The sequence below is a fragment of the Nycticebus coucang genome, chromosome 8 (assembly GCF_027406575.1).
Source record: "Nycticebus coucang isolate mNycCou1 chromosome 8, mNycCou1.pri, whole genome shotgun sequence".
NCBI classification, from domain to species: Eukaryota; Metazoa; Chordata; class Mammalia; order Primates; family Lorisidae; genus Nycticebus; species Nycticebus coucang.
The window spans coordinates 3,195,795-3,308,495 of NC_069787.1; the positions used below are offsets into that span (position 1 = coordinate 3,195,795).

The following is a 112,701-nucleotide window of genomic DNA, read 5'->3' on the forward strand; positions in this document are numbered from 1 at the left end:
AGGCAGAGATGTGGGAAGCTGGAACTTAGTTCCCCAAAGGTACAGAGATAACTGTGTAGATAAATAAAAATATCAAAGTATTTTTATTTATCTAGTATATATTTATCTCAGTATACTTTGATACTGAGTACAGAGTGATATAAAAATGTTGAGTCATACAAATTGGTTTGAACCTGCCACCTGACATATGGGGCCCAGCGCCCTACTCCTTTGAGCCACAGGCGCTGCCCTCAGCCATGAAATCTTACATGTCAGGGCCAGGGGTGGTGATGGAGATTTAAAATAAAAGATTTGAGAGAGAGGCCTGTAAATCAGCTTCGGGGGGAAGTTAGACAAGGCCCTTAGCCAGGCCCAGCAAGGGGTCCTCAAACTTTTTTTTTTTTTTGGTAGAGACAGAGTCTCACTGTACCGCCCTTGGTAGAGTGCAGTGGCGTCACACGGCTCACAGCAACCTCTTAACTCTTGGGCTTATGCGATTCTCTTGCCTCAGCCTCCCGAGCAGATGGGACTACTGGCGCCCGCCACAACGCCCGGCTATTTTTTGGTTGTAGTTTGGCCGGGGCTGGGTTTGAACCCGCCACCCTCGGCATATGGGGCTGGCGCCCTACTCACTGAGCCACAGGCGCCGCCCCTCAAACTTTTATTTATTTATTTATTTTTTTATTGTTGGGGATTCATTGAGGGTACAATAAGCCAGGTTACACTGATTGCAATTGTTAGGTAAAGTCCCTCTTGCAATCATGTCTTGCCCCCTCAAACTTTTAAACAGGGCAAATTCACTGTCCCTCAGACCATTGGGAGGGCGGGGTATAGCTTAAAAAAAACTGAACAGATTCCTATGCACACTGCACATATCTTATTTTGAAGTAAAAAAACAAAACGGGAACAAATACAACCACACCACCTCATGTGGCCCGCAGGCCGTAGTTTGAGGACCCCTGGAAGGGTTAGGTTAGGCTTCATAATAAACCTGACTGCACAGCATGAAATTTTTTATTTTGAACTCATCACTGACAAGAACATAGGTCTGAGTACTTTTTATGAAGTGTCTCCTCTAAACTCTGTAAAGCTAATGTCTCATAGCATGTAAGAGGAAAAATGAGAACAAAAAGGTGTAAATACTACTATGCCAACTTCACCACAGGAAAAACTAACAAAGAAGGTAAGTCATCTCGGGAGGCTGAGGCAAGAGAATCACGTAAGCCCAAGAGCTGGAGGTTGCTGTGAGCTGTGTGACGCCACGGCACTCTACCGAGGGCAGTAAAATGAGACTGTCTCTACAAAAAAAAAAAAAAGAAGGTAAGTCATCTAAGGCCACACACCTTGTAAGTGGTGAAACCAGGTTATGAATACAGTTTGTGAAATGATAAGCATCAACTAGGCAGATGAGGCAGGTGGAGGAGGGGTGCTACAGGCCAAAGGAGCAGCATGAACAAAGGATCCACAGAAGCAGAGAAAGGAAGGTCATTGAGTAGACTGGCAAGATAAGTGATTCTTATGGGTTTTTTTTTTTTTTTTTTAACGCTAAAGGAACTTGGTTGAGTAGTCAGTTGGGAGTCAGGGCTTCATCAGTTCCTTGATAACCACCAAACAGTAGCAAGTCTTGTCCCCTCTTCTTTCTGAGTCCCAAAAGTAGCTGACAAGTTTCTGGTATTTATCTGGTTTGACATCCAGCAGGTTATATTCCACCCAGAATTGTAATCAAGTATTGGGACTCCCTGACTAGGTCAGTTTGAGTCTTAAGCTAAGGGTAGTTGACTATGGAGACGGGGTTTATGGACTAGCTTGCTCTAGCTCCCAAGTCCACTCTGGGAAGTGTCCCCTTCAGAAACCAGTCCCAAGTGAAACTCAGGTGAGTATATAGGGACAATGGATTTTAGGGCAGTCAGCATAGGTAATGTTTTTTGAATCCTGTTGTATGTGATCTCTGCATCCTAGAGTCAGGGATTTAGTGGGGAAAGGTATGGCAATGTTGAAAAAGTCTCATTTGAATGACTAGTGGTTTGGGATCAGATATTTAAAGGAAATGTTAAGCTGCTGTAACAAGACGTTTATTTTTTTCATTTTACAGAGCTCCCTGTTAGGGAGCTGAAAGAGGGATTTGCTTGCACCCTCACAGTACTGTTTGTGAGTTCAAGCTGGCTGTTCCTATTATTTTTCCAGCAGAGATGGGAAAAGGGAGAAAGGATGTCTGCTCTTTTCATGGGTGTCGCCTGACAAAACAACTGGTCATTTTTCAATCCCAAACTAGCTGCCAGAGAGGCAGGGAGTGGAGTCTGTACTGGGGTGGCCATGTACCTTGGAGAGAAAATTTGTTCCTTGTCCCATTCAGGAATGAGGTCCTGGTGACTGTTCCAAGTACTTGTCTGTCCTGTCTGATGCTGAATTACATGTCAGCAGCTTCCTTTGCTGGGTGGCCACCCCTGGTTAGGTCCTCAGAGGGAGTCACCATGGAAATAGCGTGCTTGAAAAGGAAAGCCGCTGTTCAACTGGCTGAACTTGCTGCATACCTTCCCCACCATAGCTCATTTCGTTGCAGTCACCGCGCGGGAGTAACCAATCAAAACTATTCCTATCACTGGCCTCTCCCTTGTCCTCTTGGTCCTTACCTAAGGTTCTAGACTCAGCAGTGTACCCATCACACAATGACCGCATCTCTGGGAAGTGACTCCCATTTCTCCAATCACCCGTCTCCTAAGTTTGGGTTTTTCTTTCCTGGACGTCAAATTCATTCTTCAAGGAGGGTGAGCTCAAGCACTAGTCCAGCTCTGAAAGGCCAAGTGACTTAAGGAGACGAGCTTATGAAAGTGTATGACAAAGAAGGAGTTTAGGAAGCCTGGCCACCAGCTCCAAGTCCTGCAGAGCCCGACTGCTCCGACTCCCCCGAGAAGCCCGTGAGCGCCCCCACCCGGACGCCGGGGGCAGGGCCGGAGCTGTGCTTCCTCTTCCCGCGGCCCCGGGCAGTTGTGCGGAGGGAAAATAATTTCCACAACCGGTACAGTTGCTCTCAGAGAAGACTCAAAAGGGGGCCGTTGGTATAAGTAGAGTACCAACAATAACCTTAGGAGGGATCCCACACAATCGGACACAACGCCCGGTTTTCACAGCACTATTTTTTTTTAAGAGTCTCACTTTATCAACCTCGGTAGAGTACGGTGGCGCCACAGCTCACAGCAACCTCCAGCTCCTGGGCTTCGGCGATCCTCTTGCCTCAGCCTCCCGAGTAGCTGGGACGACAGGCGCAGCTACGACGCCCAGCTATACAAGACGGGGTCTTGCACTTGCTCAGGCTGGTTGAGCTCAGGCTGCCTGAACCAGTGAGCTCAGGCAGTCCACCCGCCTGGGCCTTCCAGAGTGCTGGGATTACTGCGTGAGCCACAGCGCCCGGCGCAACAGCACCAAAATTAGCATGGAAAATCGTTATCCGAGAACAAGGCCAGCCCCGAGCTCGCCCCTCCTCCGCAAGCGACGTATCACTCCCGGCAGGCCACTCCCAGGGGCGTGTCTGCTGGGCCCCGAGCCGGGCCGGTGGGCCTGTTCCCTTCCGGTCCTTCCTTCCGGTCCGTCCCATTTAGCCTTCCGACAAACAGCACTTCCTGCGAGCGATTGGAATCCTGAGCTGTGGTGAGGGTTGACACTCCGGACCGGGGACGCCGAGCGGCCGGGCGGCGCCTCCAGCTACGCCATGGTGAGTTGGGTGGATAGGTGAGAGAGGGGCGAGGGAGCGGGCAGCTGCGAGGGCTCCCAGCCCTCTTGGGTGCTCGTGACGTCGGGGTTCAGGGTGGTAACACTGCAGGCTTCAGACTCCTCGGGTGTAAGGTGGATTTCTCATCCTGCCTCTATTACCTGTCACAAGTTGAAAGAGAAAATTGGAACTGCAGGAGCCGCGTTACCGTCGTGGACATGCTTTTAATTCCGCCGAAGTTCTTCACGTAACGATAGGGAAGTTGAAACAGAGGCGCAGGGACCCACTCTGGGTCACGGTGCGTGGGGCAGCAGCTGTTCCCCGGTCCCCGGGGGAGAGGGAGAGCAGGCTGTGTATTTCTGGATTGCTTGTCTGTTCTCCGTCTGCCCCAAGATAGAAGCTTCTGTTGCTTCCTTAACTTCTTTTTTTTTTTTTGTAGAGACAGAGTCTCACTTTATTGCCCTCGGTAGAGTGCCGTGGCCTCACACAGCTCACAGCAACCTCTAACTCTTGGGCTTACGCGATTCTCTTGCCTCAGCCTCCCGAGTAGCTGGGACTACAGGCGCCCGCCACAACGCCCGGCTATTTTTTGGTTGCAGTTTGGCCGGGGCCGGGTTTGAACCCACCACCCTCGGTACATGGGGCCGGCGCCTTACCGACTGAGCCACAGGCGCCCGCCCGCTTCCTTAACTTCTTAAACTGTCTGGCACGTTGCAGGTATTCAGTAATTCTTGGATCAATGAATGACAGGAAGTGTACGAGGGTGTGATCGCTGTGGTCCAGCGTGATCGATTTCTTTATTTGTTCCAGAAGCGTTTATGGCGTGTAAATACGAAAATGCAGATAATGACGATAAAAAGATAATGCTTAGTTACTATAGTATTGGCTACGACATTATTTTCATTAAATGAAGCCCCTAAAAGAAGCACAGTTGTAAGCTATAGTTATGTTTTTTTTTGTTTGTTTGTCTTGTTTGTTTTTTTGCAGTTTTGGCCAGGGCTGGGTTTGAACCCGCCATCTCCGGCATATGGAACCAGCGCCCTACTCCTTTGAGCCACAGTCACCAGCCCAGCTATAGTTATGTTTTAAAAAAAGAAAAAGCAGCAGCAGCACAGGACACTGTAGTCAGGTTATAGAAAATAGAAAGCCATTGTAAATTCATGAGCATAAGATCCCAAAGAGAGAAATGGTGTATTACAAGTAGTCCTTTCTGTGGGAGGATCTTTCCCAAATTACCACTGTGCTCCTTCACTCACTAAGCATTTGCCAGGTTTGTTTCTGTATCAGTCGAAAGGGAGAGTCCGAAAGGAGATTTAAATTGAACTCTCTCTTTTTTTGACAGAGTCTCACTTTGTCGCCCTGGGTAGAGTGCCGTGACCTCACAGCTCACAGCAACCTCAAACTCTTGGGCTTAAGCGATTCCCTTGCCTCAGCCTCCCAAGTAGCTGGGACCCCACCACAACTCCCCGCTATTGTTTGGTTGTAGTTGTTTGGCAGGCCCAGTCTTGGGTTCGAATCCGCCAGCCCCGGTGTATGTAGCTGGCGTCCTAGCCGTGAACTACAGGTGCTGAGTCTGAACTCTATTTTGAGGAGTGTCTATAAACTGTGTGCCTGACACTTTCCTGTATTTATCTCATTAAATCATCATGCTGTCCGTATAAGAGATATGATCCCAATTGTAAAGATAGGGAGACTGAAGTTTAGAGAGCCTACTTCTCAGGGATGGTAAGTAGAAGAGGTGGGAGTAAGAGTTCCTTACTCAGCAAGTATTCTTTCTGTTTACACTACAACCCAGAAGACATTCTCTGCCTAACACTGTGTTGCAGGGATAATTAACTTGACACTAGTGTCACAGTACTTACGTAAAATTCACTTTGCAAAAGCTAGTCTTGAGACTTAACATTCTCCAAATTCTACTGGCAAGGAAGAGAAAGTTGTGATGGTTAATGTTTATGATGCAAATTGTGATGGTGAAGTTCACGGTTAATATAAACCCCAATAAAGGGGACCACCCTAATTGAGAAGAAAGAGTCATGAAAGAACTTTCTGGAGTGGAGATGACACAAGTAAAATTTGAAGGAGGAATGAAAGTATTAGGGACAGTGGAGGAGTAAAGATTTTTTTTTTTTTTTTTTTTTTTTGTTTAAGACAGAGTCTCATTTTGTTGCCCTCAGTATAACGCCTGGTGTGTCACAGCTCACAGCAATCTCAAACTCTTGGGCTTAAGCCAGGTGTGAAGCCACAGTGACACATGGCCAGGAGTAAAGATTTTAAATGGAGGAATACTGCATAAGTCATAGGATTTGGGGACCATTTGAATTTTTTGTGGTTCTTATTGCAGTTAAAGCAGTCTGCTAATAGCTGTATCCTTGTCAAACTTTTTACTAAGAGGTAAATGGTACCTTAACTGCTTAACTATCCAAAAACAACCAAAAAAAGTAAATGAGAAGAAAGAAAAGTATTTTAAACATTGGCAATTTTCTTCCCTTCTCTCTCCCTCCAGGCTCGAAATGCAGAAAAGGCCATGTAAGTATCAACCTATATATTGCTGTAAACTTTTTGTAACATAATAACCACCACAGAACTCATTTTTTCCTTTTGGTATATGAACCTTTTTAAAAAGCTGTTTCTTGGGCGGCACCTGTGGCTCAGTGAGTAGGGCGCCGGCCCCATATGCCAAGGGCGGTGGGTTCAAACTCGGCCCCGGCTGAACTGCAACCAAAAAAAAAAAAATAGCCGGGCGTTGTGGCGGGCGCCTGTAGTCCCAGCTACTCGGGAGGCTGAGGCAAGAGAATCGCTTAAGCCCAGGAGTTGGAGGTTGCTGTGAGCTGTGTGAGGCCACGGCACTCTACGCAGGGCCATAAAGTGAGACTCTGTCTCTACAAAAAAAAAAAAAAAAAAGCTGTTTCTGGCAGTGCCTATAGCTCAGTGAGTAGGGCGTCGGCCCCATATACCAAGGGTGGCGGGTTTGAACCCGGCCCCAGCTAAACTGCAACAACAACCATAAAAAAATAGCGGAGTGTTGTGGCGGTGCCTGTAGTCCCAGCTACTCTGGAGGCTGAGGCAAGAAAATGGGCTAAGCCCGAGAGCTGGAGGTTGCTATGCGCTGTGAGGCCATGGCACTCTACCCACAGCGACATAGTGAGACAGTCTCTAAAAAAATAAATAAAAAATAAAATAAAAAGCTGTTTCTTTCTCTGCATGTAGCATTCTCTTTTTTGCCTGTTTGTTTTCCCCATTAGTATTTTCTTTTCTTTCTTTTTTTATTTTTGAGACAGAGTCTTAGTATGTTGCCCTCAGAAGAGTGTCGTGGCGTCACAGCTCACAACAACCTCAAATTCTTCGGCTCAAGCGATTCTCTTGCCTTAGCCTCCTAAGTAGTTGGGACTACAGGCACCCACCACAACACAACGCCCAGCTATTTTTAGAGATGAGGTCTTGCTTTTGCTCAGGCTGGTCTCCAACTCCTGAGCTCAGGCAATCCTCCCACCTCGACCTCCCAGAATGCTAGGATTACAGGCATGAGCCACCATCCCTGGCCCCCTATGAGTATTTTCTGACAGCTTCTAGAACGTACATTAGATGAACATTTGTTCACCTGTGGTTGGTATAGGAGCTGTGAGATGACAGCTAGAGCATGCTATGATATTTTTTTAACATCTAGATGTACTGCTCAGTCCAGTGGTCCAATAAATAGTTTCACACAGTCCTTATGTACGATGTAAATAAATGAGATACTTGGGTGTTCAGGAAAACAAATAGCCAGTGATTTTCAACCTGTGCGTGGTGGCACACTGGTGCGCTGTGAGAGGATCTTAGGTGTGCTGCAAAAATTTTTAAAGCTCATTAATTAAATTATTTTTGAAAAGTTCAGATTATAGTAACTATGTTCTTTTTTTTACTCTTTTTTTAAATCATAATTTTAGTGTGCCACAGAAATTTAACTATAGGGTTTTTTTTATTTTTTTATTTTTCTAAAATTTAACTATAGGTTAAGTGTGCCGTGAGATAAAAAGGTTGAAAAGCACTGCAAAGGGCCTATTCCTTGGAACATGGAAACCATTAATTACCCTGTGCTTTCGTCTGTTTTTGGAGACAGAGTCTCACTCTGTCATCCTGGGTAGACAGTGTAGTAGCTTGCAGGAACCTCAAACTCTTGGAGTTAAGCTATTCTCTTGCCCCAGCCTCCTGAGTAGTTAGGACTACAGGTGCTTGCCACAATGCCCAGCTAGTTTTTCTGTTTTTGGTGGAGATGGGGTCTTGCTCTTGCTACACTGGTCTAGAACTCCTGAGCTCAGGCAATCCATCCGCCTCAGCCTCCTAGAGTGCTAGGATTACGGGCATGAGCCACTGTGCCTGGCCCCATGCTTTCTTAATTGTAATATGTATGAATGACATTAAATATGGTTATGAGTAGGTCTGCCCCATCTGGGAACATGGGTAATGAGAAATCTCTGAGCAAGATTTAATGGAGTCTTTTATATTCCTGGTAGGACGGCCTTAGCAAGATTTCGCCAAGCTCAGCTGGAAGAGGGAAAAGTGAAGGTTGGTGTAAATAAATCTTCCTTATGAATTGTAAAGTATTAAGAATAAATGCAGGGCGGCGCCTGTGGCTCAAGGAGTAGGGCGCCGGTCCCATATGCCGGAGGTGGCGGGTTTAAACCTAGCCCCGGCCAAAAACCAAAAAAAAAGAATAAATGCAGTAAAATGTCCTCATGGACAGACTTCAAACTTCAAACCTTCCCATTTCTTATCTGTACTTGCTGACACTCTTATGGGTCTATACACTTGAATTCCAGATGTAGCTCCCTGTACCCGAGGCAGCGAGATGCCCTGGCTGTCACTTTCTCTGGTTCTTCTGAATATGATGACTAGATCCCTTATTATTAGATAGCTCTAATATTGAATATTAGCAAGTGTGGTGTGATGTGGGGAACAGCTCTAAGCTAAGACCAGTAAATGCTCTCCAGGTTAGAGATGATATATGCCATTCTATGGATGTTTTTCTTTGTTTTAGTTTTTTGAAATTTCACATCCATGCATATGTACACACACGCACACCCAAACACAGGCATATTTACGTTGTATTCTAAACACTGATAGCCATCATTTCTTAAGTATTAAAAATATGCCATGAAATGGCTATAATCTAGCCTTATTTAGCCAACTCTCTATTACTATGCATTTAAGTTATTTGCGTTGTTTCAAAGTGAGATCTATGGCTTGATGAGGGTCATCTAGAACTGAAACTTCAAGTGCCTGTAGACCATTAGGCATCTAGACCTCAGCATTGAATCAGTTGTGAATGTTGCATAAAGTTTGTAACTAGCATAGTGGCAACATGTGTCATTTTGCTGATTTTTAGGAACGAAGACCCTTCCTTGCCTCAGAATGTACGGAGCTGCCTAAAGCTGAGAAGTGGAGACGACAGGTACATTCTGGGTAAATCTGGTCTTAGTAGTAGTAAAAAGTCTTTGCTGCTTATTATCTAAGTGACTTTTCAACCAGTATATTAAGTACTTTGAATTATAGCTTTTGAATTACTGTTTTCCTGTGTTTTCAAACATATTCAAAAGTCACGAATGTACTCCCTTGTATCTATTATTTATTTTACAGATTATTGGAGAGATATCTAAAAAAGTGGCTCAGATTCAGAATGGTAAGCTCATTTGTCTCTCTTTTTTTTTTTTTTTGAGACAGAGTCTCAAGCTGTTGTCCTGGGTAGAGAGCTGTGGCATCACAGCTCACAGCAACCTCCAACTCCTAGGCTCAAGCCCTGCCTCTGCCTCCTACAAGTAGTGGGACTGCAGGCACTTGCCACAATGCCTGGCTATTTTTTTTGTTTGCAGCCGTCATTGTTGTTTGGCAGGCCCAGGCTGGATTCAAACCCGCTAGCTCAGGTGTATGTGGCTGGTGCCTTAGCCACTTGAACCACAGGCACCAAGCCCTCGTTTGTCTCTTTAAAGTACCTGATTCTTGGCTCAGTGCCCATTGCTCAGTGAGTAGGGCACCAGCCACATACACTGAGGTGGCGGGTTCAAGCCAGGCCCTAGCTTGCTAAACAACAATGACAACTGCAACCAAGAAATAGCTGGGTGTTGTGGCCGGCACCTGTAGTCCTAGCTACTCGGGTGGCTGAGGCAAGAGAGTTGCTTGGGCCCACGAATTTGAGGTTGCTGTGAGCTGTGATGCTATGACACTCTACTGAGGATCACACAGTGAGACTGCCTCAAAAAACAAACAAAAAAAAAAAATAAAGTGCTTCATTCCCAAATCCATAACCAGACTGGGGGACTTCAACACTCCTCTCACAATAATCGGTAGAACAAGTAGATGGTGAATCAGTAAGGACATAGAAGATCTGAAAAGTTCTGTCAGTTAATTTGACTAGGTGACATTTCTAGAATACCCTACCTAACAAAAAATAATATGTGTTCCTTTTTTTAAGAGTACATGGAACAACTGGGCGCAGTGGCTCATGCCTGTGATCCGAGCACTCTGGGAGGCCAATCCTAGAACTCTGCTTGAGCTCAGGAGTTCAAGACCAGCCTGAGTAAGAGAAAGACCCCATCTTTGTTTCTTTTTTTTTTTTTCTTTTTTTTCTTTGAGACAGAGTCTCACTATATTGTCCTTGGTAGAATGCTGTGGTATCATCATAGCTCACAGCAACCTCAAACTCTTGGGCTTGAGCAATCCTCTTGCTTTAGCCTCCCAAGTAGCTGGGACTGCAGGTACCTGCCAAAATGCCTGGCTAGTTTTTCTGTTTTTAGTAGAGACAGGGTCTTGTTCTTGCTCTGGTCTTGAACTCCTGAGCTCAAGCAATCCACCTGCCTTGGCCTCCCAGAGTGTTAGGATTATAGGCATGAGCTACTGCACTGGCCGTAATTTCCAAATATTTAGGAATTTTCGGGTACCTTTCAGTTATTATGATCAGAGAATATATTTCGTATAATTTCAATGTATTTTTATTGAAAAAATAGGTATTTTGTACATATATATATATTTTTGATGAATATTCCATGTTTTCTTGTTTTTTTGTTTTTTTTAAGAGAAAGTCTGCCAGGCATGGTGGCTCATGCCTGTGTCCTTTATAGTGTTGAAATAATAGAACATAAGGAAGAAAGTAAGTCAAGGACCTAAGCTTCTACACTATGATACGGGAAAAGAAGAGCAAATTAAACCTGAAGCAAGCAGAAGGAAGGAAATAATAAACAAAAGAACAAAAATCAATGGAATTGAAAACAAGATGAATAGAGAAAACAAACCAAAAGCTGGTACTTTGAAAAGATCAATAAAATTGATAAGCTTCTAGTACTACTGACCAAGAAAAAAATATATACAAATTAAGAACATCAAGAATCGGGCGGCGCCTGTGGCTCAGTCGGTAAGGCACCGGCCCCATATAATGAGGGTGGCGGGTTCAAACCCAGCCCCAGCTGAACTGCAACCAAAAAATAGCCAGGCATTGTGGCGGGTGCCTGTAGTCCCAGCTACTCTGGAGGCTGAGGCAAGAGAATCGCTTAAGCCCAGGAGTTGGAGGTTGCTGTGAGCTGTGTGATGCCACGGCACTCTACCGAGGGCAATAAAGTAAGACTCTGTCTCTACAAAAAAAAAAAAAAAAGAACATCAAGAATCAAATTGGAAATATCACTATAGGCTCTACAGACATTAAAAGGATCATAAGAGAATATTGCAAACTTTATGCCTGTGGATTTGACAAGTTAGATGAAATGGGTCAATTCCTTAAAAGACACAGACTACCAAAGCTTACTTGAGAGAGAGTTCTGAACCAGGTTAACCAGGGATAATTTTATCTTCTTCCCACTCCCCACTGCGATATTTAGCAGTGTGGCGAAATTTTTTTTCGCTGGGGGAGGCAGTCTTGCTTTGTTACCCTGGCTAGAGTGCCATGGTGTCATCATAGGTTATTGCAACCTCAAACTCCTGGGCTCAAGCCTCAGCCTCCCAAGTAGCTAGGACTACACATGCATATCTCCATGCCTGGCTGATTTTTGTATTTCCTGTAGAGACGAAATCTCAGTCTTGCTCAGGCTGGTGTCAAACTCCAGAGTTCAAGTGATTGTCAGGCCTCGACTTCCCAGTGCGCTAGGATTATAGGCTCCAGTCCCTGCACCCAGCCCATCTGGTGAAATTTTGATTGTGGAAGCTGGAGGGCGCTGCTGGCACATTGTGAGGAGAGGCCAGAGATGTTGCTAGGCATGCAGCGCCTCCTACAGAGAATTGTCCTAACCAGAACGTCAGTAATTCTGCTCTTAAGAGAAACTGTTCAAGAGGAAATGGTGAACCTGAGTAGTCCTATATCTATTAAATTAAATTCATAGTTAAACACCTTACAACAAAGAAAATTCAAAGCCCAGGTGGCTTCACTGGTCAGTTCTACTGAATATTTAAGGAAGAAATAATACCAATTCTATACAGTTTCTTCCAGAAAATAGAACAGGAGGGAACACAGCCTAATTCATTTTATGAATTTTAGTACCAGCAATACCCTAATGCTAAAATAATAAAAATACATTGTAAGAAATAATTATAAACCAATATTCCTCATAAATATAGACAAAAGTCTTTAACAAAGTATTAGCAAATCAAATCCATCGATATATAAAAAGGGTAATACATCACAACGATGTAGGATTTATTCTGGGAATGTGTGGTTGATTCAGCATTCAAATATCATTTAATAGAATTCACTAGGTTTTCATTCTAAAGAGAAAAACTCTATGATCATCCCGGATACAGAAAAAGTATTTCAAAAAAAATTTTTTTTTTTTGTTTGTTTTTTTTGGCCAGGGCTAGGTTTGAACCCGCCACCTCTGGCATATGGGACCGGCACCCTACTCCTTGAGCCACAGGCATCGCCCGTATTTGTCAAAATTTAACATGCATTTGTGATAAAAATAAAATAAACTCAGCAAACTGGGAATAAAAAGGAAATTTCTTACCTTAATAAAGCAATTCTACTAAAAAATATACAACCAACATTCCATTTAGTGGTGAGAGATTGAATATTTCCTCCCAAGATCAGGAACAAGGCAATGACATCCATTCTCACTACTCCTATTCAGCATCATACTGGAAATTCTAGCCCATGCAATAAAGTAAAAAGAGGAAATAAAAGACAGATTGGAAAGGAAGAAATAAAACAGTTTCTAGTATTGTGTAGAAAATCCCAAGGAGTTTACAGAAAGACTTATAAGATGAGTGAGTTAAACAGGGTCACAGAAAAGAAGAGCAGTACACAAAATTAGTTATGCTTTTACATACTAGCAGTGAACAGTTGGAAATAGGATGTTTTTAAAAGTGCTATTTACAAAAGCACCAAAACACCAGAAATACTTTTTGAATAAATCAGAAAATATATTTGGGATCTGTATACAGAAAACTAGCAAACATTGGTGAAAGAAGTTAAAGACCCAAATAAATGAAGAGATACATTGTGTTTAAGAATGGAAAGACTTAACATAGTAAAGATGTCGATTCTTTCTCTCTTTAAATGCTATAACAATCAAAATCTCAGTAGGATTGTTTTGCTTATATTGGCAAACTTTTAAAAATTTAATTGGAAGGCAGAGGAACCACAGTGAGCCAAAAAAGTTTTGAAAAAGAACAAAGTGGGAGCCTTCACACCACCTGTTGTCAAGGTATAATATAAAGCTCCAGTATTGAAGACTACAGGGTATTGGTTAAAGAGACATAGAACAATGGAGCAGAAGAAGTGCCGAAATAGAGCCACACGCAGGTGGCCAGTTGACATTTGACAAAGGTACAAAAGCAATTCAGTGGAGAAAGGGATAGTAAAAGACTCTTAAAAATAATAATGAAACTAATAACATGCTTTATAAAAATGGGTAAAAGTTTGAACAGATGCTTTACCAAAGGAGACACTAGAGGCAGATGAGCATCTTTTCAGGTGTTTAATGTAATAGTGGAATACAGAGCTGGTGCCTCTAGCTCAGCGACGGGGGCACCAGCCACATACACTGGAGCTTGTGGGTTCAAATCCAGCCCGGGCCTGCCAACCAACAATGACAACGACAACCAAAAAATAGTCAAGCATTGTGGCAGGTGCCTGTAGTCCCAGCTACTTGGGAGACTGAGGCAAGAAAATCGCTTAATCCCAAGAGTTTTAGGTTGCTGTGAGCTGTGACACCACAGCACTCTACCGAGAGTGACGAAGTGAAACTCTAATCTCAAAAAAAAAAAAAATAGTTGGATACAAATTAAAATAATGAGATACCACTGTACACCTATTGAACAAATAATGACAATACCAAATGCTGGCCAAAACGTGCAGCAATTGGAACTCTCATACACTACTAGTGAGGAGATAAATGGTGCAGCTACTTTAAAATGTGCTTGGTAGCTTCTTACCAAGTTAAACATACAGTTAACCTACAATCCAACAATTCCACTCCTAGGTATTTGTTCAAGAGAAATGAAATCCCTCTTTTTTTTTGGGAGACAGAGTCTCACTATGTTGCCCTGGGTAGAGTGCTGTAGTGTCACAGCTCACGGCAACCTCAAACTCTTGGGCATAAGCGATTCTCTTGCCTCAGCCTCCAAGTAGCTGGGACTACAGGTGCCTGCCACAATGTCTGGCAATTTTTTGGTGGCAGTTGTCATCATTTAGCTGGCCCAGGCCGGGCTGGAACCCGCCAGCCTCGGTGTATATGGCCGGTGCCCTACCCACTGAGCTACGGGCGCTGCCCTAAAATCCCTCTTTTTATACAAACCCCTATATATGTTTATAGTACTTTATTCATAGTTGTCAAAAATTTGAAGCAACCCAAAGGTCCTTCTGGTGAATAGGTAAACGAAGATATGTCCATACATGTATGTCGATACCATGAAATATTATTTAGCAACAAAAACTAACATGGCCTGTTTCTCAACTAAACTAAAAAATGCTACATACTACATGATTACCTTTATATGATGTTCTGAAAGAGTAAAATTCTAGGAACAGAAAGTAGTATGTTTGGTAGTTTCCAGGATTTGGGATAGGGGAAGGTTTAACTACAGTGGGGCATGAGGGAATGTTTTGGGGTGATGGAACTTTCTGTGTTTTGATTGTGATGATTACTTTATGTATGCATTTATGAAAATTCATAGAACATATACCAAGGAGTGATGTTTTTGCATTTTAGATTTTGAAAAGTCATTAAAAAGTTAACAAACCGGGCGGTTCCTGTGGCTCAAGGAGTAGGGTGCCAGTCCCATATGCCAGATGTGGCAGGTTCAAACCTAACCCTGGCCAAAAAAGCCACCAAAAAAAAAAAAAAAAAAAAAGTTAACAAACCACTTAATTCTTTTTTTTTCTTTCTTTCTTTTTTTTTTGGAGACAAAAAAAAAAAAAATGGCTCATAGCAACCTCAAATTCCTGGGCAGGCTAGTCTCAAACTCCTGAATTCAAGCAATCCTCTCGCCTTGGCCTCCCTGAGTGCTAGGATTACAGGGGTGAGCCATCATACCCAAACAAAACGCTTAATTCTTTTTTCCAAGATGAGCATTGGCTTTGCTTTGAGAAGTGGGAGTGGATTCCAGAAGCTCTTCTCTTCCTTTCCTGAGGTCTCTAGAGGGTTGACTTCCTTCTTTGCGTCTATAGTACTGGAAAGCCTCAAAGTGGTGATGACAGGTCTTTTTCCTTCTTAATAGGACAGGACATGGGAGTGGGAAATTGTAAAATGTATTATTTTTTTCTTTATTTTTTACAAATGGATTTTATGTAGGCAAAGATTACATATAATAAAGTGTGCATATTTTTAGCATACAGTTAAATGAGTTTGGGCAGATTTATAGACCCATCTAAACTACTACTCTAAGCAAGAATTCTTTTCTTTTCTTTTCTTTTTTCATTTTTTATTTCGAGATAGGGTCTCACTCTGTTGTTGCCCGGGATGGAGTACAGTGGTGTCATCATAGCTTACTATCCTGGGTTTAGGTGATTCTCCTGCCTCGGCCTCCCAGTAGCAGGGACTACAGGTACCTGCTACCACATCTTGCTAATTAAAAAAAAAAATTTTTTTTTTTTTTAGGTTAGTCAAGTGGTGGGAGTAGAGAAGGGACGAGGGAATCTGTAACTGGTTGTGATCAATTAGTTGTGAACACTGCTGCACTCAGACCAGACTTTAAATTTTTTTTATAGAGACAAGAGTCTTGCTATGTTGGCCAAGTTATTCTCAAACTCCTGGCTTCAAGTGATCCTCCAACCTTGGCCTCCCAAATTGCTAGGATTATAGGCATGAGTTACTGGGCCTAGCCCAGTATGTCCATCACTCCAGAAAGTTTCCTCATGCCCATTTTCTTTTTTTTTTTTTTTTTTGTGGCCGTGGCTGGGTTTGAACCCACCACCTCCAGCATATGGGACCAGCGCCCTACTCCTTTGAGCCACAGGCGCCACCCCTCATGCCCATTTTCTAGAGCATTCCTCTTAGCTGTAATACGAGCATAAGCTCTTTTCTGTGCTTGCGGTCCCCATTCACCATTACTTCCTGAAGGCTGTGCTCTGTCTCCAGTGTGTGAAGATGGTCCTTTGACGCAGCCTCGCGCCGTTCCATTTCAGCCTCGCAGAGTTCATTAATTATTTTCCCTTCTTCAGGGTGGGATGCCCCAGTTGCTAGAGCTCTCGGCCACTGTAGACAATATCTTAGCAAACTTTCCTGTGTACATCCTTTCCGTTAATCCTTTAGGCTTAATTCTCAGGCCTGTAATTCTTGCCAAAACATTTTCCATGTAGCAACACATTGCTTTTCTGAGAGGGCTAAACCAGCACAGACTGCTGCCAGCCAAGGGTGCCAGCCTCTTTGCATCCCACTGGCCTTAGATGCTAAATCTCTCCTTCCCCCTTAGGCATTTGCTGTTTTAATAGTTGTATAAATAGAACTGCAGGGTTGTTTAAGTTTATAGGCTTTCAATGGTAATAAGGATGAAGTCTTTTTGAAGGATGTGTTTTTCCTACACTAGTCTGAACTCTGTTTATAATCTATAATCCTTGTCCCTTTATTTCTTTGGGGGTTATTGATTTTTTTTACCAATTTAAATGAATATTTTTATGTAATGTACATAAAAAATGACATTCATTTTTAAGACGATCCCATTTTGAAGCAATGATATTAACATGTTTGTTTTCTAGCTGGTTTAGGTGAATTCCGAATCCGAGACCTGAATGACGAGATTAACAAGCTGTTAAGGGAGAAAGGACACTGGGAAGTCCGGATAAAGGAGCTGGGCGGTCCTGACTATGGAGTAAGTCAGTAGCAGCCCCAGTGGCTGGACCCACCAAGTGTTGTACCCCTGCAGCTCCCAGCGCATCCCAGCCATGGAGTAGGCCCTTGATAATGAAAGAAGGCTTGGAAGTGACTATTGCATGTGGATGGGAAACCTTTTGAAAAGGTTGGGTAGGAGGACGCTGGAAGATACCACAGCACGGGACTTAGGGCAGGTGTGGCACCTGCACGCATGCACCGGCCAGGTGCTCTTGAGAAAGCCACTTCATCTTTCTGTGCCTGTGTGTACAGTGACCATGGCCCCTCACATCCTTCTCAGCGCCAAGGGAATTGGGGCAGTCACTTGCTGGCTTCTTAATCCGAGGGGGCTTCAGGGACACTCCATTTGGTGGTCTTTATGTTTTTTTTTCTTGGACTCTTATAAATGTAACAGTATTTCAAAATTTTAGGACCCCAACCCACTGTAAAATGCACACATACCCACTTTATATTACAACTCAGCACACACAAAAATGTGCTGGAGGCTCAGCGCCTGTGGCTCAAGCAGTTAAGGCGCCAGCCGCATACACCTGAGCTGGTGGGTTCAAATACAGCCTGGGCCTGCCAAATAACAGTGGTGGCTGTAACCAAAAAATAGCCAGGCATTGTGGCGGGCACCTGTAGTCCCAGCTACTTGGGAGGCAGAGGCAGGAGAATCGCTTGAGCCCAGGAGTTGGAGGTTGCTGTGAGCTGAGATGCCACGGCACTCTACCCAGGGTGACAGCTTGAGGCTTGTCTCAAAAAAAAAAAAATGTGCTGGAAAAATACTTAGTGTGATGCATTCTTTTTTTTTTTTTAAAGTACTTTTTTTTATTTTTATTTTTTTTGGTTTTTGGCTGGGGCTAGGTTTGAACCCGCCACCTCTGGCATATGGGACCGGCGCCCTACTTCTTGAGCCACAGGCGCCACCCAGTGTGATGCATTCTGATATTTTCTGTTCTGTTCCATTTTGATTTCCTTTCCTTTCCCTTTCCCCTTCTTTTTTTTGAGACAGTCTCACATTGTCGCCCTTGGTAGAGTGCTGTGATGTCACGGCTCACAGCAACCTCAAACTCTTGGGCTCATGCGATTCTCCTGCCTCAGCCTCTCAAGTAGCTGGGACTACAGGTGCCTGCCACAATGCCTGGCTATTTTTTTAGAGAGGAGGTCTCCCTTTGGCTCAGGCTGGTCTTAAACCCGTGAGGTCAGGCAATCCATCCACCTCGGCCTCCTAAGTGCTAGGATTACAGGCGTGAGCCATAGTGCCCAGCCTTTTCTCTTTTCATTCTTTATTTTATTTTATTTGAGAGAAAGTCTCAATGTGTCACCTTGGCTAAAGTGCCATGGTGTCATAGCTCACAGCAACCTCAAACTCTTGGGCTCAAGCCATCCTTTTGCCCCGGCCTCCCAAGTAGCTAGGACTACAGGCTCCCTCCCAAATGCCCAGATAGTTTTTCTATTTTTAGTAGAGGCGGGGTCTCACTCTTGGTCAGCCTTATCTCAAGCTCCTGAGCTCAAGTGATCCTCCTGCCTCAGCCTCCAAAGATTATAGTCATAGGCTCCCACACACGGCTTCATTTTGATTTTTCAAAAATTAATGATTATGATCTGCTTAATTGATTTAAAGACCCACTGATGGATGTTGACTTTGAAAAGTACTGCCTTAGGCCCTGACCTGTCTACCTGTTTGTGACAAGATCTACCTCTGGTCATTGGAAGTGACAGTCTCTGATCATTGGGCTGTCATGTGTTATGTAGAGAGACATGCAGCTTTTCTACATTTGTTCTTCCCTTTGCAGAGGGAAAGGCACTTATGTTAAAGTAAAGCAAAAATTCAACACTGTTAATGTTTTTATATATTTTCTTTCTTTTTTTTTTTTTGTAGAGACAGAGTCTCACTTTATGGCCCTCGGTAGAGTGCCGTGGCATCACACAGCTCACAGCAACCTCCAACTCCTGGGCTTAAGCGATTCTCTTGCCTCAGCCTCCCAAGTAGCTGGGACTACAGGCACCCGCCACAACGCCCAGGTATTTTTTGGTTGCAGTTTGGCCGGGGCCGGGTTTGAACCCGCCACCCTCGGCATATGGGGCCGGCGCCTTACCGACTGAGCCACAGGCACCGCCCTGTTTTTATATATTTTCTTCTTGAGTTTTTTTAATGCCTAATGATTTTATTTTTGTTTTCTACATATAAAAATAATACATTATCATTAAGTTTAGAAAAATACGAGAAAGCAGAATAACATTTGGCCATAATCCCATTCCCTAGAGCAGCTACTTGAATATTTCCTTCCATTGCTTTTGCATGAATGCCGTAACTGAAACCATGCTCACTGTATGTACAATTTGGTTGAAGGTTTAGTCTTTTTCTTAAAATGGTAACTTTGATTATATACATAATACATACTTTGGGGAAAAAATAATATAGAAATTGTAAAATATGAAAGTATACGTTATCGGGCGGCACCTGTGGCTCAGTGAGTAGGGCGCCGGCCCCATATGCCGAGGGTGGCGGGTTCAAACCCAGCGCCGGCCAAACTGTAATAAAAAAAATAATAATAATAATAGCTGGGGCAGCTCCTGTGGCTCAGTCGGTAAGGCGCCAGCCCCATATACCGAGGGTGGCGGGTTCAAACCCGGCCCGGCTGAACTGCAACCAAAAAATACCTGGGCGTTGTGGCGAGCGCCTGTAGTCCCAGCTACTTGGGAGGCTGAGGCAAGAGAATCGCTTAAGCCCAGGAGTTGGAGGTTGCTGTGAGCTGTGCGATGCCACGGCACTCTACTGAGGGCCATAAAGTGAGACTCTGTCTCTACGAAAAAAAAAAAAAATAGCCGGGTGTTGTGGCGGGTGCCTGTAGTCCCAGCTGCTCAGGAGGCTGAGGCAAGAGAATCGCTTAAGCCCAGGAGTTGGAGGTTGCTGTGAGCTGTGTGATGCAATGGCACTCTACCAAGGGCCATAAAGTGAGACTCTGTCTCTACAAAAAAAAAAAAAAATAGCCGGGTGTTGTGATGGGCACCTGTAGTCCCAGCTGCTCGGAAGGCTGAGGCAAGAGAATCGCGTTAAGCCCAAGAGTTAGAGGTTGCTGTGAGCTGTGTGACATCATGACACTCTACCCAAGGGCGGTACAGTGAGACTGTCTCTACAAAGAAAAAAAAAGAAAGTATACATTATCATGTATGTTATGAATATATAATATGTAGTATAATTATATATTTTCTGCCTACCCAGAAATAACTACTGTAACATTTTCTATTTTCTATAATTTTCTCTAGGCATATATATTCACTTTTATGAAATGATTCATGTTCTAACTAACCATGTTTTGTTCTCTTAATGTATCAGGAGCTTAGTTTCATACCAATAAATGATCATTTATTCATTTATGTATCTTTTGAGATAGACTCATGGTCTGTCGTACCTGGTCTCCAGTGCAGTGGTGTCATCGTAGCTCATTTACAACCTCCAACTTTTCAGCTCAAGCGATCCTCCTGCCTCAGCTTCCCAAGTGGCTAGACCAACAGGCATGCAGCACTGTGCCTGGCTAATTTTTAAAATCTTTTGTAGAGATAGGGTTTTATTACTGTCCAGGCTGATTTCAAACTCCTAAGCTCAAGCAATCCTTCCACCTTGGCCTCTGAAAGTGCTAGGATTACATCCATGAGCCACTGTGCCCAGCCCATTTATATCATTTTAAAAAACATTCTTAACACAGAAAGTAGCAGAAATAGTACAGAGATCTCCTATGTACTCTTTATATAGATTTACCAGGTTTTTTGTTTATTTGGTTGGTTGGGTTTTCTTTTTTTTGAGACAGAGTTTCACTAGTTGATACAGAGTGCTGTGGTGTCATAGCTCACAGCAACCTCAAACTCTTGGGCTTAAGAGATTCTCTTGCCTCAGCCTCCCAAGTAGCTGGGGCTACAGTCACCCACTACAACGCCCGGCTATTTTTTGTTGCAGTTGTCATTGTTGTTTAGCAGGCCCGGGCCAGTTTGAACCTGCCACTCTTGGTGTATATGGCTGGCACTGCAACCACTGTGCTATGGGTGCTGAGCCAGATTTACCAGTTTTTAATATTTTGTTGTGTTTGCTTTATTTTCTGTGAGTACCTTGAGTTTTTTTTTTTTTTTTTTAGAGATAGTGTCTCATTATTTCGCCCTCCGTAGAGTGCTGTGGCATCACATCTCACAGCAACCTCCAATTCCTGGGCTTCAGTGATTCTCTTACCTCAGCTTCCCAAGTAGTTGGGACTACAGGCACCTGCCACAACGCCCAGCTATTTTTTTTTGCAGTTTTTGGCCGGGGCTGAGTTTGAACCCACCACCCCTAGCTTATGGAGCCAGTGCCCTACTCCTTTGAGCCACAGGTGCTGCCCCTGGCTATTTTTTCGTTGCAGTTTGGCTGGGGTTGGGTTTGAACCCGCCACCCTCAGTTTATGGGGCCGGCGCCCTACCCACTGAGCCACAAGCGCCACGCAAGATTTTTTTTTTTAACCATTTGATAAGGAGGTTAAATACAATGTATCATGCTTCTTTACCCCTTAATACTTCTATGTGGCTGGGCTCCATGGTTCATACCTGTAATCTTAGCACTCTGGGAGCCAAAGTGGGTGGATTGCTTGAGTTCACAAGTTCAAGACCAGCCTGAGCAAGAACAAGACCTGATCTCTACTCACAATAGAAAAACTAGCCAGGCATTGTGGCAGATGCCTGTAGTCCCAGCTACTCGGGAGGATGAGGGAAGAGAATTGCTTCCTTAAGTTGATACACTATATCCAACCTAGAGTTTGAGGTTGCTCTGTGCTATGATGATGCCACACACTCTACCGAGGGCAACAAGATGAGACTGCTTCTTGAAAAAAAAAAAAAAAATTACAGTCTTTGGCAGCGTTTCCTCTGTAGTACAGGACCTGGTCCATGGTCACATAATCGTTGGCATCATCATTTATTTTTTATTTTTTTTTTTTGTGGTTTTTGGCCGGGGCTGGGTTTGAACCCGCCACCTCCGGCATATGGGAGTGGCTCCCTACTCCTTGAGCCACAGGCACGGCACGGCATCATCATTTTTAATAGATACATTTTCATCTTCTAAATCTATTTCATTTGTCTTCTCCTGATTATCCTTAGGTTGTTTGCAGTTGTGTTTTGTGTTTTGTTTTGATTCAGGGTCTCACCAGGCCCACGTGCAATGATGTCATCATAATTCACAGCAGCCTCAAACTCCTGGGCTCAAGTCCTCTTGTCTCAGCCTCCCAAGTAGCTGTGACTACAGGTGCCTGCCACTGCACCCAGCTAATTTTCTGTATTTGTAGAGACAGGCTCTTGCTCTTGTTTAGGCTAGTCTTGAACTCCTTGGCCTCAAGTGATCTATCTGCCTCCAAAGCCTTCCAAAGTGTGAGGATTATAGACATGAATCACTGCGCCCAGCCATTCAGGTTGATTTTTAAGGGACAAAAGAGGACCATAAACACTTGTACTTGTAAATATTTTCCACATTAGCATATTGTAAAATGTATTTGCAGACATGGAAATGGTGGGTTTAAGGATGGAATCCATTTTCTTTTTTTTCTTCCTAATAAGAAAGTTGGCCCTAAAATGCTGGATCATGAAGGGAAAGAAGTCCCAGGAAACCGAGGTTACAAGTACTTTGGAGCAGCAAAAGATTTGCCTGGTGTTAGAGAGTTATTTGAAAAAGAACGTAAGTAACTAATACTTGTGAAGATTTTAGCTTCTGATTGTTAGTATACTCATGAGTTGATATACTATATACTAAACTCTCTTCTTACATTTTTTCTTAGCAGCCGTATTGTGTAGTAATTATTGTTCCTGGATTTTAAGAGAAACCATAAGCACTGGCATTGAAATCATAGGTCCAGGGCACACAGTTGGGGCTGAAAGTGAACCCAGGATTGGCTGGTGCCAAATTTCACACTCTGTGCATATACCCATCTGTGGGTCTGGATGAGAGGCTTCTCTGATGCTTCCCAAAGCTGTTCTTAAGTTCATCAAATAAAGCTCATGTTTCAGTTACTTATTAGTTGAAAGAATTATAACTGAAGAACAAAAGAAATAGCCAGGCGTTGTGGCAAGTGCCTGTAGTCCACCTACTTGGTAGGCTGAGGCAAGAAGATTGCTTGAGCCCAAGAATTTGAGGTTGCTGTGAGCTATGACGCCAGAGCTCTCTACCCAGGGTGACAAAGTGAGGCTGTGTTTTAAAAAAAAAAAGTAATACTGTGAAGTCCATCTCTGTCCATAAAGGTTTGCTAGCTTGTGTTTGTTTTTATTTTTAATTAGGATAAATACCTTTTTTTTTTTTTTTTTGTAGAGACAGAGTCTCACTGTACCGCCCTCGGTAGAGTGCCGTGGCGTCACACGGCTCACAGCAACCTCCAACTCCTGGGCTTACGCGATTCTCTTGCCTCAGCCTCCCGAGTAGCTGGGACTACAGGCACCCGCCACAACGCCCGGCTATTTTTTTGCTGCAGTTTGGCCGGGGCCGGGCTTGAACCCGCCACCCTCGGCATATGGGGCTGGCGCCCCACTCACTGAGCCATAGGCGCCGCCCAGGATAAATACCTTTTAAAAGGACTCATTGGGTCAAAGCTCTGATTTAAGAAAGAGGTGCACCACTTACAGAATCCCATGAATAGTATAGAGAAGTGACTATTTCATGGTATTTTCATGAATGTACTTGTTATATGGCTGTGTAGTGCTATGTCAGGACCAGGCTTGGCTCAAGTGTGATTGTGACTTGGGAATTCAGCTAAGTTACTGCTGTTTCTTGTAGCTCTTCCTCCTCCCAGAAAAACACGTGCTGAGCTCATGAAGGCGATTGATTTTGAGTACTACGGTTACCTAGATGAAGATGATGGCGTTATTGTGCCTTTGGAACAGGAATATGAAAAGAAACGTAGGTCTCTGGGCATTTCTTTTCATGATAGATGGCATCTGATTTCTGTTCTTGCATTTGAAAACAGGGTTTTCAGTAGTGTTTTATGCCAGAAGGGAGCTTTCTTTGCTGCTAATGGTATTCAGATATAATAGTTAGCTAATTCCCCTGACCCTCTTGTGGTCAAGACAGGCAGGGCTATGTTGGACCAGAAGTAGTAGTTTGGGGAAGCCAGAAGACCCACATTCAGACTGGTCTTTCACTCACTTCGGTAGCTTTTGGATCTGCTGTGGGGTTATTGATGTAGAACAAGAAGGCGCCACCATGTGAGCACGTCTTCCACCCCAGACCCCGTGCTAGGCATTTAACAAGCCACCTTAGAAGCCTCATGATAGCCGAGTGAGGACTATGTTAGTGCTAATCCCCAGGGGACACATCCAGCTGTGACTCTGGAGACCAGCTGGCCAGTGTTGGAGCTCCTTTCCAGCGTGCTGGCCTCTGCCTCCTCCATTTTCAGGTGGGCATCTTGGGAAGCCACTCGGGTTGCTGGACTGGGGAGGATCCAAGGATGTTGCCTGAATAGCTCCCTTGTTCGCAACGTCAAGCCAGAGCTGTTGTGGGACCTACTGCCCCCACATCCGTTTCCCACTCAGGGCAATAAGGGCAGAAGGAGGGTGTCCCTTTCCAGAGGGGCCATGGTGGCCTTTCCTGCACAGTGTGGAAAGTTTGTATAGACCCTGGAATAAGAAGCACTTGGTCTGCTTTGTCTTCAGTTAGAGCCGAATTAGTGGAAAAGTGGAAAGCAGAGAGAGAGGCTCGGCTGGCAAGAGGAGAAAAGGAAGAAGAGGAGGATGAGGAGGAAGAAATCAACATCTATGCTGTCACCGAGGAGGAGGTATTGGAGCTGATCCCCTTGGTGCTCCCTGCCTTATGCTCTGAGCCATGAAGTGTGGTGGGGGGAGGTTTGGCGCAGAGACTAGGTGGGTTCCAAGCCCAGCTTGCTTGCGTGTGGAATGGCTGTGAAGACCACTTTACAGGGTTGCAGGGAGGCCTTCAGAAGGGAGTGGCTCTGAGACCACGTCGTCACCTGTGCCTTACTCCAGAGTTTCCTTCCTTCCTTCCTTCTTAGAGACAGGTGCCGTGCCAGTTTTAGCCTGTGACCTCGATGTCTGTCGAGTGGCAGTGCCAATACCTCTTTCATAGTCTAATGTCCCTGTTTTACTAATGGAAACTGGAATTCCTGCCTCTTAGGCAGAACCTCCAGGCCCCAGGCTCTTCTGCAGGGCCTGGCATGTGGATGCCTTGCTACCCAGATAGGTCCAGAGAGATCAGATTTGCTCGTCTTTGCCCACACACAGGTAATGGGTCAAGTCCCATGTGAGGAGCTTGCAGTGGCATCTCTGAAGCAGGCTCAGAGAGATTTAGGGATTCAGGCCCCTGTTCAGGTCTCACTGATCCGCAAGGGTCAGTGAAGGGTCTGCAGCAACTTGGGAGCATGCCACCGAGGACTTTAAGTGCGAACGTTCATTTGCTCTCAGCAGGTGTTTGGTGAGTAGCTACTGTGAGCCAGTCTCATGGTAGGTGCAGAGTTTGGCATGTGGCTCACAGCCTGGGGGAGCAGTCAGTGTGCAGAGACAATGAATGGCAGCCCCTGGGCAACAGCTGGGTGCAGGAGCAGCCTGTGGAGGTTTTGCTGGGGAGTTCACCCTTCAGCCCAGATGTAGCCCAGATTTTCCAACGGGGGAACCGAGTGCTCTAGGGCAGTGGTTCACGACCCTCAGGAACTGTAGTAAAGGGCTGCAGCATTAGGAAGGTTGAGAACCACTGCTCTAGGGGCTCCTGTGATCAGTGTGAGGGAAAGATGACAGGCCAGTGGGGCCAAAGTGCAGAAAGCATGAATGCAGTGTACAAGCGGAGGTTGAGGAGTGGAGCGGATATGCAGGCCTGCATTTTGGAGAAGAGCAGTGGAAAGCCACTGGAGGATGGTTTCTGTTTTTCTTTTGTAATAATTACACATTTGCAGAAAGCTGCTAAGACAGTATCAGGTGTGGGCGGCGCCTGTGGCTCAGTGAGTAGGGCGCCGGCCCCATATGCTGAGGGTGGCGGGTTCAAACCCAGCCCCGGCCAAACTGCAACAACAACAAAAAAATTAGCTGGGCGTTGTGGCAGGCGCCTGTAGTCCCAGCTACTCGGGAGGCTGAGGCAAGAGAATCGCCTAAGCCCAAGAGTTAGAGGTTACTGTGAGCCATGTGATGCCACGGCACTCTACCGAGGGCGGTACAGTGAGACTCTGTCTCTACAAAAAAAAAAAAAAAAGACAGTATCAGGTGGGCATGCTGGTATATGCTTGTAGTCTCAGCAGCTTGGGTGGCTAAGGCCAGGAGTTTGAGGCTGCAGTGTGGTGATTATATCTGTGAATAGCCACTGCACTTCAGCCTGGGCGACACTGAGATCCTGACTCTTAATAATAAAAAAAAAATGGCTTAGTGCCCATAGCACAGTGATTACGGTGCCAGCCACATACACCAAGGTTGGTGGGTTTCAAACCCAGCCTGGGTCAGCTAAACAACAATGACAACTGCAACAAAAAAATAGCTGGGTGTTGTGGTGGGTGCCAGTAGTCCCAGCTACTTGGGAGGCTGAGGCAAGACAATCACTTAAGCCCAAGAGTTGGAGGTTGCTGTGAGCTGTAACATCATGGCACTCTACTGAGGGTGACATAGTGAGACTGTGTCTCAAAAAAAAGAAAAAAAAAAAGATAGCACAGAGAAATTCTGTGTACCTTTTGCCTAATCACCCCCAGTAGTTGCAGCTTATGTAGTTCTAGTGGCAGCAAAACCAGGAAATTGACATTGAGTTCCGCATCATTTTATTATATGTGTAGATCCGTGTGACTGAAGTGCAGTCACATTACAAAACTGTCCCCTCCACACAAAAACCCCTGTGCTGCCCCTTCACAGACACAGCTTACCTTCCCACCACCGCTCACTGCAGCAAAGCCTAACTTGTCTCCAGCTCTAAGATTTTGTCATTTCAGAATGTTTTGTTAGTGAGATCATACTGTGTGTCACCTTTGGAGATGGCCTGTATATAACAGCATGATGCCCTGAGATCCAGCTGGCTGTGGACCTCAGTAGTACAGTGTTTCCCAGAAGTCTTCCCTAGAGTTCCCATACCTAGAGAAAATGGGGACTTGTAGCTAAATGTGCCTTTATCTACAAAGTGTTCATCACAACATTTTACAAAGAGGTGGCCCACAGGTAGAGAAGTGTTTGTAAATATTTTGTAAAATTTTGTGATGAATATTTTTTAATGAAATATTCATAATGAATATTTTGTAAATAAAGGTACATTTAGCTACGATTTCCCATCTCCCCTATGTATGGCAACTGTAGGGGTGACTATTGAGACACCCTATATATTCTTTTTCATTCCTGAGCACTATTCCAGATACAGAGGTGTGCAAGGCCTAAGTGTGCAGATCACTGGGTTTTCACACACCCACATGGCCAATACCAGTGACAAAGCAGAACTTGACCTTTGCCTCAGACGATTGCTTCTGCGCCAGGGCTCAACTCTCCTGACTTTTGCTGACCCACGGGTTTTGCCTGTGTCTGCATGTTAGTGTGCGCCTGTGTCTGCATGGAGTAGTGTGCACCTGTGTCTGCATGGAGTAGAGTGCGCCTGTGTCTGCATGGAGTAGAGTGCGCCTGTGTCTGCATGGAGTAGAGTGTGCCTGTGTCTGCATGGAGTTGAGTGCGCCTGTATCTGCATGGAGTAGTGTGCGCCTGTGTCTGCATGGAGTAGAGTGCGCCTGTGTCTGCATGGAGTAGTGTGCGCCTGTGTCTGCATGGAGTAGTGTGCGCCTGTGTCTGCATGGAGTAGAGTGCGCCTGTGTCTGCATGGAGTAGAGTGCGCCTGTGTCTGCATGGAGCAGAGTGCGCCTGTGTCTGCATGGAGCAGAGTGCGCCTGTGTCTGCATGGAGTAGTGTGCGCCTGTGTCTGCATGGAGTAGCGTGCGCCTGTGTCTGCATGGAGTAGAGTGCGCCTGTGTCTGCATGGAGTAGTGTGCGCCTGTGTCTGCATGGAGTATTGTGCTCTCTGGTGTCTGCATGGAGTAGCGTGCGCCTGTGTCTGCATGGAGTAGAGTGCGCCTGTGTCTGCATGGAGTAGAGTGCGCCTGTGTCTGCATGGAGTAGTGTGCGCCTGTGCCTGCATGGAGTATTGTGCTCTCTGGTGTCTGCATGGAGTAGCGTGCGCCTGTGTCTGCATGGAGTAGAGTGCGCCTGTGTCTGCATGGAGTAGCGTGCGCCTGTGTCTGCATGGAGTAGAGTGCGCCTGTGTCTGCATGGAGTAGCGTGCGCCTGTGTCTGCATGGAGTAGAGTGCGCCTGTGTCTGCATGGAGTAGCGTGCGCCTGTGTCTGCATGGAGTAGAGTGTGCCTGTGTCTGCATGGAGTATTGTACTCTCTGGTGTCTGCATGGAGTAGCGTGCGCCTGTGTCTGCATGGAGTAGAGTGCGCCTGTGTCTGCATGGAGTAGAGTGCGCCTGTGTCTGCATGGAGTAGAGTGCGCCTGTGTCTGCATGGAGTAGTGTGCGCCTGTGTCTGCATGGAGTATTGTGCTCTCTGGTGTCTGCATGGAGTAGCGTGCGCCTGTGTCTGCATGGAGTAGAGTGCGCCTGTGTCTGCATGGAGTAGAGTGTGCCTGTGTCTGCATGGAGTATTGTACTCTCTGGTGTCTGCATGGAGTAGCGTGCGCCTGTGTCTGCATGGAGTAGAGTGCGCCTGTGTCTGCATGGAGTAGCGTGCGCCTGTGTCTGCATGGAGTAGAGTGTGCCTGTGTCTGCATGGAGTAGCGTGCGCCTGTGTCTGCATGGAGTAGCGTGCGCCTGTGTCTGCATGGAGTAGAGTGCGCCTGTGTCTGCATGGAGTAGAGTGCGGCTGTGTCTGCATGGAGTAGCGTGCGCCTGTGTCTGCATGGAGTAGTGTGTGCTTTCTGGTGTCTGGTGCCCCTGGGGATTTGTGTGGTTTTTGTTGTGGGGCTGAAACACCACAAGGGCTGCTGTGACCTTCCTCGTTCCGTGCTGTGCGTCTGTGGTGTACGTGCTGAGGAGCAGAACTGCCAGGTCTCAGGGTAGCCGTGAGGTTTGATATATCAGTTTCCCAGCGTGATCATACCAATTCATACTCCTTCCAACAGCATGTGCCTCCAAAGTCTGTTGATTCCCGTTCACACTGCTAGCCAGAGTGGGCACTGATTGTGGGGGTCTCTGGCACAGAGCCTGTCAAAAGCGGGCTTCTGACACGCTGTGGGAGTCCTTTCTCTCACCTCCAAGTCTATAGCTATAGTTATTAGTAATTTGTATTGACTCAACTCAGAAGCCTGAGCTGGTCTTCTTTCTACATGTGTTATATGTTTTAAATTTAAAATTTTAAAAATAGCCAGGCATAGTGGCTCGCTCTTGTAATCCCAGCACTATGGGAAGCTGAGGCAGGAGGATTTTTTGAACTCAGGAGTTTGAGGCTTATCTGAGTGAGAGTGAGACCCCGACCTATGAAAAAAATGGAAAAACCCAGCCAGGTGCCACAGCAAGCACCTATAATTCCAGCAGCCGTGGAGGCTGAGGCAGCAGGATGCCCACAGCCAGAGTCTGAGGTCTCAGTGAGCTACAACAATATTGCACTCTGCTCAGGGCGTAGAGTAGAACTGTGTCTTGACAAAAAGCAAACAAAATTTTAAAAATAGGTGATACATTCACAAGGTTCAAAACCAAGAAAGTGTACAAAGGTACAAAGATAACAAAGGTTATCCTTCCTGTTCCTGCCCTCATCTACCTAGTTCTCACTGGTGTTGTGAGTTTCTGTTCTTTTTCCCTTCCTTATATAAAAAGTAGTATAATGTATGCTGTGTGCTGTTGCTTTTTTTTTTTTTTTTCTTTTCTGGGTGTCACTCCATCACCCAGGCAGGGCTCAGCCTCCTGAGTAGCTGGGATGATAGGCACATGCCACCACACCGAGCTAATTTAAAAATTTTTTGTACAAATGGAGTCTTCCTGTGCTGCTCAGCCCGGTCTTCAACTCCTGACCTCAGGCGGTCCTCCAGCCTCGGCCTTCAGCAGTGCTGGGATCGCAGGCACAAGCCACCGTGCATGGCCCATTTTCTTTTTTTACTTAGTAATGTGCCTTGAGTACAGAACTTCCTCATTCCCTTTTTTTCTTTTAAATAGCTGCAGAGTAGTACATCTTCCAAGGGTAGTATGTCTCATAGAGGTACCAGCACTTACTTAGCTGGCCTCCTGCTGAGGGACTTCTGTTGTTCTGTTCTGATTGTAGTCGGATGAGGAAGGCAGCCAGGAGAAAGGCGGGGATGACGGGCAACAGAAGTTCATCGCCCACGTGCCTGTGCCATCACAGCAAGAGGTAGGACTGCAGCTATGGGCTCCCCCAGGTCATGACAGGGTGTGGGGCCCAGAAGGAGCGGGATTCTGCTTTAGAGGAAACCAATGAATGCTTTCTGTTGTCAGATGTTTCCAACGGGAGGGAGTTGGAACTCTTGGGGACCGTCTAGGGATTTGAATCAGACCTCCTGAGGGACTCCTCTCACTAGGACTTCCTTCTGGCTGGGTTCTGGCAGAGGGTGGCTTTGCTGAGGAGTGAGGCGTGAGCCTTTTACTCTTAATGTCCACAGATTGAGGAGGCGCTTGTACGAAGGAAGAAAATGGAACTCCTCCAGAAGTATGCGAGTGAGACCCTGCAGGCCCAGAGTGAAGAAGCCAAAAGGCTCCTGGGATATTAGTGCAGAGCTGGGGCTCTCGCTGGAGTCCGGAAGATCTGCTGGGCCCTTTCATCCTCCTGTGTCCCTTCAGGACCACTGCCCTTGGCTGCCTGAGGTCTCTGCTCCTTTCTCATCCTTTCTTACCTCATGTGCTGAGAGTAGGGATCTGGCCTCCCTGGTAGGCTGTCTAGGTGCTGAACATTTCAGCCATCAGTTTTGTACAAATATTTTGCTACTGTATGAATGCATTTGTTTTTATTTTGGAGTGTATAAAACAGCATTTGCTAACTGGCTGCCTGTGTTTTATTTCACCTTTTACTGTGATTTGGGAAGAAGAGGAATCAGTGGCTAACATTAAAAATTCAATTTTTCTTTCTTTCTTTTTTTTTTTTTTTTTTGAGACAGAGTCTCACTTTATCACCCTCAATGGAGTGCTATGGTGTCATAGCTCACAGCAACCTCAAACTCTTGGGCTTAAGCAGTTCTCTTGCCTCTGCCTCCCAAGTAGCTGGGACTATAGGCGCCCGCCACAACACCCGGCAAATTTTTAGAGACGAGGTCTCACTCTTGCTCAGGCTGGACTCCAACCTGTGAGCTCAGGTGGTCCTCCCGCTTTGGCCTCCCAGAGTGCTGGGATTACAGGCATGAGCCAATGCACCTGGCCCCAATTTTCTAAAAAGACATATCCTCTCTTGAAAAAACAAGATGATGTGTCAGCCCTGACCTGCACCCATGGGTCAGCAGCCACAGTCTTCTGTAAGCCCTGCTCCCTCTTGTTTGGGTGGCAGGAATTTGATTTTGCTGCTTGGGCTTAACTGAATCTCTTGCCTCAGCCTCCCAAGTAGCTGAGGTGCCCACCACAATGCCTGGCTTTTTCTTTTTTTTTTTTTTTTTTGAGAGGAGGTCTCCCTCTGGCTCAGGCAGGTCTCCAACTCCGGAGCTCAGGGCAATCCACCACCCTTGGCCTCCCAGAGTACTAGGATTACAGGTGTGAGCCACTGTGCCTGGCCTTTATTAAAGATTTTTATAAGAAAGGGAAACTTCCATGCCTGCAGCTTGTTCTTGGGTTAAATGCTCCAAGGGGACAGTGGCATTGGGATCGAAGGAGGATACCTGAGGAGGGTGTGGTCTTCTCATAGAGACCACAAGGATACACCTGTGGGGTCTTTGCCATGGTGACTCAGCTCTTGGGAATTTGTAAACTTCCTGCAACTTGGAAATTTTCAAGTTCCATGAAATCATGTAGTTCTGTAGGGGCTGGAATAGCATCTCCTGCTTGACTCAAACTGGCCAACGAGAAGGCCACCTGTGGGGTGGAACTTTTTGACTGTCGATAAAAAGGAAAAGACGAAGCTAGTTGGGGAGCGTGGCCATTTGGAATTCTATGCCATAAGCTCCCAGCTGGTAAATAAAGCCTTCCTCTTATAAACATGGTGTTTGGGTGCTCTTTCTCTCCGTTGGGCCTCGTCTTCCTGCAACAGGATATGCAGACTCACTGAAAAATCCTGCCATAGTTCAGGGAGAGTCCCTGAAGCACCAGCCCTGGGGCAGCAAGGAAGGGACCTGATCCCAGGCTCCACCTGGGCTGAAGTGGGGCAGAGTCATCTTGCCATAGTCTCTGTGGCCACAGCTTTGAGCAAGTCCCTCTGGACCATAGCCTTAGTTTCCCTACTTTGGAGTCCAGGACTGAACCCAGAGCAAACTCTGAGTTTGCCTTGGGATCTGGGTAGTCCTCTGGTATGGGTGGAGGCATCAGAGGGCCCTGAGGACAGATTGACCCACATCTGAGCCTCTAGGACTATGTTCAGGCCCAGTTATGGGTTTGTCTTCAAGGGCACCTCCTTGCATTCAGACATCAGGCATTTCGTCTTCCTGGAAAAAATGTCAAGTGCCTGGAGCCTGGGCCACCTTAAAAACCAAGGGCTCCTGTCCCCTGCTCCCAACCTTCTGTGCACAAGGCCCTCTCCTATCCAATCTCATGAGGGCTCCTTAGGATTCAGGCTCAGAATGGAGGAAAATCCTACAGGTATCCCTGGCAGATACCCTGAGACTTCTTGAGAGCCCTGGGAGGTGAGGGACTGTCTCTGCAGGTTCCTGCCCCAGGCCTGGAAATAGCTGGGATAGGGTGGTAGCTGGTTGGGCGGGTGTGACTACTGGTATGGATGTGGTCACCTTGGCTGAGCTCATTGCTCAGAGGCCACAGAACCAGTTTCAGGAGATTTTGGTTAAAAATATCTGTTATTATTAGCTTTGGCTCTGCTTGCAGTTTCCCAAAAGGCAACTTTTCCATATATACTTTTCCATCAACTTCCCTCCTCTTCTCTCATGCCACTCCTGTGAGTCTAAATGACTCCTTGTTTGCTTTAAGGTGAGTTACCCAGGCCTTAGGCAGGGTAACTCATCCCAGTCTTCATTTCATTTCTGCTTCCCCTGTACCCTCAGCTCCTCACCCCATCTGCTCTAGGGCAATTTATAAATAAGAGATGAAAACCCGCCTCCCCTCGTCCTACCATCCTGCCGGTGCCCATCCAATCCCCTGTAACATTGGCGGATAGGACACAGGTGGGATTTCCCACCTGCTCAGACTGGCTGCACAGCACTAAAAGCAGGAGCCCACCTGCAGGGCCACCAGGCCCAGCCCACCTCCCAGCACCCACATGGCTAATGAGCAGACAGGGAGGTGAGTAGCACTACCCAGTTCTTTTTGGCACCTCCACACTGCCCCTCCACCACTGGCATTTTTTTCTTTTTTTTTCTAGACAGGAGGTCTCACTCCTGCTCAGGCTGGTCTTGAACTCCAGAGCTCAGGGCAATCCACCTGCCTTGGCCTCCCAGAGTGCTAGGACACAGGGCCAGCTCTTCTAGAGGACTGACCTGGCCAGTGCTAAGTTGCTGTGCTGGGTACTTCTCCAGTGCAACTCCTGGCCTGAATAGCACTGCAGTCTCTGAGCCTGGGTCTCCTCTTCCCTAACAGGAGAGGTGGGAGCAGCAGGGCCAAGAAAATGTTCTGTGAAAAACTGGCATGCTTGAGTGGCTCGGAAATCGCATGAGGGGGTTTCAAGGGCTGAGAGGAGCAGATGATGTGGAGAAGACAGTGGAGCCTTGAACATGTGTGAACCTCTGAGACTTGGCATTGAAGTTGTTTGTGCAGAGGATGCCTGTGTAAGATCCCTTCTAGCAGCAGACTTGGGGGGATGGGGGGCCTGCAGGGCGTACTAGACACTGAGGCCAGGGAGGAAGCCAGGGCGGTCCTCCAGAAGATGACTGGGGTTGGTGTGGGGTAGCAGTGTGTGTGGGGGTGGGATTGGTGGAGATTGAGTAATGGTGTTGAGATGCTGGTGACCCCCATATTTCACGTTAAGCCTCCATTGTGAGACTGGTGCCATCTACTGAAGCGGTGAGAGCAGGAAACTCATTTGGCCTGTGTTTAGGACACTTCTGGATTCTGAAAGGGGAGGGGGAGTGGCCTGGTGGCCTGTCATCAAGTGAGCTGAGGTCTGCTCTGGGAGAAGACTTCCCAGCCCACAAACAGCTGCTGCAGCTGATTTTTGCTTTATTACTGCTTTAAATTTTCTACTTTTTTGCAGCAAGTCTTCTTTTATATTAAGGGCACAGGGTATCATGGCTAGTGTCTGGTCTTCTTTGTGGTATTTTTTCACTTTTATTTCTGATTGGGGTGCATTTTTAGCACTATCCTTGGTACTGCCACATAAAATTTGCATGGTAGTGTTGTAGGCTATATATTTTAATAATGATGAATGGAGAAAGAAAAAGAGAAAAGAAAGAAGGAAGGAAGAAGAAAATCAGACATAATTGTATCACTTGGAGGAAGTCTGATCCAGGGAACATGCTGTTGTAGGATACCCGTCTATTTATCAGCTAGGATGGTGCCCCCTTGTGGCAACGGCACAATTATTCACTAAGCCCACCCCACTACTACCTTTAAAGATGTTAAATTATTGACCCATTTAAACAATTTTGGTATATGCATTATTTCAAATTTGAGGCATTAAATGAGACCTCACGAATATTTTTTAATTGTTCCACTTCAAATTAGCTTAATTCCATTTCAAATAAAATGCCACTTTGAAATTCTGGAATTTACAACCAAAAGAGAGAAAACGCAGATATTTTTTAACAGATTTATTGGGGCCTAATTTATATACCACAAAATCCACCCTTTGTAAATGTACATTTTATTTAATTAATTATTTATTTTTTAGAGACAGAGTCTCACTTTGTTGCCCTTGGTAGAGTGCTGTGGTGTCACAGCTCACAGCAACTTCCAGCTCTTGGGCTCTAGCGATTCTCTTGCCTCAGCCTCCTGAGTAGCTGGGACTATGGGTGTCTGCCACAACGCCGAGCTATTTTTTTGTTGCAGTTTGGCCGGGGCCGGGTTCAAACCCGCCACCCTTGGTATATGGGGCTGGTGTACTACTCACTGAGCCACAGGCGCCACCCTATAAATGTACATTTTAATGATTTTAATAAATTTCCTGAGTTGTGCAACCCTCACCACAGTCCGGTTTTAGAATGTTTCTATTACCCCACGGAGGCAGGTGGTGGCTGAATTTCTGACACAATCCATACCCAGACTGGCCTGCCTGTCACCCAGCCCCAAAACAGTTCCAGGCTAGTGTGAAGGCTGGTTAGCTAACCAAGCCACCCCTCGCCCCACAGCATCCAGCATCCCTCCTCCCTCTCCACCGCTCTTCCTGGATCCTGAATCTCACTCCACCTTGTACTGTGGGTAGCTGCTCTAAGCTGGCAGCAGACATGGCTTTCGGGGTTTTGGACTTTTGTCAGAGCCAGCCCCACCTGTGGACGTCTTCCATCCCGTCTCCTTCAGTCTACTTCTACTTTGGAGTGGAGGCTGTTTCCTGCCTCTCCAATTCTCCACTCTGACACCCCAAAGCAGGGCTCTCAGAATTGCTTTTCAGTGCATGTTGGGCTTCCCTGTTTGGGACTGTTAGAGTTCAAACTGTTTCAGAACAAACCACTCTTCAGCCTTGGCCATGAGGTCTGCTTTTGCTCCCTCAGCCAGTCTCTTCCTCACTTGGCCCGAGCAGCTGACCAGCAGGCTTCAGTAGAAGCTGTGTGTGGGGACTTGCTCTCTGTGCTGGGCTTGGGTTTTTGTCCACTTTTGTTCACTGGTGCATACCCAGGCCCTCTGTTTATTGAATAATGCCTGGTCTATAGTAGACATTAGCCAAGTTTATTGAATTAAATAGAAATAGAGGACAGCACAGGTGGCTCATGCCTGTAATTTAGCATTCTGGGAGGCTGAAGTGGGAGGATCACTTGAGCCCAGAAGTTTGAGACAGTCTGAACAAGAGTGAGACCCTGTCTCTACTGAAAATAGAAAAAATTAGCTGGGAGTTGTGGCGGGCACTTGTAGTCCCAGCTGCTTAGGAGGCAGAGGCAGGAGGATCACTTGAGCCCAGTAGTTTGAGGTTGCTGTGAGCTATGATGACACCACTGCACTCTAGCATGGGCAAGATCCTGTCTCAAAAAAAAAAAGAAAAAAAAAAGCGTAGACTGCTAAAAGAGAGCTGCGTGAAGAAGGTAGCGGTATCGTCCATTCCCTCCCATCGTGAGTGCTCTAAAGTCCTTTGGGGATAGGTCCTATATGGTCTAGTTTAAGCGTCTTGCAGATGTTTGGACTTCTGGAGTGCTGGTCTGCCCTTCCACTGACGCCCCCACCCCTACTCCAGTTCCCCCAACTGCACCCAGAGCATCACTGAGCTGGCTGATCCTCAGCCATCTGGGCAACTGCTTCAACCACTGCCTTTTCGCAGTGGGTCCCTCTTCCCACAAGGACTTCGGCATCTTCCCCAGTTTTGTAGCCAGCCTAATTTTTGGCCTGGATGAAACCTTCTCCTTTCTTCCCGTCTATCCTTTCTTCACTGTGGGAAAACGCTACAACCTTTGCCATCCGTCTGTGAGAGGTACTCTGCCTTGTCGGTGTGAACACTGCAGTGCCTGTCCCCTTCCCGGCGACCCAGTCTGGAGGAAGCCATTTTGGGCCCAAGGCCCGCAGACGCGGGGGCCCCACCACTGCCTCGGGCCTGCCCCGGATGGTGGTTCTGGGAGGTGGCGGGTAGGACAGCCCAGGCAGGTTGGCCAACCCCTGGGATGTGGCGGGCGGGCGGCACCGGACAGGACCTGTGCTCGGGGCTGAGGAAAGGTGTGAAGTGGGGTAGCGGTTTGGGGTCAGACAAAATCCCCGCTGTGGGCGTGCCGGGGTGTCTATGGCGGGGGAATAGATCGAGGGCGGAGCCTGGGAGGGGGCGGTGCCGGAGGGAGGCGAAGTCTGCTATGGGGCGGAGTCAGAGCGGGCTGGGCGGGTCTGTGGGCGGTGCCGAGGGCGGGGTCGGGGCGGTGCCGGGGGCGGGCCTGGCCTGGCGCGAGCTGAGGGCCGGCCGGGAGTCTAGCCGAGGGCCGGGTTAGGCGAGTCCGGGGCGGTGCCGCGCCCGCGGGGCTCCGGGTCCGGCAGGGGAGGAGCCGCGTCGGGCCGGGGCGGGGCGGAGGCCGTCGGTCCGCGGTACCGCCCGTTCAGGTGTTGCCGCGGCTCCACGTCGCCAGGCTGCCCGCGGGCTGGAGCGGACAGTGCTCGGCCCGCGGCTTGGGTGAGCCCAGGCTGGCCCCAGCGTCCGGAGCGCTGGGCCTTCTGCTCCCGCAAGGGCATGGCGGGGCCGGGCCCAGGCCCCGGGGACCCGGACGAGCAGTACGATTTCCTGTTCAAGCTGGTGCTGGTGGGGGACGCGAGTGTGGGCAAGACGTGCGTGGTGCAGCGCTTCAAGACCGGCGCCTTCTCGGAGCGCCAGGGAAGCACCATCGGCGTTGACTTCACCATGAAGACGCTGGAGATCCAGGGCAAGCGGGTCAAGGTGGGAGGCCTGCCCGGGCTCCCTGGGAGACTCCTCCGTCAGGCGGGGCGGGGGCAGCAGAGCAGCCCCCGCCTTGGGCCGAGGGTCCTGGTTAATCCTTGCTTTCGGTGCAGGCCTGGGCCTTAGGGTCTGGGCCAGGTTCAGGTCCAGAAGGCCCCGGCTTTGGGTTGGGGGGAGGGGCGAGGCTTTGTGGAGGAGGAGGCCCTGCCCTCCCGGGTTGACGCCCCTGGGGGCCTTTGCTCCGAAATAACTTGGCTGGCGGAAGGCAGCCTGTGAGACTGTTATGTGGGGAGCGCGCGGGGTGCGGGGCACCGATCCCTCCCCGCCCGGGGGAGCCCCCAGCTCTGCCGGCTGGAGGGAACGCGGCCCGAAGGCTACATCCCCGGTGGCTAGGAGGGATCAGGAAGTCGTTGCTTTTAGGACCCGAGGGCCAAAACTTTTTGTCATTATTTCCGGCCTGGCCACGCCTCCCTGCAGTCTCTTTGTGGACCTGGTGGTGGAACTTTTGTCGTCTAGGGCCTGCACGGGTCCCCTCCCCCAGCGGGAGTTTGATGGAAACTGAAAACTTCACAGATACCGGAAGGTGGGGGAGAGGACCACGCTTTGGCAATGGCTCTGACTAAAAGTAGCAGGATGTGGTTGCCACAGTGTCCTGGAGGTGGTTTGATAAATAATATTCGTAATGAATGAAATCAGTTTCTTAACCGAGGTATCAGTCCTCCCTAATGGGCTAAGAGACCCTAGACAGGCCAGAGCATTGCTCTAGCTCTCAGAAAGCACTCAGTAACTTTACTGAACAGCACTGTAGGAGATCTTTGCTTTCTTTCGTGGTTTCTAGTCCTCATGATCTTCACAACTCTGAGGAGCACAGGGCTAGGTCAGCACAGGGCAGGGGCTGTGTCCACCAGGGCAACAGGCGTCACTTGCACCCCACTGCCCCTGTGCTGTTCCTCTCTGGGCTGTTGTAGGTCTGCTCCTTTTTGCCTTTGTCTGGGCTACTTAGCTGTTTGTCTTTGTTTTCTGTAAAATTGGGATAATTTCTGGGTGGGGCCTCCTTCCCGCACCACAGTGGAGAAAAAGCAAGTCAAGAATCTTTCTGTGACCATGGTACCTCTAGAGTAGGTGGGACCAGGAAGCAGAAACTCCTGCCTGAAGAGTTTTTTGTTTTGTTTTAAAAAAACAAACAACACTCTTTGGTTTCTGTGTGTTTTGGTTTCTGTAGGATGGAAAAGAGCAAGGTGCAGGAGGCAGCTTTGAGTCATTCAGGACCACCCCATTTTGGAGCAGGTGACAGGGCAAGGGCTGGTATGGGTAGAGTGTGTCTGTGGATGAATTTGTGCCCAGTGATGATGCCAGCAGCTGCAGGGACAGTGGAGTGTAAAAATATAGGCATAAAGAGCAGTGGTGTCCTGAAGACCGTCTGTCAGTGGCCTGTGCCTAGCGTGGTGGCCCAGGGCTGATGGTGGTCAGGGAGGGGGCAGGGTTCTTGTTTACCTGTTGAGATAACAGTCTCAGTGGAGCCCATGGTGTACTGAGCACAGGTTATGCAATGTAGGGCTGGGCAGTTTGTTATTTCTTTTCCTGCGGTAACCTCCAGATTGTCCTTCTTAGGAGGTAGTCTGGTGGGCCTGGGAGCAAAAGAGTTATGTAGGTATCGTAATTCCTCTCAGAGTCACAGTGGCTATTTGTTTCTGGAGAGGCTGCTGGGAGCCAGCCGGGTTGCAGGTGCATTCTCTGCTGGCAAGAGGATATTATTAACCCCAGCTCATGCAGGACTAATCCGGGGCACACAACTAGGTGGGAATTTCCCCCCTGGTTTTTTCATTACAAAGCATTGAGGTTTGTCCCTTATGACAGCCTGTTTGGAGTGGGGAAAGCCTTTGGCAATTATTGAACTCCTTACATGCAGTCAGGAAACCTGAAACTGAGCCCACTTCAGAGCTGCAGTGACCTTAGGACACTGTCCTTCGTGCTGGGATTCCTGGGGTCTACTGCCTCAGCAGGAGCAAGCCATTTTCCCTCTCCGAGTCTGTTTTCTCATCTGTAAAATACCTCTGAAGTGTCCGCCAGCAGCATGATTTTATTCTGTCAGGTTTATGAGGTTTAATTTGTACACTGTAGACAATGCCCATTGTGGGTGCACAGACCTGTGAATTTGACAAATGTGCCCACTACATCCAAGATAGATAATATTCCATCAACCCAGAAAGTTCCTTTTGTTCTGTTGTAGTCAGTTCTCCTTTCATCCCACTCCCCTGTCAATCCTGATGGTTTTCTGTCCCTGTAGTTTCAGCAATGTGTTTTTTATCTGGAACCCTTGACGAACCAGATTTTATTGTTGCTCTTCGTGCAGAAAGCAAGTGCACATCAGGGTTTTACTTTAAAATCTTCAGAGCGCTTGTCCTGGGTCAGAAAAGTATCCCGTCTTGTTTCTGAAGCCTCCTCTCCCTGTAGTGTTTGACAGTAATGCTGGGGTTTTGTTAGAGTTCCAGGAACCTTAGAGATAGATCATCTGGTGGTTTCTAGCTCCTCTGGCTTGCAGATGTTAAGGAGGAGGGAGGGCCAGGAGGGCTTTAGTTAGCTTCCCCTACCAGTCAGAGCAATACTACTTTTATCTAGTTGTATATTGAAGCCAGTTCTTGTTATTTTATTAAAAGTTTTGCTGCTGTGTATGAAAACCAAGAAATTTGAAAATGTTAAATTAATTAAATTACTTTATTTCTGTGCTCATTTTCCATTGCAACCAGAATAACATACAAACTCTTCCCCATCTGCCGTTCTGACTTCATCTCCCTTCACTCTGCCCCTTCTCCCAGCTCTCCAGCCTGGTAAGCCTTCTGGCCTTTAAACATGCCAGATGCACTCCTGCCTCCGGACCTTTGCATCTGTCCCCTGCCTGTCATATTCTGCTCCTAGACCCCCATGTAACTGATAATTCATCGTTTGGATCCCAGTGTAAATTACATGTCACCTCTTCAGATAGGCGTTCCCTGACCTCCCAGACCCGCTTTCTTATGACTCATTTGTATCATGTCATAGAACTTACCAGAATGTAAAATTACCTGGTTGTTGTCTCCCCCCGTAGAAGGTGAGCTTGAAGACAGTGATGCCCAATTGGCCAGCATCAGACACGTGGTGTTCAGTATGTGCCTTTAATTCTTATTTGTAAGATGAAGCTCAGGCCAAGATAAATGAAGTGATCAGCTTACTTAAGGTCACTTAAAAGTCTGTAGCAAAACCAGGATGTGAACCCAGAATGTGGCTGGCTCCTAAACCCCAGTACTCACTGACCACCTTTCTGATCTCTGAATTCATGAAGATGACCCTGAGATTCTCAAGGTTAAGGAATCTAGTGAAAATTGCAATTGTGGCCATTGTACTCACTGAAAGAATATGGCTCTGGGCATTTTAGAAAGATTTTTTTTTTTTTTTTTTTTTTTCTGAGACAGCCTCAAGCTGTCACCCTGGGTAGAGTGCCATGGCATCACAGCTCACAGCAACCTCCAACTCCTGGGCTCAAGTGATTCTCTTGCCTCTGCCTCCCAAGTAGCTGGGACTATAGGCACCCGCCACAATACCTGGCTATTTTTTTGGTTGCAGCCATCATTGTTGTTTTGGCGGGCCTGGGTTGGATTTGAACCTGCCAGCTCAGGTGTATGTGGCTGGTGCCTTAGCCACTTGAGCCACAGGTGCTGAGCCTAGAAAGATTTTTAATATAAGGGTTAACACACAACAGTTTCAGGTTATTTATCAGTTAACCAGAACATTTAGATAGCCCCAGACAGCTCATCGGAGGGCTGTCCAGAAAGTATCCAGCTGCTGCTAATGTTATTTTCATAGTCCATGGCTGGATTCTTTCTAGACAGGCTGGGTATGGTGTGGTGCTAAGACCTTATATATGGTGATCATGTCCTGTGCTCTTCTGGCTGCATTTGGCTCTAGCTATAAGGATTGGATTAGAAAGTGAATCTGGGGCTCAGAGCCTGTGGCTCGAGTGGCTGAGGCGCCAGCCACATACACCTGAGCTGACGGGTTCAAATCCAGCCTGGGCTGGCCAAACAACAATGATGGCTGCAACCAAAAAATAGCCAGGCATTGTGGCAGGCACCTGTAGTCCCAGCTATTTGGGAGGTGGAGGCAGGAGAATCGCTTGAGCCCAGGAGTTGGAAGTTGCTGTGAGCTGTGATGCCATGGCACTCTACCCAGGGTGACAGCTTGAGGCTCTGTCTCAAAAAAAAAAAAAAAAGAAAGTGAATCTGAGTCCTGCTGTCTCTCAGGCTATGGAGTCCTGAGTCTGAAGGTCTGGGTCTTTCTTCCAACCCTGCCACAACCTTGGGCAATTTGTTTTCCCTTCCTGGAGCTTTACTATCCTCATCTATGAAATGGGACTAGTGGTGTTCACTCTGCTTCTTAGGCTTGTGCTGGAAAAACTTCGGATGTGTTTAAAATTGTTTAAAATTTCCTTGAATTATTTTTGAATAGGTAATTCATTGGCATGGCATAAATTTCAAAATTTGGAAACATGGCTTGGCACCTGTAACACAGTGGTTACCGTGCCAGCCACACACATTGAGGGTGGAGAGTTTGAACCCGGTCCGGGATAGCTAAACAACAATGGCAACTTCAACTAAAAATAGCCAGGTGTCGTGGCCATCCCAGCTACTTGGGAGGCTGAGGCAAGAGAATCGCTTAAGCCCAAGAGTTTGAGGTTGCTGTGAGTTGTGACGCCATGGCACTCTACCAAGGGCAATGGCTTGAGACTGTCTCAAGAAAAAAAAAACAAACCAAAATTTGGAAACTTAAGGTATCCAGTAAAAAGTCTCCCTCCACCTTCATCCTCTTAGTCACCCAGGGCCCAGGGAAAGAAACTATCAGTACTATCCATTTCTTGTTTTAAAACCAAGGATTTATAATGTAAACAAATATAAGGATGTATTTTATTGTTGCTGCTGTTACACATTTTCCTCCCTAGATTGTCTCCTTCCCAGATTATGTCTGAATTTGCCCTTCCCCACACCTCATTGCTCCCCACTCACTGTCCTCAGGAAATCTCAGCTGGTTCTAAATTCTTAAAACATTGTGAAACTCTCCTCACTGAAACTCTGTCCCCTTATCTGGGACAACACAAAGGCCTGTTATGTAAACTCGTTTTTGCAGCTCACTAGGCACACAGGCCTCAAGTCCAGCGCAGAGGTCAGCCCTGTGGACTTGTACCCCTTTATTCAGCTCCATCAGGCCCGCTGCCTGCTTGTTGGGGCTGCTGCCAGATCTCTCCTCCACAGAGGGAAAGCCTGTGCCCTTGGGCCTGGGCCTCCAGGTTTCAGGACCTTTGGCTCTCAAGCTTCCTTTGGTCCTACAAGAGTCATCTTTGTTTTTGTAGCTGCTCCTGACACTTTCAAAAGAGGGGGCAGGGCAGGGTCAGAGAAATGGTTTCTTTTGGAAGTTTGCACTCTCATTCCTTGCAATCAAGGAGCTGACTTTGCTCGTGTACTTTTGCTATGTGGATAAAATCAGTTTTGATCAGAAATAGCAAAAGGAGGCTGCACCTGTAGCTCAGGGGGTAGAGTGCCGGCCACATACACTGAGGCTGGTGGGTTCGAACCCGGCTCAGGCCAGCTAAAATAACAATGGCAACTGCAACAACAACAACAAGAAAATAGCTTGGTGTTGTGGCAGGCGGCTGTAGTCCCAGCTACTTGGGAGGCTGAGGCAAGAGAATCACTTAAGCCCAGGAGTTGGAGGTTGCTGTGACGCCATGGCACTCTACCAAGGGTGACATAGTGAGACTCTGTCTCAAAAAGAAAAAAAAAAACGAGCAAAAGGACTGTTAGATAAGAGAGAAGTTCTAGGTCATGCTGGTCATCTGAAGAAATTTATTCTTGATACCAATGATAGCCATCCTAATTGCAAAATAAACCTTGCCTCCTGAGGTTTCTGACAGTCTTGAGGCAACATGTGTAGTGGAAAGAGGGCCAGCTTTAGAACTGTGCAATGCCAGGTTCAGGTTCAACTCTTGAGTTTGCCACATAAATCTCCCCGTCCTTGGGGTAAATGTAATTTTATGAAATGTTAATTCTGTGAAATAACATAGAAAAATCACATAGAACAAAAATCAGTGTTTTTTTGTTTTGTTTTTTTTGAGACAGAGTCTCACTATCTCACTATGTCGCCCTCAGTAGAGTGCTGTGCAGTCACAGCTCACAGCAACCTCAAACTCTTGGGCTTAAGTGATTCTTTTGCCTCAGCCTCCCAAGTAGCTGGGAACTACAGGCACCTGCCACATACCCAGCTGTTTTTCATCGCTGTTTTAGTTGTCATTGTTGTTTGGCAGGCCCGAGCTGGGTTCGAACTCGCCAGCTCTGGTGTATGTGGCTGGCACCCCAGCTGCTGAGTCATAGGCGCCGAGCCACAAAATCAGTGTTATTCATGAAATCCCAAGGTAATACCTCAAGGTAAGCTCTGACTGTACAGTTTTCTTTGGGGTTTTCTCCCCATGAGCCCTTGACTCTTTGTTGGCTGCACGAGGGTGCCACTGGACCTACAGCTGGCTGCACCAGACTCTCAAAGCTGTGCTGGAAGAGTGGGCTCTGGGGGTGGTCCTGTGAGAGCTGGGGGCCACCCAGCAAATTTTAACAAAGAATGAACAGATGGTGAAATAAATGTGAGCTGGGGAAAGGAGACCTCCTGGGAATTCAGGGGGTCCCCAGCCAGTGGGAAGGAGTGTGGTGACGGGTGAAGGGACTACAGTGGGCCTGTGTACGTGGTTTGCGCACACACACTTGCAGGCAGGTGGGTGTCCTGCTTTGCCCGAGTTGGCCTTCCCTGGCTATCCTGCCTAATGTAGCACTCCCCGATCCACATAGTATAAAATCCCCCCTCTTTAAAATATGCAATTGTGTGTTTCTTTTGGTATACTCACAGAGTTGTGCAGCCATCACCACAGTCGATTTTAGGATATTTTTATCACCTCTAAAGAAACCCCATCCCTTGTTTTTTGCAGTTTTTGGCCGGGGCCGGGTTTGAACCCACCACCTCTGGTATATGGGGCCGGCGCCCTACTGCTTTGAGCCACAGGCGCCGCCCAAAAACCCCATCCCTTTTAACAGTTACTCCTAGTTCTCCTATGTCCAGCTCCTGCCTGCCACTTAGCTACTTCCTGTGCCTATAAGGTTTGCCCGTCCTGGACGTTCCATACGTGTGGAATTGTACTGAGCATAAGGTTTTAGGGTTCAGGTTACATTTCTGTGCCCTTATTCGCCTTGTGTCATTTCTTCCTAGTACTCAGCACTATCCCAAATCATCCTGGCTTGTTACCCTTTGCTCCCCCACATCCCAGGCACTCAGGAGAATGTGAGCCCCACTGGTGTGTCTCCACCTTCTGCATCAGTGCGCTGGCATGCCCAGACCTGTGCTGTGCCTGTTGGTTGTTGAATGAATGAATGGAGCAGGTTCTAGTCGCTGTCCAGCGACTGACTTCCCACATAACCAAGTATGCCTTTTGTCAAATTGATTAGTTCTCTTCCATGTTGTCCTGTAGCAATTTGCAAATACAAATGCTATTCTTTCTTTTCTTTTTTCTTTTTTTTGTGTTTTTTTGGCCAGGGCTGGGTTTGAACCCGCCACCTACGGCATATGGGACCGGCGCCCTACTCCTTGAGCCACAGGCGCCACCCCTCCCTTTTTTTTTTTTTTAGAGACAGAGTCTTACTTTATCCCCCTTGGTAGAGTGCCGTGGTGTCACAGCTCACAACAACCTCCAACTCCTGGGTTTAGGCAATTTTCTTGTCTCAGCCTCCTGAGTAGCTGGGACTACAGGTGCCCCCTACAACACCCGGCTATTTTTTGTTGCAGTTTGGCCGAGGCCAGACTGGTATATGGGGCCGGTGCCCTACTCACTGAGCCACAGGCACCGCCCTACACACTATTTCTACTCATCTTATTGAATTCTATTTTATTTCTTTCTTTTTATAATGAGATGGGGTCTCCTTGTGTTGCCTAGGCTGGTCTCAAACTCCTGGGCTCAAGCCATCCTCCTACCTCTGCCTCCTGAGTAGCTGGAACTGCAGGCTTGCACCACCATGCCTGGCTCGCCTCCTTAAATTTTAAATGCATGTTTAAAATTAGTTGTCTAGAGCAAGGATGTGTTCTCTCCCCCAAAGAAGACAAGAACCTGGCAGACTTTTACTCCCTCCTCATTGCCCCCACAGCTCCCAGGTTGAAATAGCTAGGATTTGAATTCTAAATTATTATTATTATTATTATTATTATTTTTTTTTTTTTTTGTAGAGACAGAGTTTCACCGCACCGCCCTCGGTAGAGTGCCGTGGCGTCACACGGCTCACAGCAACCTCCAACTCTTGGGCTTATGCGATTCTCTTGCCTCAGTCTCCCGAGCAGCTGGGACTACAGGCGCCCGCCACAACGCCCGGCTATTTTTTTTTTGGTTGCAGTTTGGCCGGGGCTGGGTTTGAACCCGCCACCCTCGGCATATGGGGCCGGCGCCCTACTCACTGAGCCACAGGCGCTGCCCTATTATTTTTTATATTAGACATCAATGATTATTTATACCTAATTCTAAGTTTTATTTATCTTTAAATTTACCTTTTTTTTTTTGAGACAGAGTTTTATCTTACTCTGTCACCCTGGATAGAGTGCCATCATAGCACAGCTCGCAGCAACCTCAAACCCCTGGGTTCAAGTGGTCCTCCAGCCTCAGCCTCCCAGGTAGCTGAGACTACAGATGCTCATCACAATGGCTGGTTACTTTTTCTATTTTTAGTAGAGAGGGGGTCTCACTCTGGCTCAGGCTGATCTGAAACTCCTGAGCTCAAGCAATCTACCCGCCTCAGCCTGCCAGAGTGATTACATGTGTGAGTCACCATGCCCAACCTAAATTTACTATTCTTTCTTTTATTTTATCTGAATTTTTTCTGTCAGTTGATTCTTACAGAAAAAGTCTATAATTGATAAACTGAGTAATTAAAAAAACCTCAAATACTAAAAAACTGTCAGTAATCACATATCCAAAATTATTTTTCCCTCACTTAGCTGTTAGCTTGGCTAGATATAGAAATCTGAGTATAAGAACTTTGAAGATAGCGAACAGTCATATGTTGTTAAAGACAAGAATACATTCTGAGAAGTGTGTTGTGTCATGGGGCCGGGCACAGTGGCTCACGCCTGTAATCCTAGCACTCTGGGAGGCCAAGGCTGGTGGATTGCCTGAGCTCACAAGTTCGAGACCAGCCTGAGCCAAAGCAAGACCTCATCTCTAAAAATAGCCGGGCATTGTGGCTGGTGCCTGTAGTCCCAGCTACTGGGGAGGCTGAGGCAAGAGGATCAATTGAGCCCAAGAGTTTGAGGTTGCTGTGAGCTATGACGTCACAGCACGCTACCGAGGGCTACAAAGTGAGACTCTGTCTCAAAAAAAAAAAAAAAAAAGGAAGTGTGTCACTAGATTTCACTGTGCAAACGCCGTAGTGTCTTACACAGACTCAGAGGGCATAAGGAAAATCAGTTAGGCATAGTGACGTGTGTCTTTGATCCCAGCTTCTTGGGAGGATGAGGCAGGAAGATGGTTTGAGCCAAGGAATTTGAGGTTACGGTGAGCTATAATTGAGCCACTGCACACCAGTGTGGGTGATGGAGTGAGACTCTGTCTCCTGAAAATAAGGCAGTCAGTAGGTAAATAAGAAAATGAAATGATGCACCCGTGTAGGGCACTTACCATGAGTGGAGCTGGCAGCACCGAAGTTGCTCCGAGTAAGTCAGTGGGTGATGGAGAGTGAATGTGGAGGCCTGAACGTTACTGTGCCCTGCTGCACACTTTGTAAACACTGGCCACTTAGGCTACATGACATTCATAAAAGTGTTTTTCTTTTTCTTTTTTTGAGACAGAGTCTCACTATGTCACCATGGGTAGAGTGTGGTGGCGTCACAGCTCACAGCAACCTCAAACTCTTGGGCTAAAGAGATTCTCTTGCCTCAGCCTCCCAAGTAGCTGGGACTACAGGCACCTGCCACAATGCCCAACTGTATAAAATTGTTTTTCAATAAAAAATAGTGCTTAGCTTACTGTAACTTTTTTACTTTATAAATTTTTAAATTGCTCTTTAACTTTTTGACTCTTTTATAACAGCTTAAAACATATACATACGTAACTTAAAAATATAAAGACACGGGCGGCGCCTGTGGCTCAAGGAGTAGGGCTCCGGTCTCATGCCGGAGGTGGCGGGTTCAAACCCAGCCCCAGCCAAAAACCACAAAAAAAAAACAAAAAACGCCTGTAATCCCAGCACTGTGGGAGGCTGAGGAGGGAGAATCGCTTGAGCTCAGGAGTTCGCTACTCGCCTGAGCGACAGTGAGACCCCGACTCGTGAAAAAAATGGAAAAACCCAGCCGGGCGCCGCAGCTAGCGCCTGTAATCCCAGCGGCTTCTGAGGCAGCGGGGTGCCTGCAGCCCGAGTCTGAGGTTGCGGTGAGCTACCACGCCCACTGCACTCTGCTCAGGGGCATAGGGTGGGACCCTGTCTCAACAACAAAAAAAAAAACATAAAGACACTATGCTGGTGTACAAAAATTTTTTTCTTTACATCTTTCTTCTGTAAGATTTCTTTTTCTTTTTAATTTTAGAGATGGGATCTTGCTTTGTTGCTCAGGGTGGTCTCAAATTTCTGAGCTCACTTGATCCCTCAGCCTCCTGAGTAACTGGGACTACAGGCATGTGCCCCTGTGCCCAGCTCTGGCTTTTTACTATTTAAAAACATGTTTTCAAAAACAAAAAAAAATAAAAAATAAAAACATGTTTTTTTCTTTTCTTTTTTTTGTTCTACTACTTAAACTTTTTTTGTTAAAACCTAAAACACAGATACACGTATTTGCTCATGAGCTTAGGGCTACGCAGGGTCAGATCATACCCACATCTTGTCCTACTAAAAAGTCTTCAGGGGCAGTAGCACTCATGGAGCTGTCATCTGCAGTGATAACCAAGCCTTCTGGTGCAGAACCTCCATCATCTGCAGTGATAACCGGGCCTTCTGGTGCAGAACCTCCATCATCTGCAGTGATAACCGGGCCTTGTGGTGCAGAACCTCCATCATCTGCAGTGATAACCGGGCCTTCTGGTGCAGAACCTCCATCATCTGCAGTGATAACCGGGCCTTGTGGTGCAGAACCTCCATCATCTGCAGTGATAACCGGGCCTTGTGGTGCAGAACCTCCATCATCTGCAGTGATAACTGGGCCTTGTGGTGCAGTACCTCCATCATCTGCAGTGATAACCGGGCCTTCTGGTGCAGAACCTCCATCATCTGCAGTGATAACCGGGCCTTGTGGTGCAGTACCTCCATCATCTGCAGTGATAACCGGGCCTTCTGGTGCAGAACCTCCAGAAAGACCTGCCTGGGGCTCTGGTCGAGGAGGGGGTATGGTTACACCCCCATCCCCACAAACACATGAGTCATGGGTCGCATTGTTGCAGCAGGATGAGGTCATCAGGTAATGGTCTGCACTGAAACATCTTAGGTGGCTCGTGACTGTAGTCTTAAGGCACCCAGTGCTGCTGCTGGGGCTGTGACGTCTAATTCTAGCTAAACTATTGCTTGCTTCTTGTTAACTCAATTTTTCTTTTTGGAAACATTTAGGCTTTAAAATAAATTATTTCTACTGTTCTGAAATCACCATAGCTTATCTAGGTGGAGGATCCTGTTCTGAACTTGATAAAGTATAGACAATATGAAAATCCATATATTTTTAGAATTCTAGAAATATAGAATTTTATTTCTTTTTTTTTTTTTTTTTGTAGAGACAGAGTCCCACTTTATGGCCCTCGGTAGAGTGCCGTGGCCTCACACAGCTCACAGCAACCTCCAACTCCTGGGCTTAGGCGATTCTCTTGCCTCAGCCTCCCGAGCAGCTGGGACTACAGGCGCCCGCCACAAGGCCCGGCTATTTTTTTGGTTGCAGTTTGGCCGGGGCCGGGTTTGAACCCGCCACCCTCGGTATATGGGGCCGGCGCCTTACCGACTGAGCCACAGGCGCCGCCCAGAATTTTATTTCTTTAATTAGCTTCGTCTTAGAATTTTCTCTGTTCTCCTCCACATCTCTTACCTTTACCCCTGTCTTTTTTTTTTTTTTGGATACAAAGTCTCAAGCTGTCACTCTGGGTAGAGTGCCGTGGCATCATAGCTCACAGCAACCTCAAACTGAGGCTCAAGCGATCCTATTGCCTCAGTTTTTCTACTTTTAGTAGAGATGGGGTCTTGCTCTTTGCTCAGGATGGTCTTGGACTTGAGAGCTCCAGCAATCCACCTGCCTTGGCCTACCTTGAGTGCTAGGATGACAGGTGTGAGCCACCGTGCTAGGCCCTTTTCCTCCGTCTTAATAATTTGTTCTGTCTTGCCGTGCTGGGCGTGACCCCTGGGCTCTACCCTCTAGCTCACTGCTGTACTTTTCAGCCGTATCTGTCCTCATATTCAGGTCATCTCTTGGTTTCTTTATTTTGACAATTACATGTTTAGTTTCCGAGATGTCCCGTTGGTTCCTTTTCCTATCAGTAATGCTTTCATTTTAAGGGTATTAACAACATTTTTTAATTCCCTTTTCCTTAACTTGATACTAGGAAAAATTCCAGACATAGAGACAAGTTGAAAGATAGCACAGTGATCCTCGGGTGTATCTTCCACCCAGATTCAACACTTGTGTTTTGCTGTATTTATTTTTCTACGTATGTAATCTTTTAAAATTTGAAAGTAAGTTGTAGATATCGTAATTTACCCCTGAATATTTTAACATACACATTTTATAAGAATTATGGGAATATGTACACTATCCTTATCGTACCTAAGCAAATTCCTGCTGGCTGGCTTGTTTTTAAGTGTCCCCAGCTTACCCTCAATGCCTTGTGGTGTTGCTACCACCAACCCAGAGTATAGTAGGGGTCTGTGCTTTGCACTTGGTTGCTGCCTCTTCGGTCTTTCTGTTTGTTTGAGACAGTCTCATTCTGTTGCCCCAGCAAAGTGCAGTGGTGTTGTCATAGCTCACAGCAACCTCAAATTCTTGGGCTCAAGTAATCCTCCTGCCTCATCCTCCTGAGTAGCTGGGACTACAGGCACAGCCCACCACGCTCTGCTAATTTTTCTGTTTTTTGTAGAAATGAGATTTCATTTTTGCTCGGCTTATCTCAAGGGATCTCCTGCTTCCTCACAGAGTGCTAGAATTACAGGCCTGAGCCCCTGCACCTGGCCAGAAGTCTGGTTTGTTTTGCTTTCCTTTTTTTTTTTGACTTTACTTTTATTTTTTGTAGAGACAGGGTGTCGCTGTATTGTCCAGGTTGGTCTCTAACTCTCAGCCTCAAGTAATCCTCCAATCTCAGCCTCCCAAGGTGCTAGGATTACAGGCATGAGCCTGCGTGTCCAGCCTTTTTTTTAAAGACAGGGTCTTGCTCTGTTGCCAGGACTAGAGTGCAGTGGTGTCCTCATAGCTCACAGCAACCTCAGACTCCTGGCCCCAAACAATCCTCCTGCCTCAGCCTCCTGAGTAGCTGGAACTGCATGTGTGCACTAAACACTACATCTAGCTCATTTTTTCAATTTTCAGTAGAGATGGGATCTCACTCTTGTTCAGGCTGGTCTCAAATTCCTGAACTCAAGCAGTCCACCTGCCTTGGCCTCCCAGAGTGCTGGGATTACAGGTGTGAGCCAACAGGCTGGTCTTCTTCCGTCTTTTAGTCCAGAACAACAACTTACATTTTTTTCATGACGTTGATTTACACCTTGTATTACTTGGAAGCTGAAGTTTAGAGGCTCAGGCCAAGCTATTCCGGCAGGAGTGCGTCCTCGGTGATGTGTGCTTCCCCGTAGTACAGGGGTGGCCACCACGTCAGACTCCCCACCGGAGTGAGGCCACATTGATAACATGGCTGGGGGATGCCCACAGGATTTATCCGTTCCTGTTTATTTTTAAAGATCCATCTGTGCTCTTGTGACTGTTTTGGGGGGTATCATTTAAGAACCACAACCTTGAGCTGACCTTTTCTGTCGGGAGCAGCAGACGAGTTGAAATAGGGTTAAAAGGCAAATACATGTGAAACCTAGAAGGTATTCTCTGAACCTAACGGTGGCAGTTGGCTAGAAGTTACCCACCTGACACCCTGAAATGCAGACTGGCGGTTGGGAGTGATAATGCGGGACACACACAGGGTTTGTTCATTCAGTTCTGTAAGTACCTGCTCTCTCCTGGGCACGGGTCTGGGCGCCCAAGAGAAACGGGTGAATAAGAGGCCATCCCTGTCCTCTAGGAGCTCACCTCAGGTCAGAGAACAGCTGTATAAAGGTGTGAATAGTGTGTGATGCTGTGAATGTCACTGCTGTAGTGACTGGGATTTCTGAGCCAAGAATTGGACTCTGTGGCCTGACAAGTCCCCACATGTTTACTGCGGCTGCAGCAGGTGGAATGTGGACAGTTAGGACTGTCCTGGGAGCAGGGCCATCCCGGCACAAGGGTGGGCGAGGCCCTGGAAGATGTGTGGAGAACCCTAGTGAGGGGAGACAGACAGAGATGGGGAGCAGGGGCGCGAGGGTTTGTCCACGTAGCATGCAGCCGGAAGCCCAGGAGATAAGACCATGAAAGCGCTAGGGCTGGCATGCTCATACAGTGGGCCCCAGGAACCAAAATGGGAGCAGGCTGCCCATCAGGTTTTGCTCTGGAAAGTTGACGTGGAGGCAAGAGCAGCTTGGGGCCAGACTACATGACCAAAGAACAGGGGACCCGAGGGGCGGTTTGAGGGGAAGGAGAGTTCATTTGGGGACATGATGTCTGAGACCCCTGTGCCTGGGCTTTGCTGCAGAGGAATTTTAGAAGAAGAAAGGTATGGAGTTGAGGGGACTTACTCAGAGGCCACATGGGCTCTGAGGAAGCTGCCGTTGCTGGCAGAAAGCCCTCCTTAGCCATGGTACCCTCCGAGGAGCAGGTTAGCATGGAGAGCTCCTGGCCCTGCTCTGGTTTGGTCACCCTGTATGCGTCCCACATGCCGAAAGGGGCACCTGAGTGGCAGCAGCAGGGTGGGCCAGGGAGAAGCACTTCGGCTGGTGGGGGATGGTCTGAGCTTCCTGTGGGTGGTGGGGAAGTGGGGGACGAAAAAGGTACATACAGGAGCCGGTAACCCTTGGTGAGCTGCCAAGGCAGGACCCGCCGGCTAGAGGCTAGGGTCTTGCCCACAGGGTGCCTTTTTCCCACCGTAACTGTTCAGGAAAGGCTTGAGTCCTGCAGGAGGGTAAGTAGCTGGTGAGATTTATTTGAAAGCAGTTCTCATGTGTTTGTGTGTGGAGAGCTGTGTACATGGGGAAGAACGTGGGGTTTCAGAGTCAGGCAGACCTCTGCTGCCACTTTGCTGTGACACTTATACATAAAATGTAAAGAGAGTCTGCCCCAATCTTTCCCCACCCTCACCCCCACAGAGGTTTCTTGCCCCCGTTACTGGGCTGCATTTGAGTCCGCTCTGCTTGCCGCCAACCCGTGTCGCTGGCCCAGTGTGGCTCTTCTTCGTCCTCACTTGGTCTCTGCCCACCCACCTGACTGCCAAGATAGTGGTGAATGTGGCAGAAATTTTGCAGCATCTTGCTCTTGGTCTTAACAGCGTACCCATTTCTTGGCCTAACGTTTGCTAGGGAGCCCAGAGCTACGCCTGGAGAATCGGGGGACAGTCAACTGTCAGGTACTGGGGACAGCGAGCTGTCAGGAGCTGGAGTGGCCCACAAACTCCACCTCCTGGTTCGACTCACCACCTCCCAAGACACAGTGAAAAATAGCTCAGGAACTTGTATGTGGGTCAGTCTGACCAGTTTTCGGAGTTTGTCCTGAGAACTAACTTTTAACAAGGTCCTTTCTAATGTGCAGAGGCAGGAACTTCTCCTGTGTTACTCAGGAGAAGCTATTTATTTATTGAAGACAGAGTCTCACTATGTCACCCTCCGTAGAGTACTGTGGCATCACAGCTCACAGCAACCTTAAACTCTTGGTCTTAAGCGATTCTCTTGCCTCAGCCTCCTAGGTAGCTGGGACTACAGGCACCTGCCACAAGGTCCAGCTATTTTTTTGTTGTAGTTGTCATTGTTGTTTGGCAGGCCCGGGCTGGGGTCAAACCCGCCAGCCCTATTGTATGTGGTTAGTGCTCTAACCACTGAGCTACAGGTGCTGAGTCAGGAAAAGCTGTTCAAATAAAATCCTCTTCTATTTCTACAGGGATGGGTCCCAGGTCGCAGAACTGGAGTCCAATAGTGCTTGTCCCCCAGTAAGCATTGACTTCCCACAGGGCACATGTGAGCTCCTCAGTCAGGAACTATGGATCCCTGGAAAGCAGCTCTCCACCCCTCTGCACTGGCCTGACTTCCGAGACCTGTCATCACCAACAGCCTCCTGATTTATTGAGGGTCACTGGTGGTACAGAGAGGAATGAGATGGGTCTCTTCCCCTCACGGACCCATCCTCGATGGCAAGAGACAGACTTAGAAACTAGGAGTCAGTTACACATGACGGCCCTTGGCCAATTCTCAATAAAAAGACTGTTTTTGTTTGGTTTACAGAGCAGTGATTTGGGCTCAGCACCCATAGCACGGTGGTTACGGCGCCGAGGCTGGTGGGTTAGATCTCGGCCCAGGTCAGCTAGAGAACAATGACAACTGCAAAAAAAAAAAAATAGCATTGTAGTGGGCACCTGTAGTCCCAGCTACTTGGGAGGCTGAGGCAAGAAAATCGCTTAAGCCCAAGAGTTTGAGGTTGCTGTGAGCTGTGACCGAGGGCGACATAGTGAGACTCTGTCTCAAAAAAAAAGAACAATGATTTGCTGGTTTGTTTTTATTGAATTTGCTTTAGATGTGAGGTCTTTTCTGATGCCACTGGGTTTCACCAGTTCTGTCCATCTTGGTGCATTTCTTTTTTTTTTTTTGTAGAGACAGAGTCTCACTTTATGGCCCTCGGTAGAGTTCCGTGGCCTCACCTAGCTCACAGCAACCTCCAACTCCTGGGCTTAAGCGATTCTCTTGCCTCAGCCTCCCGAGTAGCTGGGACTACAGGCACCTGCCACAACGCCCGGCTATTTTTTTTTTTTTTTGGTTGCAGTTCAGCCGGGGCGGGCTTGAACCTGCCACCCTCGGTATATGGGGCCGGCGCCTTACCGACTGAGCCACAGGCGCCGCCCCATCTTGGTGCATTTCAAAGTGTTCCTGGGCCAGCTCCAAAAGGCATCTCAGTGTGGGACGTCTGACGTACTTAGACAACCTACTCTGTGCTGTTGCTGCTGCGAGGGCTGTGGGAACATGAGGCTTAGGGCTAGGCTTGATTGAATGCAGCCTGTCCTAGGAAGGGAGATGATGGTGAGAGCATTGCCGCATGTTGGGTGTGGAGGCTCAGAGGGATTGTGAGCTGGGAGTTGGCAGGTGTGGCGCCTGGAAGAGGAAAGATGCCTCAGCCTTCCTGTCACCAAGGTAAAAGAAGGGCCTGAAAACCCAAGACTGACCCTCCTGCAACCTTGAAACCCCTACCATACCCCATCTGAAACTTACCTGCTAACCCCGGTGAGTGAGGGGGTGGGCCAGCACCCCTTTTCTGAGCATACACCCTTTGGGGGCCCTTTTCTGCTGACAGACTTCACTCCAGATATCAGCAGCCTGGAGAATTTCCCTTGAAGGTCAACTGTAAGACCAGGAAGGCTGGCTGGGAAAGGGTTGGATGTGCCAGGTGAGGGGCTGGCCGGCAGTTCACAGTGCAGAGTTCCTGTGGCTGGTCAAGAGAGTGCGCAGGCTGAGGGAGAGCTGGGAGTCAGGGTAGAGGAGAAGGGGAATGGGGGTGGGGGTTTCAACCTGGCAGGTGAACCCAGTAGTTTAGTAGTCTATGGCTGATTGATTGTGTCCTGGGCAATGAAAAACTCCCTTAGCCTTAACACTATGCAAATCAGCTTACCATCAGCTTTCGGCAGCTGGGCCTGCAGTCCATGCTGATACATGGCAGCCAAGGTCTGGCAGTGTGGCAGGCTCTGGGGTGAAGCAGTCTTATTCCTCCAGCACCTTCTACCTTCTCCAAGCCAAGCACTGTGCTAGGTGCTGGGTGCACAGCAGGAAGCCTGCCCTCTTGAACTCACATGAGAGAGAGGCGGGGAACGCTTAGAGCACGTGTGTGTATGTGTGTCCCCGTGAAGTGGGCCAGGGGACCAGGTGGTATCTGGTTCTTCTAAGAGAGGCCCCTCGGGGAGGTGCTATCTGAGGAGTGGGAAGCAAGGCAAGGGAGCATCCAGGGGAGCACCTCAGGCAGGGACGCCTCAGAGCAAGGGCCTCAGTCCAGAGATTTCAGGGCCCTCCAAGGACAGCAAGGAGGCACATCCTGGGGTTGCCACCCGAGGTCTGAGAGCAGAGGGTCTTAGTGCCATTTCAGAAGCTGCGTATTGGCTGCATGTGGAAGCCTGGAGGCAGGATTGAGGCTGTTCAGGTAGAGTAGAGGTAGACCCCCGCCAGAGAGGTGGGGGCTGCTGCGTGCAAGAGGAGGGCACAGGGAGGGCAGACAGAGTGGGACTCGGTGCCCACGTCCCTGTTTGCCCTGGAGATGGGCAGGCGGAGTTCAGGTCTGCATTTGGTGCCTTGGGTGAGTCCCATCAGCCTTCCTCTCTCCTCCGTCATCTTGGCCACTGGTCTGTGCCTCAGGTGGTGGCAAGAAGTGAGATGGCCAGGAACTCCGGAGTGCATGGGTGGGTCTGCTCGTCTCCCGAGGTGCTGCGCATGGGCCTGGCCTCTCTGGGAGATGGTGCAGGATGGTCCCTGCTGCCATATTTAGCCGGTGGCCCCTCACCTGCCTGCTTCTCCTATGGGTACAGTGGCCGATCTGATGCCTAATGCTGGGGTGGTCTGTTCTCTGCAGACCTGGCTTGGCTTCTCTTGTGGAACAAAGTAGGCATGGGGTGAAGGGACTGACCCTCCTGTTATACCACAACTTCTGTGTGATCCCATCACAGGATTGTTCACTCAGTGGCCAGAGTGACATTATCAAAACATAAACCAGAGCACATCTGGATCGCAGTGTGGCGGTGCAGGCAGGCCCTGTGACTGTGTGGAGCTGGTTGCTGCAGTGATGGCTGGAGCACAGGGGAGGTGCGCGACGTGTGAGGAAGGGGACATCTGGATCGCAGTGTGGCGGTGCAGGCAGGCCCTGTGACTGTGTGGAGCTGGTTGCTGCAGTGATGGCTGGAGCACAGGGGAGGTGCGTGAGGTGCAGGGTGCAAGGAAGAGGGCATCTTGTTCATGTTTCCTGCCTCAGACAGTCTCCAGGGGCTTCACATCTTGACTCTGCCCTAAAGTTCTGGCTCCAGCTCATCTCCTTAACCACATCTCCTGCTTTTTTGCTTCACTGCCATCTGGTCGCACTGCCCTCTGCACCTCAGACAGGTGATGCCTTCCCTGCCTCTGGGCCTGTGTACTCTAACCTCTGCCTGAGCTTCACTTTCTCCAGAATGTTCATCATCACCTCTAAAAGGGTCTGATTATGTATTCTTATCTGCCTCCCCTTACTAGAATGGGAGCTCGTAAGCTTCATTTTCTGCCACATCTCCAGCTCCTAGAGCAGGGCCTGGGACAGGGCAGGGAGCTCGGTCCATGTTTGATGAAAAAATGACCCCTGTGATCCTACCACTCTGGGAGGCTGAGGCAGGTGGATTGCTTCAGCTCTGGAGTTCAAGACCAGTCTGAGCAAGAGTGAGACCCCCATTTGTACTAAAAATAGGAAAACTATCTGGATGTTGTGATGGGCACACCTGTAGTCCCAGCTACTCAGGAGGTTGAGGCAAAAGGATCACTTGAGCCCAGGAGTTTGAGGTTGCTGTGAGCTATGATGATGCCATGACACTTCAGCCTAGGCAAGAGGGTGAGACTCTGTCTCAAAAAAAAAAAGAAAAGAAAAAAAATGAACGGCTCAGTGCACACAGCCCAATATATATTTTTCTTCTGGGACTTGGTATACTCTCCTATGCATTAAAGATCCTTTGCATATATTAAAAACTTCAGCCACCAAATTATATTGTAGCTCAGTAATACAGTAGCATTTATCTGGCACCTTCCCTCTGTGTTGGCCCTGTGCATCTGGCTTCTCTTATTTGACCTCAACAGTACCATTTTGTTCAGATAAAAGACTGCACAAAATCTTAGCCCAGAGACACAAAGCTGGTGAGTGAGAGTGGGTCATTAGCTCAGGCCTATCAGCTGCAGGTCACTGCCAAGGCCAGTGTCCCTGTCTGGGGGGAGTAGGATGGGAATACCGCCAATCACAGGAAGAGTTGGCTTTCCCAGAGAACCTCCTCCATCATCGCCTACATTTCCCCAGTTGGGTGACTTTTTTTTTTTTTTTTTTTTTTTGGTAGAGACACTCTCCCTTTATGGCCCTCGGTAGAGTGCCGTGGCCTCACACAGCTCACAGCAACCTCCAACTCCTGGGCTTAGGCAATTCTCTTGCCTCAGCATCCCGAGTAGCTGGCACCGCAGGCACCTGCCACAACGGCTGGCTATTTTTTGTTGTTGTTGCAGTTTGGCGGACGCCGGGTTTGATTCCACCACCCTCCGTATATGGGGCCAGCGCCCTATCCACTGAGTCACAGGCGCCGCCCAAGATTCTTTAATCTGTAGTTAGTTTTGAGTTTTTCCACTTAGTGTTTATGTTACTCAAACTTACACTTGCGTATGGTTTGAGGAGTCTCGTGATGTCCCCCTGGTGCCACCCTTTCCAACTCTTTTTAATTGATAGGATTTTTTGTTTTTCTTTTTTCCTATTTTTTGCTTACACTGTCCTGCTGCAGTTACAGCCATGCTCTATTAACTTACCGCTGTGGAAGATGAGGGTGTAACTCACTCTCAGCTCTGTCCCCACCCCCACCCCCACTCCCACTCCCACCACCACTTTGCAGCCTTCCAGTGGCCTGGTGGGTGGTGGTGATTAGGTCTGTGTTACTGTCCTTTTCAGCTTTCAGCTCCATCTTCAAAGAACCTCCCTACTTTGGTGGCTTTTCCCTCCCTTCACTGCTGCCACTGCAGCCCAACTGTCATCTTCTCCCTGGATTCCGGCAATGGGTCTCCCCTTGCTCTTTTAAACCTATTCTCAATGCAGCAATCAGAGCGATCTTGATAAAAAAGAAATCGGACTTGCTCGAAAGTCTGCCGCGGCTCCCACCTGCGAGGACTGCGGGCCTGGCCGCCCTGACACTGCTGCTCTTGGACTCTGCTCCGCCTGCTTTCCCGCTTCCTCAGGCTCCGCCAGTCATGCTCTGCTACGGCCTCTGCACTTGGGCTTCTCTCTCTGTAGAGTGCTTCTTGCTCAGACGTCTGCACAACTCACTTCTGTGTTTTTTCGTTCTCTGTTTTTTTTTTTGTTTTTTTTTTGTTTTTTTTTTGTAGAGACAGAGTCTCACTGTACCGCCCTCGGGTAGAGTGCCGTGGCGTCACACGGCTCACAGCAACCTCCAACTCCTGGGCTTAAGCGATTCTCTTGCCTCAGCCTCCCGAGCAGCTGGGACTACTCTGAGGCGCCCGCCACAACGCCCGGCTATTTTTTTGTTGCAGTTTGGCCGGGGCTGGGTTTGAACCCGCCACCCTCGGCATATGGGGCCGGCGCCCTACTCACTGAGCCACAGGCGTCGCCCCACTTCTGTGTTTTTTTCACATCATGCAGTGAGCCCTTCTGTGACCACCCTTTCTAAAATTTCACTCCTCTCCATATTTTGTGCCTTTTTGCCCTGCTTATTTTCTTCCTTCTTTATCATTATCTAGCATACTTATTATTTGTATTGCTTATTTTGTATTAAATATTGCTATTTTGTGTACTTATATATGAATAAGTAAATTTTATAATAAATGTAAATGCTTACACTGATCATCAGTTTTGTTGGTGATTACTGAGCTCACATGACATCTCCCTCCCACCCTATACTGTACGTCCCTCCTGGAGGGCAGGAATCTGGGTTTTGTTCCCTCTGCTGTCTCTGGTACCTAGAGACAGTGTAGGTGCCGGTAAGTACTTACTGAATGTTTTACAGTACGTTATGCGACTGATGCGGTGGCTCATGCCTGTAACAGGTGGATTATTTGAGCTCAGGGGTTTAAGACCACCCTGAGCAAGAACGAGACCTGTCTCTACTAAAAATAGAAAAACTGGGCTTGGCACCTGTGCTCAGTGGTTAGGGCGCCAGCCACATGCACTGGGGCTGGTGGGTTCAAACCCAGCCAGGCCTGTTAAACAATGACAACAATAACAAAAAAAAAGGGAGGGGGGAGGAAGGAAAGAAAGAAAAAAACTAGCTTGGCGTGGTGGCAGGCGCCTGTAGTCTCAGCTACTCAGGAGGCTGAGACAGGAGGATCACCTTGAGCCTGAGAGTCTGAGGTTGCTGTGAGCTATGATGTCATTGCGACAAAGTGAGACTCTGTCTCAAAATAAATGCCAACGTACACACACACACATAACTGGTAAATGCTATCCACAGCTAAGCCATGTGACATGCCATTGTTGCTTTTCATTTTCCTTGTCCTCCGGTTTTTCTGGCTGTGACCATCTTGCTTTTGCTGGGGGGTTGATGTGTCTGGTGCTGATTCACCTGCAGCCCCCCTGGCTGTGTCCAGCATAGAGCGCAGTTCTCCTCTCAGTCTGTTTTTTTTTTTTTTTTCCAGTTTCGTCTTCTTGAAGATATCTCTCTCAGCGCTTTCTTGATTTCTAATTTAGTTTTTTGTGGTTAGAGTAATAGTCTATAGGTTGAAGTTTATTGAGACCTATTTTATGGCCCTGATAGAGTATTGGTAAACATCACAGGTCTACTTGGAAAAAATGTGCTATTATGTATATTGGGTATAGGGTTCTAGAAATGTCAGTTGGGCCAATAATGATTCTTTTTTTTTCCAACTTTTTTTTTTTTTAAAGACAGAGCCTTACTCTGTCCCCCAGGCCAGAGTGCAGTGGTATCCTCATAGTTCACAGCAACCTCCAACTCCTGGCTTTGAGTAATCCTCCTGCCTCAGCCTTCAGAGTAGCTGGGACTACAGGCACCTGCCCCCTCTCCAGGCTAGTTTTTCTGTTTTTAATAGAGACAGGACGCTCAGGCTCAGGCTGGTCTCAACTCCTGAGCTCACACAATCCATCCATCTTGGCCTCCCAGAGTGCTAGGATTACAGGCGTAGCCACCGTGCCTGGCCAGATTATATATTCTTTATTCATATTGTTTTTTTGTTTGTTTACTTGTGTGACCAGTTACTGAGAAAGGGATGTTAAACTCTTCAACTACAATTGTGGATTTGTTTATTTCTCTCTTTGGTTTTGTCAGTTTTTACTTAATGAAATTTAAAACTGCCATTGGGTAGATGCCTGTTTAGTGTGATTCTGTCCTTCTGATACATTGACCCTTTTGTCATGAAATGTCTTTTCATCTCTTGTAAAATGCTTTATTTGGAAGTCTCCTCAGTCTGATATTATCATATGTGGTATCATCATTTTTATACCTTTTTATTTTTTTTGAGACAGAGTCTTACTATGTTGCCCTCGGTAGAGTGCTGTGGCATCACAGCTCACAGCAACCTCAAACTCTTGGGCTTAAGTGATTCTCTTGCCTCAGCCTTCCAAGTAGCTGGGACCACAGGCGCCTACCAGAAAACCCGGCTATTTTTTTGTTGCAGTTGTCATTGTTTAGCAGGCCCTGGCTAGCCTTCAAATCTGCCAGCCCCAGAGTATGTGGCCGGCACCCTAACCACTGGGCTATGGGCCATGAACGGGGGTTGATTCTTTAAGGCAGTCTACCCTATTTGGGTGGGGTTTGACTCTATCTTCCCAGTCTTTTTAGTCTGTTGTAAGGAGGCAGGATGATAGGTGTGGTATCTCTTTGACTACTTCCTACAGGGGGTGAGGCTGTGTGGGCTGCCTGTAAAGAGAATGGGAGGGGCTCGGTGCCTCTAGCTCAGCGGCTGGGCACCAGCCACATACATTGGAGCTGGTCGTTTCAAACTCAGCCAGGGCCTGCCAAACAACAATGACAACTGCAGCCAAAAAATAGCCAGGCGTTGTGGCGGGTGCCTATAGTCTCAGCTGCTCAGGAGGCTGAGGCAAGAGAATCGCTTAAGCCCAAGAAATTGAGGTTGCTGTGAGCTGTGACGTCACAGCACTCTACCGAGGGCCAAGGGCGACATTAACTGTCTCCAAAAAAAAAGAGAGGGGCGGCGCCTGTGGCTCAGCGGGTAGGGCGCCGGTCCCATATGCCGGAGGTGGCGGGTTCATACCCAGCCCCGGCCAAATTAAAAAAAAAGAGAATGGGAGGGGGAGGAGAATGGGGTGAGGAAGTGGCGTTTACAGGAATTCTTTGGCTTTTTCAGTCTGAGCTGGTTGGTATCCAGTTAATACTGGTTAATAAACTGACAGGAGGTGGAGGTTTGAAACTGAGCATGAGAAAAAAAAAAACCATAATTAGTGACCTTATCAGACAATAACCAAAGAGGAAGATGGACTGTGAGAGGCAGGAACCAGTTGCCAGGGTCGCCAGCAATCCCGAGAGGACATCTAATACCCTTTTCTGAGATCTCTGCCTGTTTTTAGAGCATTTTTACAAGGTGGCAGCCTGGATGAAGTTCCTCCCATGTTTGTTAGAAAAGAGAAAAGATTGGGCGGCGCCTGTGGCTCAGTCGGTAAGGCACCGGCCCCATATACCGAGGGTGGCGGGTTCAAACCCGGCCCTGGCTGAACTGCAACCAAAAAATAGCCAGGCATTGTGGCGGGCGCCTGTAGTCCCAGCTACTCGGGAGGCTGAGGCAAGAGAATCGCTTAAGCCCAGGAGTTGGAGGTTGCTGTGAGCTGTGTGAGGCCACGGCACTCTACCGAGGGCCATAAAGTGAGACTCTGTCTCTACAAAAAAAGAAAAGAGAAAAGATCGGTTTACCTTCTATAAGGAAAAATACCTAGAATTCATTTTTCTGGGACTGCATCCAGGAGCCGTCGGTCTTTTGCAGTGAGGCTCAGGAGGGAACTTCAGCCACGTTCTGAGAGGGTCTGCACTGATCTTCAGAAGGACCTGGGCAGCCAGACCTCTGCCAGCTGGACATGGTTTGGGGGGGTTGGATTTGGGGCACTGCTTTGCCCAGAAGCTTGGTTTGTTGCACTTAAAGCATGATCCTGAGAGATTTTGTTTTTTTTTTAATTTTGGAATGCCTCGCAGAGTTTTAAGAAGTAGCCGGGTTTTGCTTAATGGCAGAAGCCAATATGGAGCTCTGAGAGGCACTGCCACACCTTGAAGGCCAGATGAAGGAGGTCTTGCTGGGAGGTCTGAGCGCCCTGGGGGAAATTCTGACATTTTTTTTTCCTACCATGGGTGGTGGAGGGCGGGTGGGGGGCAGTGGAGAGAGGAGGGGATGGGTGTTGTTTAAGGGAAGGATATGGATGTGGGGGTTGGAGGGCAATGAGAATCGGTGACTGACGGGAGGTTATAGAGGGAAGAGAGGTATCCCACCCAGAGAAACTTCTTGGGTGTTCTGATCAAGAGAATGGAGGGTTTGTAGGAAGGGGGTTGGAGAGGAGCAATGGGGGCTGTGAAAGGGTCTCAGGAGAAGCTGGTGTTACGGAGCCGGGAGAATCTGAGAGGGTTCACAGGAGGAACACAGGGAAGGAATGTTTTGGAGTATGAGAAATGCCTGGATATAAGGGATCTCTGACAGTAATTATTGAGATCAGTAAGAATTGAGATTGAAGGTGCCATGTTGAGGCCACTGTCCAGCTTGTACGTATGCCAGGCATATTACAGAATAAAATGAGACGTTCTGGTTTGAAGTCATGATAGAGCTTTAGAGGCTTGAGATTAGCTTAGTCAAAAGGCAGTTCAGAGGTGAACAAGGGGAAATCTGTGAGGAGAAGAAATGAGATTACAGGGAGAATGTAGGAGGAAGAAGAAGAAAGTCCAGAGCTGGAATCAGGGAGGTGGGGCTCCACGTGTGAGACCCACTGGGGAAAAAAATGGTGATCCAGACCTCCAGGAGAGCACTGGACGGGTGAGCCTGGCTCACAAACTACCAAAATGGTCCAGCCCATGGTAGGGCAATGGACTGACAAGCTAGGTCGAGGCTGGCGTCAGGAGATTACCTGGACTCTACACATGATTGTGGTCAAAAGAGGGCCTGGTCTCTGGGGTGGCGCCTGTGGCTCAGTGAGTAGGGCACCGGCCCCATATGCCGAGAGTGGCGGGTTCAAACCCAGGCCCAGCTGAACTGCAACCAAAAGATAGCCGGGCGTTGTGGCGGGCACCTGTAGTCCCAGTTGCTCCGGAGGCTGAGGCAGGAGAATCGCAAAAGCCCAAGAACTAGAGGTTGCTGTGAGTCCTGTGACGGCATGGCACTCTACCGAGGAGGTGGTAAAGTGAGACTCTGTCTCTACAAAAAACAACAACAAAAGAGGGCCTAGTCTCTGCACATGACCTTAACTGGCTGGATGGGTCTAGGCCCACAGTAGGGCACCAGAGGGGTGAGGCTGGGGAACCAGCTGGAGCCCAGGCCTACAAGAGGGTGCCCCCAAACACAAGGCAATGGACGGACAGGTGAGCCTGGCTGAGATCAGGGAAGTGAGACCTCCACGTGTGAAACCAGCCGAAATAAAATTGAGGCTGGGGTAACCAGCCAGAGTCCAGGCCTACAAGTCCATGCCCCATACACAAGGCACTGGATGGACGGGCGAGCCTGGCTCGCTGGGGTGGCTGGGGCTGGGATCAGGGAGGCAGGGCCTCCACCTGTGAAATCTGCTGGAAAAAAAAGTGGAGGAGAAGGAAGTAAGAGACCCAGAGATGGAGGGAGAGGGAAAGAGGAAGTTAAGAGTAGCAGATAGGAAGAGAAGTTTAAAAAGTTTAGGAAAGAAGTTCTAGATGGAAAAGCTCACCATTACATCGGTGAAGTTTAGGCAGGGTCAGGTTTTTCTTTTGTCTTGCCGGAAGAAGGGTCTGCTTAGCTGGGTCTGATGGGGTATACTTCGCGCCCCATCCTGGGTTCAGCATGAAATAAGAAAGTTTATGGAGCCAAAGATGAAAGATTATTCCAAGGCACAACACACAAGGAAAACAGAAGCCCGGTTTGTGCAATTAAAATAGCTTTATTCCACCTGGCTGCAGGTGGTGTAAGATTTCCAACCAGGAAGAAATCCACCAAAAACCTGGCTTTTAACCACTGTTCAGTGGATTTATATTTATTGTAATTATTGGTATGGTTGGGTTTAAGTCTACCCTTTGTTATTTTTTATTTCTCTCTCTCTCTCTTTTTTCTGTTGTTCCTTTCCCACTTTCTTTTGGTTTAATGGAAAGTTTTTTAGAATTCTGTTTTATTTTTTTCTCTTGTCTTCAGTATACACCCTTAACTTAAAGGCAGTATTGTACCACTTCCTACTTTAGAACTGACTCTTAACATTTCTCATTTTCATTTTACCTCTGACACTTCAAATTTTCTTTTCACAAAGGTAGTAACTTACAATGGTAATCATTTCATTTATCTGTCCTGTTTGTTCTTTGTAAATTTTTTGTAATATAATTTTTTTTTATTTCTGCTATATTATAAACCCCATCTTACAGTCATTTGTAATCTCATAGTCATTTGTCTCATAAAAAATGACAGGAAAAAGGGGCAGTGCCTGTGGCTCAAGGAGTAGGCCGCTGGTCCCATATGCCGGAGGTGGCGGGTTCAAACCCAGCCCCGGCCAAAAACCACAAAAAAAAAAAAAATTACAGGAAAAAGAAAATAGTGTTTCATGTTTACCCACTTGCTCACCATTTCTGATTCTTCCCATCAGATAATGATGATTTAGTGTTATTACTCTTCAGGCTGGAAGGTATCATTGGTTAAGACTTCAGTGTTGAGTGCTTTTTCTTTCAGCATTTTTTTTTCTTTTTAGCACTTTTCCAGCATTTTCTTCATTGTTTCTAATGAGAAGTTATTTGCCATTTGTATTGCTGTTCCCGCACCTGTAAAATGTCTTTTCTCTGACTGCTTTCCATACCTCCCCCTTTATCTTATTTGTTTTCCTTATCCATTCTGGCTATGATCTGCTGCGTATATTTTGTGATTTTTTTTATAAACCTTCTGCTTAGGGTTGCTGAGCCAGTATGTTTCATCAAATTTGGAGGGTTTTTGGCCTGGGCTGGGTTTGAATCCACCACTTCCGGCATATGGGACTGGTGCCCTACTCCTTTAAGCCACAGGAGCCACCCTGGAGGTTTTTTTTTTTTTTTAAGCCATTCATTCTTTGGATATTTTTCCCTTCTGTTACAGTTCTCTGGAACTGCCATTATATGAATAAGAGGCAGTTTGGTATTATCTTACAAATCCACGTGATTCTGTTATTTTTTTTGTTTGCATTAATCCCTTCCGATTAATTTTTATTGATTTTTCTTCAAGTTCTATGATGGTTTTTTCCACTTTATAAGCTTATCCAGTGAATTTTCCTCTTATTATCCATTATAGTTCTAGAATTTCTACTCATTTAAAAATTAATTTTAGGCCTCAGCGCCTGTGGCTCAAGTGGCTAAGGCACCAGCCACGTACACCTGAGCTGGCGGGTTCGAATCCAGCCCAGGGCCCGCCAAACATCAATGACAGCTGCAACCAAAAAATAGCCGGGTGTTTTGGTGGGTGCCTGTAGTCCCAGCTACTTGGGAGGCGGAGGCAAGAGACTCACTTGAGCCCAGGAGTTGGAGGTTGCTGTAAGCTGTGATGCCACTGCAGTCTACCCAGGGCGACAGTTCGAGGCTCTGTCTCCAAAAAAAAAAAAAAAATTAGGCTCAGCGCCTGTAGCTCAAGGGGCTAAGGCGCCAGCCACATACACCAGAGCAGGAGGGTTCGAATCCAGCCTGGGCCTGCCAAACAACAATTACAACTACAACCAAAAAATAGCTGGATGTTGTGGTGGGCGCCTATAGTCCCAGCTACTTGGGAGGCTGAGGCAAGAGAATTGCTTAAGCCCCGGAGTTGGAGGTTGCTGTGAGCTGTGATGCCATGGCACTCTACCCAGGGCGACAGCTTGAGGCTCTGTCTCAAAAAAATAAAAATAAAAATAAAAAATAAATTAATTTTAGGCTCGGCGTCCGTGGCGCCAGCCACGTACACCTGAGCTGGCAAGTTCCAATCCATCCCGGGCCCACCAAACATCAATGATAGTTGCAACCAAAAAATAGCCAGGCGTTTTGGTGGGTGCCTATGTAGTCCCAGCAACTTGGGAGGTGGAGACAGGAGACTTGCTTGAGCCCAGGAGTTGGAGGTTGCTGTGAGCTGTGATGCCTCGGCACTCTACCAAGGGTGACAGCTTGAGGCTCTGTCTCAAAAAAAAAAAAAAAAATTAATTTTAATGATTTGAATAATGAAATATATTTTAATTTTTTTTTTCTAAAACACATTTTTTAAATGTTTTCAAAATAATTTCCAAGCTGGGTATAGTACACTCAGAGAGGCCAACGTGGGAGGATCACTTGAGCTCAGGATTTCAAGACCAGCCTAAGCAAAGTGAGACTCCATCTATACTAAAAATATACACATTAGCCATTCTTTGCCTGTTTCAGCAATTTTTGATTATATATTAAAAATTGAGATAACTGGAAGTCCTGGATTCTGTTATCTTCTTTTGAAGAGTCTTGTCCTAATAGTCAGTTTAGTTACTGGCTGCTTGCCTTGAATTTGTATAGGCTTATTTTTATGTTTTGTTAGGGCAGATATGACAGACCTCAAACTCCAAACCCACGGCTTATGTTGAGGCGTGGTCCTCACTCATAGAGCACAACCTTTCTGGTGTCTCAACTCAGATAAGGGATGCTTTCAACCTGCAACAATTAAATGTGTTTTTTAAGAAAAGATACAAAGTGGTAACATGACCTTGATGAGGGCTTGGAACTTCAGAACTACCCCCAGCACGGTTCACCCTCCATCTAGGGTCTTTTCTCAACCCTAGAGAGGCCACTCTGGTCAAGGGCTCAGTGGGGTGCCCCATATTGACTTCTGGGCCCCCCTCTACGGGGACTTATCACTTCAGTTACATCAGCTGTTCAGCACTCCGACCTCTGCTGCCTCAGCCTGGTATGACCACTGTGCTTAGATTCTGGTACACTGGGCCACTGTCCTGTAATGGGGAAACTGTCCCCAGGTAGAACACTGGTGATCATGAGGTACATTTCATGAATTTTGCTTCTTTGGGGGATTATGGTCTTGTGCTGCTTGTTGCCTGGGTTCTGCAAACAGCAGCCTCGTGCATTTTTCTCTAGCTGTGGTGGTTTATGGAGGGAGGCTGCCCCCCGCCAGCTGCTCTGCCTGGCTGGAACTGCCTCAGATTGGCTGGTGTCTGGGCTGCTGTTCCCTCTTGCCTTTTGGCCTGGTCTCTCTTTTCCATCATCCTAGGGACTCCCTTTGCTCTCTTTTGAGTTGAATTCTCTTTTCTGGATCCCACATTTTCTTGTTTTTGAAAGATTTCTTTAGGTAGAGGAGACTTCAGGAGTTTTCTGAGAAAGGGTGGCAGGAAGGTGAATTTTTTGAGGCCTATGTCTGAGAATACCTTTATTAAATCCTTACACTTGACTCGTGGTTGGTTGGGTAGAGAATTCTAGGCCCCGCTCTAATGACTCCACAGCCTGACGGTGAGGGGGCTAAGGCAGAGAGTGCATGTGGGGCAACAGGCATGGCCTCCCGTGGACCTTTGATCACGAAGCGATTTCCGTCAGCAAGGCGAAAGCAAGGAGCTTAGGGTCTTTTCCCACCCTGTCTTCATTTACCAAACGCACTGGACATGGGCTGCAGAGAAGAAGTACCCATGTGCTAGAGGAGCTTCCTTGGCTTCTGATAGAAGCAGCGGTTTGGCAGGAGGGACACCAGACAGGCCTGGGTAGAGATCACGGGCTCTGGGCTGTGGGTAGACACACAAAGGAGCAGGTGCCAGGGCTCTTGGTGACCACAGGTGCTGAGGGCTCAGGTTTGCCTGCACCACCAGGTTCACTGAGGCCCCTCATTCTTCAGCTGCAGATCTGGGACACGGCCGGCCAGGAGCGCTTCCGCACCATCACGCAGAGCTATTACCGCAGTGCCAACGGCGCCATCCTCGCCTATGACATCACCAAGAGGAGCTCCTTCCTGTCAGTGCCCCACTGGATTGAGGACGTGAGGAAGTATGCGGGCTCCAACATCGTGCAGCTGCTGATCGGTGAGCTGGGCCTCTTGGGACCACGGAGCCTGTCTCCTTGTCCGCCTCTGCCTTCCAAATACAGGGTGAATGTGAGCACAGAGACTGAGCTTGGCCAGGCAGGAACCAGCCAGAATTTGATCTATGGTTTTGTAAATTCTGATCCCAGTAATCATTTATAAAGTTATATTCAAAATTGGAATTAAAGGCGGCGCCTGTAGCTCAGCGGCTAGGGCACCAGCCACATACACCGAGTCTGGGTTTGAATCCAGCCCAGGCCTGCCAAACAACAGAGACAACTACAACCAAAAAACAGCTGGGCGTTGTGGCAGGCACCCGTAGTCCCAGGGAGGCTAGGAGGCTGAGGCAAGAGAATCGCTTAAGCCCAAGAGTTTGAGGTTGCTGTGAGCTGTGATGTCACTGCACTCTACCCAGGGTGACGTAGTGAAACTCTGTCTCAAAAAAAAAAAAAAAAAGGCCAGGCATGGTGGCTCACGCCTGTAGTCCTAGTGCTGTGGGAGGCCAAGGCGGGTCGATTGCCTGAGCTCAGAGGTTCAAGACCAGCATGAACCGGAGTGAACCAGAGTGAGACCCCGTCTCTACCAAAAAAAAAAAAAAGTCGGGGGTTGTGGCGGGCGCCTGTAATCCCAGGTACTTGGGAGACAAAGGGCAAGAGAATCACTAAAGGAAGAAAGAAAAAAAAGAAATTAAAAAAAAAAAAAACAACTTTAAACTAAGATGAGTGAAAGCCAGCTGAAATTGAAAGCAAATTAAAACAAAAAAAATTGGAATTAAAGGAAAGAAGAAAGAGAGCTAGTTGGCTCTGCACAGATCTGCACAGTGGTCCGCGCTGTAGCCGTCTGCACTAGGACCATGGGATTTGAAGTGTGGCTTGTCCTTTGACAGGGCTGGGGTTGGACTCAAGAAAGCGGAGTGATTTAATCCAGTCTTGCGGCCTCTGAGCCTGCAGTGTGGGATTTGAGCTCTGCTGACTGCAGTTTGGTGATTACTCCATCATGCCACGCTGCAGAGCAGGATGCGATGTCAGCCTGCCTCAGAACCACTCAGAGGGCTTATTAATGTGCAGGTGTGGGCCCCACCTCCAGAGCCACCCACCCAAGAGGGCTGAGTGGGACTCGTGAGGTACATTTCTAACAAGTTCCCAGGTGACACCCATGTTGCTGGTCCAGGGCTCCATGTTGGAACCCACTGCTGCAGAGGGAGGCCGTTTATCTCTGCTTTCCTTCTACATGAACTTCCCAGACCCAGGCTCAAGAAGCTTTTTGTTTTTTGAGACAGAGTCTCACTTTGTCACCCTCGTTAGAGTGCTGTGGCATCACAACTCACAGCAACATCAAACTCTTGGGCTTAAGCAATTCCTTTTTTTTTTTTTTTTTGGTAGAGAACAGAGTTTCACTTTATCGCCCTCGGTAGAGTGCCGTGGCATCACACAGCTCACATCAACCTCCAACTCCTGGGCTTAGGCGATTCTCCTGCCTCAGCCTCCCGAGTAGCTGGGACTACAGGCGCCCACCACAACACCCGGCTATTTTTTTTTTTTTGTTGCAGTTTGGCCAGGGCTGGGTTTGAACCCGCCACCCTTGGTATATGGGGCCGGCGCCCTGCTCACTGAGCCACAGGCGCCGCCCTTAAGCAATTCTTTTGCCTCAGCCTCCCAAGTAGCTGGAACTACAGGCGCCCGCCACAATGCCCGACTATTTTTTTTGAGACAGAGCCTCAAGCTGTCACCCTGGGTAGAGTGCTATGGTATCACAGCTCACAGCAGCCTCCAACTCCTGGGCTCAGGTGCTTCTCCTGCCTCTGCCTCCCAAGTAGCTGGGACTACAGGTGCCCGCCACAATGCCTGGCTGTTTTTGGTTGCAGCTGTCATTGTTGTTTGGTGGACCCAGGCTGGATTTGAACCCGCCAGCTTAGATGTATGTGGCTGGCGCCTTAGCTGCTTGAGCCACAGGTGCCGAGCCTATTTTTCTTTTTTTTTTTTTAAAGAGATGAGGTCTTGCTCTGGCTCAGGCTGGTCTTGAACCTGGGAGCTTAGGCAATCCACCCGCCTCAGCCTCCCAAGTGCTAGGATTACAGGTGTGAGCCACCGTGCCCAGACTGTCTCTTAAAAAAATGAAAACAAAAACATTTCATCTATCAATATCTCAGCATGAATTTGTAAAATATAGAAACACTTAAGTATATATATAAAACATTCTTTTCATATCTGAAAATAGTGACATTTCCTTAATGGCACCAAATAGCTGGTCTATGTTCAGATTTATAATTACTCATAAGAATCCTTTGTGTTGTGTTTTTTCCAGTTTGTTAAAATCAGTATCCAAATAAATTCCACATATTGAAATTGATTGGTTGCCACGTTGTTTAGGGTTACTGAGGAAATCTTGGGATCTTTATAGGCTCTTCTTTTAGTCTTCTCTATAACCCTGTTACAAAAGTTAACCTCACAGAGATTTTTAACAAACCAGGCAAGGCAGCTCACACCTGTAATCCTGGCACTTTGGGAAACTGAGGTGGGGGGATTGTTTGAAGCTGGGAGTTCAAGCCCAGCTTGGGCAACATAGCAAGACTCCATCTCTTAGAGGAAAAAAAAAAAAGAAGAGGAAGAAAAATTAGCTGGGCGTTGTGTCATGCATATGTAATCCCAGCTGCTCCGGAGGCTGAGGTGAGAGGGTCACATGAGCCCATCAGTTTGACTTCACCACTGAACTCCAGCATGGGAGACGAAGCCAGATCCAGACCCTGTCTCAAATAAAAGGGCAGGAGCAGGGGCAGGCAAGGAGCATTTCAACAGATTTTTTTCTTTTTTCTTTTGTTTGGTAGAGACAGAGTCTCACTTTATGACCCTCGGTAGAGTGCGGTGGCATCACACGGCTCACAGCAACCTCCAACCCTGGGCTTAAGCGATTCTCTTGCCTCAGCCTCCCGAGCAGCTGGGACTACAGGCGCCCGCCACAACGCCCGGCTATTTTTTGGTTGCAATTTGGCCGGGGCTGGGTTTGAACCCGCCACCCTCGGTATATGGGGCCGGCGCCCCACCGACTGAGCCACAGGCGCCGCCCACAACAGATTTTTTTTTTTAGAAAGTAATAAAAACATTTTCCACCTTCTACGAGAAGCCAAAGGTATACTCTCAGCTAACATGGTGGTCTGTGCTCTTACTATCAGAAAAGCAAAATTAGCAAAAACCATAATCTGACAAAGAATAAAAAAACTCTGAAGGGAGGCCAGGTGTGGTGGCTCATGCCTGTAATCCTGGAAGGCCAAGGCGGGCAGATTGCCTGAGCTCATGAGTTTGAGACAAGCCTGAGCAAAAGCGAGACCACGTTTCTACTAAAAATAGAAAAACTGAGGCAAGAGGATCGCTTGAGCCCAAGAGTTGGAGGTTGCTGTGAGCTATGATGCCACGACACTCTACCCAGGGTGACAGCTTGAGACTCTTGTCTCAAAAAAAAAACTCTAAAGAAAGATAGAAGCAAGAAAAAAAAAAACCCAGATTTCATCTTTAACCTCACCAGTTTTGGAGGGCCAGCCAAGTGCCAGTTGTCTGCACGTTCACTGTGTCATTCAGTCTCTGCTCTGCTGTCCTGTGCCAAAGAGGAGGTGAGGATGAGATTCAGAGATGAAGAGTCCCATAGCAGGAGGCAGGACGCTAGAGTTCCAGCCCAGGTCTTCCTCCAGCTCTGAAGCGAGAAAAGAAAATAAGGGACTGAGGATGGAGTAAGAGCCTTAAAGTAAAAAAGGCGTTTTTAAGAAAGATAGATTGCCACATGCAGGGTTGTCTGCAGCAGTGGAGATGTGTGGGTGGCACTGGGGCTCCTGGTGGGGACAGGGCTTGCCCTGAGACTGCGGCCTCCACCGAGGGTTTTCTTTGCAGGGAACAAGTCAGATCTCAGTGAGCTCCGGGAGGTCACCCTGGCTGAGGCACAGAGCCTGGCTGAGCACTATGACATCCTGTGTGCCATTGAGACTTCTGCCAAGGACTCCAGCAACGTGGAGGAGGCCTTCCTGAGGGTGGCCACGGAGCTCATCATGAGGCACGGGGGTCCCATGTTCAGCGAGAAGAGCACCGACCACATCCAGCTGGACAGCAAGGACATTGGGGAGAACTGGGGCTGTGGGTGCTGATGGGCACAGGGCAGGCGGGCGGGGGCTCCCCTTCTCCTTGGGCTCTCTGGGCCTAGCCCAGTCCTCCAGAGCCAGCCCTCCTGAACACCGTGGTTCTAGAGCAGCTGAGTAAAGCCCTGGAGTGATGCATCCTCTGGCCTGGATGCTTAGTGGGCAGCCTCCCCTCCACGGGGGGTGGGGGGGAAGCAGAGTACTACCTGCAGGGGGTCTGATGGCCCAGGGTAGGGTATGGGGCCCCCCCACCCCGGCTTCCCATCAGCCAGCAGCTGGCCCATCCACTTTCTTCACATTCCAGGAATGGCCTGTTCTGCCAGTGTAGGCTGCAGTTGGAGAGGCTGGGCAGGTGCCCATCCTGCTCCACACCTACTGGTTCTGGCCATTTCCTACCTTGAGTTGGTTGCAGCTGTGGCAGCAGGTTCCTGCCTTCCAGGATGTGGCTGGTGCCCCAGGCCATTCCCGGGACTCCTGCAGCCGCAAGCAAAAGCAGCCAGACCTGCAGATGCGGTGCCCGAGCCCAGCCCCAGGGACGCCCAAGCTCCTTCCAGGCGAGGAACCCGCTTCCTTCCTTCACTGCCAGCTTCTCCACTCACAGACACTTCCTTGGGGCCTGGCTCGGTGCCTTATCAAGACCTCTCAAGTTTTCTGGTTTTCTGTGTAGCTTTTCATTTTCATTGGCACAAATGTGGGGTCATGGCCTGCAGCTAGGTGGGGACTGTCTCCAGCTTGGGGCACGATGTTTTGCTGCTCAGGTTATAAAACTAATCTTTCAGTGCTGGCTCTCAAGTCTGGTGGGCTGGGGGAGTGAGATAGGTAAGTGGACGGTTAAAGTAGAAGATTGCACCCCTGAGACTGGTATCTGAGAGGGCCCTGCAGGGCTCCCAGCCTTAGCCCATGTACAGAAATCTTTGCTGCCAAGTTCAGGACCATCAGATCCCTCATGGGTCCCAGTCTGGTTTACAAACCCCCCCAAACAAAAAAGGCAGAGCCCTGGCTGTCCTCATTCTGGCGATTTTCATCCTCCTGGACCCAGCTGGGTGCTGAGTTTAGAAGGCAGAAATTGGGCAGTGGCACTGTCCTTTGGGCCTGTGGCCCAGAGACATCTCAGTGACTAAGGGGCAGGGCCCAGGGAGCCAGGTAACCTTCCCAGGCTAATTCCAGTCCCTCCAGTCAACCTTCAGGCTCCCTCAGTGTGGCCCCCACCCTTCTAGAAACAAACTGTTCTCAGATGCCCCAGGTGAGGCCACATCATCTCAGGGTCCAGGAGGTTGGGCCCGGCTTAGCCCAGTGCTAGGGGTGGACTGCTGTGCTCCACTCAGACTGCCCTACCTCCTGCTGGTAGTACTTTAGTCTGTGCCCACCCCCTTCCTGGCAGGCCTGGCTTGTGGGGTAGGGAGCAGGCCTTTAAAGCAACCCCGCAGCTGCTGGTGACACAGGGTCAGGGCACAGATGGTGCTTCTCTGGCCGAAAGTGAGACAAGCAGAGCTTGATGCTGATGGCCAAGCGGCCTTGCCAGGCTCCCTCGTGGGCAGATAGGCAATTCACGGGATGGCTGGGCCTGCTTCTGGAGGGGAAGAAAGTGGCCTGCTTGTGTCAGGAGGTGCTGAGCAGGACCTGCCTTGAAGGTGGTCCAGATGGGCGGGAGCCCCACTGCAAGCCGGCTGAGGGTGGGGAGCTGGAGGCAGCAAGGCTGCCTGGCTTCCTGCACAGCAGCTTTTCATACTGGCAGGGGCTGGGTGGAGCCAAATGGGGCTTGGGCCCTACTACTGGCAGGGAGAGCTGATGCCTGCCCCTGCCCCCCATGGTAGTGCCTGGGCTCTGCCTGTAGGGTAGACACCGCCTGGCACTCATTTGGCCCCTCAGGCCCAGGTGAGACTGGATGTACCATGGGCAGCACCTTTTTCCAGCTCCATGAACTTTCTGCTGGGGTCACACGGAAGGCCCAGGCTGGAAGAAGTTTTACAAAGCCCGAACTTGCAGAGCCCTGCTCTTTTGGTGGGGCAGGCAAGGGGGCTTGGGAGCAGAGGCCTGGGCCTGGGCCTCTGTGTTTGAATTGCAGCTCAATTCCAGGGCCAGTCCAGCGACCTGAGCACAGCTACTGATCCTACCTTCTGCCACGTGAAAAGGCTGGTGCTCCCCTTGCTTCTGGGATGGGCCTCACAGGAGGAGCCTTGCCTACCCAAGGAGCTGGGGAGAGGAGAGAAATCTGCCCCCCTCCTTCGCGGGGATACCCTGGGCTGCCATGAGCTTGCAGGGAGGGCACAAACACTGGTAGCTGATTGGTGACGGGGGCTCGTTGGTCACCTGGGGCTGAGGCGCCTCCACTTTTCACCCCCTAGGCAGGAGGCCTGAAGCCCTGCGGAGGCTTGATTAGAAGTAGGGCAGTAGTTGCTGCCTGGCCTGGGGCTCACCCAGCAACTGAGGAAGCTCTGCCCCACTTCCCTTGCGCATGGAGATAAGAGCTTCGGGGTGGAGTGAAGCCTGCTACCCCATTCTCTGCCAGCAAGAGCAGCCTCACTGCAAAGGTTTATTGGGCTCACCTGGGACTCCACTTTCTCTCCCTACCGCGCCCCCTGCCTCTGTCTTCTTTGACAGGCCCCATCCGTACTCTGGGTACCTGTTGGCCTTGATGGGTGTCCACTGCCCCAGGTCACCCTTCCTGTGGCCAGTCTGCAGGGTCAGTTCTGGTCCAGGATCCTGGGTTGGGGTTGGAGGCCTTCCACTCTGCCTGGCTTCCCCAGCACCTGGAGCACCTCTGTCTTGTCTGGGCCAACCTGGTCTCCCTACTGGTGCCCTGTCCCTCCCCTACCAACCTGCCCTTTTACTCACGTCATCTAGAATCCACAGATGATCCGTCCCAATGGCCCTGTGAGGAGGCCCCACCCAAGCCCAGGCCTTGGTCCTAGCTCCCCCTGGCATGAATGATGCCCCCCTACCCCCTATCCATTGCCTTCAGGGCTCCTCAGAGTCCTGGGTCAAAGCCATCTCCTACAGAGAAGCTCCCTGCACCCTATCTCAGACACAAAGCCAGTGTCCGGGGGCTCAGGCCCTTGCAGGCGCCTGCCCTGCCTCTGTCAGACAGAGGCCAGAGTGGATAAGGGGAGATGGGGAGTGTGTGAGGCAAGACAGGTTGGGCCTCAGTTTCCTTTCCCATGGCGGGCTGGGCCCTCTCCCAGCAGCCTGGGGCCTCTGGGGCCAGAAGAGAACAGTTTAATCTCTTCCTTTGTTTATAAATTAAGAAGAGCAAGAGCAGGCTAGTCAGAAGCCAGAGTGCAGGAGGGGCCGGGGAGCCTTAAGGAGAACCCAGACAGACTGCTGCTCTCTACTGACTGCCGGAGAGTGGCAGGAAAGGGCCAGAAGGCTGACTCCCAGAGGTGCCAGAGAGGTGGCTCCTTCCCGGGAAGGGTTTGACCCCAAGGACATGGCACCCCTGGAGCGGGGAGCTACGGGCTCCTAATTCATATTGAATTCAGTAACTTGTCCCCAGGAGGGCTGCGGGGCTGGGGCCTCCTGCAGGGACCTTCTCACAACTGCAGGGACTGGACGCGGGGGGGTAGGGTGGGCGCAGGGTAATTGCATTTGGTAATTTTTCACATTACCTATTTATGAATATATAAATCTTTGTATCAGATCTATTTTTTAAAATATGGAAAAGTTGCCTTTATGGAAACTTAGCAGAGCCAGAGTGTACACATTCCTGACTATTAAACAGATTTCTGCAATGAGCGGCTGTGCACAGGACTGGTTTTCTCTCCTGTGGGCCCAGGGCTGGCTCGGAAGGCCCCATCTCCACCAGCTGGTCCCTCTTCACAGCTGCTTTCAGAGTAGTCTCTTGTTGGGGTGCATGGGCCTATACACTGCCCACAGCAGTCCCCAGCCCTGCTTCAGACTCCTGCGGGACCCCAGGGGCAAGACGTCGTCAATGTCTGGGCTTGGGTCCCATCTCTGCCAGGGTCACCTTTGTGGCTTTGGGCCAGTGGCCAGTCCCTGCTCTCTGGGCTCCAGATTCCCTCAACTGGGTTTGTGCTGGGGAAGGAGGGAGGGGAAGGCTGTTTGGTGATGGCTGGGGGCATATCCACACCAGGGTCCCCAGGGAGGGAGGTGTTACTCTGCTTTTTACAGGGGAGCAAACAGGCTCCCAGGTTAAGAGTCCCTTGCCTGAGCCTTACTGCCACATACAGCAGAGCTGTCATTCCAAGTCAGGCCTTGAGAGCACCGTGGGACTGCAGCTGCTCCTGCTCCTGTGTGGCTGGCATGTGGAGCTCGGGGGTGAGCTGAGTGCATCAGGTCCCTGGCACCAGGAAGCTCTGTGGTAAATAAAGTACCCCAAATAACCAGAGCTCTGTATCTGGCCACTCCAAGAAGGAATCCTCCACTGAAACAGGGGCTTTCAGCTAGTGTGGCTGCTGGTCTGTCACCCCAGGGAAGAAGAGGGCAGGCGGTGCTGCCCTGCAGGTTCTGAGACTGATGGACGGACTCTGGCCAGCCTCCAGTCACACCCCAGGTGTGCCCCACTAGTCATGCGACCCTGGGCAGGTCATTTCTCCTCCCTGGGTTCCTGTTTCCTTAAACGTGGGATCCTAAGTGCTGTCATGCCTGCATCCTAGGAAGCCGTGATGACACCCTGGGAGGGGAGGGCTTGGAGGAGGATGGCTAGAACCTCTGGGAGCTTTCAAGATGGGCCCAGCTACAGGTGATGACACCTTGGGAGAGGAGGGCTTGGAGGAGGACGCCTGGAACCTCTGGGAGGGGAGGGCTTGGAGGAGGACGCCTGGAACCTCTGGGAGGGGAGGGCTTGGAGGAGGACACCTGGAACCTCTGGGAGCTTTCAAGATGGACCCAGCTACAGGTGATGACACCTGGGAGCGGAGGGCTTGGAGGAGGACACCTGGAACCTCTGGGAGCTTTCAAGATGGGCCCAGCTACAGGTGCTTGCCATCTTTGCAGGAAGAAGGAACACCTGGTGTCTGAATGTTTCACTGTCATCTAAATTTAGGGAAACAAGGTCAGCGTGGTGGCTCACACCTGTAATCCTAACACTGTGGGAGGAGTTTGAGACCAGACTGAGCAAGAGTGAGCACCTATCTCTACCAAAAATAGAAAAACTAGGCTCGGCACCCGGGTAGGGCGCCGGCCACATACACCGGGGCTGAAGGGTTCAAACCCTGCCGGGGCCTGCTGAAAAAACAACAGTGACAACTACAACAACAACAAAAATAGCCAGGAATTGTGGTGGGCACCTGTAGTCCCAGCTACGTGAGAGGCTGACGCAAGAGAATCGCTTAAGCCCCAGAGTTTGAGGTTCTGTGACACCACAGCACTCTACCGAGGGCCGCAAAGTAATATTCTGTGTCCAAAAAAAAAAAAAAAAAGATGCGAGTCTCACAACCTCCTCATTTGCCAACAAATTAATAAACTTCTCTTTCCTTTTCCTCAAACCACTTGTCCTTGTTCATCTGATGCAGCTGCGGGGACAAGTGACTAACTTTCAGTAACATGACTGTCCGTCCTAATGACATAGTTGCCCCAGATCAGTTAGCTCAAGGAACAAGCCATAGGCTTTGGGTTTTCCTTTGCTCATTAGATTCAAATAGAATTCTTTTCTTTTCTTTCTTTTTTTTTTTTTTTGGAGACAGAGCCTCACTATGTCACTCTGGGTAGAGTGTCATCGCATCACAGCTCACAGCAACGTGAATCTTTCTGTTCATTAGTGGGCATTTCTTTCCATGTATTCAGACCTTCTTTCTGTCCTCGGTGACATTTTGCTATACTATCTTTCAATAAACCAAATTGCAACATTGCACTAAAGCTCTATACTCCTGTTGCTCAAATGGGCTTTTTTTTTTTTTTTGTAGAGACGGGGTCTCACTTTATGGCCCTCGGTAGAGTGCCGTGGCCTCACACAGCTCACAGCAACCTCCAACTCCTGGGCTTAAGCGATTCTCTTGCCTCAGCCTCCCGAGTAGCTGGGACTACAGGCGTCAAATGGGCTTTTTAATAGTCTCTGAGCATATTGCAAGCCCACAAGGGGCAGGGAAGGGGGTGGGGAGGACTTCCGTTATGCCCTATCATCCACGGTTAGCCACTTCATCTGTCTCACATACAAGGTGCTGACCTTACCTTTGACCCTCCAAAGAGACTATTTTTCCTCTAAATGAGCTTTTGGGATTTTGTCCTAAGAAAACATGTCCAGGTCAGGTGCAGCAGCTTACATCTGTAATCCCTGAACTTTGGGAGGCTAAAGCAGGAGGATTGATAGAGGCCAGGAGTTTGAGACCAGCCTGAGCAATGGTGAGACCTTGGTTCTACAAAATAAAAATAATAAAAATAAAAATAAAACCAGTTTCGTCCTGTTCCCCCCCTCCCAGCCCCCCGGGGATAATAATTTATTTACAGACTCTCCTTATCTAACAATCTGATATTGAGAAACATCTTCCATGACTATGGGACTCACTTTCTTCCACACAGCCTGATGGCAGTAGAAGTGATCTCTGCCTGCTATAGTTCGTCCCAGACTTTGAGCAAGTGCAGAATTCACCACCTCCTGCAGTGGGGCCTCTGATGAACCTGGTGGAAGCTCCCTGGAACGTGAGGAGCAAGAGCCAAATGTAGGATTGGACTCAAAACCGTAGCTTTTGCCTGGGCATGGTAGCTCACAACCATAATCCCAGCACTCAGGGAGGCCGAGGTGGGTGGATTGTTAGAGCTCAGGAGTTTGGGACCAGCCTGAGCAAGAGTGAGACCCTATCTCTACTAAAAACAGAAAAAAATTAGCTGGGCATTGTGGCAGGCACCTGTAGTCCCAACTGCTCAGGGGCTGAGGCAGGAGGATCGCTTGAGCCCAGGAATTTGAGGTTGCAGTGAGCTAGGTTGACACCACTGTACTCTAACCTGGGCAACAGAGTGAGACTCCATCTCAAAAACAAACCTGCAGCTTCTTAGAACCCTAGCATCACAGGACAGGACCATCCCATGCTTTTCCCTGAGGTTATTACCCAGTACAGAGGTTCAGGGGTGATCTGATATGGCCTAGAGTTTTAGAAGAAGATTCCTGCAAGGTACATTTGTTGGTCCAGCTGAAAAGTCTTGTATGGACGTCCTTGATGGTTAAGGCATCTGGTACCTTCATTCATTTACTTGCAGCAATGTATCTGTACTCTGCTGGGTACAGAGCTACAAAGAAGACAAAATGCCTCCCCTTTAGGAACTCGCAGTTTAGGTAGGAGAGGCGTAACTAAATAGTGCTGATGTCAACTAAGGAAGCCAAAGTGTGTGTGTCTCTCTGTGTGTGTGCAGTGTGTGTTTTCCTTTCCCTCTCCCTCCCTCTCTGTTCTTTTAGAAACCCCGAGTTAATATTAAAGTTCTCCAGTCCTGGGCGGCACCTTTGGCTCCGTGGGTAGGGCGCTGAACCCATATACCAAGCAAGGGTGGTAGGTTTGAACCCTGCCCCGGCCAAACTGCAACAAAAAAAATAGCCGGGCGTTGTGGCGGGCACCTATAGTCCCAGCTGCTTGACAGGCTAAGGCAGGAGAATCGCCTGAGCCCAGGAGCTGGAGGTTGCTATGAGCTGTGATGCTACAGCACTCTACCGAGGGTGACAAAGTGAAATTCTGTCTCTGAAAACTAAATAAACAAACAAACAAATAAGTAAAATAAAGAATAAAATAAAAAATAAAAATAAATTAGTTGGGCATGGTGGAGACCTAGCGTCTCAGCTACTCAGGAGGCCAAAGCAGGAGGATCCTTTGAGCCCAGAAGTTCGAGGTTACAGTGAGTTGTGATGACACCACTGCACTCTAGCCAGGGTAACAGCAAGACCCTGTCTCTACAAAAAGAAAAAAAAGAGGCTGGTGCCTGTAGCTCACGTGGCTAGGGCGCCAGCCACATACACTGGAGCTGGCGGGTTCGAACTCAGCCTGGGCCTGCCAAACAACAATGACAACTACTACCAAAAAATAGCCAGGTGTTGTGGCAGGCGCTTACAGTCCCAGCTACTTGGGAGGCTGAGGCAAGAGAATCGCTTAAGCCCAGGAGTTGGAGGTTGCTGTGAGCTGTGACGCACTCTACTGAGGGGGACATAGTGAGACTCTGTTTCAGAAAAAAAAAGAAAGAAAGAAAGAGAAAAAGAAAGGTCAACATGTCTATATGTGGGAAAAGGTTTTATTGCTGGGGACAGGTTTAGAAATAATCTAAATGTCCCAGAAAGGCATACAAAGGATCTCCATGAAGGATTTAGTTGGAATATTTTTGGAATTCCAACATTGATAGAAAATGAAAGTTAGTGAAAAAAGCCAGATAACTGTTTATAATTGTAATTTTCACACAAATCTAAATGTTCATCAATAAAAGAAGAATGAATAAAATTAAGGTAGAGACATGATGGACTGGGGCCTACTCTACCCTTAAACAGGACTCAGTAAGCACATAGGGACTGTGAAAATATGCTCCCAGTTACTCTAAAAGTAAAGCAGTTTTAAATATTAGGATTACATGTATAATAACTATATATACATGTACATATATATATATATTTTTTTTTTTTTTGAGACAGAGCCTCAAGCCGTGGCCCTCCGTAGGTGCTGTGGTATCACAGCTCACAGCAACCTCCAACTCCTGGGCTTAAGTGATTCTCTAGTCTCAGTCTCCCAAGTAACTGGGACCACAGGCACCTGCCACAACACCCGGCTGTTATTATTATTATTTTTTTGGTTGCAGCCTCATTGTTGTTTGGCAGGCCCGGGCTGGATTCGAACCCGCCAGTTCAGATATATGTGGCTAGTGCTTTAGCCACTTGAGCCACAGGCGCCAAGGCATTTTTTTTTTTTCTTTGAGACAGAGACTCACTTCGTTGCCCTTGGTAGAGTACCCTAGTGTCATAGCTCACAGCAACCTCAAACTCTTAGGCTCAAGTGATCCTCTTGTCTCAGTCTCCCAAGTAGCTGGGATGACAGGCATGTGCCACAATGCTGGCTATTTTTAGAGATGGGTCTCACTCTTGCTCAGGCTACTTTCAAACTCCTGAGCTCAGGCAAGCCACCAGCCTAGATCTCCAGAGTGCTAGGATTACAGGTGTGAGCGACTGCTCCCGGCCCTGTAAACATATGGCAATAGAATATTCAGCCTAGTTAACAATAAATATGTGTGGGGGCTGGGAGAAACTGAGTTTTAATTTTTTTAGAGTTTTCTCTATTCTTTGAATGTTTGTCCATGATCAAAAATTAGTTATATATAGGCTCAGCGCCTGTGGCACAGTGGTTATGGTGCCGGCCACATGCACTGAGGCTGGTGGTTTCGAGCCTGGCCTGGGCCTGCTAAACAACAATGACAACTGCAACAGAAAATAGCTGGGTGTTGTGGTGGGCGCTTGTAGTCCCAGCTACTTGGGAGGTTGAGACAAGAGAATTGCCTAAGCCCAAGAGTTTAAGGTTGCTGTGAGCTGTGACGCCACGGTACTCTACCCAGGGCAACATAGTGAGACTCTGTCTCAAAAAAAAAGAAAAAAGAAGTAGTTATACATAGTCAGGAGAACCAATAAAGCTACTCCCACTTAGAAAAAAGAGAAAAGACTGGACTAAAAATGATCGTATCTGTTTACTATCTCAACTACACACAACTTTGTAGACGAGGCTCCAGAAGGAGAAACTGTGATGGTCCGCCCTATGGCTCCTGTCCGCCCCTCACGCTAGTTTACTTTCAATGAGAACATATTCTTTCCAGAGCTAGAAAACAGGAAAATACTTATGTGTAAAAAAGGCTTAGAATAATAGGGTGTTAATGACCTACTAATTACTCTCTCAAAAATCACCTTGCTATTTATTGTGGTAAAGGGTACATAGCATAATTCTACCATGTTAATCCTTCAGAAAGGCACAGCTCAGTGGCACTAAGAGCATCACACTGTGCTACCACCACAACCACCCTCCGTCTCAGAGCGTCCCAAACTGAGGCTCTGTCATCATTAAATGCTGACTCCCAGCCCCATTCCCAGTCCCTGGTGACCACAGTTCCGCTTTCGGTCTCTCTCAGAACCTCATGCTGTGTTAATTTTTAATGGTTCCGAGACAGGCCTCTTTTCCAAGCACACTCATGAAATTATGTCAAGGTGTAAAGCAGTTTGGTGGGAACTAAAAGAGGAAAACATGACCTACTTTCTGAAAGGCTTTTGGGGAGTTAAGTGGGGGGAGTAGGTGATAAATAGCCCCTGGGGGTGCAGAAGTCCAGGCAGTGAGCCCCCAGCACTAGGCAGCTGGACACAGGGAAAGGAAGATGGGGCCCTGCCTCTTGCGTAGGACCACCGGAGAGGTTTAAATAGATACAATTCAGGCCAGGGGCAGTGGCTCGGCCTGCAATCCCAGTATTGTGGGATGATCAGTTGAGGCTGGGAGTTTGAGACCAGCCTGGACAACACAGGAAAATTCCATCTCTCTAAAAGGTTTCTTTTAAGCTGAATACATACAGTGTCTGTGATGGAATTCCCTCTGGGTCTTCTCCTTTCCTTTGGTCTAGCAGGTGTGTCCAACCCGTGGCCTGCCGGCCACCTCCAGACTATGTGACAATTTTTTTGCTTGTCTGTGGTGGCGGATATCATGAAAATTAGGCATTGACTTTTTTTTTTTTTGGCTCACCAGGTTTCGTTAGTGTTTGTGTATTTATTTATTTTTTGCAGTTTTTGGCTGAGGCTGGGTTTGAACCCACCACTACCGGTATATGGGGCCGGCGCCCTATTCCTTTGAGCCACAGGCACCGCCCAGTGTTTGTGTATTTAATGTGTGGTCCAAACCAACTTTTCTTCCAGTGTGGTCCAAGGAAGACCAAAGGTTGGACATCCCTGAAAGGTGTGTTTGCAAGAGCCCAAGTCTGCTCAGCCCCACCTCCCTGAGGCTCCGGGTGGGGGGTGGGGGGAATAAGTCACTTGGCAGAGGCAGGAGCCTGACTGGCAGAGGTGGGCACCCAGAAAGGCAGGCGTCACAAAATGAACTGCCACCAGTGGCTGCCACCGACTTTTTTTTTTTTCAGGCTTCATTCAGCCTTCACTAGTTTTTTTATTTGTGATTTTTTTTTTTTTTTGCAGTTTTTGGCCGGGGCTGGGTTTGAACCTGCCACCTCCGGTATATGGGGCCTGTGCCCTACTCCTTTGAGCCACAGGCACCGCCCACCACCGACTTTTTAACAGGGTCCTTTCGGGTGAAGGACACACACCAGTCCACTCCAGCGGACGCCATGCCTGTGGGTGAATCACTAGAAGGTCAAATCTGAAGGGTATCTGTTATCCTAATTTGTCTCAAAGACTCTCCACATTTTAAGAATCAATTTCCCTGGGTGGATGGAAGAGGAGGAAGGGAGGAGGGAGAGGTGAGAACACTTGTGGTGTCATCTCATTTAGACTCACAGCCGTGTCCGCCTAAGAACTGTATGCAGCCACATGGTGCACCCTTCCCATGAGTTTTCTTCATGCCGGATATAAACTTCTCAGGTCAACCAGCAGTCCCTGAGCACTGTGAGAAGACTTCCAGGGCTGGCCATGGGGGCCGGGCTGCCTGGGTTAAAATCCCACCTCTACTACTTACGTTTCTGTGCTTCAGCTTCCCCCCCTGTAAGAAGTGAAGGAAGCAGGGAACAGGAGACCCACCACCCACTGCCATGGGTCAGTTCTGAGGACTCTATGCCTTAGTAATGGTGGGGTACTTGGGGCAATGCCTGACACTCGCATGTCTGCTGTATGCACCTCTGGTTGCCCAGAATTGTCGTCCCAGGAGTAGTGGAGACACAGCTGAGCACCACAGGGCCCTGCCCACAAGGCCCCCGCTGCTCACATCCCAGCCCCTCCTGGCTGGCTCCTTTCCTTACTCACGGAGACCTCCTGGTGCTCTTTTCCTTTCTGCAGCTGCTCCTTGTCTGAGTCACACACACGGAATTCCCCTAAACTAGCTCCAAGGAACAGCATTAAGAGTTTGTGACCTGTGAAACGTGCATGTTCAAACTGACAAGTGGAAGAGAAACAAAACAGGTAGAAGGGTATCTGGCTGGGCGGGGTGACTCACTCCTGTAATCCCAGCACCCAGGCGGGGGTGGGGTGGGGGGATTGCTTGAGTTCAGGAGTTCAAGATCAGAGGAGATCCTGTCTCTAAAAAAAAAAAAAAAGATTCGGCACCTGTGGTTCAAGCAGCTAAGGTGCCAGCCACATACATCTGAGCTGGGGGGTTCGAATCCAGCCCGGGCCCGCCAAACAACAATGACGGCTGCAACCGAAAAACAGCCAGGCGCCTGAAATTCCAGCTACTTGGGAGGCGGAGGCAGGAGAATCGCTTGAGCCTAGGAGTTGGAGGATGCTGTGAGCTGTGATGCCACAGCACTCTACCCAGGGTGACAGCTTGAGGCTCTGTCTCAAAAAATAAAATAAAATAAAAAATAGCCAGGCATTGTGGCGGGTGCCTATAGTCCCAGCTTTTTTTTTTTTTTTTTTAACTTTTTTTTGCCTGCGTAGCTTTCCAAGGCTCAGTCACAAGCTGTTCTCGTCAGCAGCTTCTCAGCTCAGCTGTCAGTTGGGTTCACTCTGTGTGCTCTGACCCTTAGGACTAGGGGCATCCATCAGCTCCAATTCTATTAAATCACAACTTACCTCCTATGCCTTAGGAATGGCTGTGAGCAGAAGGCGGCAGCTCTGCCCTCACTCAGCGTAGCCTGAGTTACGAGGGAAGGGCAAATTCGTGGTGTGAGGACCTGCTAAGCCTGAGAGCTGCCTGAGCAGATGTGCCAGCCCCTACTGGCTTTGGGGCTGGAAATCTCATTTTCCACCTCTCTGGATAACAAGCAGTGATGACTTCTACTTCAGGCGATGGGAAATGTCTCAAAATCTTGGGAAAGTTTTACTGTTTTATGGATAGATGTCTAAAACAGTGGATCAAATTCAGGGAGGGAAAGCTAAACTACATTACTTTCTTAATTTTTAATTGCACAACCAGTACGTATGTATATTCTTATGGAAAAAATTAAAATAGGCCGGCATGGTGGCTCCTGGGCATGGAGGCCGAGGCGGGTGGATTGCTGGACCTTGCTGCAGGACAGATAGTGCCATGACCTGCTGCCTTAGCCCTGGAGGTGTTGACGCTGCAGCAGCTGGAGGAACCAGCTTGCTGGAAGGGCCGGACACCTGCAGGGGACACCTGCTGGGGACACCTGCCATCTCCTCCCCATGCACCTCTGGCTGGTCATTTCATGGATGGCGCCTTGCTGTCTCCTCATGTGAGTTTCCAGGGCCTGAGAGTTCCGGGACCTAATTGTTGACTGGACAACTGGCTGTAACTGATGAAGACCCACGCCCTAAAAGCCAACATTGAGTTGGGGCAAAACAACTCCTGTGACTATATAAATCCCTGAGCAGAGAGCCCGAGGACAGACTTTGGTGAGGGAGCAAGAAGCTTGTTCCCCACCTGAGTTCTCTCTGCCAGGAGCTTTGGTTTTTTTGTAAGTTGTAATTTTTGTTTCTGTGAATAAACCCTGTCTTACCACTGATCCTGTGGTCCGTGGATTCATTCTTCGAATTGCCAAGACAAAGAACCCGAAACACCGGTATCAAGCTCACGGGTTCGAGACCAGTCTAGGCAAGAACGAGACCCCGTCTCTAAAACTGTGGCAGGTGCCTGTAGTGCCAGCTACTCGGGAGGCTGAAGCAACAGAATTGCTTGAGCCTAAGAGTTTGAGGTTGCTGGTTTTAGAGACAGGGTCTTGGACTTGCTCAAGCTGGTCTTGAACTTATGAGCTTAGGAGATCCATACACCTCAGAGTGGTAGGATTACAGGTAGGAGCTACAGTGCCACCCTCTACCCAGGGTGACAGCTTGAGGCTCTGTCTCAAAAAATAAAATAAAATAAAAAAATAGCCAGGCATTGTGGCAGGTGCCTATAGTCCCAGCTACTTGGGAGGCCGAGTCAAGAGAATCACTTGCACCCAAGAGTCTGAGGTTGCTGTGAGCTGTGATGCCACTGGCACTCTATTCAAGGGCAACAGAGTGAGACTTTGTCTCAAAAATATAATAATAAAATAAATAAAAAATAGGGCAGCACCTGTGGCTCAATGAGTAGCACGCTGGCCCCATATGTCGAGGGTGGAGGGTTCAAACCCGACCCCGGCCAAACTGCAAAAAATAGCCAGGCATTGTGGCGGGCACCTGTAGTCCCAGCTACAAGGGAGGCTGAGGCAAGAGAATCACCTAAGCCCAGAAATTGGAGGTTGCTGTGAGCTGTGATGCCACAGCACTCTACCCAGGGCAACAAAGTAAGACTCTGTCTCTACAAAAAAAAGGGATCAAAAAATAAAAAATTATAAATAAATACTGTTTTTTTGAGACAGAGTCAAGCTGTCCCCCTGGGTAGAGTGCCATGGCATCGCAGCTCACAGTGACCTCCAAGATGGGCTCAAGCAATCTTCTTGCCTCAGTTTTTCTACTTTTAATAGAGATGGGGTCTCACTTTTGCTGAGGCTGGTTTTGAACTCGTGTGCTCAAGCTATCCACCTGCCTTAGCCTCCCAGAGTGCTAGGATTACAGGCATGAGCCACTGCGCCTGGCCATAAGAATTTTTTTTGAAAAAGGGAGAGGGGCAGTTCTTTGGACCACAGCTCACAGCAACCTCAAACTCTTAGGCTTAAGCGATTCTCTTTCCTCAGCCTCCCAAGTAGCTGGGACTACAGGCACCCGCCACAACGCCTGGCTATCTTTTTTTTTTTTTTTTATTTTGGCCGGGGCTAGGTTTGAACCCACCACCTCCGGCATATGGGACCGGCGCCCTACTCCTTGAGCCACAGGCGCCGCCCCTGGCTATCTTTTTGTTGCAGTTGTTTAGCTGGCTTGGGCCAGGTTCAAACCCGCCACCCTCAGTGTATGTGGCTGGTGCCGTAACCACTGTGCTACAGGCGCCCAGCTTCATTTGTCAGAAGGTTTTTAATTGGAAAGAACTAGAGGGAAAGAGACTGATGATGGCTTATATTATGAAAATAGTTTTGAACTTGTAGATCCCCCTTATAGGGTTTCAGGGACCTACTGCCCCCCAGTGGTCTCTGGAACTCTCTGACGACAAGTGCCGCAGAAAAATGGCCACACAGGTGCCCATGGCCCCTCACTGGAGCACTGTTCATAAAGGAAAATGCACCAACAGAGGACAAAGAACACATGAAAATGACGTAGGATGTGGAGACAATGGAATACAGAGTAATGGCTAAAAGGAGAAAGGGCGTCTAGTGCCTCATAACTAACAGGGACAGATGAAAAAGGCCAGTTTCACGAGAATCTGTAAATATGATACCACATATGTAAAAACTTACCAGAAGACCATAAAGAGGGGGGCTGCCACCAGAATGAGGGGAGCAGGACAATGTTTTATTTTATTTTTTTATCTTTTTTTTTTTTTTTGTAGAGACAGAGTCTCACTTTATGGCCCTCGGTAGAGTGCCGTGGCCTCACACAGCTCACAGCAACCTCCAACTCCTGGGCTTAAGCGATTCTCTTGCCTCAGCCTCCCGAGCAGCTGGGACTACAGGCGTCCGCCACAACGCCCGGCTATTTTTTGGTTGCAGTTTGGCCGGGGCCGGGTTTGAACCCGCCACCCTCGGTATATGGGGCCGGCGCCTTACCGACTGAGCCACAGGCGCCGCCCTATTTTATTTGGAACATACAGAAGAAAAATTTTAATAATAAACAAGAACAAGTGGTATGAACAATAGATGGATCGATACAAATTTATTTTTAACTGAGGGAATATTTGAGTACCCTTTTCTATATAAAATAGCTCTTAAAATAACAGTGGACTATTAATAAGAAGTTAATGCACTTAAGAGTTAGTAGGACTTACTTCTCAACCTCCACTTATAAATGTTAAATGTGCCCTGTAGACAAATTTTAAATATCAAATGCAATACTTTTGCTGTTCATGTATGGCTCACAGACTATAAGGTTTTTCTCACTGTGATTTTGATAAGTATTTCCCTAATGATTAGAGATGTTGAGCATTTTTACACATCTTTGTTGTGCATCTGTCTATCTTCTTTTGAAAAGCTTCTGTTCATGTCTTTGCCCACATTTTTATGGGGTTATTTGATTTTTTTTCTTGCCGATTTGCTTGAGTTCTTTATAGATCCTGGTTATCAGCACTTTATTGGATATATAGCATGCAAATATTCTTTCTCATTTTGTAGGTTATCTATTGGCTCTAATGAGTGTTTCCTTGGCTGTACAGATGCTTTTTAATTTAGTCAGGTCCCATTTCTTAATTTTTGTTGTCACTGTGATTGCTCTTGGGGTCATCTTCATAAATTCTTTGCCTAGGCTAATGTGCCTTATAGAGTTTGCCAGTATTTTTTTCTAGAATTCTTACAGTTCATGCCTTAGGTTTAAGTCTGTTAACCATTTTGATGTAACTTTTGTAAGTGGTGAGATGTGCAGATCTTATTTCAGCCTTCTACATGTGATTATCCAACCTTCCCAGCACCATTTATTGAACAGGGACCTCACCCAATGTGCACAATGAAATGGTATATTTCAAAACTATTAAGAATAGAGTATAAATGTCTTGCCACAACAAATAGGTAAGCAAAGTGATAGTTATGTTAATCAGTTCATTATAAACATTCTACATTGTATATCAAATCAGCACATTGTACCCCATTAATGCATTAATGTACACAGTTATGATTTAATAAAGTAAAAAAAATAGGGATGCTTTTCCCCAGTGTATAATATTGTCTGCTTTGTCAAAGACCAGATGGTGATATGACGATGGTTTCATATCTGAGTTCTCTGTTCTGATTCATTTGTTTATTTCTCTGTTCATGTGCCAGTACCAAGCTCTTTGGTTTATAATAGCCTTATAGTGTACCTTAAAGTCTGGTAAAGTGATACCTTTTTTTTTTTAGCTTAAGATTGCTTTGTATATTCAGGCTCTTTTCTGTTTCCATATGAGGTGTAGGATTATTTTTTTTTCTAGATCTGCAAAATATAGATCACTTTGGATAGTATAGACATTTTATTTATTTATTTTTTTTTTTGTAGAGACAGAGTTTCATTTTATCGCCCTCGGTAGAGTGCCGTGGCCTCACACAGCTCACAGCAACCTCCAACTCCTGGGTTTAAGGGATTCTCTTGCCTCAGCCTCCCGAGTAGCTGGGACTACAGGCGCCTGCCACAATGCCCGGCTATTTTTTGGTTGCAATTTGGCCGGGGCCGGGTTTGAAACCGCCACCCTCAGTATATGGGGCCGGCGCCTTACCGACTGAGCCACAGGCGCCGCCCATAGTATAGACATTTTAACAATGCTCATTCAGCTGATCCATGAGCTGAATGATTTATTTTTCCATTTGTTTTATTTTCTGTGATTTCCTACTTCAGTAACTTGTAGTTATTCCTGAAGAGATCTTTTACCTCTTTGGTTAAATATATTCATGGGTATTTTATTTTCTTGCTATTATGAAAGTTATTGAGTCTTTCATTTGATTCTCTACTTGATTATTATTGGAGTATAGGAATGCTATTGGTTTATGTACATTGATTTTATATGCAGGGATGCTGCTGAATTTATGTATCAAGTCCAGTAGTCTCTTGGCAGAACATTTTGGGTTTTATAGATATAAGATACTTTCATCAGTGAAAAGTGGTAGCTTGACATCTTCTATCCCCATTTGGATACCCTTTTTTCCTCTTCTTGTCCGATAGCTCTGGGTACGACCTCCAGCACTATGTTAAATAGAAGTAGTGACAGTGGCCAGTCTTGACTAGTTCCATATCTAAGCAGGATGCTTTCATTTTTTTCCCCATTCGGTATGATGTTGCCTATGAGTTTGTTGTATATGGCTTTTATAATCTTAAGGTATGTTCCATCTATGCCTAAGAGTTCTTACCATAAAAGTGTGCTGTATTTTGTTAAATGCTTTCTCTGCATCCATTGAGATGATCATGTAGTCTTTGTTTTTCCTTTTGTTGATGTGGTGAGTCACATTTACAGATTTGCATATCAAACAGGACAATGTTTTAATTTCTTTATTTTTTTTGGAGACAGAGTCTCACTTTATTGCCCTCAGTAGAGCACTGTGGCTTCATAGCTCACAGCAACCTCAAACTCTTAGGCTCGAGCAATTCTGTTGCTTCAGCCTCCCGAGTAGCTGGGACTACAGGCACCTGCCACAGTTTTAGAGACGGGGTCTCGTTCTTGCCTAGACTGGTCTCGAACCCGTGAGCTTGATACCGGTGTTTCGGGTTCTTCGTCTTGGCAATTCGAAGAATGAATCCTCGGACCACAGGATCAGTGATAAGACAGGGTTTATTCACAGAAACAAAAATTACAACTTACAAAAAACCCAAAGCTCCTGGCAGAGAGAACTCAGGTGGGGAACAAGCTTCTTGCTCCCTCACCAAAGTCTGTCCTCGGGCTCTCTGCTCAGGGATTTATATAGTCACAGGAGTTGTTTTGCCCCAACTCAATCCTGGCTTTTAGGGCGTGGGTCTTCATCAGTTACAGCCAGTTGTCCAATCAACAATTAGGTCCTGGAACTCTCAGGCCCTGGAAACTTACATGAGGAGACAGCAAGGCGCCATCCATGAAATGACCAGCCAGAGGTGCATGGGGAGGAGACGGCAGGTGTCCCCAGCAGGTGTCCCCTGCAGGTGTCCGGCCCTTCCAGCAAGCTGGTTCCTCCAGCTGCTGCAGCGTCAACACCTCCAGGGCTAAGGCAGCAGGTCATGGCACTATCTGTCCTGCAGCAAGGTCCAGCAATCCACCCGCCTCGGCCTCCATGCCCAGGAGCCACCATGCCGGCCTATTTTAATTTTTTCCATAAGAATATACATACGTACTGGTTGTGCAATTAAAAATTAAGAAAGTAATGTAGTTTAGCTTTCCTCCCTGAATTTGATCCACTGTTTTAGACATCTATCCAAAAAACAGTAAAACTTTCCCAAGATTCTGAGACATTTCCCATCGCCTGAAGTAGAAGTCATCACTGCTTGTTATCCAGAGAGGTGGAAAATGAGATTTCCAGCCCCAAAGCCAGTAGGGGCTGGCACATCTGCTCAGGCAGCTCTCAGGCTTAGCAGGTCCTCACACCATGAATTTGCCCTTCCCCCGTAACTCAGGCTACGCTGAGTGAGGGCAGAGCTGCCTCCTTCTGCTCACAGCCATTCCTAAGGCATAGGAGGTAAGTTGTGATTTAAAAGAATTGGAGCTGGGCGGCGCCTGTGGCTTGGTTGGTAAGGTGCCGGCCCCATATACCGAGGGTGGCGGGTTCAAACCCGGCCCCGGCTGAACTGCAACCAAAAAATAGCCGGGCGTTGTGGCAGGCACCTGTAGTCCCAGCTGCTCGGGAGGCTGAGGCAAGAGAATCGCTTAAGCCCAGGAGTTGGAGGTTGCTGTGAGCTGTGATGCCACGGCACTCTACCGAAAGCCATAAAGTGAGACTCTGTCTCTACAGACAAAAAAATAAATAAAAAAAATAAAAGAATTGGAGCTGATGGATGCCCCTGATCCTAAGGGTCAGAGGCACACAGAGTGAACCCAACTGACAGCTGAGCTGAGAAGCTGCTGACGAGAACAGCTCGTGACTGAGCCTTGGAAAGCTACGCAGGCAAAAAAAGTTAAAAAAGAAAAAAAATAGCAAATGCTACTGCAGAAAACACACTGAATGAACAGCCTGAGCAGCCTCAACCTGGCAGCATGACCACACAGGGGAAAAAAACCCCAAACACGGGCGGCGCCTGTGGCTCAGTCGGTAAGGCGCTGGCCCCATATACCGAGGGTGGCGGGTTCAAACCCGGCCCCGGCCAAACTGCAACCAAAAAATAGCCGGGCGTTGTGGTGGACGCCTGTAGTCCCAGCTACTCGGGAGGCTGAGGCAAGAGAATCGCTTAAGCCCAGGAGTTAGAGGTTGCTATGAGCTGTGTGAGGCCACGGCACTCTACCGAGGGCCATAAAGTGAGACTCTGTCTCTACAAAAAAAAAAAAAAAAAACCCAAACACTTCACTCTGAAAGGAATTTCAAATATACAGAAAAATTAGAAGACTGTTAGGTCAAACTCTCATATACTCTCTACCTAGATTGGTTAACGTTTGGCCACACTTGTCCCTCTGTCCCATTCTTCATCTTGTTTTCCCTGAATTATTTGAAACGCCCATGATGACTCTTCTCCCTGAAGACCTCAGCCTGAGTCACATCCTCCCCCAATCACAGAGTGACACTCAGACTCAAGAAATACAGCATCCTGTGGCTCAGTGAGTAGGGCGCCGGCCCCATATGCCGAGGGTGGCGGGTTCAAACCCAGCCCCGGCCAAACTGCAACAAAAAAATAGCCGGGCGTTGTGGCGGGTGCCTGTAGTCCCAGCTGCTGGGGAGGCTGAGGCAAGAGAATCGCGTAAGCCCAAGAGTTAGAGGTTGCTGTGAGCCGTGTGATGCCACAGCACTCTACCGAGGGCGGTACAGTGAGACTCCGTCTCTACAAAAGAAAAAAAAAAAAAAAGAAATACAGCATCGGTCTACACTCAAATATACAGTTCATACTCAAAATGCAGAGTGTCCTCAGATTCTTTGTTAATAATCAATATTACATATTATCATTTAGTAATTTGAAGATTATTATTATTATTATTTTGAGACAGAGCCTCAAGCTGTTGCCCTGGGTAGAGTGCTGTGGCATCACAGCTCACAGCAACCTCCAACTCCTGGGCTCAAGCAAGTCTCCTGCCTCAGCCTCCCAAGTAGCTGGGACTACAGGCACCGGCCACAGCGCTCAGCTATTTTTTGGTTGCAGCTGTCATTGTTGTTTGGCAGGCCAGGGCTGGATTTGAACCCGCCAGCTCAGGTGTATGTGGCTGGTGCCTTAGCCGCTTGAGCCACAGGCGCTGAGCCTGAAGATTATTTATTTATTTATTTATTTTTTATTGTTGGGGGTTCATTGAGGGTACAATAAGCCAGGTTACACTGATTGCAATTGTTAGGTAAAGTCCCTCTTGCAATCATGTCTTGCCCCCATAATGTGTGACACACACCAAGGCCCCCCCCCTTATTTTTTTAAAAAGAATGAATGGAGGGCGGTGTCTGTGGCTCAGTGAGTAGAGCGCCAGCCCCATATACTGAGGGTGGTGGGTTTGAACCTGGCCCCAGCCAAACCGCAACAACAAAAACATAGCCAGGCATTGTAGCAGGCGCCTATAGTCTCAGCTACGTGGGAAGCTGAGGCAACAGAATCGCCTAAGCCCAAGAGCTGGAGGTTGCTGTGAGCTGTGATGCCACAGCACTCTACCGAGGGCAACAAAGTGAAACGCTGTCTCTTAAAAAAAAAAAAAAAAAAGAATGAACGGACTGGGGATGATGGCTCACGCCAGTAATCCTAGCACTTTGGAAGGCTGAGGCAGGTGGATTGCTTGAGGCTAGGAGTTTGAGACCAGCTTTAGCAAGAGTAAGACTCCATCTCTACTAACAATGGAAAAACAGGCTGGGCACGGTGGTGGGCACCTGTAGTCCCAGCTACTCGGAAGGCTGAGGCAGGGGGATCCCTGGAACTCAGGAATTTGGAGTTGCTGTGAGCTGATGCCACAGCACTCTTCTGGGGTGACAGAGACTCTGTCTGAAGAAAAAAAATTGATGGTAGTTCAAACAAAACTGTATTTCCTCAAGAGGAAAGGTAGTTCAAACAAAACTGTATTTCCTCAAGAGGAAAGGTAGTTCAAACAAAACTGTATTTCCGCAAAATGTCTTAGCCTTAACAAGTGAAAACAAAGTACTAATTCATGAATATGTAATTTTTAATAGCATTTTCTTCCCAATCCAAGATCCAATATAGGATCACACAGTGTATTTTGAGATTCATTAAATTTTATTTAATTTTATTATTATTTTTTGAGACAGAGTCTCACTCTGTTGCCCTTGGTGTCACAGCTCACAGCAACCTTTGGGCTTAAGTGATGCCCTTACCTCAGCCTCCCAAGTAGCTGGGACTATAGGCGCCCACCACAGTGCCTGGCTGGTTTTAGAGACAGAGTCTTGGTCTTGCTCACACTGGTCTTGAACTTATGAGCTTAGGAGATGCACATACGTCAGCTTCCCAGAGTGGTAGGATTACAGGTATGAGCTACAGTGCCAGCCTTTTGAGATTAATTTTAGACTTACACTAGAGTTGCAAAAATACCTCAGAGAGTGGTGACACAGTACAGGTTTCACCCAGCTTCCTCTCACATAACCACGGAACAGTCACCACTGGCATTAGCTGAACTGCAGGCTCTGTTTGGGTCTCACCGGCTTTTCCACTCATGTCCCAGGCTGCAGGCAGGTACCGGGTCCCTGGGTCTCCCATCTGTGGCCAGGTTCCTCTGCCTTTCATTGTCTTTAATGGCCGTGACGTTTGGAAGGGTGCTGGCAGGTTGTTTTGTAGGACGCCCTTCAGTCTGGATTTCTCCGCTATAAACTCGTGATGGGATCGAAGTTATGCTGTCGGGAAGGGTGCCGCTGAGGAGACTCAGGGGATGTGCTGGGACAGGATGTCGATGCACGGAGTTACTGTGGGACACGGGTTGCCTCGATCTCACAGCCAATTCAAATGGGGTCTTCTGAGTTTCCCCACTGTAAATTTACTAATTTCCCCTTTGAAATTACTAAAGGAGAGACTTTGAGACACTGCAGATCTCCTGTTTCTGCTTAAACTTCCCCCTTTGACTTCAGTGTCAGTTGCCAGGACTGGCTGCACAATTTCCCTGTGGTGTCCTAGCAGGAATTTTCTGTTTTCCTCACTTCCACTGCATTTATTATTTGGAATTCTTCTGCAAGAAGCAGCTGGTTCTTCTCTCATATTGATTGATCGATTGATTATATGGGCATGAATTTATGGCTCTTGGTTTTATTCTTCACATTATAAACCAGTATAAACCAGTGTCATTTATTCTGTTGTTCTGGTTGTTCCAACTTTAGCCCTGGGTCCTATTTCAGGCTGTCTCCTGGGCTCTGTGAACACGCTCCTACCCCCCTCCTCCTTTTTTTGTTTCTCGGCACTTTCTTACTTCCTGGGCAAGATGGTCCAGCCTATTTTGTGTCTCCCCTCTCCCAGCCCTGGCATCTGCCAGTGCTCTGTTGAGCCCTGGTTTCTCTGATTGAATACTGGTATTTAGAAACCAAGATCTGTCGCTGGACGTGCTCACTGCTGCTGGGGCGTCCCTGTCCTCGTCCTGGACAGTGGAGAGAGCTGGGAAATCTACACACTGCATTGTGCTGTCACGTTTTTCCCATCTCTTTTCATCTGTAAGTTTTCTGCCTTTAATTATCTTTCATGACGTTGGCATTTTTAAAAGGAGCCAGAAATTATAATTTTATGTGAAATCTCTTAAATTGTAATGTTGACAACAAAGTGTTAAAACACACTGTGTTTTTTAAAGTGGGCAAGTGGAAAATTGGAGGCTCAGAACCCAGAGCAGGGGCTCGGTGCCTGTGGCTCAGTGATTAGGGCGCCAGCCACATACACAGGGACTGGCAGGTTTGGACCCAGCCTGGGCCTGCCAGACAACAATGACAACTGCAACAACAAAAAAATAGCCGGGCGTTGTGGCGGGCGCCTGTAGTCCCAGCTGCTCGGGAGGCTGAGGCAAGAGAATTGCTTAAGCCCAAGAGTTTGAGGTTGCTGTGAGGTGTGACGCCATAGCACTCTAAGGAGGGTGACGTGGTAAGACTCTGACCAAAAAAAAAAAAAAAAAACCAGCAGCAGCAGCCAGAGGAGGACAGTTTCTAGAGAGATGGGTTTGCCACCTGTGCCCCACACTGCAGTGTTAGCTAGCAGACGCTGTAACACACTGTCTGGCATTTTGAGAGTTTCTCTCTCACAGAACAGTCCAGAGGCAGGTGGAGGCCACAGAGGGCAGATGGAGGCTCTGCAAGGCCCTCTAGGGTCCAGCACAGGGAGGTGCATGCTCTCCTGCACAGACTCTTCTGTCTGCACCTCTGCTGGGGGCGTGATCTAGGAGGGTGGTGTCTTGCTAACAGAAGGAGAGGACGGCAAGGGGGCCCACTTCACAAGGCCCGGCTCTCGATGAGCTCTACACCCACGGCTGGACGTTCTCCGGACAGGCTTGTCTTCCCTGCCTGCCACCCCATGTTGTTGATGGCCCTTGTCCACGCTCCCCTTTCTCCCCTTGGCCTGTTGGGAATTGCATAGCCTGTTTTATTCTGCTCCACACCTGTGCACAGTGCTCTGAGGCCTGTGACCCTCACCTTCCAGAAACTCCCTGGGCCTGGTGTCCCCAGAGTGGGGCCAGGGAGAGGGTCTGTGCAGCCATCTGCTCAGGATGGGTAAAGCCTGGGGCTGGCTCAGGGCCTGTTTGGAAAATCGAGTGTACCTTTGCCCAGCAGGGGTAACTCACCCTCCTCTAGTTAATATCATCCTGCAGGGCTAGAAATGAGTGAGGTTCCGGCTGGGCACCGCCTGGAGTCCTGTGAGATGGCACCTGTGCATACGAGTGTGTGTGGATGGGTATGCATGTGAGCATATGTGCGCAGGTGTGTTTGTGCGAGTAGGTGTGCACATGTGTACGAGTGCCTGTTCATGTGCCTGCGTGTGGTGCATGGGTGTGTGAGCTCTGTATTCACGCAGCGTCAGATGGCACTGTGGGGGCTGGGGTCTTGATCTAGCTGTGGCTCTGGATCAAGACTCAGTGTGTGCCCCTGTAGTGTACACACCTCTTCTCCAACACCCTTTCCATAGCATGTCCTCTTTCTTTTTTTTTTTTTTTTGCAGTTTTTGGCCAGGGCTGGATTTGAACCTGCCACCTCTGGCATATGGGGCCGGCGCCCTACTCCGTTAAGCCCCAGGCACCACGTGTTCTCTTTCTGATCAAGTCTGTTTAGTTTTCTGAACTAATGATCTGGAGCCAACACTGGCCATATGCTGGCCTGCCACTTGCCCCTGGGCGCACATGGAGAATGTGCTCAGGATCCCTTGCAGCTAGGGTGGGCCAGTGACCTGGTGCAGACAGTGAACTCAGGAGCCTGACCTGGTGGTTTGTGTCCCCTTCTGGGCCTGGCCCTGGAGTCCATGACTTCCTCTTTGACTTCCCGCTTTCTTCCGGCCAGAGAAATGCAGAAGACCAGCCAGGGCTCTGAGAGGGCCCCAGAAGGCCTCCTGGTGAGCAAGTGACCAGCTGAGAAGTGCGAGGTTGGATATGCAGGTGGGCAGGTGGCTACAGCAGCTGCTAAAATTACCTCAACAAATTCTCCATGGGCAGGTAGGATTTAAAAATACTGTTGAAGGAGATGCCTTAGGATGCCATCATGTGACCATGGAGATAGATTGATAGTGGTGACACAGCTCGTGTTTGCCTGTGATGGAGGCAGGACACACATTTGTGTGGTGCTAGTGTTAACAGCTGTGGGGAGGGGGGATGAGGATGGCAGCATGTTGACTGAGGGTGCTGGTGTCCCAGGTTGTGGTGAGGACAGTGGGGCATGAGGCTGGCATGAAGGCACGAAGCAGTGGACGGGGTGAGGGAGCTGGAGATGATGTCTGTGGGGAGGGAGAGCGTGCAGGTCAGCTGGGTTGCCATCAAGGACAGCTGGTTGGGGTGGGGGGCTCTGCGACTGGCTTGGCGTGTGGTGTGGCAGGGTATGTGTGTGGCTCTGTGGTGACTGGCCAGAAGGGAGGCCGTGGAGATGGTGCCCGCCCAAATTTGTATGGTGAAACTTCTGTCTCAGTGTGATGGTATTAGGATGTGTGAGGGAGTGGACAGACATCTTCTGTCCCTTCCTCCATGGGAAGAGAGGTCCTACCCAGGTCCTGGATGCCGGCACCTGTGCTATGGACGTCCCCAGCTCAGAGCTGTGAGAAAGGAATTTCTTCTGTTTGAGTTACTGAGCCTTCAGTGTCTTGTAACAGCACCCGTGGATGAGGAGAGATGGTGGACCTCAGCCAGCCTGCACTCCTGGGCTCTCTGGGAACCAGTTTTCCACACAGGGGATCCCTGCCTGGGCAAAGGCCCTGTGTCCTCCTACCCTCAGGGTGTGCCCTGCCTGGACAGCCCGCAGGTTCCCACTGGACCGAGCCTGCTCAGCCAGCAGGGTGGGGACCTGGAGTCCTAACTCACACCCATGGCCTCAGGAAGGAGCCAGGGCAGGATTTAGGGGCAGGGGCATCTATGCCCCACCCCACATGGGGTGGGGACTGAAGAGTCTTGGTTCTCAGGGCCCCCACAGGCCTGGCAGCTGTTGAAGGAGCACTTTTCAGGTGTGAAAGAGGAGCGTGCGGGAACCGGGGCCGGCATCCTCCTCTGGGCAGCTCCTTCCACCCAGGGTTTTACAAGGACCCCTGTGAATGACCCCTGTGAATGAGGTGCTGCATGGGGGGCCAGGAGGCAGGTGCCATGTGACATCTGATTTCCAGAGCAGACACCACAAACGTGCAGCCTGTGGGCTCCGCCCTGTCAGTTGATGTGTTTTATTCGTCCAGCCAATATATATATTTTTTGAGACAGGGTCCTGCTCTGTCGCCTTGGCTAGAGTGCAGCGGTGTTGAAAGGTGTAAGGGCAGTGCTCAGAGATGAGACTGAAGCAGAGAGGTGCAGGCCAGGTTTATTGAAAGCGGATGGGTCTACTTGGACAAAGAAGGCATCTGTGCCCGGGGGCAGGAAGAAACTCCTTTTATACGGGGCCATGGGGGTGGGCCAATTCTACAACTTGCCTGGAGGGTATTGGTGAGTTAGGGTCCTTTGGTGAGAATTTCTTCAGGGGTTCTTTGTTTGGGGGGGTCATGTAGGGCCACATTAGGCCCCACAACAGGTGTCATCATAGCTCACTGCAGCCTCAAACCCTGGGCTCAGGCGATCCTCGTGCTTCAGCCTCTCAAGCAATGTATGTGGGGTCTTGTTCCGACCTGACCTCTAGGGTTCTTCCTGGTGGCATCCTTTGACCCCCAGGCCTCCCCCAGCTGGCACACCTCTGCTGGTCACATGCCACACACTACTCCTCCCGTGGAGAGATATTGGTATAACTATATTTGTAGTTGGCGTGGCCAGCAACAGACCTGTAAATGTTATCTCATATGGTGGAGGAAAGTTTATTATTTTAATGGCTGGCACCAGAATTCCTCAGAGGGAGAGACTTGTCTTATTTGAAGAATTTGGTGATCATTGCTTGGGGACGGAGAGAAGGATCCCAGCCTATGGAGGGTGCTCCTGTCAGCACTTGCAGGAGAGTTGTTTTCTATGACAAAGGGAGGAATTTGTCATTTTGTTTCTTTCTGAAGAAGAGGAGTAGAGAGGAGGAGGAGAGAGAAATGGAAGGAGAGAAATGAGTGAGGCGAGGACAGGGCCGGCTGAGCCCAGGGTACCCCATGGCAAGGACAGAGTGGCTGAAGTTGGAAAGCGATGTGCCCCTTCCAGGCATTTCTGTCCTGGAGATGGAGATACCTCCTGCCCTCCCCCTGAGGACCTTCAGGACAGCGTGCTGTGCTCACTGCTGGCCATGAAAGCCAGCTCTCCGTGGGGAGGAGCACTGACATGAGGCTGACTGGGATTCCCTAGGGGTTGGGCCACGTGGGAGCAGGTACTGGCAGATGAGTCTGTGGGAACCAGAGTCCCAAGACCTGGCTCAGGATGTCCAGACGTTGTGCCATGGGGGATGCCTGGGCGGAGGAGGTGGGCAGCCCATTTACCAGGAACTTGAGGGACTGAGGAACCCCAACTTGTATCTTATAACAAAATGAGGCCAAGTTTTCAGAAGTAGGCAGACTCGTATGCTGAGGGAGGGGATAAATCTCTGAGCTTAAAAAAAAAACAGCTGAGCAGCCAGTTTATTTCTGGCTGTTGGAGGTTTGGGCTGACCAGATTTAGCTCAGTGCAGGGGCTCTGTGGAGGCACACAGTAGGCCTGCCAGAAGGGCCAGGCCCAGCACAGCCACAGCGACCAGGGCCACGTCCCACCAGATCCCCGGGTGGGCCCAGGGTTCTCGCAGCTGCCAGCCACAGCTGCCCAGCTCATATCCTGTGAGCTGGCCCAGGGGGCGGTGGGTGGCAACGTCCGGGCTGGCACAGCGGACCTGCTGCAGGATCTCAGGTGTGTGGTCCTCCAGCCAGAGGCGCAGGTAGGTGAGGCTGCAGTCACAGTGCCAGGGGTTCCGCGTCACATCAAGCGTCTGCAGCTGGGGCAGGTGGTCGAAGGCACCCGGGGGCACGGACTGCAGGCTGTTGTTGGCCAGCAGGAGGTGGCGGGTGTGGGCAGGGAGGATGGGCAGGGCCATGAGCTCCTGCCCCCTGCAGTCCACCCACAGCCCCATGGTTTCCAGGGTCTGGCAAGTGCATGGGATGGGGCAGTCCTTACTGGCCTCTGCTGCGGCCCAGAGCAGGAGCAGGGCCCCCCAGGCAGGCATCAGGCAGGCTGGCTGCAGAGAGAGAGGCCATGAGGGAGGGCCTGGGAGCCTGCACCTATCACCAGGGCACTGTGGGCACAGTGGAATCTAATGTGGGATTAGGGAAGGGCACTCACCTCCCTTCTCAGGCCTCAGCTTTCTCCTCTGTGAAATGGGGTGATGACTGAGGGAGATGAGGAGTGTCCAGTCCAGGCCTGACTGACCCCACTGGACACGGCAGAAGGCAGAATGGTAAGGGTGGCTGTAGTGGAAGGGAGAGGGAAAGGACCTCCTGGCCTCCTGTGTGCCTGGCCTCCTGGCCCCTAGCCGAGACCCCAGCCCTTAACTCAAGGGTGCTGAGAGCAGAGGATTGCTAAATGACTCCCAGCCCTGACCCCTTCCCCCAGAGACCAGGAAAGGCCTTTAAAGGGGACCTCCCAGGCTGCACCCAGCCCCCCAGCTAAGCCTGGGCTCAGGCCGATGATGTGGACACTTTGCTGACCATCCAGCCTGATCAGTTTCCAGCAGACTGGCCATGGCTAAGTGAACTATTACATGGTGCTGGGGCAGAGAACAGCAGGGTGGAGATGCCCCAAGGGACCCCACCTGGAAGCCATTCATCTTGAGCATTACTCAGGGTTGGGGTAATTAAGGCCCAGAGAGGGAAAGCAACTTGCTCCATGTTGCCCAGACTCACACTTGGGTCTCATGAGCCTCTCTTCTGTCTGGTTCACTATGTGGCCTCCGGGCCTCCAGGTGGGAGCTGCTTCCCCTGGCCAAGCAGAGCTCTCCCCTCCAGGGCCCGCCCCATAGCAAGCTTCCAGTGATTATTTGCTGAATAAACAAATGAGTCAGTGCCCCCACCCAACACTGTCTTTTACAGGAGGTGGAAGCTGGCCTCCCCTTTCTCTCCCCAGCAGGCTTTGTCCCACACCCCACCTGGCAGGAGCCATCTGGGTAATAAGGAGGGCCACCTACCTGTGAGGGCTTCAGTCAGGGCACCCCTTTCTGTGGCCTGAACTGTCCTGATGTGGATGTGGCAGAACTCTATGGGTGATGGCCGAGGAGGCTGCCGCTTGAGTGGGAGGAAGGAAATGATGAAAATAGCCTGGCTTATCCCCCAAGTGCAGCCCTGGAGGCCTATCTCCAGAGGCAGGAGGCCCCTGAAGTCCCAGGGCTTTGGGCACAGAATGGCGAGGTCCACCTCGGCTTATGGAAGGAGGTCCCGCTACACTGCCATTTCTGTGGCGGAGCGCTGAGGTGTCCCCTCACCTGTTCCCAGGAGTTGGGGAAGGCTTCTGGAAAGAGTAGAGCCCTGAGAAGAGTGGTTCTACTGGTTGTTCCTGTGAACCTCAGTTTTCCTCATCTGTAAAATGGGAGCAACAACCTCTGCCCTGCTTGCCACATAGAGGCCTGGGCTGGGCAGCTCCCCCTTGCTGAGAATACCGGGGGGAGAGAATAACTTAGCTTTTACGTCTGCTCTGTCCTTCTGAACAGGTCAAGGAGAAAGTCTCCCTTTGGTGCTGTGGCATCTCTAGCACCTGCCTTACTTTTCCTGATCCCTCTTTCTAGCAAAGAGCTGCAGGCCTGGGACTCAGAGCCCCCACCAGGTTTAGTTTCTAGCTAGAATTTAAGACCACGGTTTTATTTGCAGTATATTCACTTCTATAGATACATCTGCTTAAGGAGTGACATCATTTTTCCATTTCTGTTAATGATATAAAGTTCTTGTTTTTTAATATTAGGCCTCAAAAAATTTTGTTTACTAACTCACAAGTGTTCCTCTCCATGGAAATCTTTAGTAAAAGGCAAAGGATTTATTTTTTTCTGAAGAGGAACCAAAGTATGTGTGCTATAAAGTTCCCTTTAAAAGATAAATGCATTTTTAATTTCCTTTTTTTTTTTTTTGAGACAGAGTCTCACTATGTCAACCTCAGTAGAACGCTGTGGTGTCAGAGCTCACAGCAACCTCAAACTCTTGGGCTTTAGCGATTCTCTTCCCTCAGCCTCCCAAGTAGCTGGGACTACAGACGCCTGCCACAACACCTGGCTATATTTTAGTTGCAGTTGTCTTTCTTTCTTTCTTTCTTTTTTTTTTTAATTCTATTTATTTATTTTTATTTTTTAATTTTTTTTTGGCAGTTTTTGGTCGGGGCTGGGCATGAACCTGCCACCTCTGGCATATGGGGCCGGCGCCCTACTCCTTTGAGCCACAGGCGCCGCCCGCAGTTGTCTTTCTTTCTTTCTTTTTTTTTTTTTTTTGCAGTTTTTCGGCCAGGGCTGAGTTTGAATCTGCCACCTCTGGTATATGGGGCCGATGCCCTACTCCTTGAGCCACAGGCGCCGCCCATGATTGCAGTTGTCATTGTTGTTTAGCAGGTCTGGGCCAGGCTTGAACCCGTCAGCCTCGGTGTATGTGGCTGGTTCATTATGTTTTAATATTAAAAAATGATAATCAAAATTAAGCCTAACGGTAAAATACTATGAACAAGTATATTATAAAATTAAAGCATTTATATATGCATTTTATAGTAAATCATAAAAATTTTGGTGTTATGAAATATTAGCTGAGTCAGTGTTTGCAGAGAGAGGGCTGGGGTGACTAAAGTCTGGGAGCCCCTTGTGTAGTGTGCTTTGGGAATGTGCAGAAAGGGTCCTAGCAGCGTAAGCAAACAGGTTCCTTGACCAGACGGGCCCAGAGTTGGGGCTGCTGAGGCTGGGGCCATGGGAGGAGGAACAGGCCTCTGAGAAGAGCAAGGGGACTCCTGGGTCATTCCCCCCGGAATGTGGCTGTGGTGGCCAAGGGTGTCAAGCCCAAGAATAAGGTCCTGGGACCCAAGCCTGGAGGTTTCTCCCTGCAGCCCAGGATTTAGGGCTGAAGGGGGAACCGAGCTGCTCTATCTCCTAAGCCACATGGGGCCTTGACTAGCAGGGTCAGATTCTATTCTGACCAAGATGGAGGGAACTAGAATGTTCTCCAGATGGTTTTCTTCCTTTCTTCTTTTCTCCCTTCCCTCCCTCCTCCCTCCCTGCTCTCTCTTTTTCCCTCTCTTTCTCTCTTTCTTTCAGACAGGGTCTTGCTCTGTTGTGTAGGCAGGAGTGCAGCCTCCAACTCCTGGGCTCAAGTGATCCTCCTGCCTCAGCTTCCCAAGTAGCTGGGACTACAGATATATGCCATGATGCCCAGCTAATTTTTCTGTGTTTTGTAGAGACAGTATCTTGCTGGGGCTGGTTTTGAACGCCTGACCTCGAGCCATCTTCCTGCCTTGGCCTCTCAGCGTCCTAGGATTATAGGCACGACCCAGCACACCTACCCTTTTTGTTCTTTAAAGCAGAGTTGTAACTGCAGAAGTTACAGTGCTCGGGCAGTAAAAGTTACAAAGACAGGGTTGAGCAGCGCCCCGAGTAGACTTTGCCATCTGTTCACGTACTGCACCCACAGGAATATCCCTCAGCGCTACAAAAGGAGGTTGCTGTTCTTGTTTCCTATCCATGCCCCTCACTGCTAGCCTTTACCCTCCCGCAGGGCCACGCTGGGCCACACCTTCCTAGGGAGGGCAGGGTCTCCCTCCCTGCAGAGAGGCCTCCAACTGTCTCTCTGAAACTACCCAGTGCTTCCCTCCAGGAAGGAGCTGTCTGTGCACCCTCTTGGGAGGCCCAGGGGTGCAGCAAGGTGTGGCGGATCCCACAGGAGTCAAGCTCTGGCTTCCCAGGGCGGGTTTCCCCAACCTTCTGCTGCTTGGTTCAGAGAAAGGTGGGAAAGATGTTCTGGTTCTCTGAGGTCACACCTGTTCTGGGACCTACTTGATTTCATAGGGTCTCCTGGTTGGTGCTTGGCGAGAACTCTGACCAGAGCCTGGACTCTCCCTGGGGCCTCAGATTTGCAGAGCCTCCCACTCCTCCCTGGGATGTATCCTGTCTCCTCAGCCCACAGTCTTCCCCAGTGAGCCCCTGCGGGTGGCTGAGGGTCCCTGGGGAGTGGGCAGCCTGTAGCCAAGAGGCCATGTTCCTTGACCAGACCTGGTGGGGCCCAGGCTCTTTTGGGCCTCTGAGATTTCCTTCTTTTTAGCCTGGGTAGACTGCCTTTTTTTCTTTTTTTTCAGTTTTTGGCTGGGCCAGGTTTGAACCCACCACCTCTGGTATATGGGGCCAGCGCCCTACTCCTTGAGCCACAGGCACGGCCCAGCAAGACTGCTTTTTTTCCTCCATGTTTTTTTTTTTTTTTTTCCTTACCCAAATAGGATCACTCTTCCGGAAACTCTTTCTCCCTTCCTCCCAATATTCCCACGTCTCTCGCTGTCACTCATGGCAGCTCAGCGTCCATCCTGTGGGTGTGGCATCTTTTATTTAAGGACTCTCTGGACATAGAAGATGCGTCCTTCTCCTTATCTTTGTTCTACAGGGCCATTGTGCTGGACGAGTGCTGGGGGTGAGAGGGGAGCGCCTACTTGGGCTGCCGAGGGAGAAGGGGGCTTCTCTTTCCAGGGGCTTCCCAGGTTGGTTGACCTGGTTCACTATGCTCTTTTCCCTGTGGGGAAACTGAGGCCCCTGTTCCTGCCCCCTTCAGACTCCTTGCTAGGACATGCCCCAGCTCCCGGTCTGTGGAGGCCTCATCTCTACGGACCCTTCCTTTCAAGCTGTAAACACACTTGCGGCCTCCTTTATTCTGGAGCAATCTTGTGTGTGTGTGTGTGTGTTTGAAACACCACAGCCCCCGCCCCCCCTTGCTTCAGCGGCACCAGGCCAGGTTGCTGTTCACTGTGGGCACTGAGTCTGCACTTTATTTTCTCTCTTGGCCTCAAGTCCGGCTGCACACCCACCCACTCCCGCAACTGTGATTCCAGCCCAAACTTGGCATCCTCCCTCTCCTGAATGTCCCCTCTGAGCGTCCTGCAAGGCCCTCACATTCACCACAACCTATTGTCCATCACTAAGGGGAAGCCCATACTGTCCATCTTGTTACCCACTAGAAACCTGGGCTCCACTGGGGACAGCTGCTCCGCCTCACCCCCACGTCCTGTAACTGGCTCCTCCTGCTCATGGAAAAACGCTGCTCTTCTGTGGCCCCACACCCTGCTTCTCCTCGGCCCCCCTCAGCTGACCTTCTCCTTCCTCTCTTAGGGCCCCCCTTTAGTCCACAGGAAACCTCAGCCCTGCTTTTCTAAGGCCCTCCTCCACGTCTAGCTCAGGGCACCCACTTCCTCTCCCCTCATGGCTGCTTCTGAACAGTTTCCCTTCCTCACTCCAAACCCCAGAGCTTCTTAAAAAAATGTGGTAAGAGGGCGGCGCCTGTGGCTCAAAGGAGTAGGGTGCCAGCCCCATATACCAGAGGTGGTGGGTTCAAACCCAGCCCCGGCCAAAAACTGCAGAAAAAAAAAATTGTGAAAAAAAAATTGTGGTATGGTATAACATAAAATTTACCAGGTTCACACTTCAGTGGCATGGAGTAGCCACCATCACCAGCCATCACCAGACTGAAACTCTGTATCTGTTAGACGCTGCTTGTTCTCTATGAACTTTCTGTCCCTGTGAATCTGACTACTCTGCATAGAATGAACAGAATCACAGTGTCTGTCCCTTTGAGTCTGGCTTATTTCACTTGGCATAATGTCTGAGAGGCTCTCCATGTTGTCGCAGGTGTCAGAATTTCCTTCCCCTTTAAGGCTGAGTAATTAATACTCTGTTGTCTGGACAGTCACATCGTTTTTATCCATTCATCTGTGGTTGCACACTTGGGTCGCTCCCACCTTGCCTACTGTGAATACCGACCGCTGCAGTAAACACGGGGCGTGCAAGTACCTCGAATGTAAAATGTTCAATCTCTGCTTTCAAGTTGCTGATGTACATACTAGGTGTAGAGTAGCTGAATATATAGTAAAACTTTATGATTAATATTTTAATGAATAGCTGCAAGGTGTTAAATTTTGATGCAGTCTTATCTATTTTTTTTTTTGTCACCTGTACTTTTGGTGTGATTCTAAGCAATCGATCGCTCCCAAATTCAGTGTCATGAAGCTGTACCCCTTAGTTTTCTTCTGAGTTGCTCGACCTCCAGGCTATTTCCTTTCCACCCCGTGCCTGTCGGTGGCTCCAGTACCACGATGACCCACGGGTACCCTGGCCTCGTGCCACCCTTTCCAGCACGGCGCCTGCCCGCTGCTCCGCCTCCACTGCTCACCCACCGACCTGTCTGAGACTCACCCATCCTCAGCGACCTTCCCTCTTCGACTGTCACTGCCTCTTCCTGTCCATCTTGTATCTGAGCACTCCTGATCTAGCACATCTCGGCCCAGGCCAGGGACCCCATCACTTTTCTTTTATCCCTCTCACTGGTACGACCGCTGTCCCACAGCGTCCACTCTCCCCTTCTTCCTCACTGATAGATTTTAGCTGGGCACTCGGCCTTCTACTGAAGACTACATTTCCCAGCCTCCTTTGCCCTAAGACTCAGTCATGTGACCAAGCATAGCCCAATGGGAAAGGTGGAAAAAGAGGTAGGCGTGGCTCTTGGTCCTGCCCCTAAAGAGGCGGGGCATGTTCCCTTCCGCTTTCCCTCCTTCCTGCAAGGAAGTAGCCCTGGGTTGAGGATGGCAGAGCAAAAAGAGCTTGATGATTTGGGAACGTTCTATCTCTGGCTTGTTTACCTGGACCTTTTGAGAGAGAGAGAGAGAGAGAGAGAATTTATTTTGTTTACACCTCTGTCTTAAACATCCTTTCATGGATCCGTGCTGTTTTTGGGATATCCTCAGCAGAGTTTGCCTTGGTCACCCTCGGCCACCCTTTCCAGCCTCACCTGCCATGTTTCCCTGGCCTGAAGCTTTACAGTGGATCATCTGTCCCTTATTCCCCACTCCACATGCTGATTCCTGTCTCTGGGCCTTTACAGAGGACTCTCTTTCTGGAGCCCTCCCTGAAATTTTGCCTGACACGTTCCATCCTTTAAGGTTCACCAAGGGCATGACCTCTTCCAGGAAGCGGTCCCGAATCCGCTCTCAGCGAATGAGTGGTGCTTCTATGTGTGTTTGCTTGCCTGCCCGCCCTCGGGCACCTTGGAGACCCTCAGCACCCTTGGGGAAGTGTAATGTCATGGGTGCTTGTTCACCCAGCAAGTGAGTGACTGAAAGTTGGTCAAGGATCTCAGGTGAATTAGGCTAATATGCACCTCTGACATAAACAATGACAAACACAAGGGAGATAGTCACTCCTTTGTCATTCCCTGACCTGAAAAAGACAGCCTCAGTTTGGTGATTATTAATACAGTAGAACCTCTGTAAGTTGACCACCCAAGGCACTGTAACAAATTGATCAATGTACAGAGGTGGTCAACATAAGGAACTAGACCTATTGTACTAATACATACATGTGGTGCATGCCTGGTCTATGAAAATGAGGTCAGCTTAAGGGGGTGGTCAATGTTGGGAGGTGGTCAACTGTGGAGGTTCTACTATATTTCATAAGGAAAGCTGCTTAGGAAAACCTTTATTTTAGAGGCTGGAATCCTTTGATAGCTCCATGAGATAATTTCTCCTTCTCATTGGATGCAGAGATCATGATGAAGCAGTGACTAATATGTAGCATTTTCAGCCCATGTGCAATCAGGAGGGAATGGGTAAGCCCTATCCAGTGCTACCAGGGCTATTGGACCTGATACCTGATATTTTTGTAGACACGTGTCCCTACTTACCAATGAAGCTGTTCAGCCAAGCTGTGGAGCAGCATACCTGACTTTCAGACCTACCTTTGGTATGTTTCAGTTCTACGACCTTGGGCAATAGTTGCAGCCTGTCTCTGCCTCAGTTTCCTCATCTGTTAAGTGGGAAAAATCAAAGAGCCCATCTTCTCAAATTGCCCTGAGGATTGGGGGGGGGGGGCAGCTGCCCAAACTCTGCATCAGGGAAGAAAAGCTGAGCCTAACACCTTCTGATGGACCTCTGTCTAAAGATTCTCATCTCCTGTGATTAAAAGGATCAAACACAGTCTAGGTTGGCATGGGACTACCCCTCCTCCAGCTCAGCAGCTGTAAACATCAAGACTTGGACCTGTCCCTCAGCCTTGCTTGTCTCCTCAGGCTCAGCAACTCCATCTGCTCAGAAATGAACAATGCTGTTTTATTTTCTGTGAATTTATTATGCTATCAGTTTCCCTCTATGGCAGGCGAAACTGTTTTCTCAATTAAATTAGAGCATATAAACTTTCTTTCTTAAAATCCATTTAGGTATGGTTAAAAAGAGAGTTGATGCTAAGAAAAATAATGGCGCAGGCAATGGATTGATAGGGCAAAAATTAAACTCGGCCTCCCTGGCCATTTATCAGCATCCAATGACCGTGGTTGTCCCCTAGTGACAATAGTGTGGAATTACAGAATATTTTTTGGTGGCGAGGCCAATTTAAGGTCAACGGAATGATTCTTTTTACAAAAAGGTGAGGGAGAGGACATTAGTTACAATTTCCCAGAAAACTTTTCTTTTTTAAAAAAAAGTATATCCAGTTTTTCTGGAGCATAAAATATTTGTAAGATGTTGCAGGCCCTGTGAACAATCCCAAAGAGGCTCTTCTGGAAAAGAAGCAAAAGAAGTGTGGGAGATGTGGTCTGTTCACAAACACTCAATTCTCTTATTTTTCTGAAAGTTTGTTCGATTTCTGCCCCTCCCTGGTTCTCCATGCACCTTGGCATCATCACGGGCATGCACTGTGGTACCTATACAGGGCTCCCCGCTCAGAGGGCCCTGTGCTTGGGGTTTCAAGCTCTGTGGCTGCTGTCTTGAAATTTATAACAATTTTATCTTTTTTTGGCAGTTTTTGGACAGGGCTGTGTTTGAACCTGCCACCTCCAGCATATGGGGCCAGTGCCCTACTCCTTTGAGCCACAGGCACCGCCTATATATATATATATAATTTTTTTTTTTTTTTTAGACAGAGTCTCATTATGTCACCCTCAGTAGAGTGCTGTTGCACCACAGCTCACAGCAACCTTGGGCTTCAGTGATTCTCTTGCCTCAGCCTCCCAAGTAGCTGGGACTACAGGCGCCCGCCACAACTCCCAGCTGTTTCGTTGTTGTAGTTGTCATTGTTGTTTGGCAGGCCCAGGCTAGGTTTGAGCCCGCCAGCTCCAGCGTATGTGGGTGGCGCCCTAGCTGCTGAGCTGTAGGCACCGAGCCAACAATTTTATCTTCGAATTTGTGTTTTGTAAGGGTTAGGCCTAGGCTAAAGTAGAAAAATACCGTTTAACTTCTGGCAAATTCCTGGGCTGCAAGCCCTCAACAAAATGGAGTAAGTCTGGTTCATTCCCGAGATAGATGGGAAAGTGCTCACTGACTTCTTGCTTGACTAACTCCCTGGGACACGAACTGACTATCTCCAGACTTTAAACAATGTCAGGTGTAGAGAATAGTGAGACAAGGATGTATGGAGGAAAAGTACTGGAACTAAGATGTATGGGAAAATGCTAAAACAAAGATGTATGACGTATGGCTGACTAACCGCAAAATTCTGCTTCTATACAATGCTTGCTTGCTACTCCACCGGAATGCACCTGGACAGCCTGCGTGCCAACCAGGATGCAGACCAAGCCTTAAAAACCTGATGCCTTAAGCACTCAGGGCTGCTCTCAGAAACCCCATGTTGGGACACTGAGGCAGTCGCCAGCTGGCTCTTCAATAAAAGGATTCTGCTGTAAATTTGGCTTGTTTGGAAGTGTGGTCTTTGTGGAACTCCTGGGTACAACATAAGTGAAGTTCTATGGGACAATAAGTGTGCACGGGGGACTTGGAGCCCAGCTCATCAGTGATGTCCCCTGTATCACCTGCCTGCCTCTTGGCTGCCCACAACTCTTCACCTGTCCCCTAGGCCCTGGCCTACTGTCAGCCAGAGTGCATTTTATACTCCCCCCAATATCTCTCCACCCATGAGTCCTCCTTCAGCCTCTCCATGACTGTGGGAACCCTCGTCCTCTTTCCAATCTGCCGGTGGTTATTGTCAGGTTTAAATATACTTAAATACCTGTCACACACAAATGAGCATTCCTCGCCCCCCCCCCCAATTTTTTTTTCGAGACAGGTTTCTTGCTTTATTGCCCTGAGTTGGAGTACAGTAGCATCAGCATAGCTCACAGCAACCCCAAACTCCTGGGCTCAAGTGATCCTCCCGCCTCAGCCTCCCCAGTAGCTGGGACTACAGGCACCCACCACTGCCTCCAGCTACCCTCCGTTCTGATGAAGCGCAAGTTCATGTTAGAAAATGTATTTGTTATCCACTGCTGCCTAACAAGCTATTCCCCTAACTTGGGCAGCTTAAAACAATCACATTTACTCATTTATTATCTCACATAGTTTCCGTGCGGCAAGAACTTGGGTATGGCCTTGCCAGGCAAGTTCTATTCCTGTATATTGGAGTCAAGGTCTCGGCTGGGCTATAGCCGAAGACTTGACTAGGGTCAAAGATGTTTCTAAGATGTGAGCCATGGCTGTTGGCAGGAGGCCTCCGTTCCCTGCTTGTCACTGAGAGGAGACTTTGATGATTCCGAGTGGCCCTTTTCACATGGCGGCTGGCTTCCCCCAGCAGCGCAAAGGATCTGAGAGAGCTAGCAGGGAGTCACCAGGCCTTCCCTGACCTAGTCTCAGCACTCACACCAGAAGCTGTGCCACATTCTGTTTGTTAGATGCAAGTCACAGAGTCTAGCTCACTTTCAAAGGGAGGAGAATTAGGCTTTACATCTTTAAGGAAGTGTGTCAAAGACTCTGTGGATATATTTTAACAGGACATTTTCGAATTGCAAGGCTTCTATCAGGAAAATGAAAGGCTTCTATCAGGAAAATGAAAGCTTTATTGAAAGGCATCAACCAAGGGATTAATTAATTATTAGAAGTGATAGGAAACTTTTGGGTCGGGATCATGACTGATTTATGGCCTAAATATCAGGGAAGTTTTTGGTGAAGATTTTTCAGAAATTATTGTTTTACTTTTTTTCTTTTTTATTATTTTTTAAACAGAACTTCCCTCTGTTGCCCAGCTTAGATTACAGTGGTGTGCTCAAAGCTCACAACCTCCAACTCCTGGCCTCAAGTGATCCTCCTGCCTCAACCTCACAAATGTTGGGACGACAGGCATGAGCTACCAGGCCTGGTTAAGAAGAATGGTCTGTGTCCCCTGAGCTTCCTGGACCATTAATTGGGGGGACATTCTAAGTGATTATTAATTACTTCAAATATTGTTTTTATGTTCCTTTCTCTTTCTCATCTCCTTCTGTTGTTCCCATTATACGCATGTTACACTGTTTACAAAAGGTGTACCTACAAAAGGCTTATCTCAAAATTGTTACTTTCCTCTCCACTTGCCAGAAGCACAGGGGATTTAAAAACACCTTTTTTTTTTAGACAGAGTCTCAAGCTGTCACCCTGGGTAGAGTGCTGTGGCATCACAGCTCACAGCAACCTCAAACTCTTGGGCTTAAGAGATTCTCCTGCCTCAGCCTTCCAAGTAGCTGGGACTACAGGTGCCCGCCACAACACCCAGCTATTTTTTT

At 48.5% G+C, this 112,701-nt stretch overlaps 3 protein-coding genes and 1 non-coding gene across 4 annotated transcripts; 2 read left to right on the plus strand and 2 right to left on the minus strand.

Annotated features, from left to right (window-relative positions):
• Positions 1-1,538: 1,538 nt before the first annotated feature.
• On the plus strand, positions 1,539-30,903 carry ISY1 (ISY1 splicing factor homolog). Its single transcript, XM_053600356.1, has 11 exons — positions 1,539-3,688; positions 6,189-6,211; positions 8,179-8,230; positions 9,051-9,116; positions 9,302-9,344; positions 16,839-16,951; positions 22,531-22,648; positions 23,738-23,860; positions 24,613-24,734; positions 30,174-30,260; positions 30,529-30,903. Exons 1-11 carry the CDS (start codon positions 3,686-3,688, stop codon positions 30,634-30,636), a joined length of 858 nt encoding a protein of 285 aa, XP_053456331.1. The 5' UTR covers positions 1,539-3,685; the 3' UTR covers positions 30,637-30,903.
• Positions 30,904-37,023: 6,120 nt separating this feature from the next.
• RAB43 (RAB43, member RAS oncogene family) lies at positions 37,024-76,573 on the plus strand. The gene is made up of 3 exons (XM_053600357.1): positions 37,024-37,505; positions 68,522-68,705; positions 72,583-76,573. The coding sequence occupies exons 1-3, from the start codon at positions 37,302-37,304 to the stop codon at positions 72,831-72,833; spliced, it is 639 nt and encodes a 212-aa protein (XP_053456332.1). The 5' UTR covers positions 37,024-37,301; the 3' UTR covers positions 72,834-76,573.
• A 23,983-nt stretch (positions 76,574-100,556) lies between these two features.
• GP9 (glycoprotein IX platelet) lies at positions 100,557-107,544 on the minus strand. The gene is made up of 4 exons (XM_053600118.1): positions 107,382-107,544; positions 102,159-102,255; positions 101,318-101,442; positions 100,557-101,213 (listed from the first exon to the last, which is right to left on the minus strand). The coding sequence occupies exon 4, from the start codon at positions 101,199-101,201 to the stop codon at positions 100,668-100,670; it is 534 nt and encodes a 177-aa protein (XP_053456093.1). The 5' UTR covers positions 101,202-101,213; positions 101,318-101,442; positions 102,159-102,255; positions 107,382-107,544; the 3' UTR covers positions 100,557-100,667.
• Positions 102,907-103,027, minus strand: LOC128592803 (U5 spliceosomal RNA). The gene has a single exon (XR_008382018.1). It is a non-coding gene; the product is annotated as a U5 spliceosomal RNA (small nuclear RNA).
• Positions 107,545-112,701: the final 5,157 nt, after the last annotated feature.

Bases quoted from the DNA above. Each gene is read 5' to 3' on its own strand.
- ISY1 (XM_053600356.1), top strand. The intron at 9,345-16,838 runs GTAAGCTCATTT...TTTGTTTTCTAG, and splicing joins AGTGGCTCAGATTCAGAATG to CTGGTTTAGGTGAATTCCGA. The intron at 30,261-30,528 runs GTAGGACTGCAG...TAATGTCCACAG, and splicing joins CTGTGCCATCACAGCAAGAG to ATTGAGGAGGCGCTTGTACG.
- RAB43 (XM_053600357.1), top strand. From the start codon at position 37,302: ATGGCGGGGCCGGGCCCAGGCCCCGGGGACCCGGACGAGCAGTACGAT. The intron at 37,506-68,521 runs GTGGGAGGCCTG...CTCATTCTTCAG, and splicing joins TCCAGGGCAAGCGGGTCAAG to CTGCAGATCTGGGACACGGC. The intron at 68,706-72,582 runs GTGAGCTGGGCC...TTTTCTTTGCAG, and splicing joins CATCGTGCAGCTGCTGATCG to GGAACAAGTCAGATCTCAGT.
- GP9 (XM_053600118.1), bottom strand. From the start codon at position 101,201: ATGCCTGCCTGGGGGGCCCTGCTCCTGCTCTGGGCCGCAGCAGAGGCC.